At 42.6% G+C, this 115,031-nt stretch overlaps 9 protein-coding genes and 1 pseudogene across 12 annotated transcripts; 7 read left to right on the forward strand and 3 right to left on the reverse strand.

Annotated features, from left to right (window-relative positions):
* Positions 1–22,430: 22,430 nt before the first annotated feature.
* Positions 22,431–25,045, forward strand: LOC4335533 (uncharacterized). Its single transcript, XM_015778378.3, has 2 exons — positions 22,431–22,685; positions 24,463–25,045. The coding sequence occupies exons 1-2, from the start codon at positions 22,521–22,523 to the stop codon at positions 24,814–24,816; spliced, it is 519 nt and encodes a 172-aa protein (XP_015633864.1). The 5' UTR covers positions 22,431–22,520; the 3' UTR covers positions 24,817–25,045.
* Positions 25,046–32,858: 7,813 nt separating this feature from the next.
* Positions 32,859–36,619, reverse strand: LOC107277783 (putative B3 domain-containing protein Os04g0346900). Its single transcript, XM_026025226.2, has 5 exons — positions 36,275–36,619; positions 35,219–35,295; positions 34,124–34,412; positions 33,752–34,002; positions 32,859–33,359 (listed from the first exon to the last, which is right to left on the reverse strand). Exons 1-5 carry the CDS (start codon positions 36,567–36,569, stop codon positions 33,081–33,083), a joined length of 1,191 nt encoding a protein of 396 aa, XP_025881011.2. The 5' UTR covers positions 36,570–36,619; the 3' UTR covers positions 32,859–33,080.
* A 10,516-nt stretch (positions 36,620–47,135) lies between these two features.
* On the reverse strand, positions 47,136–48,754 carry LOC9271757 (acidic endochitinase). The gene is made up of 2 exons (XM_066309296.1): positions 48,192–48,754; positions 47,136–47,778 (listed from the first exon to the last, which is right to left on the reverse strand). Exons 1-2 carry the CDS (start codon positions 48,684–48,686, stop codon positions 47,368–47,370), a joined length of 906 nt encoding a protein of 301 aa, XP_066165393.1. The 5' UTR covers positions 48,687–48,754; the 3' UTR covers positions 47,136–47,367.
* A 4,085-nt stretch (positions 48,755–52,839) lies between these two features.
* Positions 52,840–61,170, forward strand: LOC107277416 (putative B3 domain-containing protein Os04g0347400; annotated as a pseudogene).
* Positions 61,171–63,076: 1,906 nt separating this feature from the next.
* LOC4335536 (sister chromatid cohesion protein SCC4) lies at positions 63,077–69,911 on the forward strand. The gene is made up of 10 exons (XM_026024943.2): positions 63,077–63,823; positions 64,215–64,683; positions 65,841–65,879; positions 66,954–67,075; positions 67,334–67,480; positions 67,900–67,989; positions 68,077–68,201; positions 68,370–68,575; positions 68,754–68,878; positions 69,361–69,911. Exons 1-10 carry the CDS (start codon positions 63,140–63,142, stop codon positions 69,556–69,558), a joined length of 2,205 nt encoding a protein of 734 aa, XP_025880728.2. The 5' UTR covers positions 63,077–63,139; the 3' UTR covers positions 69,559–69,911.
* Positions 69,912–70,577: 666 nt separating this feature from the next.
* LOC4335538 (protein PUTATIVE RECOMBINATION INITIATION DEFECT 1) lies at positions 70,578–78,112 on the forward strand. Of its 2 annotated transcripts, XM_015777893.3 has the most exons (10): positions 71,167–71,337; positions 71,840–71,883; positions 72,001–72,107; positions 72,189–72,373; positions 73,573–73,863; positions 73,933–74,902; positions 74,997–75,693; positions 76,179–76,459; positions 76,532–77,201; positions 77,661–78,112. In XM_015777893.3, the coding sequence occupies exons 1-10, from the start codon at positions 71,307–71,309 to the stop codon at positions 77,895–77,897; spliced, it is 3,513 nt and encodes a 1,170-aa protein (XP_015633379.1). In that variant the 5' UTR covers positions 71,167–71,306; the 3' UTR covers positions 77,898–78,112. The 2 variants fall into 2 exon arrangements, with proteins under 2 accessions (XP_066166215.1, XP_015633379.1); XM_066310118.1 differs by lacking the exons at positions 71,167–71,337; positions 71,840–71,883 and adding an exon at positions 70,578–71,070.
* A 2,374-nt stretch (positions 78,113–80,486) lies between these two features.
* LOC4335539 (kinetochore-associated protein KNL-2 homolog) lies at positions 80,487–86,650 on the forward strand. Of its 2 annotated transcripts, XM_015778534.3 has the most exons (11): positions 80,487–80,736; positions 80,827–80,903; positions 81,704–81,848; positions 82,139–82,340; positions 82,431–83,095; positions 83,536–83,697; positions 84,930–85,043; positions 85,627–85,714; positions 85,796–85,851; positions 86,051–86,105; positions 86,218–86,650. In XM_015778534.3, the coding sequence occupies exons 1-11, from the start codon at positions 80,533–80,535 to the stop codon at positions 86,259–86,261; spliced, it is 1,812 nt and encodes a 603-aa protein (XP_015634020.1). In that variant the 5' UTR covers positions 80,487–80,532; the 3' UTR covers positions 86,262–86,650. The 2 variants fall into 2 exon arrangements, with proteins under 2 accessions (XP_015634020.1, XP_015634019.1); XM_015778533.3 differs by having other exon boundaries at positions 82,139–83,095.
* A 2,612-nt stretch (positions 86,651–89,262) lies between these two features.
* Positions 89,263–93,702, forward strand: LOC4335540 (uncharacterized). Of its 2 annotated transcripts, none has more exons than XM_015781746.3 (6): positions 89,263–89,528; positions 90,264–91,258; positions 92,425–92,515; positions 92,603–92,658; positions 93,147–93,207; positions 93,328–93,702. In XM_015781746.3, exons 2-6 carry the CDS (start codon positions 90,440–90,442, stop codon positions 93,408–93,410), a joined length of 1,110 nt encoding a protein of 369 aa, XP_015637232.1. In that variant the 5' UTR covers positions 89,263–89,528; positions 90,264–90,439; the 3' UTR covers positions 93,411–93,702. The 2 variants fall into 2 exon arrangements, with proteins under 2 accessions (XP_015637232.1, XP_015637233.1); XM_015781747.3 differs by having other exon boundaries at positions 93,159–93,207.
* A 1,316-nt stretch (positions 93,703–95,018) lies between these two features.
* LOC4335541 (uncharacterized) lies at positions 95,019–98,325 on the reverse strand. Its single transcript, XM_015778702.3, has 6 exons — positions 97,955–98,325; positions 97,684–97,879; positions 97,434–97,506; positions 96,765–96,814; positions 95,364–95,477; positions 95,019–95,270 (listed from the first exon to the last, which is right to left on the reverse strand). Exons 1-6 carry the CDS (start codon positions 98,244–98,246, stop codon positions 95,144–95,146), a joined length of 852 nt encoding a protein of 283 aa, XP_015634188.1. The 5' UTR covers positions 98,247–98,325; the 3' UTR covers positions 95,019–95,143.
* An 8,851-nt stretch (positions 98,326–107,176) lies between these two features.
* On the forward strand, positions 107,177–114,468 carry LOC4335542 (cell division cycle 5-like protein). The gene is made up of 4 exons (XM_015780804.2): positions 107,177–107,693; positions 109,555–111,276; positions 112,852–113,133; positions 113,433–114,468. Exons 1-4 carry the CDS (start codon positions 107,517–107,519, stop codon positions 114,168–114,170), a joined length of 2,919 nt encoding a protein of 972 aa, XP_015636290.1. The 5' UTR covers positions 107,177–107,516; the 3' UTR covers positions 114,171–114,468.
* The last annotated feature ends 563 nt before the right edge of the window (positions 114,469–115,031 follow it).

Below are 115,031 nucleotides of genomic sequence, written 5' to 3' on the forward strand. Positions count from 1 at the left end.
TATGCGTGGCAGGGGGTAAGGGTCCTTAGGACATGCCTTGTTAAGGTCGGTGTAGTCGATGCACATCCGAAGCTTGCCGTTCGCCTTGGGAACGACGACCGGGTTCGCCAGCCACTCCGGATGGATGACCTCACGGATGAATCCGGCCTCCAGAAGTCGCGCCACCTCCTCGCGGATGAAGGCTTGACGTTCGGGGGCTGCCGCCGCACTTTCTGCCGGACCGGCCTTGCGCCCGGCCGCACGGCAAGACGGTGCTCAATCACCTCCCTGGGGACCCCGGGCATGTCCGCCGGTCTCCAGGCGAAGACGTCGGCGTTTGCCCGCAGGAAGGAGACGAGCGCGTCTTCCTATTTGTCGTCCAGAAGACCACCGATTCGTGTGGTCTTGGACGGGCCATCGCCCAGGGCAACCTCCTTGACCGGGACCTCGTCGCATGTGACCATCCGCTGCCTTGGGGTGGCCGGGACGGAGGTGCTGAGTCTCTCGTCGCCACCCGCGGGCTTGGACGCCGCGGCAAGGTGGTCCGCGCGCTGCTCCATACAGGCAAGCGCGACTTTGAGGTCGCCATGGACGGTGATGGGCCACCGGGGCCTGGCATCTTCATCTAGAGATAGGCGTAGTGGACCGTCGCCATGAACTTCACCAACGCGGGCCTCCCCAGGACCGCGTTGTAGGGCAGACTGAGGTCCGCCACATCGAAGTCCACCCGCTCCGTGCGGAAGTTGGCGGAACCACCGAAGGTGACCGGGAGGTCGATATGACCCAGCGGCCAGGTGTGCCCCGGCGTCACACCGATGATCGGCTGGGACGGCCGGAGCACCATCCCCGGGGCCTTGATGGCGTCAAAGGCTGCGGGGGAAAGGATGTTGAGGGCTGCACCCCCGTCTATGAGGACACGCCCCAACTTCACATTGCAAACGGTGGGGGAAACCACCATCGCGATCTGTCCTCCCCGGGCAACGCACGGCGGGTGGTCGGTCTGGTCGAAGGTGAGGGCAACCTCCGACCACCGCGCCCGCCGCGTCGCCTCATGGGTAGGGGCCGCGGCCAGAAGCTCTCGCTTCATGGCCTAGAGGCTCCGGCGAGAAGCGTGAGCGCACGCTCCCTCAGGCTCCTGGAACCCTAGGTCATCGTCGCCATCGTCGATGTCCTCGGCGGTGGCCTTCTGCTTGGCCTCACCTCGCCGGTTGCCGGCGGGAGCCGCCGGGGTCTTGCCCTCACGGCGCTCCTGCCTCTTCTCCTCCTCCCACTTCCTCGTCCGCTCAGCCAAACTTTTGACCGCGCGGCAGTCCGCGAGGTCGTGGAGGGAGGTGTTGTGCACGGTACACCACTTGCCGGTCGGGCGCTCCCTGCTGGGAGCGCCGGCCTCCTTCTTTTTGTCGCTCACAGGCCTCCCCTTTCGGGGGGCCCGCGAAGCGCCCTCGACGGCGAGGACATGACCCTCGTCGTCGGAACGGGCCGACCCCTTCTTCCTCCTCCTGTCCCGTCGCCCTGACCGAGCGGCGGACCCGGGGGCGGCCGGAGCTGCCACACCAGAACCGGAGGAGTTCCAGGTCCAGGCCTCCTCCTTGCGAGCCACACGGTCTGCGAGCTCAAAAAGCTGCGCGGTGATCTGGGGCTCCTTGGAGGCGATCTTCTCGAGCATGCGGTTGTGCCGCACGCCCCCCCTGAACGCGTAGATCACCGCGTGTGCGGGGATGCATGGTATGGTGTTGCGGACTTGACAGAACCGCTGAATGTACGAGCGAAGAGACTCATCGTCCCTTCACTGTACCGCATGCAAGTCCGCTTCTTCGCCTGGGCGCGGATATGTGCCCTGGAAGTTCGTGGTGAACTGCTGGCACAAATCCTCCCAAGAGTGGACCGACGCGGGTGGCAAGTTCATTAGCCAACCCCGCGCCTGACCCTTCAGGGCCATGGGGAAGAAATTCGCCATGACCCTGTCGTCACCCCCGGCGGCCTCGATCCCGGTCGTGTAGATCTGGAGAAACTCGGCGGGGTTGACGCTTCCGTCGTATTTTTCGGTGATGGTGGGCCGGAACCATGGGGGCCAACGGACGTTCCGAAGGCTCGCCACAAAGGCTCGACAGCTGGCACCGCCAACCGGGGACACGGGGGGCCGGCCCCCGTGCCCGGACCGAAGTGGCGCTCCGGACGAGGAAGCGCCCTCCGTTGCATGGGCGGCGCGACGAGCGTCGCGCCGGCGCTCGATATCGAGGCGGGCATCCGGCCCCCCACGCACATCTTCTTGGGTTGGAGGCGTTGACGAGGGAATGGCGGACGAACGGCGGGTAACGGCCGCCGCTCGCCACGCCCTCCGCCTCGACGACATGGAGCCGGCGGCGGCAGCGCCAGAGGCCTTGGTGGCGGAGGACCGCCCGCCGGCGCCTAGGCGCTGCTGCGCCGTCATGACCAAGTCGGCCACGTCATCCAGCCAACGTCGGGCTAGAGTCTCTGGATCGGGGACGACGGGCGGGTGACGCAGGAGCGCGCCCGCAGCTTGGAGCGCGCCCTGGGGCGTGACGCCATCGCCGTAGACGAGGCGGCGACGCACCCCGTCTCGCCGTCCTCCCCCGTCGCCCGCGGGCGGCGAAGTCGCGGATCCTTCGACCTCCCCGAGCGCCTCCCCCCGCCCAAGATTTCGGCGAGAGGGGGGCGGTGGGGTGCGAGCCCGACGGCGCGGGTTCTGCTCCCCGTCGTCACCGCTAGCGTTCGGAGAGAGGCTGTGAGCCACTGCCCGTTCGGCCATTGAGCTGAGCGGGAGAAGCTTGGCGCACACGAAAGAGGACGAGGGCTTAGAAAGACACGCGCGCCCCCTACCTGGCGCGCCAGATGACGGAGCGTGGGGCTCCTCACCGGGAGACCGCGCAGGCCCCCCTTTGCCGGTTCGGCCGGGGGCGCTAAGTGAGGTTCTTCGCCCTCGATCTGAGGAACGTCAGCGAGAGAGGAAATGCACAAGACACGGGCGACGTAGACAGGTTCGGGCCGCTGAGAAGCGTAACACCCTACTCCTGTGTTCTGGTGGATCTGTGCGTGAAGGAATACAGAGAGCCGGAGAGCGAGAGAGAGTTCAGGCTCTAGAACCCATTCGCCAGAGTCCCAACCCCCTTCCTCCTCCTTTTTTTTTTCTCCCCTCTTCCTAGGCCTGGTCCTCCTTTTTATCTGGTCAGGGGTCACCACATGGGCCTCTAGCTGCCTAAGAAGGGAAACATGCTTTTTACAATGAGGGCTAGTCTACAGCCGGAAGTGACCTCTGACAAGCAGAGCGCACGTCTCCTGCCCCGCTCGCCCGCTTTTCCGGTGGACGCCCATTTCAACCTTCATTTAATGGCCAGCGACTTCCTTGCCATACTTGCGCTGAAGCCTGGAATGGATCTGACCGGGACTGACATACCAACTCCAGGAGTTAGCACGCCGGCTCCGGCTAGGGACGAGAGCCAGGAAGCTCTCATCATTCCGACGGGACGGGGTGAGGCGTGCGACAGGCCGCCTGTTGCCACCTAACCCGCGATCTGACCGGTCTGTGACCGGTCACACACCACGACCGGTCACGGACCGGATAAACGTGCGCTGCGCCGCATTAAATGCGGCGTGGCGCGCTCGTCCAACCTGCTATAAATGCGGTTAGGTGAGCCCGCTGTGCTCACCTAACCCACACACGTGGCGCCAAAACCATAGGGGGTCGGGGCGCCTCAGCCCTCGGGGCCGAAACGGGAGCGGCCCGACCCCTCGGGGAGACAGAGGGAGGGATGGCCATGTCACCCTCGGGCCCGACCCCCCCGAGGGGGTCAGGCCACGTGGGTGACCGCGGCTACCCAAGCCTCTAGTCACGATACCCCCGGCCCCATGTCACCGACAACTGTCATCGCAAAAACAATCTTAGCAAGTTAGTACGTGACAATGATCAAGTCTTAAAAGTCAATATTGTTCGTACCGGGCCGATGGTTCGGCCGGGAAAAACCGGAAGCAAAGGTCTCCACGGTTCGGTTGCACTCCAACACCCGACATGCATTCAACCCGGATTAAACCGGCTGAACTGGCCGGGTTCAGACTCAACTGGAGGTTAAACCGCCTCGGTTGGACCGGGCAAATGAGATAATTGGGCCATGGTAAGGCCCAATCCATTGCATTCAGGCCTAGGTGCCTGTTCTTTTGACAAAAATCGCTGAAAAGGGTTGTGGCTTGGGGACTCGAACGTGGGTTTTGGCACTGAGACTGCTTGGTTCTAACCATCCCTCCTTTGTTCACTTGTGTTTTAGAGTAATATACATTGTATATATTGCTATCGAACTGCGGTTCAACCGCCGGTCCACTGGTTAGACCGTCGGACCAGTGAAACAAAGGGTTACTCGGGTCACTCTCGGTCCGGTTTTTCGCACTTTGGTACGTACGTGATGTTTGTTTGTAGCAAGCACCACCACCCAGGTGGCACCGACGACGATGGTGCTGCAATCGTGGCCCGAGGACAACAACGGTAGCAGCGCGACGTTTACATTCTTTCGGGATAAGCCTCGGTGGTCACGACAGGGCATGCTGCTGACATACACCGTGTCACCGACGGCCACTGACGACCACCTAGCGTGGGATGCCATGCGGGAGGCGTCATGGAGTTCTACATTTAGGCTATTATATTTAAAAGCAAAGAAGGAATACGTGGAACCATCAAGATTGTATACATGAATATTTGGTTTGATGAGTTCGATTCAAGTGCCAATTCTATTAGGATGGAACATGGAATTAAGGTACAATTTTGGTGTTTGTTTCCCGATACAGATCAGTTATTTGATATAACTTGTGCCCAAACTCAGCCTTTGTCTTGTACCTATAGACAAAACATTGGAGTTCGGTACTGTCATCACAAATACAATCGTAGCCAATCAGTACGTGACAACGATCAAGTATACGAAGTCAGTACTGCACCTAACACAGTGTGATGTTGTGTGAAGCACCACCACCCAGTCAGCACCGACGATGACGATGTTGCAACCGTGGCCTGAGGACAACAACGGCAACAGCCCGACGTTCACGTTCTTTTAGGGCAAGCGTCAGTGGATGTGGCATGGCATGCTACTGACATACGCCATGTCACCGATGGCCATCAACGACCAACTAACACGGGATGTCGTGCGGGAGGCGTCATGTAGTTCTATGTTCAGGCAACTATACTTAGAAGCAAATGAGGCATACGCCAAACCATCAAGATTGCATACATGAATCTTTGGTTCGACGAGTTCGATTCAAGTGCCAATTCTATTAGGATGGAACATGGAATACAGGTACAATTTGATGTTTGCTTTCCGATACGTACTAGTCATTTGAAATAATTTGTGCTCAAACTCATCCGCTGTCTTGTACCTATAGTATAGCCACAACATCGGAGTTCGGTACTGTAATCACAAAAACAATCGTAGCCAATTAGTACGTGACAACGATCAAGTCTAAGAAGTCAGTACTGCACCTCGCCGGTGGCACATATGTACGTGATGTTTGTGTGCAGCACCCCCACCCAGCCGGCATCGATGACGACGCTGTTGCTACTGTGGCGTAAGGACAACAACAACGACGACGCGACGTTCATCTTTCGGGGCAAGCCTCGATGGACGCGACAGGGCATGCTGCTGACATACGCCGTGTAACCGACAGGCACCGATGACCACCTAACATGGGATGTCGTGTGGGGGGCGTCATGGAGTTCCATCTAAAGGGAACTATACTTAGAAGCAAAGGAGGCATATGTCAAACCATCAAGATTGCACAGATAAATGTTTGGTTCAATGAGTTTGATTCAAGTGACAATTCTATTAGGATGGAACATGGAATACATGTACAATTTTGATGTTTGCTTGCCGATACAGATTAGTTATTTGAAATAAGTTGTGCCCAAACTCAGCCTCTGTCTTGTACCTCTACAGACAAAATATCAGAGTTCGGTACTGTAATGACAAAAACAATCATAGCCAATTAGTACGTGACAACGATCAAGTCTAAGAAGTCAGTACTGCACCTCACTGGTGGCACATAAGTATGTGATGTTTGTGTGCAGCTGTTGACAAAAAAATCGAACACACTAGCCTGGGAGATCTTCTTAGCTCCTGTGCAGGTCCAAATCTTGGTGAGGTGCGGGCGTGCCAGTCAGTTTGATCCTACAACTGACAAGATATGCAAATAATAGATCAAAAAAGCCGATCGGTTGACAAGCCGATGGAGTAGTTCTAGCCGATAGCCGATAATAGCTGATGCCGATACCAGCCGATAGCGATAGGGTTTAAGCAATCGGCTATATGTCCAATGTAGATAATGATATAAAGGCAATCGGCTGATGACGATGTAATGAAATAACAATATAATCCAGTATAATCCAATCGGCAAATAATGATATGATAAATAAGCATTGATCCGAAGGTTAAAGCACACATCGGCTGGAGGTCCGATGTCATGAAATCCACAAGATTAGATTAAACAGTGAAACCTTTGTTGTCACCGGCTAAATCCAACTTATATGTATATGCAATCCTTATGAGCCGATGCAACGTCCAGATAACTCACCGGCTGAAACCCTAATGAAACCCTTATTGGCAATCAAGAAGCAGGCTAGATTATGGTTCTAAGCACGATTTAGTAGATCAAACTTAACTGATGCAGCACTAAGTATGAAAAGAAACATAATATCTAGACAATCAAGCCGTTGACTGAGTTTTCAGGGTGGTAGATGTCTAAGCTAATCTAATCTAGCAACACGATTTAGCTGATACCGGCAGAAACACTAAAACGAGAAGCAGCCGATAAAGCTAAATTGATATGCTAAGACTAGATTAATAGAGACATATGATAAATAGGTAGGCAAATATATCATCCAAACCAGAGCAATCCAAGAGGTCGAATGTCCTGATGCAGCCTTGAACGACGTCGACGTAGACGATACAATTGCCTGGGCCGGCGGAACATTGGACTTACCCCTTAGCCGGAGATCGAACACTGATGCAGCCCCGCGTCAGGTGCCAAGTCCCGCCAGACGATAAAATAAAGTAGAAAAGGTAAAAGGTGGCGATGCGTCGAATTGTATTGATCGTAGTGATAGATTACATAGACCCTGGGTGTACATATTTATACCCATGGGTTGATACAAGTCCTTGTCGGATAAGAAAGAAATAATTTCCTAAAGATAAAAGGAAAAGATAAAGTCCTTATAGGACGCTAAACACACTTTCCTAAAGATAAAAGAAAACTAACAAACAATTCCTAATTAATAGATAACTTTCCATGCCACATTCTCTTTGAACTCGGTCTCTTCTGGATAAGCTTCCTTTAGTAGATCAATTACCTTAACCGAATATAGCAAGAATCCGACAACTGACGACTTGTCAACTCTCATCGGCTAATCTCAGGACTTTGAAGCCGATGCTGACTCTAATCCGATGACTACTCCGGACTTACCAAATTTTACTGTTAACACATGCCCCCCAGTTTTGGAGTATGAGAATTCATGCTTCAAAATTTCTTGTCTTGATAACTCCAAAACCGATCTTCCTTTGCTTCTTGCAATCGGCTTTCATGAGCCGATACTGATGTGCTCCACCATGCTGAAACTAATGCGCTTGCCCCCCGAGCCAATATTGTTGTTCCTCCATTAAATTCTCCACCGCAACCATGATCTTGGCATTGACTTCTTCTTCAGACATGTGGATATAAAATTTGTGGTCCCACTAGGCATGCCAATTTGTGTTGACGAAAAAATCGAACACACCGGCCTGGGAGATCTACTTAGCTCCTGTGCACGTCCAAATCTTGGTGAGGTGCGGGCGTACCAGTTAGTTTGATCCTGCAACTGACAAGATGTGCAAATAGTAGATCAAAAAAGCCGATCGGCTGACAAGCCGATGGAGTAGTTCCAGCCGATAGCCGATAATAGCCAATGTCGATACCAGCCGATAGCGATAGGGTTTAAGCAATCGGCTATATGTCCAATGTAGATAATGATATAAAGGCAATCGGCTGATGACGATGTAATGAAATAACAATATAATCCAGTATAATCCAATCGGCAAATAATGATATGATAAATAAGCATTGATCCGAAGGTTAAAGCACACATCGGCTGGAGGTCCGATGTCATGAAATCCACAAGATTAGATTAAACAGTGAAACCTTTGTTGTCACCGGCTAAATCCAACTTATATGTATATGCAATCCTTATGAGCCGATGCAACGTCCAGATAACTCACCGGCTGAAACCCTAATGAAACCCTTATTGGCAATCAAGAAGCAGGCTAGATTATGGTTCTAAGCACGATTTAGTAGATCAAACTTAACTGATGCAGCACTAAGTATGAAAAGAAACATAATATCTAGACAATCAAGCTGTTGACTGAGTTTTCAGGGTGGTAGATGTCTAAGCTAATCTAATCTAGCAACACGATTTAGCTGATACCGGCAGAAACACTAAAACGAGAAGCAGCCGATAAAGCTAAATTGATATGCTAAGACTAGATTAATAGAGACATATGATAAATAGGTAGGCAAATATATCATCCAAACCAGAGCAATCCAAGAGGTCGAATGTCCTGATGCAGCCTTGAACGACGTCGACGTAGACGATACAATTGCCTGGGCCGGCGGAACATTGGACTTACCCCTTAGCCGGAGATCGAACACTGATGCAGCCCCGCGTCAGGTGCCAAGTCCCGCCAGACGATAAAATAAAGTAGAAAAGGTAAAAGGTGGCGATGCGTCGAATTGTATTGATCGTAGCGATAGATTACATAGACCCTGGGTGTACATATTTATACCCATGGGTTGATACAAGTCCTTATCGGACAAGAAAGAAACAATTTCCTAAAGGTAAAAGGAAAAGATAAAGTCCTTATAGGACACTAAACACACTTTCCTAAAGATAAAAAGAAACTAACAAACTATTCCTAATTAATAGATAACTTTCCATGCCGCATTCTCTTTGAACTCGGTCTCTTCTGGATAAGCTTCCTTTAGTAGATCAATTTCCTTAACCGAATATAGCAAGAATCTGACAACTGACGACTTGACAACTCTCATCGGCTAATCTCAGGACTTCGAAGCCGATGACTACTCCGGGCTTACCAAATTTCACTGTTAACAACAGCTCCCCCACCCAGCTGGCACCGACGACAACGATGTTGCTACCGTGGCCTGAGGACAACAACAATGGCGACACGATGTTCATCTTTCAGGGCAATCCTTGGTGGACGCGGCAGGGCATCCTGCTAGCATATGCCGTGTCACTGACGGCCACTGACCACCACCTAACACGGGATGTCGTGCGAGAGGCGTCATTGAGTTCGATGTTCAGGCAACTATACTTAGAAGCAAAGGAGGCATACGCCAAACCATCAAGATTTCATACATGAATTTTTGGTTCGATGAGTTCGATTTTAGTGCCAATTCTATTAGGATGGAACATGGGATACATGTACAATTTTGGTGTTTGCTCTCCGATACAGATCAGTTGTTTGAAATAATTTGTGCACAAACTCAGTTTCTGTTTTGTACCTATAAACAAAACATCGGAGTTCGGTACTATCATCACAAAAACAATTGTAGCCAATTAGTACGTGACAAACAATCAAGTGTAAGAAGTCCAATGACCTCTTAAGATTTTGCAACTCTTTTTTCAGTATGAAATGAAGTTGGGCCTTCATCTTTCGAGGAAGAAACAATGAGCAGTCATCGAGTTCTCTTTGTCACCCATCCTACTTGAAAGACCCTAGGTCGAATTTATCATTCACAACTGCAACAGTAACATTCAGCTGCACCGTAGAGACATTTGCCTGCCCATTATCGTTCCTATCATTGGTAGTGCCATTAACGATTGAGAACTACCAGACTCTACCAAGAGACCTACACCCTCGTTACCATGTCCATCTATCTCCACTAATGGGGGCTCCTATGTCAAAGTCTCCTTGGGTTCTACTATTGGTTCATGATTTGTTTCCAAAGAATGACCACAATCTAAGGACACCGGATCTAATGTACATCGATTTGTACCACATGTTGTAACCACCACATAACGGACTTGTGAACTCGAAACACATGCAACATACGTCAACCACTCCAATTCACATGATATGGGCATCATCACAAAATGTTCCCATGATCTAACCCCTGCATCGTATCGCCCTTCCATGCTACGTCTGTAGGTACGATATGTTGCATTTTAGAATGGACCCGATCACATAATTCTACCAATGTAGGAATGGCCGCAAACACTAACCCATCTACTTTCATCTTGTCGACATTTGATGTCGCGATTCCGGTGTTTGTATGGTATGGGGATCGTTGGTACTAGTGTATACGCGAGACTGAGGTAAAAGAGACGGAGACGGGGATTTTTATACAGGTTCGGGCCCCTGAATTGTCAGGTAATAACCCTACATCCTGTTGGCCGAAGCCGGTATTGCTCTTATTCACCATAATCACACCAGTACAATATTTGGGGTAGCCTATCTAACTGTTGTCGACATGGCGGTCTGAAGGTCTGACTCGTAGTCGACAACAGGGTAGTCTTCCTCCTCGAGTTCATGCCCGGCAAGATCAGAGATAGCGCTTTCGTCTCTCCTGACAGTATCCGGAGACACCGTAGGGGACTAACCGTGCTTATCCTTGAAGTCGATATCCGGCGTCTTGTCTTGGCGTATGTTAGCTTCTATGTTGATCTTGTGTCTTGATCTATTGTCCCGTGTCTTCTATGGTGGGTGTGTGGATTGTCTATCTCCCCTCTCCTCCTAGGGGGCCTTGTATTTATACTCATAGGTGTCCCCTTGTCCAAGCAGAACTAGGGAAACCAATATGGATACAATCCAAGTAGTCCTTGTTGTTTCCATGTAGAACTCTGGTTGTCTTTCCTTATCCGGAACTCCTCCTATATCCGCAGGTTGTTTCCGTATAGGACATGGTAGGTGGTGGGTCCTGCCGAGATTTAGTCAACTACTATTAGGTATGTGGTATCCATAACCCTAGCAGTAGCCCCCAATTTCGATGCAAATGAACGAGTTCATATTCTCAACCGCAGACCTTGGAGGAACTGTTATCGAGCTCACGTGACCGTTTTCGATGAGTTCAGAGATAACGTTAAACTTCCTTTATCAGCCTCGTGCGGGCACCTAAAGGGTTTGTCTTAGTCAATCTTTGATGTCAACCGAGAAAGTACATAGCATACGACTAAGTCTCCCGTCTTGCTGTAATCGAAAATTTGGATTGAAGTCAAGAAATTTATCTCGGCGGGTACACCATCTCTTCATTCCGTATTCCTTGTCGACATCCACCAACCGTTCTTGAGTAATCGAGTAGGCGTAGAGTCTGCGACGAAGCCTTGTCAACATTTGTCGTACTCGCCTTAGTCGATCTTGGTGTAGAACCATAGAGACATGGAGTCTTCGATAATGTCGAATAGAATTTTCCTAAAATCAATACTCAGAAAAGAATATTAGATAGAAATAGCCCCCGAGAGAATGCTCAAAGGGTGACATGTTATAATATGTATGGAAAACTGAAAATGAATTAAACTTACAGACCAATGTTTTTTATATGAGCGTCTACTCTTTTACCGACTTCGATCAGTCAGTTTGTTGAGTTATACACTCTCCCTAGCCCCCAGCCTTGTCGTCAGAGAATCGTTCTCGGAGGATAAGGCTCTTGGACCTTTGACCTGCCTCGGTTGAACAAGCATTGATCCTAGCCCCCAGTCGTGAAGTTGGAAAACCCAATTTCCGATTACACGGCTTGGTTAATACGCACGGCGAGAACTCTTACACGACTAGATCTTACATGGTCTTTTGTCTCTACAGGATCCGACAAGGCCTTATCCGCTCTGGGCGTCCCCAGCCGAAGTTCCCTTAGGTTCCTCGGAGGCCTTGTCAAGACGGCGTAAAGGGACATTAGGATAGGTTTCAACGCTAGGTGTCTTTTGTGGTAACGGATCTCTGGGTAAAACACTTGGCGATATTGTGTACCTGATATCAACTTTGTTGAAGTAGAGGTAATGGGAGAATCGCTACACCTCTGGTCAAGAACCAGGTAGTAGTTATAACTCAACCACTAGAAGTAAATGTACGAGAGATCGCTACGATTGACTGGTTGAGAACCAGTGAGTAGGTGTCTCTCGATCATTTGAAGTCGTGGTGCGAGGACCGTTGCGTTGCTGCTGTAGTCGTACCTCAACCATCTGAGGTTGCGGTGCGAGAGATTGCTACGTACTGGTTCGAGGACCAGCGAACGTGTAGAATCATCTCTCGAACACCAATGGAGGTTGCGGTGCGAGAGATTGCTACGTACTGGTTCGAGGACCAGCGAACGAGTAGAATTATCTCTCGAACACCAATGGAGGTTGCGGTGCGAGAGATTGCTACGTACTGGTTCGAGGACCAGCGAACGTGTAGAGTTATCTCTCGAACACCAATGGAGGTTGCGGTGCGAGAGATTGCTACGTACTGGCTCGAGAACCAGCGAGCGAGTAGAATCATCTCTCGAGCACCTATGGAAGTTTGCGGTGCGGGAGATTGCTACGTACTGGTTCGAGAACCAGCGAGCGAGTAGAATCATCTCTCGAACACCAAGGGAAGTTTGCGGTGCAGGAGATTGCTACGTACTGGTTCAAGGACCAGCAAACGAGTAGAATTATCTCTCGAACACCAATGGAAGTTGCGGTGAGAGAGATCGCTATGTACTGGTTCGAGGACCAGCGAACGTGTAGAATCATCTTTCGAACACCAATGGAGGTTGCGGTGCGAGAGATTGCTACGTACTGGTTCGAGGACCAGCGAACGTGTAGAGTTATCTCTCGAACACCAATGGAGGTGCTAGAGTTGTTTTATTACACGTGTGTCTCATGTGGCCAACATGACTCACACACCCAACTTGTAGCATATCTGGATGTCCGTTCGCAATCATGTCGAGTGATCAAGCCGACGGTGTTCGCGAGGAATTATCCGTTAACAACCTTTTCTCGAGTAGTCCAGCCATGGCCGGTGCTATGAGATAGGTCGTTGGTCTTCGTTGGTAGGTTGGGCACGACGACTCTGCATTTGTTGAGATCGTTCTCGATAATGCGGTGTACTTGACCACAACCTACTCGAGTGCTCAATTGTTCCTGAAAAATGTTTTCTAGAAGGCAAAACATATAGCAGATAATATCGAGTATGTACTCAAAAAAAACTGCATGGATCTTCTAGCATTATCAGGATATAACGAGCAGATGTAAATATCAGGCATTATGTAAACCGTAAACAAGTATGATTTATACACAAGGAAAATAGAGCGAGCCCCCAGCGTTAAACCGTTGTCGGCCTAACACCGGAAACACTCGCATAATAGATATTGTATAGAAAACATGCTCTAGGTAAATATAATAAATTATAGATCTGACAATGCTGTATGATCTGAATAGGTATAATAAATTGTAGATAAAATATTGCATACCTTTGTAGATACATGCCGGATGTATCTACGAAATTAGTAGATTAATTTAAAAAACCAATCTACCAATTACCTTGTTGCGTACTCGTTCGACATCATACGATCTGACATCTTTTGGTACACCGCGAAGCTTGAGGCTTGGATGATCTCGATAGACCAAGTTGTCGATGACGATGATGGTTCCGATATGGTTAGGTTGGATCTCCCTCTCAGCTGAAGTCGTTGAGTAGCTCGTTATCGGAGAATCCATCTCTTAAACCCATCTCGTCGAAACCTTGAAGCACCAAAAGATCCCCTAACTGGCGCGCCACTGTCGACGTTTGATGTCGCGATTCCGGTATTTGCATGGTATGGGGATCGTTGGTACTAGGGTATACGCGAGACTGAGGTAAAAGAGACGGAGACGGGGATTTTTATACAGGTTCGGGCCCCTGAATTGTCAGGTAATAACCCTACATCCTGTTGGCCGAAGCCGGTATTGCTCTTATTCACCATAATCACACCAGTACAATATTTGGGGTAGCCTATCTAACTGTTGTCGACATGGCGGTCTGAAGGTCTGACTCGTAGTTGACAACAGGGTAGTCTTCATCCTCGAGTTCATGCCCGGCGAGATCAGAGATAGCGCTTTCGTCTCTCCTGACAGTATCCAGAGACATCGTAGGGGACTAGCCGTGCTTATCCTTGAAGTCGATATCCGGCGTCTTGTCTTGGCGTATGTTGGCTTCTATGTTGATCTTGTGTCTTGATCTATTGTTCCGTATCTTCTATGGTGGGTGTGTGGATTGTCTGTCTCCCCTCTCCTCCTAGGGGGGCCTTGTATTTATACCTATAGGTGTACTCTTGTCCAAGTAGAACTAGGGAAACCAATATGGATACAATCTAAGTAGTCCTTGTCGTTTCCATTTAGAACTCTAGTTGTATTTCCTTATCCGGAACTCCTCCTATATCCGCAGGTTGTTTCCGTATAGGACATGGTAGATGGTGGGTCCTGTCGAGATTTAGTCGACTACTATCAGGTATGTGGTATCCATAAATCTGACACATCTCATCAAACTTTCCATTTGCACTAACGGTTCCACCAGAATCACCACACGATCCATCTACATGCATAATATTCACATGCAAAGCAAATACTCATTATAGAACAATGCAACGGCGCAAGACAACAACTTGGACACGAAAATATGCACTGCATGCACGACCTTATCGTCTCTTCATGTTCACAATAACCTAAAAGGCTAAAAATATCATGTTCGTGCTCTCCCATGTCTAAGCCCTGTTTTAACCATATCATTCAAACAAAAGAAGGTATTTTCTATGTAAATGTCACTAACAGAAACGAAAACTACTTAATAATATACCCCGATCTACCCTGATCCATCCCCATGCACCTCATTACCACATATTCCAACAATATTATATTCAACCCTAGACATTAAAAATAGATGAAAAATTTAGAGAAAAAACCTCAAAAAGACATATACCTTTCGTGATGGACTCCCAGTCAGAAGGGCTTCAAATCGGACCAAAACACCCGTGATTTGAATGGATTTGAGAAGGGGGGCACAGGTTGCTTTGAGTTCTCGCACAGAGAGAGGGTAGAACAAAGGAAAGAAGAGAGAAAGGAGGAAGAAAGAGGCGGCGGCGGTGGATAGGGGATATTTCCTCCCACCACTGCAGGCAGCATGGCGTGGTTGTACCGAGCCTTGCGTGGCAAGCCACTGCCGTGCCATGCTACGTCGGCTCCCTCTTGACTGAGTCTACCCGACGTCCGTGTCACGGGGCACTCGGTGCCACGCAATGACCGGTGGCATGGACGTGTAGTGTTAGCCAAGTCAGTGCCAACCGCGTGGTCAAATGGTCTATTTTGAAAATAAGTAGATGGGTGGTCTATTATTAAAATTATTTAATAAAAATATCTAAAATAAAAAAAATCGATGGATGATGAGCAGTACGTAGCTCTTTCGGCAATTTTTGGTTTGTGTTTCGGCTTCTCTAACATCTTTTCTTTTGCAACTTGTTGGCATCAACGCTTATTCAACACTAGATGAAACCCCCGCGTGTTGTTGCGGGAGTTTAGTAAAATAACTATAAGTAAAAGTAACGTGTATATATAAAATGATGATTCAAATGTAAAAGTAAGGTGATGTGGTTTTATAAGAGAAGAAAAGAAGGGAGATAGTTTGGACCATAGATTAATCATCTAATAGCTAAAAACAATTGAGGTGATATGACTTAATAAGAGAAGAAAAGGAGGGAGATAATTTGGACCATAGATTAATAATCATATAAGGACTAAAAACAATTTCTATGATATGGTTTAATGAGAAAAGAGGGAAATGACATAAACTAAGTGAGGATATTATAAAAAAATGATGCAGAGATCTATTGAAATATAACGTGAATTATGTGGGATGATGATTTAACATGCTTGCATTCTAAAAACTATAAATTTAGTAAATTATAAAATTATAGATAATATAGCATGCTTGCATGATATTTAAATGTAATAATTGTTAGTGGATGATGATGTGACATCTTTATATGTTAAGCTTTAGCATTTAGTGTGTTATAATTTTATAGTAAGATAGAATTAGCATGTGGATTACCCATGATATTAGCAGGTGGATTAATTAGCCATGGTTGCCAATTGCACATGCTTGTGAACTTGTTACCAATCCGTGCATTCCCTTAACCGATGGAACAATGGATCATTGCCTACTGCGTAGTCGTCCTTCTTCCATTTCCTTCTCACGTGCATGAGGTTAGCTCCTTCCTGTACATGGGCATGTTTAGATACCACACAAAATTTTACGCCATGTCACATCGAACGTTTGAACACATGCATAAATATTAAATATATGCTAAAAATAACTAATTGCACAAATTGTAACTACTTTGCAAGATGAATCTTTTAAGCCTAATTGCACCATAAATTGACAATGTGGTGCTACAATAAACATGTGCTAATGACGGATTAATTAGGCTTAACAAATTCATCTCGCGGTTTAGTTACAAATACTGTAATTAGTTTTTTTATTAGTGCCCGAACACCTCATGCGACACCCTATATAATACCCGATGTGACACGCCAAAACTTTACACCCCTGAATCTAAACACCCCCATGTAATCCTCGATTCACTAATTTATCCTCAAATCACCCACCTAGTCAATCCCCAATAATATGAGCATGACACATTGTAGGACTGGCAAATCAAAACAGCTGATTTTGTTTCTCATTAGAGTATCTCCAACAGTCTCTTCATCCCACTCTCCAAGCCAAAATTTTGCCATTATAGTAAAAAAACATACTCCAATAGCCTCTCCAACCGGATGGCTAAGCCATCCGCGGCTGGCCAAAACCCCCCTCCACTAGCCAAATTTGGCCAGCCAAAAATCACTGGCCAACCATGGGCTCCACACAGATTCCCCCTCCCCCCATCTCCTTCGGCTCTTCTCTATGATGGCGCAGGCGGCCACGACCTCGACGCTGCCACCGACGCAGGCGCCGTGCATCTTGAACCCACGCCGAAGCGCCACCATCATCGTCGAGGTCGCCAGCTGCTGTCGCCGTCGTCTGCACCGTCGCCATCCACTGCCGTCGTCCCCGAGGTTGCCGTTGCTGTCATCGGCCTTCTTCGGCGTCAGCCATTGGCGGCATGACGAGGGCGACGAGGCGGCTCGATGGCGAGGGAGGAACGAGGAAGGCTGGCAAGGCGCTGGAAGGCCCGGGCCACTGCTTGCCTTGCCGCGCCGGAAGCCTCGCTTCCGCTTGACTCGCTGCGCCGGGAGCCCCGCCGCCGCCACCTAACTTCACCGTGTCAGAACCCTGCGGCCGCCGCCTGCCTTCGCCGCCTCAGGACCCCCGCGACCGCCGCCTGTCTTCGTCGTGCCGGAAACCCACGGCCGCCACCTGTCTCGCCGCACAAGGGAGCGGGAAGGCCCGCGGCCGCCGCCCCGCCGGCCATCGACTCGCGCTATTGCGCCGTTATCGCGCACGCCAGAGACCTGCTACCGCCTCATCGATCCGCCGGGTGGGTTGGAGATGGGAGGGAGTGGCGGTGGCGGCGTTGCTCGACGGAGAGGTTGAGGGAGACGAGGCGGCCGGTAAGAGCTCAGCAGAAGGGCACCGGCAGACGGAGCCCGAGCATCGGCGGTGGGTGAATAGGGATGGGGCGGCGGTAACAAAGGGGAGAGGGAAGGGGATTTGGATAGAACGGGAGGAAGAAGAAAGTTGTAGAGACTGACATGTGGGCCCTATTGTCATATACTCAGAATAGAGAGGATGAATGGGAAGCTGTTGGAGTAAAATGTTGGAGTAAAAGACTGTTTGACTAGCCAAATTAGATGAAGAGTTAACCAAATAAATATTTGGAGAGTGGGATTTAGAGAGATTGTTGGAGTTGCTCTTACACGGTAGACATGTACATACACACACAGCACTCACAGTCACATATCCGTGAGGACATCCTCCAAGAGAATGTGTTCTCCCAATCACAGGCTCGAAGAGAGTTGCAGTTTCTTTCATACCAGTAATGCTAAACGGGAAAACTTTTTTTTTGTAGAAACGACATTTATTTCTACAGAAGCGAATCTCGGTCGCTCATGAATTTTTCAGATTTACCAATTTAACCAATTTATGCTGATTGCTATACGATATTCAAGGAAATTAGAGGGAACAAATCACATTTATATATGTCTAGGATAAAAACAGTTAAAAATGGTACCACTCAAACAGAAGCAGACACTTCATCGGGCAACAATTTCCATCACCATTTGCATTCCATATGCACTAGTTAAAACAAATCCAGCAAGCCTATCATTATCGTGCTTTCGTTTGAACTACATTGAGAAAAGAACATCCTCACTTTTCACACACACATTTCTCAAACTACTTTAAATAGTGTGTATGTTGCAAAAAAATTTTTAGCAAAGTTGCTTTAGAAAATAATATTAATCTATTTTTTGAGTTTAGAATAATTAATACCCCTCCATTTTTAGCATTGGTCAGTGCAAATTAATCATTGAGGAATGCATATACTACTTAATGAATCATATATTGATGACTCAACTCGTTTCATGTATATTATAACTTATGCTTTCATCTTCTCTCCTATCAGCATATGTTACAGTAACATAAGTAGCACATACATTATCTAATTTTATTACCCTTCTCTCATTGAAAACTTTGAACTCAGATTTAAAAATTTTATTAAAACTTTTAAAATATAGCTGAAAACTTTTAACTCATGTTTGAAATTTTTCAAAAATTTTAAGTCAAGATTTGAAAACTTTCGAATCGAATTTGAAAACTTTAAACTGGAGATTTGAAACTTTCAACTAATATTTGAAAATTTTCATCTAAAAATTCAAAACATTCACTTAAATTTAAAAAATTTATAACATATAGTTGAAAAATTTTAACTCGGGTTTGAAATTTTTAAAAAATTTTAAGTCAAGATTTCAAAACTTTCAAATCGAATTTGAAAACTTTATACTGATGATTTGAAACTTCCAACTAATATTTGAAAACTTTCATCTCAAAAATTCAAAACATTCACTTGAATTTAAAAAACTTTAAACTCAAAATTGAAAAATTTTAACTGCACTCAATTGGAATGAGTCTGAAGAACACTTGCCCCCCTCACCGTCTCTGTGTCGACTCTGACATTCCCATCCACTGTTGGGTCCCTGCTTCATTGCGGGTGTCAAATGACTCGAACAAATACAACCAAAATATGAAACAAGAGCTTCTCTTGATCCCAGGATTAGGCGTGCACGCTATTTGGCACCGGGATGCTCACTTCGTGCGTAATCGCACTAGGAGCACTAGCCGCCATGGCCCAAACGAAAGTCAAAAGACATCTAGCTCTTAGTTTGATTGGACATCTAGGTTATATTTGTATCGGTTTCTCATGTGGACCTGGTTTCTTGCATTTGCATATGGAACAAGTCCTCTTTTCGGAATTTTTTTTCTAGTCATATCGATCCAAATAAATCAGTCTTTCTACATAGGTCAATCTTTTCGTATTAGGCAAGAGGATAGCAAGTTCAAAATTCTGTCTCAGTAGGAGAAATAAGAATAATAATAATGTAATAGGAAAGAGCATAAACTCTATGTCAATTTCCAGAAGTGCGAGTTTATGACTTCGAGTCTGGTTGTGGTACATCATTTCTGACGAAGGCATCAAGGCTGAAGAATGAACGTGTTCAAGGGCTATCGGAGAAACATAGATAGGGTCAACCACGGAACGAACAATGAAACTTTAAGACATGTTTTTCGTACACGTTCACTTGCATCACATACACAAGTGCTCTCTAAACCCTGCAATAAGGTCACCCATAGCACGGGGAGTTACCTCAACCCCCGGGCCATGATATTGGAGGACCAACGGGTCACACGACAAGTGGACGATCGATTTTTGTATGATCCATATCCTTCGGCTCTTCGCCTGTAGGTGGCTTGGCGTGCAGGTCGTCGATCTTTTAGCTCTTTATCGGCGTGGAGAAAAAATCAGAATATTCGGGAAAAGATTTATGCTAATATGGAAAAGGGATCATCAGCTAAGGTTGTGATTGGAGCTAGTGCTATCCATTTACATAATGAGTATACAAATTATCTAGTTGTATAATCTGTGCAGAAGGTAACGAGAAAAGCCATTTCTCGATCCCCAATAATCAAACTTTCATCCTTTTGACGATATCCGCTATCGTCGAGAGAAACCTTAAATCTAAAACTTTTAACTTAAAATTTACACGTAATTAAAAAAATCATGAAAAATCCGCACGAAGAAAATCACGAAAAGATTATCGCGCGTGATTAGGAAAAGGAAAAAGTACACCGAAGGTCCCTCAACTTGTCATCAAGTTACAAAATCGTCTCTCAACCATAAAACCAGATATATCACATCCCTCAATTTTACAAAACCGTTCACTTTAGGTCCTTCGGTGTTTTTCACCCCGGTTTTATCCGACGTGGTGGCTGAGTCAGCATGGGACCATGTGGGCCCCACATGTCAGGATGCCAACTCATCACCTCTCTCTTATTTCCCCTCCTCTCCCTTTCTCTCTTTCTCTCTCACTTTTCTCAGGGCGGCCGGTGGGTACGGAATGCCGAGGAGGTTGCCGGGGCAGTCGCCGACGGGCGGCGCTGTGGCGACTGATTTGGCCGGGGGCGCAAAGGAGGGAGGCGGTGCCTAGTTTTGGAGGGTCCTCCCCTCTTCTATCCCTTCTTCCTCTCTCTCTCTTCCTCGCTTTGGCGGGCCGATCAGTAGGAGGAGAAGAGGTCTGGTGGCCGGTGATGAGCAACACGATGGCGGTGGCGACTTTGTGCGGTGATGACAAGGATGGGGTCGACCTGTAGCTACAGCGCTGCCTTTCCCCACAACGTAACTCCCGCAGCAAGTGCACGCGAAGAGGGAGGAGGCGGGGAGGCCAGAAACGGCCCGTTCCTCGTCGTCGTCGTTCTACAGCTACGCAGGCCGCCGGACCTCTTCTTCTCCCCTCCCCTCGGCGACGCGCGGTGGAGGAAGCCGACGCCGCCAACTGCGCCCTCTTCTCATCACGCGCCGGCGCCGGTGCTCCAGTCCGGGAACCAGCGGGGGACGCGTCCACGGCATGAAGCGCCCCCAAATAGCGCTCCCCGAGGGCGTCATGGTATGGGCTCCTGTCGATCTCATCCTCCATGCCGAGATGGGCGGCGGCGTGAAGCTGAGTAGGGGGCGGGCGCCGCCGGAGTTGGGCTGGGACGGCGCACCAACAGCAGCCACTGACACCGTGCTCGCCTGCCACCACCGAGCTCAGTTGAGGGCTGGGAGCTTGGCCTCCGTGCCCACCACCGGCCGCCGTCACGACGCCGTCCTCCTCCTCTCCCACCTCGCTCCGTCGAAGCCCGCGACGCCCGCGCCGTGGAGCTCCGCTAGGCTGCTGCCGTGCTTCCCCACCGCCGGCCGTCGCGGCGCCATCCTCCTCCTCTCCCGCCTCGCCCCGTCGACGCCCACGCCGCCCGTCGACACCCGCGCACGCCCGCACCTCCCCATTGACGATGGGGGTGACGGAGGCGCTGCTCTCCCCGTCACGCCACTCTCCTTGAAGGCGGCCACGGCGCCGCCGGAGTACGAGATGCCGTCGATGAAGGAGTGGATCGTCTCCCGCGTGCTCACGCTCGTCTCCATGGTGGCGCTTCACCACCACCACAGCCACCAGATCAAGGCGACGACGTTGACTTGGCTCATCGTGAAGGCTACCCCGCCACCGAGGGACGGGGCCAAGAAGCTGGCCGCGGCGGCGTACTCGCCGCTCCTGCTGTCGCCATCAGTGTGGCAGGCGAGCGCGGTGGCGGCAGCTGTTGTTGGCGCCCTTTCGCCACCCAACTCCGGCGGCGCCTGCCCCCTGCCCAGCTTTGCGCCGCCGCCCGTCTTGGCCCCGAGCCTACCCGCTGAAGAAGAGAAAAGAGAAGAAAAGGGAGGAAATAGGAGATGACGTGGATAGTATGACATATGGGGCCCACGTGGGTCCCACGCTGACTTAGCCGCCGCGTCAGACAAAACCGGGATCAAAACCACCGAAGGATCTCAAGCGAACGGTTTTGTCAGCTGTGGGACGCTTAGTACCTGGTTTATGGTTGGGGGACGATTTTATAACTCGATGACAAGTTGAGGGACGATCGGTGTACTTTTTCCTTAGGAAAAATCACGCGAAAACCAATCTGCGACGCAGGTCGTGTGCAGCAGACAAATGGGCCTATCGTGGGCCCGCGCGGCCCAATTAGCTGCCTCCTCGCCTCCCCCCTTCTTCCTCCCAACTCCCAAAGTCCCAAGCGAAGAGAAGAGACTCACTCAAGAGAGCATTGAACACGAGCCACACCAACAACAACAATCCAAACCCACGCACACACTCTTTTCTCTCCTCTCCTTCCTGCCTCTTCCTCTTCCCATTCACCTCCCTCTCCCTATAAATCCTCTCCTCTCCTCTCCTCTCCTCCGCTACTACCAGTCTACCACCACCACCACCTAGACTGCTCCTAACCTCTCTCCCTTCCCTTTCATCCCCGAAGAGTCTAGAAGAGAGAGAGATGAATGGTGCTGTGGTGGGGTTGGGGGAGACGGCCAAGGGCAGCGGCGGCGGCGGCGGCGGAGGAGAGGTGACGCTGGAGACGCTGAGGAGGAAGATGTCGGAGTTCGCCAGGGAGAGGGATTGGGAGCAGTTCCACAGCCCCAGGAACCTTCTCCTCGCTCTGGTTCGTTCTCCCCCCCTTCAACCAATCTTGGATGGGTTCTAGTTCTAGTTCTAGTTCACCTTCTTCTCTTCTTGGTTTCTTTCATCTTCCTGTTTGGGAGAGGATTTTCTTTTTATTTATTTATTTATTTATTTATTTTTGATGTAGTGATTATCTACTATCTCTTTTATTGGTAGTATTAATGTTCATGATCTTTTGCTTGGTATCCATCTTCCTCTTCTTTCTTGGTGGGTTCTTGGTTCATTTGGTTCTTTGTCTCTCTTTTTATTCTTATTCTTTTTTTGGTTGCTGCATGAGTTTTGAGGGGTCAGAATGGGGCCTGGACTTCATTCCCTTCTTGTCTCCATCAGAGGAGATAGGGAATAAAAAAGAACAAGAAAAAAAATCATTGTGTGCAGTAGAGATTTGTACTATTTTGTCAGTTTTTCACCCTGTTTTCGCCTGTTCTTGTTTTTGCACTGCTACTGATTCTGCAGGCACGATGGGATTGGGATCTTCAAAATATTTCCACCCTTTTCGACAGCAGAAAGTGATGAGGTTTTTGTTGTTTATTTTTGTTGATGAAAGCCTGAAATGGTGTGAAATAAATGGGAAATATAATAAGTTGCCATGGATAATCTTTTTGATTCGATAATCATCCTTTCTGTGAACCAGTAGTATTACCTACCAAAATTGTCCTTCTCTGGATCATGAGAAAAATAATAATAAATAAAAGATACCAATCTCATCTGTTGTTTTTATGTGATAAGAGTCTGGTGTATGCTTTGACTCTAGAGTGGATTTGGAATTTCAGTATGACCTTAATTGTACAATTAGTCAATGCTTAAAGAGTGGAAGGAACTTGCTAATTAGGAATTTTATTGTGTGGCCATGCATTTCAAAGACATATATAAATGATGATCACCAAGTAGTACTACTGGTTCTGACATGGTCCCATGGTGAGTGAGTACTTCACAGTTTGTAACAGAGACAAAAATTCAGCCCCAAAGAAACAAAAATAAAAGAGATGTACCACTTTACAATATGCTTTTGCAATTGTCCTCACCTTATTTCATTTGTTATCCATCCATGAATATGTCCTTTTTTGTTTCTATTCTTGTCATATTCATGAGAAATTCATTCTCCAGTTATTAAGAATCTCTAGATAGCCTGATCCATCACTATAACTGATGTAGAATACTATGGGCTGGTTTGGTACGTCGCCTAAATTGGCCTTGCCAATATTTGTCAATTTCAATAGTGTTTAGTGTCTATTTTGTTAGAAGCCAAATTTTGGCATGCCTAAAGAAATAGTCCATTTCAATAGTGAAATTATGCTGTTTTGGCTTCAATCCAAACACAACTTTACCTTATCAAGATTAGCCATGCCAAAACTTATCAAAATTTGACATTGACAAAAATTGGTAAGGTCAATTTAGGTCACAAAGGAAACCAGCCCTATACTACTATAGTGATGTGCTGGAGAAAGCAGCCCACATACAGCAACAGTAACTGGAACCCAACATCCTTGTTTCTTTTTTTTTACCACCATGTGTTTTTGCAATGCTAGGCTGAGATCAGATAATGATGGCCACAACAAAAGGCAAATGCAGTCACCCTGACCAAGCTGGTCCCTGCACCTAGCATAAATGGCAACCTGCAGCTCATCCATGCTTACTGCATCTGCCTTCTGTGCACCATGTTCTGTGATACTGCAATTGACTGTTGTTGCAATGTGCAACCGTGATAATGTAAAACTGTAATTTTGACTGTTAGTGATCTTGGCAATGTGATGCAGGTGGGTGAGGTGGGGGAGCTCTCGGAGGTCTTCCAGTGGAAGGGGGAGGTGCCCAAGGGGCTCCCTGGGTGGGGGGAGAGGGAGGTGGAGCACCTAGGCGAGGAGCTCGCCGATGTGCTCCTCTACCTCATCCGCCTCTCTGACATGTGCGATGTCGACCTTGGCAAGGCAGCGCTGCGTAAGATGGAGCTCAATGCGCGCAAATACCCCATCGGGCAGTGCAGGGGATCCTCCAAGAAGCACACCCACTACTCCACCACCACCACCACCACCGACAACGGTGCTTCCGGTGATGACAACAACCGCAATGCTGGTGCCGGTGCCGATGCCGATGCCGGCAAGGAACAGTGCTAGCAATGGCTCCTCAGACAGTTTTAGCAGCCTGGCTCTGGTCTTTGGTCTTGTTCATCACACCATAGGATGTGTGTTGAAACAGTATTCTAGTAGAGTGAAATGAAACCGTCCTGTTCTCTCTACTGAGTTTGATTTCTTGAAGAAACTTAGCTCAAATCCTTTGTATTGGGCTACAAACATGCTCTGATAGCTATGGCAATATGATCATTAATATCTCATTGAATCGGTATGCTGAGCTCCTGATCCTCATGTTCTTCTGATTTTTTTTTCTGTAGCTGCATCTGATGCAGAACACCTGCATCAGCATTCAGCAGGTTATGACAAACAGTATTCGCATTTCAATTCATTCATCCATCAATCCATTTTCTTATACTCCTAACAATCCATTTTCTTATACTCCTAACCTTCAGTTCTTCTCAAAATATAACAACTTCTAACCTTCAGTTTTTCTACCAATATTCTTTTATTAATCAATCATGATCTTTCACCTCAAATATTTTACCTACCTCCTTTCTCAACTAATCATAATTTTTTTTCCATTTAATTTTACCAACTTTAATAGTATCCTATTGAATCTAAAACTTATATTTTGGAACGAATGTGATATATATTTTTTTCTGATATGTTCAATAATACTTCCCCATCCTAAAATAAGTCAATTTTTCATTCATCTCACACATACCAATACAAACACCAAAAAGAATAAAATGCCCCTACTTTATCAAATCCTAATGCGACTATTTGTCATTTTGTCTACTTTCAATATAATTATTTTCTACTTTCACTAATTTCAATATAATTATTACTTAAAAATAAATTTATTTGGAGAGAAATAGAAAAAGTAAAACCTTAACATGGGACAGAGATACTAGTACAGTAGTACTTGTGTTCTTGCACAGTTGGACACTGTATTTGGAGTGTCCATTGATGCTGTGTGCAGTTTGTCATTTGTGAGAAAGAGAGAGAGAGAGGTGAATGTCAGTGTGAAGGGGAGGGGGGGACCGGAGTGCTGTCGGCTTGTCTGCCGCCGGCTGTCGTCTTGGGGCGATGGTGGTGAAAGGAGGCTTTTTAAGCAGGTCAGGCTGGCCCATCATCGCTATCCGGGCACTGTGCTTGGAAGGTCAGCAAGTGGGTGTGGGCACGGCAACCTCGGCAAAATTCTAAAAGCGGGCGAGTGTAGCTCAGTGAGAGAATTAGGCTTACGCCTTGTCGATTCACTTGTTATAAGCTAGTAAAATTTAAAATTTTAATTTAGGGCTTATTGAGATTGATGATATTTTTAACCATACAATTATTTAGTAAAATTAATAATTATATTGTTACGTTTAGTTTGTTACTAAATATTGGCAATATATATAGAATTTTGGCAACGTTATTAAGCAAATCTTATCAAAATTTTGGCAATGTTGTTAATTTGCTAAAATTTTGGCATTACCAAATTTTGGTAAAATTTATTTTGGCACCAATCTAAACAGACTTTTAAAGTTGATTTTGTGGTTTTCATTGTAGTTTATTTTATGATATTTGTTTTCAGTTTTCTTCCTAATAAGCAGTACGGATAAGCATTCAGATAAGCATAGTGGGGCTTAGTTTCATTATGTTTCCCGTTACACTTACCGATTACACTTATGATGAGCACTGACTGATCCTAGTGGGAATTGCCTGCAGTACTACACTTGCAGTAGCAGCCACTGACTTATGGGATCAGGTTCACATGTTAGGCACTGCTGCTGTAAATGCTACTGAGGATCATGCATGTCCGACTGATCCACGCTAAATGACGAACACCAGTCGTAAATCTTTAATCTCAATTAAATTTTGTTAGCATTGCTTATGTAATTGTGGGCAATATGGTTTAAGACCATAGTGGTAGAGTTTACGCACGCGTTACCCCCCATATCGTGCTTTCCTAGTCTTAATTTCGGTTTTTGGTTATTCTGATATCCTTACTTTTTAGTAATCATAGAAAGGGGTAAAAAATGCGTTTTATTTAGAAATCAAATTAAGCTTAGATAATTTATGTTATGGGACTGCCATATCTCTTAAAATTTCTCCGTTTAAGTAATTCAAGAATAATCTACACCGAAGATTAAAAGAAAAGCCAAAAAAGATAAAAAAAAATCTCTGAAAAACAACTGTATCAAACAAGATTATCATAACCCACTCAATACCAAACAGATGTTCATGTTGCCATGTTGGTTTCAGGAGAATCAGATTGATTGAGAGCTGTGGTGCAAATAGGCCACACGTGTATGTGGTCACCAATAAGCAACACAATGACAATAGAATTAATAGAAACCCCTATACAGGGTAATTAATGATTACTGTCTCCAGTTAATGACAGTCGACCCAAATTAAGCTTTTACAGACAAAATTGTTGTTGCACCTGACAAACCTAAACCTAGCCGGCCATGACCTAATTACAGAGATTAGTTTAGCAATTAGCAGAGAGCACGCGGCGCTGTCATCAGGTCACCCTAGCGGCAGACACATCATCTGCGGATGCAAATGTACAGCTGCTTTATTAATTCTTTTTTCTTTGCGTCGTGATGGATGTCACGATCAGTGTAAAGCTAGCTAAACACAATTACAGTAGAGGCTAGATTTTGTGACATTTGTACATAGGGTGATGTGACATTTTGGTCAAATTAATCGGACAAGGCATGGGCCTAAACACCCCGTGCGAATCTTAGAGTTATTAACTATATTAATTAATACTGTAGTCTATACCGGCCAGCAGTAGTACGTGCGTGCTCCTACGAAGAGTCTCCTACTAATCAATGAGCATGGGCATGGCCGGTGGCCGTAATCATGTTGATCATATACTACCTCGTCCTAAATAAGTATAGCCGTAAAAATATCCATGTGCAATGTTTGACCGTCTGTCTTATTTAAAAAATTTATGAAATTTTTTTAAAAAAAGTCGCACATAAAGTACTACACTATTTATATTTTATCATCTAATAACAATAAAAATAAAAATAGTAATCACAAAAATTTTTCAAATAAAACGAACGTGAATAATATAAACTGCACTTATTTTGGGATAGAGGTTGTCGGAGATATGGGTCCGGGGTATGCAAAGTGAGGGGAAGTTACTTTCCCATCCAGCCACGTGGCTCTATAGCCTGGCCCTCACCCCGTGCCTCGTGAGTCACAGAAGCAGCCGGGGGGCCTCAGGGTGCCACGTCACGCCCCTCGGGCCCTCGCGCTACCTCGCCTCGAGGCCCTCGCCCAACTGCCATGTGGCGGGGGGAGCGAGCGGGGAGGAGACCCAGGCTGAACCGCCATTAATGCGTACGGCGCCCCAACTGTCCCTCACCGCGTTTAATACGGTAAGGGCAGACATGCGGTGCCGCTCGACTGACCCACGTCAATCGGGTGTGACCAGACTGTGACCGCCCTATCGCCGGTCACGTCCGATTGGACGGACGGCCGTGCCCCCACGTTCGCCTCTGTCTCCGACGAAGTGGAGGCAGGTATGTCCCGTCCCATCGGAGCATTATCCGGAGTTCCCTCCAAGTGAGGAGGACCGCCACAAGTCTTCACTCATTTAAGAGGGAATAACAGGGCTGTCCCCCGTGTTAGGCGGGGAGCGGCGCTGGGTCCCACTCAAGGACGGACTGCTGCTTAGCTTCCGGGCGAAGGCACGGATCATGGTCCGGTCGAGGTAAAGTGGGTCCCCCTCCCGTGAAAGAGTAGGTAGAAGCGGCGCATGTGGTATCCCCTTGAACTATAAAAGGAGGACCTTACCCACCGAGAAAAGGGACGACACTGAGTAGGCCTGAGCTCTAGAAGGAGAAGACCAAGAGCGCTCTCCAGAGTTCAGGAACCTTTGTAACACTCAACCATAAATCCCACACACAGGAGTAGGGTATTACGCTCCATAGCAGCCCGAACCTGTATAATCTTGTCGCCCATACGCGATCTAGAAACCCTCAGGGCGGATACACGATCTCGAGAGGCGAACCCTTTTCCCCGGCCGAACTCACAAATGGGGGATCTCACGATCTCTCGCTAGAGAGGATCACTCCTCGACAGAGGTAGTATGTTTCTAGCATTTCCTAAATGTACAAAATAGTATATATAGTACGAAAGATCGGCGATATATTCAAAGCGCCGAGTTCCACATGGAAATTCTAAGTTCTAACCCTTCCATAAACTTTACAAATACAATTAAGAAAAACCTTTCGCGAAAATAGACCCAAAACTCGGCACAAAATTCCTAGCTTTGTTATCCAGGTTAAATGTCTCAGGCGAAAAGACCTGTAGCCTAGTGGTTACAAGAGCCTCAGTAGCACCTGAGGTCCTGGGTTCGACTCCCCATGGGAGCGAATTTTTCAGGATTTAATGGCGTTGTACTTTCGGTGGTAGGCGACGTACCCGTCGACAGCGAGGCGCCTGTGGTGACTTCGTCAATCTATCAATCTATCCAGGATTTGCTGGGCCAGTCTTCGATTTAATGGCATTATACTTTCGGTGGTAGGCGACGTACCCGTCGACAGCGAGGCGCCTGTGGTGACTTCGTCAATCTGTCAATCTCTCCAGGATTTGCCGGGCCAGTCTTTAAAGATGCTCATAGGGGTAGGGTTTGCGTGCATGTGTTCATAGGGATGAGTGCACTCTAAACAAAAATTACCAATTATATTGACGCTGAGGCTACACGATAGGTGTCCATTATGGCTGATAACATGGATGAGCGTCAATATCTTCGGTGTCGAGGGTTGGCAAATAATCCTCTTGGGGTGACCTCCCACGTCCTCCAGATTTTAGGTCTTAACACTAAAAATAGAAACAAATTAAGGGAAGATAAAACATGTTACCCTGTTTTATCAATTCCTCATAAAATCCAATATGAGAAGAACATGATTTAAAGCGGGAGTGAATAAGCACGGAGAGGACCACATACTTGTCCCATATGAGGTCCTAATCTTAAATTTAAAATACAAATCAGGGGAAATGAATCAAAATATTTTTGCTTTCTTAATTTTTCCACGAAATTTACACCAAAGCAATAGGAATTGAAGAGAGGGGCGAGGGAACAAGGAGAGAGAGCATACATAGGTGGTAGCGGGTTGATATCATAGAAACTTACGAGTGAATATTCAACGTGGCCTCGCTACCATGTCGGACGGGTTTTGGCACCAAGACATTTAACTTGGGCGCTAAAGTTATTTGCAATTAGCTACGGATTTATGTCCACAATAATTAAGTTTCAAAGAGAATCTAGTATAAAATAATTTTAAGAAAACGATTGTAAAGAAAATCTAGGCAGCTACAGAACAATTGGTACTTATGGAGAAAAATTAGTAGTCTTGAATCTATCTATTATATTATTAAAGGAATAGAAAAAGGAGTCTCCACGTTCGCTCTCATGGCCTAAAAATTCTCACATTAATCGGAGAAAAGAAAAAACAGAGTCCATATAGAAACGCAATTTAGAAATAGCTAAAATTCGGAAATAATAAGTACGGGATATTAGAAGAGGAGATTAGAGTACATATAGAAATATAATTTAAAAATAGTTGAAATTCGGAATTAAAAAATAAGAAATAGTAGAAGAGGTGACTAGAGTCCATATAGAAATACAATTAGGAAATAACTGAAATTTGGAATTAAAAATAAGAAATATTAGAAATAGAGTATAGAGTCCATATAGAAATACAATTAGAAAATAATAGAAATTCGGAATTAAACATAAGGAATATTAGAAGTAGAGTATAGATAGTCCATATAGAAATACAATTAAGAAAAAAATAGAAATTCAGAATTAAAAAATAAGGAATATTAGAAGTAGAGTATAGAATCCATATAGGAATTTAAAACTAACTAAAATTCGGAATAAACATAATAAAATTAAAAGTAGAGTTTAGAGACCGTATAAAAATATAATTTACAAATAACCAAAATTCGAAATTAAGAAAAAACATGGGAAGAAGAGTTTAAAGTCAATATAGGAATACAATTTAGAAGTAACTGAAATTTGAAATTAAAAATTAAAGATTGAAAGATGAGTTTATATAGAAATACAATTTAGAAATAGCTGAAATTCGAAATTAAAAAGTAAGGAATATTAGAAGAGGAGACTAGAGTCCATATAGAAATACAATTTAGAAATAGTTGAAATTCGAAATTAAAAAATAAGGAATATTAGAAGAGGTGACTAGAGTCCATATAGAAATACAATTAGGAAATAACTGAAATTTGGAATTAAAAATAAGGAATATTAGATGTGGAGTATAGAGTCCATATAGAAATACAATCAGGAAATAATAGATATTCGGAATTAAAAATAAGAAATATTAGAAGTAGAGTATAGAGTCTATATAGAAATACAATTAAGAAAAAAAAAGAAATTCGGAATTGAAAAATAAGGAATATTAGAAGTAGAGTATAGAGTCCATATAGGAATTTAAAAATAACTAAAATTCAGAATAAACATAATACAATTAAAAGTAGAGTTTAGAGTTCGTATAAAGATACAATTTACAAGTAAATAAAATTCAAAATTAAGAAAAACATGGGAATAAGAGTTTAAAGTTATAATATAGGAATACAAAATTCGAAATTAAAAATTAAAGAATATTGAAAGATGAGTTTAGAGTCCACATGGAAATACAATTAGAAATAATAAAAAATCAGAAATAAAAATAAATAATATTTGAAGAAGAGCATAGAGTCTATATAGAAATACAATTTATAGAAAATTCGAAATTAAAAAAAAGAAATATTAAAAGACAAGTCTAGAGTCCATATAGGAATATATATAATTTACAAATAACTAAAATTTGATATTAAAAATAATTAATAACTAACACGTATATAAAATACAATATGAATATTACCCATTAGTAGTTTTGTAAAGTTATTGCAAAATTTAAAATTATGCTGTCATTTTAATATATTTGAATAATATAATGAGAAAACATATATACTATTATATGAGAGAAAATATAATGATGCTAGCCGCGCAATCTGCGCGGGCTACCATGCTAGATACTCATGAAAGCATAGGTCATTACTGGAAACTCGCAACCCCTGGTCCAACCTTGTCAATTGGCAAACATTGATTGCAGGGTGTCATAAAAAACAAAGAAAAATATTTGTAAATCCCTTTCGAATCCCCGATATTGGGCCAAAGAGAAGCGAAATCCAATCCAAATTTGAGGAGTGGTACTAGGTGTTATATGAGTCAGGGTGGCGATCGACAAAAAGAGCTATGGTGGGTTTAAAATGTGTTTCACATTTTTTTTTGAGAAAAAAGTTCCGGTCATGCATACCAAAAGTGACATGTAAAAAGATAAACCCAAATACATGGTCCCTTCACGAGAGAACTAATAATTGAATTATACATGCTAGGATTAGAGACAAGCCAATCAACCCGTGGGTGACCCCGCAAGACCCTGGAATGTGAATTGCCTTTGTAAAAATAGTCCATTTTGACAATATAGGTCTAGTTGGTCCTGTTAAACTAAACCTTAGTCATTTCCAATCTCTCACTAAGGCGCCACAGCCCACAAGCACCCTCGCGTACGCGCCGTTCGTCGCGCCCTCTCGCCTCCGTGCTGTAGCACCACGCATCTTACCGCGCCGGAGCGCCGGTCGTCACCGAGCATCCTCATCTCTTGTATCGTTGGGGTCTTCGCCGCACCACCTCATCATTCATCGCCTCGTCACCGAGCCGGCTCGTCTCTCGTAGCTGTCGGTCATCTGTTCTTAACAAGCGACCTGTTTGATGCTATCCGCATACGTGTTGTTCCAAAAAAAATCTAACTTAAGTAGTGTATTATTCTAGTTCATCAAGCAAGTAAAAAATATATTATGTCGCCTAAGCTTCAAATAAAATGTTCTCTCGAATTACTCGTATGATATACGATCCGATTACAACGGCGTATGTAACAATTAAAATCTTTATAAAATAACCTCACATGATTATATTTTGACTAAAGATTACAAATTATTTTTATAAATATAACCAAACAACTTTCATTCCCCACGATCCGATCATTTGAAAATAGCACACAGTTAAGGTTAGATGGCAATAATAGAACAGACATCTTATTAGCAAAAAGAAAAAAGAATTTACCAATGTTCCTAGTCATTTAAAAAGCCAATACTGCAAAAATAAAACCATAATAAAAAAATCAAAATTAAGTTCTAAAATTCAAAATCTGGTATCTGCTCATAAGCTGAAAGACAAACCACGGAAAAGTTTATTAGATATCGCAGAAAGGAAGAAGTATAAATATAGCAGTGGTATGAGATCAGCAACGCTCGATGTCGACGCGCCACAGGGTGGTGTCGAGGACGGTGAAGACGCAGACGTCGCCGGACCTGACGCCGTTGTCCTCGCAGAACCTCCTCCAGCCGGCTCCCAGCAGGTAGCAGGCGTCCTTGTACCGACGCCCGGTCACCTCCCATGATCTGCTGCTGCTGCTGCTTCCTCCTTGATCTCCTTGCGTTGATGTCGTGTCGATCATCATCAGCGTGATGCTGCTCTCCTCTACGAGACCGATCGACTCGCAGAAGGTCCTTGCGAGAGACTGCATGAATGCAGGCATTGCAGAGATGATTCATATAACTGATGGTTTCAGATGAATTTATGATTGGGGCCAGTTCTAATTGAAGGAGTTGGTCATGTCATCTGGATTATTGACGCGGATTATTTGTTTACACTTTGCTTCAAAAAGATTCAAGTTATGTAAGAATTTTTTACTCGGTGCTGTTTGGGCCACTTGTTCTTCTGAATATCATTTGTTGTCATTAAATTAAATCTAAAAAATAGTTATGAAAAGTTAAAAAATATTTGATATTGATACAATTATATTTTTAACTTTTCATAACTATTTTTTAGATTTAATTTCCATCTAGGGATGAAGACTTTTTCCTTGTAACAACAACATGATAATATCAGGAGAGGAATAGTTGTGCTTACGAGAATGCATCTTTCAAGAACATATTCATTGATCTCCTTCTTTATCCAAGAGCGCGGTCCAATCTCGTAGACAGATCTGGTTTTTCTCATCCTTTTTGTTTCTCTGTCACTTGTTCTCCCTTTGTTGCCGCTGCCCTTTCTACTGCAAGGCATTTCCTGTTGGTTTCCATCATCTTCACCAAATCTACTCTTCTTCTTGTTATTACATTTCCTTCTAGAAAAAGAAGGTGCTTCCTGTTGCTCTCCAGTACCTGTAAATGTTGCGAAGACAGAAAAAATGAATCAAATGACAACATATTTCCAAGACATAATTCAAAACACAAACTATAACTGATGGGGATTCGAATACGAAAAACAAAATTGCTTGCTCACCTTGATAAATGCTGATGCCCTTTGCCTTGAAATCTTTCTGGCGTCCATTGGGCCCAAAAACACTGATTTTGAACACCAGGTTTCCCTCATACCTGAAGATCACGACGTCGCCCCGAGAGATACCATGGAATGACAAGAATTGTAGCCATCCACCCCCTAAAAACACGCCCGATTGATCCTTGTCGAGCTCGACGCGCCAAGATTTGCCGAGGGGACTTAAGATGATAGCCATGTTGCTGTTCAGGTTCTCTCCAGTGATGTAGTCTCGTACAAACTTATCAGGGATCCTCTGTAGGAAAGGCAGTGAAATGTGCATCGTTCATGATACATCTCAACTCTAAAATATTCAGAAAGGCATTTTGTTCGTGCCACTAATTAGCTAGATAGCTGATATTATCGCTCTTTTAAAGAATAAATAATATTTTTGTCACTAAATATATGGATTATTTCCCTCTGTTTTAGCCAGTGAAGTGTATCATTGACATGTGGGCCATTGTGAATTGCACCATGATGAAATAGAAAGAGGAACGTTAAGGAGGCTAAAAGATGGATGACAAAATTGACAGGGCTGGCAATTACTATAAACTAGAGGAATAAGTGATAATTTTAGGCTTTTTTTAATGTCACAAACAAAATATTACTTAGGTAGTACTGCCTCCTATCATGAAACATGCATGTTTTGAATAGTCCCACATTGATTGTGTAAGGATAAGAGACCTAATATATAAATGGGGGAACCCCTCACCTCAATGACTAGCTTTTGGGGTGGGAAAGACCATTTACGATCCTACACCATGTTGGTTTCTAGACATGTTTCCAGTCATCTTAAAAAACCTTTAAATACAATATCGTTTTCAATTTTTGATTGGATAATTACAAATTAGGCATATAGATTTGTCCCTAAAAAATATTTTCACAACAGTATCATTGTATTAAGTTCTTAAAACGCTTTGTATCAGAAATTAGCAGTAAATATTTGCATATTGAAAAATGTACCGATGTCCAAAACAATTTGTTCTTTGTGACAGGAAAGAGTAGCACAATAAATACTAATAGAAGCAAAAGAAAGTGACTGGGATCGATGAGTTTGTGTACCATCTTGTCCATTATACCCGGCAGAAGTACCGTCAAGAACTGCGGCTTACGTGAAGTGTCTGTTGCCCTGCCCGCTTCTGAATGTCATAGCTAAAAGAAGACGTTATTTACAACTCAAAATTAAAACTGAAACTAGAAGATTATGGCAGACCAATGGTGGTAAAAGAGCAATTAATAAGAGATATTATAGGCCCAATTTCAGAATATATATTGTTCGAATTGCTGTAGTGGATTATGTAAATCGATACAAATTAAATATCTTAACAAATAAACTTAACAAATACTACCTCCATTATTTATATGTCACTGTTGACTTTTTCATAAGGCTTAACCATTCATCGTATTAAAAGAATTAGTTTAAATATGTAAAAGTATATAAGCTCAGGTTAGAGGTTTATTTGAAGATAAAATAAGTCACAACAATGCAAATGAATTTATAAAATTTTTTTAATAAGATGAATAGTAAAATGTTATCTAAAAAGTCAATGGTGCTATATATTAAAAATATAGTACATTTTTTTGAGAAATTTTTTTAAGGCATGGAGCACATAATCCACATCATTAATAATATAGTGTATTGAGTTACATGCACCGACTAATTTAATAAAAAAAACCTTAAGCTGATGAGAAAAGTCGAGCAATTCACTTCATATTCTAACACTCCCCACCATGCGAGACAGCCTCAAGCCTCAAGCACGAAACAGAAGTGGGCTACAATTTACAGGATTTGAACCAATCTAAAACTTAAATTGACGAGAAAAGACGAACAATTGATTTTATATTCCAATAGGTAAAATAGCTAAAAAGAATATGGCCTAAAGCCCTAAACAATTAATGCAATCTAATCATCTTGTTATATACTTTCTTTCGGAAAAAAGAGAGAACATCTTGCAAGTAGAATACCAAAGTTCAATTTGATTAACTACTCCATCTCTGAAGTAGCCATTCAAATTAAGTACAAAGTTTATACAGCAATTCAAATTTTAACTTTGGCACCATGAAGAAAGCATCATCCAAGACAAATAAATTTTTTGCAAGCAAAATCCCTTGGATTACCTGCAGGGGGAGCGCCGAACACCCTGAGGCAGCAGGTGGTGTCGAACGCCTCGACGGCGAGCACGCCGCCGCCGTGGCGGAGCACCACGAACCACCCCACGCCGAGGCCGTGCGCGGCGGCGAACTCCGCCCACCCGCGCCCCAGGAACGCTCGGCCGTCGCCGTCCCGGACGACCCCGACGTCCCAGGCCTTGCCGAGCGGGCTCGCCACGCGCGCCGTCGCCGCCCGTGGCGCGCCGCCGCCGCCGACGCCGACGCCCAGCTGCGCCGCGAGCTCGTCGCAGATGCGCTGCATTCACAGAGACATGAGCCACCCACGAGAGTAGGGCGCCGCGGCCGGGGCGTGCCGCAGGCGCGCGCCGCGCGGCGCGCCATGGAAGCAATAAAGAAAGAAGGTGGCAATGGCATGGCGACATGGCGTGGCGTGGCGTGGCGGCTTCTGCTTACCATCTTGCGGAAGGAAGAAGGCACGAGAACCTTGAGCTGCGTCGCCCTCGCCGCGCCGCGGCCGCCGCCGCCGCCGCCATGGTCACCGCGCGATCCCATGGCGGCCGCCGGCGAGACGACGACGCGAGGAGCCTTTTCTGCGGGGCGGTGGTGCTGCGAAGAATCAGGTGTGATCATCGCTTCGAGATTCTGCGGCGCATCGCGTGTCGTCGTCTATTCAAACTTGAGCACGGATTTATCGGGGCTAATTCAATTGCTGCGTAACAAAAAGATATGCACCCAAATTCAAATCAAGTTAGAAATATAGGAAATTAACATGCGCATATTCATACGAACAATGGAATTAAAGTAGTATTTAGGTGAGAGTATTTAATTTTTTTATGAGGAAGTTTTCGGTGATGTTCAGATTATAGCCAAAATAAATATTACCAAATTATTGCTAAAACTTTAGTAAGTTGGAAATATTACCAAAATTTCGACAGGATTTTTTTTATGTATTTACCAAAGTTTAGCAATAACTAGATGGCATCAACCTGAATAGCCTCTTCATAAAGGAAGTTCTTTTCACAATGAAGGTTTCGTACATATAATAAGACTTTCACATGACAATGCTATCATCTGAGTTTCATATTTTTTTATAATACTGGAAAAAGATACCCGTGCGTTGCAACGAGTGAAGACTATTTTAATCTTATTATTATTGTATGGTTTAGCTAAGTTGAAATTCACTGTGGGAATTTGTGGACCCCCGATTTTGGAAATCGGAAATCATCTATGTTTATCCGTACCAATCCCTGGATCAGTAGTTGGTACACACATACATAGTTGAATCACAACATATCACGAATGAATTCAGGCTAAAAGAGTTAAATACTTACATTAGGGCCAGGTAGGCCAACAACTACCAGAGAACAACAGCGGAAGACAAAATAATATAAGGGCCCGGTTAACATGCCACAGGCAGTCGACCGGGGAACGAGACCTAGAACAAGACCGCACTCCGATCATCTTGTTGGATACGCAAGCGTACCGACAAGGGCTTCTCTTCAACACTCTCCTAAAAGATATATGAATAGCAAAGGTGAGTACCAACCGTACTCAGCAAGCCACCACAACAACAATGCGTATGATAGAGGGTATTTCAAGGAATGGCTTCAGGTTCTTTTGCATAAAGCTAATTTTACAATTTTTTTCACAAGCCTAAGACCTAGCATAGACTGATCAAGTTTTAATACCATTGTTCACATTAAACAATGACGGTTCTGTTCACCATCCATTGTGATCCCAAGGATAGCTTCCCGCCATTGAGTCGTTATGATTTTTCTGAGGACGTCCACCTTCCCGCCTCTCAGGAAGTGGCTCCATCAGCATAAAATTCATCATGCAATATCCCATCCCCCACAAGTTAAGAATTTAGAGTCTAGCCAAGTGTAATACATGTCCCAGTGCTCAATAACCGCGAGCACGGCTATTCGAATAGATTTGGTTTACTCACACTGCAGTGGATGTACACTTTACCCACACTCCGTGACTGCCCAACACATGAGCCTCGTCCCAACACATGAGACACGTCACGGCAAAGCTTTTCGATAACCTCGCATTGGCAGTACCCGCTCCATGAACTTTACATCCTCATGCACTCTAGGCGTACACGGTTTCTAGCAGTGAGAGGAGTTCTGGCGTACCCGGGAAGGAAAGACTCACACATGCATTAAGTTATAATTATGTTTAATTTTTCTCATGGCAGTCCTACCGATGGCGACACCACTGTAGACACCCGCCTCGCGGTTCTACCAATGGCTACCCCACCGTAGAGCCCCTGCCTCACACATCAAGAAACCACTATGCATGGATACTGCCTCCGCTCAGCTATCTATTCCGCTAGGTCTATACCCATACGAGAAGTGCGGTTGTACGGGGGTCGTTTCATGCTTAACTTCATGGCTCGGTCCTTAATTGACCGGGGATGGTACTAGCCTTTTCCAGATACCACCCAAGTCCTCCGTCCGCCCCAGTCGAAAACAGTTGTTTAATTTTATTTCTCCTTTCACAAATCATGTCATCAACATCATGGCAATGTGGCGCTCATGTCTCCACATGCCGCATCTCAATTACCTTCCCAAAGGTAATTGCCCAAGCATATAGCATTTGATAAATATGAGTATGCATGATTCTAGAATAGCATTTCTAAGCAATTGTCATAGTTGACTAGGGACTCATACGTAAACATGGTTACAAAGATTTAAGGGTAAACAATAATCAAGGCATGGCATAATCACAAGTGGGATGTTCATCATTGGATGCAATTTTATTTGTAAACAAAACAATTTCACAATTGGGATCAACATGTTCAAGGAATAGTGATGACTTGCTTTGCTCAGGATAGTCCTTATTCTTGATATAATTCTTGATCAACCTTCACCTCCTGGAAGTTGCTAACATTGCCTCACGACTAACCGATACACAAAGTCTATAATACACGAGAAAAACCAATATTCAAGCAACAATCAAATATGCACAAACAAAATATATTTGTTGAGGTTGAACCTAAGGTTGCTCATATTATTCGCGCTTGCTAATGGGTTCCAACATGCTAAGGGCTAAAGTTTCTTAATCTTTCTGTTATCATGGTGGTCTATTTAGGAGCTAGCCAATGTAGTATGAATGAGATACGTATCTGGCTACTATGTGGTTAAGTCTAGCAAATGGCTATTCATGCATCTATCTAAATAGAACGGTTATACACTAGAGGTTTTGTTGCCGGATGGATTTGGATCGGTCAAATAATTACTGTGAATCATCTGTATTATTATTTTATTGATGGAGGCTTTATTTTAATTATGTACATATTTTACTTGTCAAAATAAATTATAAAGGTTAACAATTACCCTTGCTTTGTATGTTAGAATTGTTTAGGTTAATCATATTATGGTTACAGATTATCCCATCACATAATTTTACAATGAATAATCCTAATTTACAGTTGAACTATAATTATAATTATATGAGGTCAAGATTTATAACTAGTATTTATCTAATATACATGTTTATCATACACTCCCTCTTAATTTCATATATGCAACACGCAAATTAATACTATACCGTACCACTATAATGGGATGTATAGTATATGTGTAAGCAACAATATCTTATTATTGGATCATATATTTGAGTAGTTTCTTTTTACTGTAAGCTATACAATACATGTTGATTTTAAGATGGCTCTATTTGGTTAACTAATGGATATCAACCGACTATATATATATATATTCTACTTCACATGACATTGTATCAACTAATTTTTTTAAGTGGTCCAAATACAACTAGCTTTGTGATTACTCTCCTAAACAAGTTAAAGACTCATCTATGTGTTTTTATATTTTAGTTACAAAATATGAGGCTAAACTTTATGTAAATAATTTATAAGTCATGGAATTAGTTATATTTGGACATAGGCTAGTAAATGGCACTAATATTTTCCTTTACACCCATTAATTTGAAGGATTGATTATAACTAATTTATTTGGTTGCTACAGTGACAAGACATATTAAAGATAATTATGCTACTGTACAATATCCATTTTTTTATTTATTGGCACACTATTTAGGTTAACTATTATCTAATCATTTGATATTAATTAATTTATTATTATAAATATATTTTATTGAATAGTGAATTATATATCATTGGAAAGCTTATGAATTTAGATGAATTTAGGTTCAAGTTTCACTCAAATCCGAGTTAAAATGAATAAGTTATGCTAGTGTAAAGATTCAAATTTGAATTAATCTGAGAAATTGCGAAAAGCTACTGTTCATAAACGATTTATTTTTAATCCAAGACATATCCATTGACAAGTGGGACCCCGGGTTTATTCCTTTTTCCTACCGAATTATTTTCTAAAGGGAAACAGGAAGAGCTAATGACAAGTGGGGCCCACATGTCATAAACTCGAGACCATAAAACTTCTATAATTAGATTTTTAACCACCCGGACCCACATGTAATAGACTCAACTAATAAAGATTAAGAAGGGGATTACTATTCACTAAACACGTGGGGCCCACTCTAATCTCTCCTCTCCTTTCTCTCTCTTTTCTTTTCTTTTTCTTTCTCTCTCTTTTCTTTTCTTCTCCTTTCTCTCTCTCTCTCCTTTCCGGTTTCTCTCCTCATTTCCTCTTCTTTCTCTCCCTCGGCTTCTCCCTTCCTCTCTCTTTCTCGGCTCCCTCTCTACCCGGCGGCACGGCGACAAATAGGGGGGGCAGCGGCTCACCGACGGCGGCGGTGGCGACGACGGCGGCGGTGACGACGGCGGCGGCGACGACGGCGCACGGCGCGGCACACTGAGGCGGCGGCGCGGCGGTCACGAATGCGGCGGCACGACAGCATGAGGGCGGCGGCGCGGCGGCTCGAAGGCGTCGACGCGGCGGCGCGTGGAGAGGGGGAAGAGGGAGATGAGGGGGAAGATGGAGTGAGGAGAGGGGAGAACGGTGGCTCTTATAGGGGAGAGAGGGAATAAGGGGAAGAGGGAAGAGAAGGGAGGGGGTGATGCGACGGCGGCGCGGGGCTCGCGGCGGCGCGGGGCTCGGCGCGCGGTGAGGGCGACGGGCGACGCGACAACGACGGCGGAGCGTCGACGGGACGGCGACGCAGCGACGGGACGGCGCGGCGCGGCACGGGGCTCGGCGCGCGGCGATGGCGACAGGGCAGCGCGGGGCTCGAGACGACGGCGACACGATGGACGCGACGCCCGGGCGTAGGACGGCGTGACAGCGGCGGCGCGCGGCGCGAGGCAGTGACGGCGACGGCGCTCGGCGCGGCAGCAGCGACGCGACGGGCAGGCGGCACGGCGTGGGGCGCGGGCGCGGGGCGGCGATGGCGACGTCGGCGCGGTGGCAGGCGACAGAGAGAGGGGGAAAGAGGAGGGGCTGGGTTAGGGGACCACGTCGAACACCTGGCGGCCGATGAATAGTGTCTTTTCCTATTTAATCCCCATTTTAGCCTATTTTTTTGTGTAAATTTGATTCTATAAATCCTAGATTTTGTATAAATGAAGTTTACCCAATATTTGTGTCATTCCAACCAATGGATTTATTCTAGATTAATATTACTCATATTTTATTTATATAATTTATTTGAATTTTTAATTAGGGTTAATTCTTATTATTATTATATATTTTTCAAAGTTTTCCTATTTTTCTTCTTTTAGGGTTTTGGTTGATTTATAAATTGAGAAAAGTTGCAAATTAAATTTGTATTTACTCCCAAGCATTTAGGTGACCGTATTAAGTGTTCAAATGTGAATTTGCCCAAAATTTAATATTGTCCAATATTTAAGGTTTATTAAAGATTCTATAATTTTCTAATGAGACCGTTATTAACACAATAGCACATTAGCTCAATTTATCTATATGTTAGTTTATTTTATATGGAGGGGTTTAATATATCAAATTTCAATCCCTAAATGCAATTAGGAACTTGGTGCAAAATCGATCTACATATCGAATTAAATACTCCCGTAATTCTATTATATATACAGAGAGTTCAGTTTATTTGAATGATCATCATTTCATGTGTACACATATTATGGAACCCACCTACATTATTCAAATATTTTAATATTTGATAAAATAGGTTAATAATAACTTTTCTTTTATTTGATTTTAATATCTTGTGCATAATTATTTGTAGGATTAAATATATTCCCGTAAATCATATCTATTGCTTAAATGTAGTTCTTTTCTTTACTTTCTTGGTGATCATTTACGGTTTGGCAAGCAATAGCAATCATAACAACCAGCATGATGCAAAAGTTTTAAAAAGTTCGAAATTTTCGTGATTTTCATTGTCTTGAATTTTCAGGATGTTACAGAATTCGCTTGGATATTCTTTTTACAAAATCATGAGCTACAATTAGAGGTCCGATCGCCTCAAGTTAACATGCAATTTTTTTTAAAGAGATTCCTTATACGACTCCTTCTGTATTTTTAAAAACGAACAAAATTAAAAACCGACTCAAACACGGATCTGCATTTCCAAAAATATTGAAATTAAAAACCGACTCAAACACGGATGACGTACCAAAATACTGGCAAAAACATCTTTAATTTTTATAGTAGAGAAGTGTATTTGTTACCGATCCTCTACATCAAACCGGATATATGCATTGAAAACTTAGCCCGGCAAATAACCCAATTTAAAATTTGCTCCTATGGAGATTAGAACTCAAGACTTTGGAGTGCTACTCAAGTCACTGCAACCACTAAGCTACATGTCCTTTCTTGTTGGCTATGGATCCATCAAGATCCTTTAACGGATAATCACTGCAATCACTAAGCTACATGTCCTTTCTGGTTAGCTATGGATCGATCAAGATCCTTTAACGTATAGCCATTGACATGTAAGACATATTTCCTATTGTTCTACGTATTAATGACCAAATTTCTTTAACTTTACATCAGATGATTTGCTTCCGATTCTATTTTCTAAAGAGGTTTTAGTACTAGTTGGTTTAGTTTTAAGATACTTTTTGTAGCTTTATTTGAGTTGAACTCGGGGATGTAACCAAACTGAGTTGTTTGTTGTACGCTATTGTCAAGCAAGCTGCCCTACGGGATATTGGTTGCTTCCAATGAAAAGCAGGGTCAATCCCCGATCTTTATTCTAAAAAGAAAAAAAACGAAAAGAAAAGTCGGGTAAGTGCTCAAGAATGGTGTTTAACGTGGCGACAAATCTGTATTCGATACACCTATAAATTGATCAGAAGACAAAACACACCCACACCAAAAGTTTCTTTTTGCACATATTCTCTCCTCAAATCTTCCCTATCTGTCTCTATATATCTACCTATCTCTCCATGTGTTGTATGTTAACAATATCTAGTATATCCCAAAAAAAAATCCCCAGTATCATTTCTCAGATTTTTGAAGTGTGCCAACCAGGAGTGGCAAAATCCCTGTCGGGGGTGGGGACCTATCCCTATGGGGCCGGGGCGAGTTAGATTTTCAACCCGCGGGACCATTAGGGCGGGGCCCCGCCAAATGCGAAGCCAAGGCCAGGAGATTGCTTTCACCCGTGGGTTTATCTGCGGGGGCCCGTGATAGAAGGTCGATCAATCAGTGTTTTTTCATATGACTAATAAAGAAAGCACACTTTCATTGGCCCAATTACTGTTGTAGATATCATTTCTTCCTATATAATTGGTACCCACTACAAGTTATTTATTCTATAAAACTCAAATACTGTGAGGCCACATCATCAAGATTATATAGTTGGCAACTTTTTTTTGGCAAGAAGACAATCACGATTGCAACACCTAAACACCTTGCGGTGATATGGAGTCGCCAACCACCCCAAACTAACAAAAAGCTAGACCAAGATAGATTTTGATATATTAAACCGGCTAGCGGAGCCGATTTAGATAGAACGATGGATAACTATCCATCTCATGGGAAAATTGAAGGTTTACGGGACAAACCTAGAAAGGATTTCACACTTTCGCAGTGAAGGCAGACGATTTACGGTGCAAATCGATAAAGATGGACAAATTAAAGTAGAGCTATGTAAAAAGTAGAAGCAATATTAAAAAAGCGATTCGATTGATTATGTAGATTGTGCGCGAGGAGGTTGGCGAACTACGGCAACAATGTGGCAGGTCCATCAGTGTGTGAGGATGCCAGCAGCGGTGTTGCCTCTGCAGGGCGTCTCCGCCGCCTCGGGAGCTACCGGCTGCCCTCGTGGAACCGGTTGGTGCCGGCCTTCTCACTCGCAGATCCAGTGGTGCCGGCCTTCTCTCTCGTGGATCCATAGGCCCTAGCCCGAGGAGGGGCGGATCCATCGCCACCGGCCTCAGGTGTGGTGGGCCTTTGCGGCAGCGATGACGACGGCAGTGGGTCTGGTGGCCCCGGCCCCGGGAGGGACGGATCTGCGCCTCTGGCCTCTTGTGCGGTAGGGTCTCGACAACGACGACGGTGGCTAGAACGGATTTGAGCTAGGGTCTCGACTTTTTAAATTTTAGTTTTTTTTTGTGATTTTTGTTCTTGCAGGCAAGTGATATCCCTTTTCACATTGCTGTTGTGTTGCCTATATGGAAGAGATAACTGGGGACAAGTGGTTGCCCTGCCCATCTGAAAAACCTTGTTTAGACGCTTGCAAAAATACTTTTCTAGTTGGCTATACACCTATGCCACAATTCACACGCTTGTAAATGTGCTCCCCACCCACCCCAACACCCACCCCCCCCCCCCCAAAAAAAATGGCAATATATCCTATACACACAAGCTCTCACATTTACACATGTACACACCAACTAACAAATATCACAAAAAAATCTAGAAAAATTTATACATGTACTTAGAATAGTATTACACCTAGAGATAAAATCGTAACCTCAAATTCATTATATTTTAGCTGTAACAAAAAAAATCTAACAATTTTAAGGTTATAATTCTATCAGAATTTTGTCTTTTTTTTTTACTCTCTATATAGAATGAATTTGAAGATGTGATTTTGCATGTAGATGTAATACTATTGGAAGTACATGTATGTTTTTTCTAGAATTTTGAATGATAAGTTTTAGTTCATGTATACCATGTGTACACACGAGAGCATGTGTGCATAGGATACGCTCACTTATAACTTAGATTCTCTATTTATAAAGATAAGATGCAAATCCTGTCAAGATTTACTGGACAACCATGGCACATAAATATAATTATTTATTGTAGCCAATCTGTATCACAGAAATATAATGCGTTCTATTTTGTTGGGAATTTAATTTGTTATTTGATTAATTCTAGAAAAATGGTATTACACCTATGTAAAATTTTTTTGAGGGAATTCAAATTTGAAGATGGGACTTTGTACATTATTGGTGTAATACCATTGGAAGTAGATGTATACTTTTTTATAGATTTTTTTATATTTTGTAATTTGGTGTGTGCAGTGTATTCGTGTAAGATTGTGTGCAAAGAATAAATTCTCTCGTTGAGGACCTTGTGAATGCAATAACCACAAACGAAAAAATAGGAAAAAAAAACTCTATACAATCTTAAGTTCTGTGAAGAATATGGATAACGGATACCCACACGCCTTGCATATCCGACTAGAGATAGAAGGTGAGTTAGGTCCATGTATTATGTAATAAAGTAGGACTCAGTCACATTGTTGCCTTTTGTTCTATGGTAGGGCCTAGAGTCCTAGTTAAATTCTACCATATAATAGATTAAGAAACTGATACCGTATTCGGTTAGGTTCTCCTCTTTGTAACCTTACCCCTGACCTATATAAGGTGAGCAGGGAGCCCTCCAAGAGCATAACCACAATTCAATAGCCAGGTCGATAATACACGCGAGGTGGATACAATCCCCAAATAGGAGTAGAGTATTACCTCTTATCGAGAGTACCTAAACTTGTCTAAATCCTTGTTTCTGCATCATACATTTTTAGATCTCGTGCGCTACCCTCTTTTATTATTGCCGATTTCTAGAATCGACAAGTTCTTAAGTCTTAGAATGGACAACACATGGAATGCCCAATATATATAAATATCTATAGAATTTGTTCAAATAAATCTGAAAACATACTAGAATAGGACATGAGATGGCCACCTTCACAACCCACATGGGCATTGAAGATGGAGGGGTGGAACCGCGAAGGGCCATGGCAGAGAAGCCCCTTGTGGTAGGCATAAGTCAAGAAATACGAGTTATAAACACAAAGACACATTAAAGAAGAGGATTGTGCAATTGTAGAAATTATTTTTATTGACATTTGTTGCCAACCTAATGATTTTATTGGAAAATTCCTATTGTACAAAGTGTTTTGGTAACACTTTTGGTTCCCCTTTCTCGAACTATATGGGCATGTTTGGTAGAGTTCCAACTTCTAAATTTAGCTTTCTGGGTTGGGTCTGGAGTGGAATTGTGGAGCAGTCTAAACCCAGCTCCACCTCTCTAGTTTATTTTATGAGAGCGCTCCACCCAACTCCGCTCTTATTTTATGTGGAGATGAAACTGTTTGGTTAGGCTCCAGTTCTAAGAGAGGTAGAGCTGGATTTGTACCAAACAGGTCCTATGTTTCCGCTGTCGGATTCTTTTTCACTATTTCTCATGTGTTACTCGTTACTTATGGCGTTGTGCTCCATTTTCCAACTTAACTTTATCTTTTTTCCCTATTTTTCTGTTATCCATGTATAAAAATTTATATATTAGTTTTTTCATGTTTTTTTTTGTTTTCTTCAACTAAAACTAGAACCTTCATGAGACAACCTTCAACTTCAATTCCAAATTCAATCAAGTCCCGTTGCAACGCACGGACATCTTGCTAGCTAGTTAGGTAGAAACTAATTAAAAGATAAATTAACTTGTGTTGATCAATCTTTACTAGCAGTAGATCATAGAAATGATCTAGGCCGTTTGATCTTCTTCCTGACAAGGACGACTTGCCATTTTATTTTATTACACAATATTATTATTGGACATACACATACACAATATACTTGGAAGCTAGCATCCATATGCTCTTCTTCCCCAAACACACACTAATTATACAGTCACATAAGGTGTGATCGCAGGGCCATTTTGTCAGCAGTAAGAACTACTGCAAGGCCACCCTTATTCCAATATTAAGCACACATAGTAGTACAATCACACGGCATGCTTTATCTTCTTGCTGTAGCCGGTGCGCCGGTCCCAGTACCTGCTCCACAGCATCACGCCGCCGTAGTTCCTCGACCGCTGCACGATCGGCAGCGCCTCCCCCGCCAGCGCCGCCGGCGGGACGTACCCGCTGTTCGCCGCGCCCGGCGCCGCCGGGAGCCCGAGGTAGACGGAGCTCCTCGGCAGGCTGGACGCCCACTTCCTCCACGCCGCGGCGAACGCGGCGGCGTTGCTGGCGCGGTAGCTGCAGGCCGGGTTGTTGTAGAACTGGACGTGGACGCGGTCGAACACCCCCGTGCGCAGCGCCTCGCCCAGCATCCTGTCCGGGAACGGGCACTGCGGCGCCGCCGTCAGCCACACCTTCTTACCCCCTGGCTTCCTCCCGCTGTAAGCTTTGAGGTACCTACAGTTTTTTAAATAGCGGGCTAAGACATCTAGCGGTAGACAGTCTCAAAACAGGTAACATCGGGTTAAATGAGATGCTATAGCAGTTAAATTTTATACTTCCTCGATCCATTTCATATTATAAGTCGATTTGATTTTTTTTCTAATCAAATTATTTTAAGTTTGATCCAGTTATAGAAGAATATAGCAGTATTTTCAACACAAAACAAACATATCTTTAAAATATATTTAATGTTACATTTAATTAAATCAATTTATTCTATATAAATTAGGTTAAACGTAAAGAAGTTTGAAAAAAAATCAAAACAACTTATAATATAAAACGGAAAAAGTACGTAAGAGCAAATAGCTAGACTTTTCTCAAATCTCAAACAGCTACAGAAGAATATTTAAAACCGTAGCCTTAGGTACCTGGCGAGGTCGTCGTAGTGGGCGGGGCGGCCGAGCTCGATGTCGAAGTCGATGCCGTCGAGCACGGCGTCGCCGAAGGGGCGGGACTTGGAGCGGCCGCCAAGGTAAAAGTCCCAGAGGTGGTCGGCGACGGCCTTGGCGTCGGCCTTGGAGGCGAGGGAGTACCTGCCGATGCCGCCGCCGATGGAGAGGAGGACGAGCACCCCCCTGGACTGGCAGTACTTCACGTCGGGCCCCACGGCGCCCCGGTCGTGGCCGGCGAGGTCCAGCTTGTACCGGCCGCCGCCGAAGCCGGTGAGGAAGGAGACGATCACCGTCGTGTACAGCCCGCTGCCGCACGCCTCCCGGAGCCGCCCCTCCGCCGCCGTCTGCCCCCAGTACACCGTGATCCGCCCGGTCTTCTTCCCGGCCGCCGCCGCCGACGACGACGACGACAGGATCAGCGCGCCGCACATCGCCGCCGCCAGCGCCAGCCGCCACAGCGACGCCATGCTAATTAATCGCTAATGCCTTTGCCTGCTAGCTTAGCTCGATCTCGAGCTGAAGTGTGTGAGCTTTGCATGGTGTGGTGTTCTTCCGAGCTGGTGAATTTATAGGGAGAAGAGTAGGGTTCTCTCGCCTCGTGCGATTCGTGCAGGTGAAGCAATTCATGCTACGACTTTCTCCCTGATTTTAGGATGAGATTGGTCGTAGGATGATTTAAGTCAGAGCATCGATCATGTGATAATATAGATTATATATGGAGGAGGAATTAATTTAGGGTATCCAATAAGCTAAGCCAATGCATGGCAGATTGGAAGGTAATTTATATATATACAACGTGATCCTTGTAAACTACATGTATGAGCAATGCTCATCCTGTCTGCAGATTATCTGCATCTTTTGGAGGGGTTTTACACTCACACGATATGTTCCGTGTGTTCTCAAATAGAGAAGCTTTAATTAAGCCTTTAACTTTCGTAATGCATTTGGGCAGGCCAATACCTTCAAGGCCCTTTTTTTTTTAGACTTTGGCTTATTGGCTAAGAGTTTTAAGTCAGCTTTTTAGTTTATATAAAGTTTAGTGGTGGAGTCATACATCTACCTCATATAAATTGAAAAAACTTCTCCAACCTACCTTTTGGCTTAATAGTGTTAGAGTGGCTTATGGCTTCAAAAAAGCCAAACGAAAAAGCCGCTTGTTTGTTTAGGCTTAGACTTTTCGGCTTATAAATTGGCTTATAAACTTAAACAAGAGGGCCTAAATATTCACATGAATAATTGAATATGAAACATATATACTACTTTGAGTTTCATGGATTTCAAAGCATATATGAAAGCTGGCAGCAAGAATACCACGAAGCTTGGGCTCCTTTAAATTAAACACATGATAAAAAAAATGGAGAAACACGAAAACACAAAAATTTGGTAGAAATGTAAGTGTGAAACAGGAGATTGCAAGACACATAAAATAATTAATATCAGAATGATCGTTTGAATAGATAGCGGGAAAAACGTAGCGAGATAAACTCAAAACAAATTTTCCAAGAGGTTTGAACTTTTGATAATTTCTCTTCAAAATCTCCATAGGATTGTTTATTCTATATAAATTTATAAGAAAAAGATTAGATTCAATCATTTGTTTCAAAGAGCTTCCTACGAGTTCTTTTCAATAGGATTGAAATTCTATAAATTTCTTATATTTCTTTTTTAGAAATCAAAGGGATCCTATTTGATTTATGATGTTTGAATATTCAAAACCCTCCAATGCCATAGTAATTTTGATTTTTGGAGCTTAAAGTGGGGGCTGCAATGTTTAATTTGCTTTTTTTTGGGTTTGAGATTAGTTCCAAGTTCAAATTTTAGGATTTTCATGATGAATTATTTTTTTGAAGTTGGTGCTAAATTTGATTGAGTAACTTGGGCCGGGCCACGAAATTAACAGAAGAGTAAAGTGCATAGGCGGTTCTTAAATTTGTAGAGTTATGCCATCTAGGTCCCCAAACTCTCAAAATGCAGATACAGATTTCAGAACTCGTCAAACTATATCATCCAGGTCCCAAATCGACATAGCCCCTCTAAAATCCTATGTGGCGCTGATGTAGTATGCCACACGGACATGACATGTCCATTTCTTTTTTTTGTTTTTTGTTTTCTTCTCATTCTTCTTTTTTTCCTTTCTTCTGCTCGTGTCACAGAGAAAGGGGAAGAAAGGAAAAAAAAAAGAGAAGGAGAAGAAAAAGAGATGATAAGAAGAAAAAAAGAAAAAGAAAAATTTTTAACTGAGTCCCATTTGTCAGTCAAAATGATGTCACGTCTTATCCGTGTAGCATGCCACATTAGCGCCACGTAGATTCTGAAGGGACTGTGGCGATTTATGACCTAAATAACACACTAGCTATGATAAATTTTTGAGAATTTAGAAACTTAGATTATATACCTTTATAAATTTAAGGGCTGCTCGTGCACTTTACTCTTAAGAAAAATATATAGATGCCAATGCCACGCGATATGCATGCATGCATGTGTGCGTTTCAAGCTTTTAACTCTTGTCGTGTAGAGGCACGTAGCCACGAATTTGAAGACTTCATTTCGAAGTGTTGAATTGCATGGGTACATTTCAAGATCGACTTTGAAATTATGATAAAATTATATACTGTACACATGTCCTACTGCACGTACGCTTGAGTAAACATGCAACTAAAGACACTACAAATCGTACAAGTCTACGCTACTTGAACAGTTGAACATGATATGGACTCCTTCCGTCAAAAAAAAATCAACTTACATATCCTACTACTATGAATTTAAACAGAGATATATCCAGATTCGTAGTCCTATGATACGTCATATCTATTATTAGATTAGTTTTTTATAAGATGCAGGGAGTATATACAAATTGTTATTTTTCCTATTCCTATGTTAGGTTTTCTTTATATGTTTTTTATATTCATAAAAAGACACTGATTAATTGGACAGTTTTTATCACGATCTCAACTAATCGATATGGCTCTAAGATTATTAGTGCTGATCCAACCAGATAAAAATTAAGATCAGGGGCCAGCTAATTACTGTAGATACAAGCAAGCAAACCTTGAGTTACACATGGTGCTGTTCTCACACACACTATAGCTTCTTTTTCTTGTCGTAAGAACATGCTCACATGAAACTTTTGATGTAAGAAGAATTTTCTAAAGAAAAAAATTTATATAAACATTTTGAAACTTTATATTAAAGTAAAAATAAATTTGAAAGCACTTTCTTCCTGGAAACAAAAAACTTTCTACTCTAGATCTATATATAGAAAAAAAAACTTTATATGAAATACTTCTTCTCAAAACATAAAATACTTCGTTTGCATATGAAAAAAAATATTTATGAGAGAAGTAATACGTATAAAAAGTTGGCTCAACCTTGACCCGGTTAGGCTGGGCTGACCATAATTAGCAGGCCTAGAGCTATGCCATGCAATATGTCAACCGAATTGCTATAAAAGGTTTGGTAGCTTAGTTGATTCCAAATAATTGCATTTCATAAATATCTTATCTACACTTAAGTTAATTTTATTTTAAAGAGAGTAAGTAGTGATTTGAGTAGTAAATTTACTATTGTACGTCATCAACCCTTTACCTTTTTTTATTAAGGCCTTGTTTAGTTCCAAACTTTTTCTTCAAACTTTCAACTTTTCTATCACATCAAAACTTTCCTACATACATAAACTTCTAACTTTTCCATCACATCGTTTCAATTTTAACTAAATTTTTAATTTTGGCGTGAACTAAACACACCTTAAGTGAAAGAGAAGAGTGTGTTGGCCAAATTTCAAGGCCCATGTGCCAGATGAAAGTTACATGCAGAATCTTAGATGAGTGGATAACTCTTTTTCTTTTCTAAAACTCCATTTTAACACACAGACAACATAGTATAGTATATAGTGTGTAATTTATTTGAATCTTTATTACTACCATGTAATTTATTAATCAATAGTTTAGTACGGGTACGCTCGGTTGTTTGCTAACCCGGGCTATAGCTTAGCTGGGTAAGCCAAATCTTTCTCAATTGGTAGGCTTGACTCATCTCACTGTTTGATTAATTTGTTTCTTTAGAATAGGGGTCGAATATACTAGTTCCTACGAGGAGTGGTATTTAGAGTTGAACTCTGTCATAAACTCTTTCTTAAATAAAGAGATGTCATAATGTAACTATGATAACTACAAATGTAGGGTAGACACATAGGAAAAATGATGCCGGTGAGGCCATGGACTCATAGCGGCTAGGTGTTATGTTGGTTGGGGAGGAGCATACATAATCAGAGCTATGGAGATGTAGCCTTCGGCTAAACTTCATTAACAAATATAATATATTCTTATGTCGTTATCTGGTATGTATTGAGTGATCAATGACTAAAGCGAAAAAGAAGGTTAATCATCGTTCCGCTGTATCGACTAACTTTTATAATACTTTTGATGGCAAGATTTAGCAGCTAAATGTTTGGTTTGTGTAACAAATCTAGCTACAGGTCAACCCATATTATTTATCCTTAATCATGTGAAATCAAAGGTTAATCAATTTAACAGATCGAATTTAGGATGCAGAGAAGGATCCGTGCGTGATGAAGATGTATCGATTAAAGAAAAGAGAAGATTTGGAGGAGAAGCAAGGCCAATGGCTGTACAAATTCAGAAGCCGCTGCACTCGAATTTACCGCCGATGTTTTCATCCAGCAGTGGCAGTGTCTCCGCCATCGACGGCACAGACCTGTGCGCCGGCAAGGAGTGTTGGCACATTGTTAGCAACCCAATACCCCCAAATCTCAATAAACCAATAGCTAGTACAAGCAATGGAAGACAAGTTCCAAGACAGGAACAGGTTGCCGCCTCCGCTGCGTTGCAGGTTCAAAACGTTCGAAGTGCAGCACTAGCTGCTTTTCATGTTGCTCTCCCTTGGACTTGTTTTGGCCAGGACATGAGTGAGCTGCTAAACTGGGCCATTGTAAAGCCGACCCAAGTCCCTAACAATTCCTCTCCCTTAAAATTCAGCTTGTGCGCAAGTCGACAACGAAACTCTACTATTATAAAAATTAAAATTGAAGAAGTTTTTTTGGTATTTTGGTACGTCATCCGTGTTTGTATCACTTTTTAAGTTCATTTGCATTTAGAAATATATATCCGTATTTGAGTCGATTTTTAAGATCGTTCACTTTTGGTAATACAGAAGGAATCATATAAGAAATCTGTTTAAAAAACCGCATGCTAACTTGAGACGATCGAACTCCTAACTATAGCTCATGATTTTCTAAAACTACTAGAAAAAGTACCCATGCGTTGCAACGGGTGAAGTCTATTTTAATCTTATTATTATTATATGGTTTAGTTAAGATGAAATACACTGTGACAGTTCGCTTGGATATATATTTTTTTTAGAAAATCAGGAGCTACAGTTAGGAGTCTGATCGTCTCAAGTTAGCATGCGAATTTTTTTAAATATATTTCTTATATGATTCCTTCTGTATTAACAAAAGTGAACGATCTTAAAAACCGATTCAAATATGGATATGTATTTCTAAAAACAAATGAACTTAAAAACCAACTCATACACAGATGACGTACCAAAAATACCGGCAAAAATATCTTCAATTTTTATAATAATAGAGATATATATCCAAGCGAATTCCCACAGTAAATTTCATCTTAACTAAACCATATAACAATAATAAGATTAAAATAGATTTCACCCGTTGCAACGCACGGGCATTTTTTCTAGTAAGTATGAAAAGGCAAATTTTGCCACAGGACATCATGACTTTGCGGTTTTAGCTGTAGAACACTGTGCGAAGTGACTTTTGAGGAAACACACTCTTAAAATGTGGTTATTTGCTGGTGGACACCACACCCATTAAATTAATAATTTCCAGTTGAATAAGGGAGAGAAATTGTGTGAAAGTTCTAAAATGTCCTTGGGCCCACATGTTAAGTCTTCCTAGTTCCTTCTCTCTTCTCTCTGTCCCCTCCTTCCACACTGCCATGGCTGGCGCTTCTCCATCCTCCATGTCGACACAGAGGAGATGGCTTGTGCTGGGCTAGTGTCACACCCAGAAATTTAGCCCAAATTTCCAGAGTATTTTGTGTATTAAATCTCTGTCCAGGACCAGCCAAGGTACACAAGACGACAAGTAATAAACAGTTCCAGACGTAAATAAAGCGTAAATACTTATAGAAGAGGCACTTAGTCCTCACACCGAAAGGAAACGGCAGCAGCAGAAAAGGGCGATCCTAGCGGGGCTTCAGCTCCACTCCACAGGCAAAACTCAACTGGGGTCCGAGCCTTAGTCTTCTAACTCCATCTTCAGCTCAGAAGCACTACACTTCTGAAAAGAGGAAATAATATCAAGGCTGAGTAAAACCACCGTACTCAGCAAGCCAAACCAACGATGCATTCGTGCAAGGGGAGACAAAGGGAGGTTTGTGGCTATTTGCATAAAGGCGGTTGTAAAACATTTTATTAAGCAAAATAGTTAAACAATTGATTAATTAAAGTAATATTAAATCTCCACTGAACAACGCTACACCACGTTGAACTCACGGTGACTCTGGTCGTTCGAATAGTCTGGTCCGGTCCAGTTTAAAGATCGGCTATGCAATCAACCCGGGAAAAACCGATTGAACCGCCGGTTTTTAGCAAGAACCGGGAAGAAAATAGAAGAAAAATGTGGGCAGAGGGGTTCGAACCCCCAACCTTCCCTTTAGACTCGAGAAACCCCACCACTGAGCTATGCATGCTTGTGTGATTGGACTATGTATCTCATTTTATTTAAACCGTCTTGGGCCGGCGGTTCAACCGGTTGAACCAATCAAACCGTGAACCGAGGCTTCGACCGGTTCGATGTCCGGTCCGGTCCTAATAACTATCCCTTTGACCAAGGACACCACACCTCAGGTTTCACCCCCACTCCTCTATAGGCAGCAGACAGTCCCCTCTCGTGCCTAGGTAAATCCGGAAGCGACAAAAGCCGTCGCAGGGCCCATCCTGCTCCATCACGGCCACCCTTGCCTGGATGCGTCAACCAAAGGAAAGCTATACTTCAAGTCAGACAGTTACCCATTCCCGCTTGTAGCAAGCGCTGTAAGTCTTCCAGTGCATCCCGCGAACCGGTCCTTAATTGCCATGTGTGCGACAGGAACCTACGGTTGACGTGCACGGCGAGGGAGGCAAGCTGATCGGAGCCATATGCCGTTGAGGGAGAGAGCGCCATGATGCCGTCGGGTGGCACATGGGGTCGGGGAGCGGGGCAGAGAAGAGCTGGGCATGGGGGCACATGGTTTGAAAGACGTACAAGGAGGCGGCGACGGCGGTCATCTACGGCGGCAGCGGCCGTCTTCTGCTACAGCTGCATTCCGCGCAGCTGCGCCGTCCGCTGCTCCGCCATCGCAGCGGTCACCGCTCCTACACAGGCACGCCACCACGTCGCTAGCTGCTGCTCCACCTCCGCGCCGACCACCACTCCACCTTCATGCTGGCTGCCACTCCTGCATGAGTGCGCCACCGTGTCGCCCACCACCTTGCGCAGCACGCGCGCCGCCCTGCGCCGTGCAGCCGCTACAAGCCGTGCCGTTGAGGGAGAAAGAGAGGAAGAAGATAGGAAGAGAAAGAGAAGGAAGGGGCAATTTGGTCAAGGCATGTAAAAACATGGGGGCCCTCTCATATAGTCGACACGGAAATTATTAATTTAATAGGTGCGATGTCCCCTGGCAAATAACCATATTTTGAGAGTGTTTTCCCCCATAAGACAATTCACGTGGTGTGCTACAAACTAAAACCATAAAGTTACGATATCTTGCGGCAAAATTTGCCGTATGAAAAACTCAGCTCTACCTGGATCCAATGGCATGTGCAAAATTTTGACACGGTGTGTATTTGAATTGCTTTTCAGCAGTTTGAAATATTGCCCAAACTATCCTCTATGCTGCAAAAACTCAACTATAGACTCATGTCCACCATATCTAGGGATCTCAATCTGATATAATTAATGATCAAGAAACACCCACCATCTAAAGTAATCTCCCACATCTGATTTGTGTGTAAAAGCAAGAAATTGTTACCTCCTGTCATAAAAGTTGATTCATGGAATTAGAAGACCGAATACTCCCACCGTCCCATTTTAAGCGCAATAATAAGTTTTCGTGTCCAACTTTAATCGTTCATCTTATTTGAAGTTTTTATAATTAGTATTTTTATTGTTAGGAGATGATAAAACATGAATAGAACTTTATGCGTGACTTATGTTTTTAAACTATTCTAAAAAAATAAATAAGACGGATAATTAAAGTTGGACACGGAAAATCATGACTGCACTTAAAATGGGATAGAATTCGTGATACTAGCTGATGTGAAAACAACAATATGGAAGTCTCGAAAAAAATAAATTTGAAAATATACTGTTCATTCATTTTTTTTAGAAATACTCGAGATGCAAATTGTTTTGTAGAAATATACCGTCGATCTTGCATAACTGTTGCGAAAAATAATATAGAAATGACGTCACAGACGGTATCGCGCGGTGAAAATGCGAGACCACACGATCTTGCACTGAACAACAAGAGACCATGTGGTCTCACGGACCGTAAGAGCAAGTTTAATAGTATAGCCAACTACTAACTCCAATTTATCTATAGCCAATCTAATAGCTTATTCATACAATAATTACATACTACACTATTAATATCTGGTCCCACCTGTCATACACATTACATCTTAGAGTCCGTGCTACAGCTGGCTACAAATCTATAGCCCACTGCCATTCTCTCTTCTTATTTATCTATTTAAAATATGTTTACAGCTGGCTTATAGCTTGTTAGTGTACCTGCTTTAAGAGCGAGACCATTCGCTGTCTCGCTGATTGAAACAGCGACACCGGCATGGCAGTCCCGGCGATCTCACTTCAATTAGTGGTTAATTACCTAATTAAGTATTAACTAATAATAATTAGTAATTAATTATCCTAACTAGCGATTAAGGACAATTAATCACTAATTAACTGGCGTGGCAGTGTGTTATCACTGTTTCAATCAGCGAGAGTTCTTTGGTTCCGCGAGATGGCCTCGCACTTTCTCCACGCGATACTGTCCACGATTCACGGTCGTTATGCAATATCAACTGTATATTTCTATAAATAAATTTACATCCCAAATATTTTTAAAATAAAATTAAATGAATAGTATATTTTTAAATTTAATACGATTCGAAGCATCACATAATACGATTTCTTTTTTCTTTTGTACCGCAACTGCAAGAGTCTGTTACGATTCTCAAGGCAACGCGCCGCGCACGCCTCATTCCCCTCCTCCGGTAGAAGACGAGGAGCCGAGGCGGCAGCCAGCTCAGCAGTCTCCTCCGCCCTGCCGCCGCCGGCGACCATGCCCGGCGACCATGCCGGCGCCGGCGCCGCCGTCGGCGCAGCGAAGGCCATGCAGCTCAAGGTGCTGATGCCTTCTTCCTTCCACAAGATGGTAAGAAGGAGAAGCTAGCCACCATTAATTTTCGGCGCCATTTGCTCTTTCTTTCTTTTGCTTTCTTGGTCTCTCCCCGTACCGTTTGTGCTCGATCCGTACTCGCCTTCGATGTCTGCGCGCAGCGCATCTCCGACGAGCTCGCCGCGGACCTCCTGGGCGAGCGCGGCGACGGCGGCGGCGGCGGCGGTGGAGCGCCGCGGCGGGCGGCGCGCGTGGTGAGCCCGGTCGGCAAGGTCTGGGACGTCGAGGTCGGCCGGGACGACGACGGCGACGGCGGCGGCGCGTTCCTGGGGCGCGGGTGGGCGGAGTTCGCGGCGGCGCACGGCCTGGGCATGGGGTGGTTCGTGGTGGTCCGGCACGAGGGCGGTGGCGTGCTCACCGTCAAGCTGTTCGACACCACCTGCTGCCTCTAGGACTTCGGCGCTCGCCCTGCAGGTAATCCAAAGGATTATTTGCACGCAAAATTTAAGTTAATCATTTTGGTTTTTGTTCTCTTTGGAGAAATACGGGTAATCAGATTGAACTTGGAAATCCACTTGCAAAATGTTTTTTTGAAAAATAAAATATACAAGATGATCAATTAGACAATTACTATGACATAAATGGTCATCCGGCAGAAATGAATAGCGATAGAGTATCACTGTCGGTTCACTTTGTTTTCCGCTAAAATCAAAATGAACAGGCAGATATATCGTTTTTAACTGGCACTCTAGCAGTGATGTTGTTTCTATGGTAGTGTGACTAGATCATTTTGATAAAAAAAAATAATATGACTGGAACCGGCACCTATATACTACTACTTAAAGATGTTAGTTGTTGTAAATAATCGGCACCTATACTGCCAACCACGTGGTATGAAAGTTTATAATGGGCATCTATATTCATTATAGGTGCTGGTTTTGAAACTGGCACTGATAACCAATTTCATCAATGTCGTTTACTATGTGTTGGTTGGGGAAACGGGTTTTCCAACTGGCACCTATCAATCTTTCTGTAATAGTGTTATTACCATTGGTTTGTCGGTTAAACATTTTCTTTTACTAGTTGTGACAACCAGAAGCGGTAGAGCAAGAGACGCGTCAAATAAGCCGCAATTCTTGAGGGTACTTCTACCGGGTTTCATGGAAAAGATGGTGCGCAAACTCATATCCTATTCCTGCGGCCTTTGTTTTCCGCCTACTGGTTTACCTTTTACATTACTATAATTTTCAAAATACAATTTTTTTTACTGCTGATTTCTATTGCCAAGCATTTGAATAACTTGATGATAATAATACTATGAAAGTATTTTTGAAGTGAAATCTACAAATACGATTTCTAAATATTTAGAAAGTTACCGAAATTTAAAAATCAAAATTATCACTTCTGCCACTAGCTAGTTTAATTATCAAGCATCTGTTAGCCAACAAACTTTATAGTTTTACCATTCCTCTTTGCATTCCATCATGGTGCAATTCGCAATAGCACACAGGTCAAATTGTCAATGATACCTCACTTAGAACTAGACAGAGCTCTCTCCTTGAACAAGATTGATCCATGTTTATGAGAGAGGTAGTTGTGACTTTTCACGTCAATCTAACGGCTCAAACATAGGGAATGTTGTCCATTTCTGTAGCGAGAAACCTGATAATTTGATCTACCTAATTAGTGACATGAACAAAATAATCCCTCGATATACCTTTTCTGAATTTGCCTTTCTCTTGTAAATAGACCCTTCTTTATCAATATATAAGGCAATCTTCTTGTCTCTTTCTTTCAAAAAAACAAAAAGAATTTGCCTTTCTGAATATTCAGAGTTGAGATGTCAGATGTATATATCATGAAACTATGCATATTGCACTGACATATCTGTTCTAACAGAGGATCCCTGCTAAGTTTGTACAACATTACATTGCCGAAGAGCATCTGAACATCCACATGGCTAGCATTTTAAGCCCCCTCGGCAAATTCTGGCGCATTGAGCTCGAGAAGGATGAATTGGGCATGTTTTTCAAAGGAGGCTGGTTACAGTTTCTGTCATTCCATGGCATTTCCCCGGGTGATGTTGTGCTCTTGAGGCATGAAGGCAACTTAGTGTTCAAAATCAAAGTGTTTGGGATCAATGGATGCAAGAAAGATTTGAAGACCAAGGACGACATCACAATTCAGCAAAGTGAGCCATCAAATTTGAGTTGCTGACATTTGAATTAATCTGTCCTAAGAACATGCTACCGTTCGATTCTTTTCTGTCTTCTCTACATTTTGCAGGTGCTAGAAACCAACATGAAACACCTTCTTTTTCTACAAGGAAATGTAACAAGAACAGTAGATTTGGCGAAGATTGTAAAAACCAATTACAGGAAATACCTTGCAGTATAAAGGGTAGCAGAAAGAAAGGCAGAGAAACAAAACGGCCGAAAAAATCCAAATCTATCTACGAGATCGGACCACCTTCTTGGATAAAGAAGGAGATCAGCAACTATATGCTGGAAAATGGCAATATTGTAAGTGCTAGTATTAGTTCCTCCCACGCATGATATATATGACGAGCATATTATGAATAAGACAAAAAGTTTGTTTGAAGGAGTTTTAGATTCTAATAAGCAACTGGTGAGTATCTGGAGAAGCTGAGAAAACTAGCTTCTGTCTTTTTCTCAAAATCAGCATTTGATTCTAGTAGGAGCTGTAGCATGCATATAAGCTTCCCCAAATAGGCCCAAAGTAGCTCCACTAAGAATAAGATAAATGCATTTACACTTGCTATGGAGTATTCCTATTGTTCAAGTAGCTATACTCCCCATAGATATCACTCAAGCTCAGCCACCATTATACTAAAATTTTACACTCGCACAAGAATTATTTTCATTCATTACACTGCAAGAACATGTCATGCATCCTAGCTAGATCATGTATAGAATCAGTGTTGCGTTCACATTTCACGCCACTAAAGTGAAAAAAAAAAAGGTTCAGCTGATCAGACTAAACCAATCCACTGTACATCTACAGTCTTTGCCAGGGATCTTCTGCAAGTCGATCGGGCTCGTAGAAGAAACCACCATCACTCTAATGATCAACAGCTCGAGAGGAAGAAGCAGCAGCAGCAGCAGCAGGTCATGGGAGGTGGCTTGTAGTGTAAACAAGAACGGATACGGCTGCTGCAACCTGCTTCCATCCGGCTGGAAGAGGTTCTGCCAGGCGAACGGTCTCCTCGTAGGCGACGTCTGCACCTTCAGCGTCGTCGAGGCCACCCTGTGGCATGTTGCCATCGATCGAGTCGAGCGTAGCTGATGCTAGAGCTTCAATTAGCCGGATACTGCTATTCGTCTGGCTGATTGTGTCTCTGATATATGCCCTGGTTATTCTGGACATGCAGTTTTTGTTTTGTTTGTTTTTTTTTTTTTTGCAATTTGGGATGATGACAAAGATGATGGATTGATGGTGGTGGTGATGGCTTTGGGTTGTACACTTACAGCAGGTACAATAGCAGGCTATAAGCCAGCTGCAAACATATTTTAAGGAGATAAATAAGGTGAGAGAAGAGCAGCGAGCTACAGATTTGTAGCCAGCTGTAGCACGGACTCCAAAACGCAGTATATGTATGACAGGTGGGACTAGGTATTAATAGTATAGTACGTAATTATTGTATGAATGAGCTACTAGATTGGCTATGGATGAATTAGAGCTAGTAGTTGGCTATACTATTAAACTTGCTCTTAATTAAGTGGTCTAGTAGTGCTAACTGCCAAATGGTTTGTCCTTTTGATGCCGTTTCAAAAAATGGGGATAAAGGGTGTGCTTAGTTAGAGGCTTGAGGAAGATGATTGTCTTTCAGTCACCTTGTTGGTCGAATTTTGAAGTTTGAATTGTTTAAATTTCCCTCATAAGCACATGCTTCCCCTGTCTCAAAATGTAGCTATTTATAGTGTAACAACATGTCCTAATATGAAGCTATTTCTCCACCTACCCTCTCATCTCAACCAAAAACAACCATTCTTTCCACATATTTTCTTTTCTTCACCAATCACAACCCTCCTCCAATTATCTCTACCTACTTTATTAATATTCGTGCCTACCTAAAAAAACGTTTACATTATGGGATGGTTGAGGTAATTGGCTAAAAATGTTTGGATTGCTATGCATTGAAACCAATGTCTTAGAAATGCTTATATTGTGTAAAAATTTACTGCCTGTGAGGGTTGGCGGTACTATAATCATGGCCGTCAATCAAGCACGATCCAATGTGGTCTTATATAGGCGAGTTTGGACATAGTCTTAGATAGCATTGATCTTATATAGGCGACGCGAGGCGTGGCATGGCTGGCTGGCTGCTGCTGCTGCTCGCGATTACCCGTGTAACAAATGATAGAATCAATCCAGGCATGAAAGAGAAGACTGAAGTCTATCATCCAGGCATGTAAAGAAAAGAATAGAGTTTGTCAGCAAGCTGAAAAACTTCGAAGTGTTAGCGTTGTCATGTAGACTGCATGATGCCCCATATGTTGCCGCCGCGCACATCCCGCTGCCGTCTACAAGGCAGTGGATCGGAAGCAGCACAAGGGAGGGCAAGGGGGATGACAAGAAAGAAGAAGGGCCTACCCGGCTTCACCGTCGCTAGGAAGAAGCAGTCACCACCGTGCCAAAGCCATCCTCCATTGTCACATGTGTCGTCGGCAACATCGGATCTAAAGCAGCGAAGGAGGAGCGTCGGTGTCAGTCGGGTCAGATCTGTAGTAGGGAGAGGGGGCGGCGGCCGGGGGAGGAAGATGTCGTGCCGATTGGAGCTCTGATTCTTTCATCGGAGTTTGATCTCGTCGGTGCTGAGGTTGATCCACACCACTGAGCTTGGAGTCCGCCACCTGAGCTCGATTTTTCGTCACCAAAGCTCGCCGCATGAGCAGAGAGGCCACCAGCAGAACTGGGGAGGTAGAGGAGCAACGATGTGGATGTGACCAACAGCGGTGAGTAGAGACGAGGTGATGTACGGAGGCGGCGGGAAATGAATCAATGACGCAACTGCTTCTTGGCTCCTCCGCCGATGGGGAACAGGGAAGGCAAAGAGGAGAGAAAGAGAGGTAGATGAAAAGTGATTTACTGATGGGAGTGGGACCCATCAAACAAAAAAGTTTGCATTGTGAGATGAGTTGTTTCATCCTACTTAACAACAGGGATTGAAATTTCATTTCGAAATTTCTTAAATTTCGGACCCCTGGCAAATCTGTATCTTGGCCAAACTTTTCGTTTTTTCTAAAAAAAAATTCAATATTTCGAAATTTACGAAATTTTCGGATTTTCTCAAAAATTGTTTTTCAATATTTCGAAATTTACGAAATTTTCGGTTTTTCTCAACATACCTCCGACTTACGTGCTCCCACCGGACCAGTTCATAATAGGCTAGAGTAGTACCACTTTCCCCTATCCGGGTCCGCGACGCAACGCGACCGGAAAACAGAAGAAGCGCGTTGAAACCGGCGGCGCCCATGGCGGCCATGTCGTCGGCGGCGGACGGCCTCCTCGCGATGGCGGAGGAGGCGGAGCGGCGGCGCGACCTCGGCGCCGCCGCGCGGTGCCTGGAGGCGGCGCTGGCCCCGCCGCCGCCCGCCTCCGCCGCGTCGGCGGCGGCCGCGCCGCTCCTCCCGCTCGCCGAGGCCCGGGCGCGGCTGCGGCTCGCGGCCCTGCTGCTGCGCTCCCGCTCCGGGGGGCTCGCCGCCGCCAAGTCCCACCTCGAGCGCGCCCTCCTCCTCCTCTCCCCGCTCCCCTCGGCTCCGCCCCGGCTCAAGCTCCTCGCCCACTCCCTCCTCGCCACCGCCTACGGCGTCCTCGGCGCCGTCCCCTCGCAGAAGAACGTGCTCCGCCGCGGCCTGGGGCTCCTCGCCTCCGCCTCCGCGTCGGGCCTCCTCGCCCGTGGCCCGGCCCTCCTCTGGACCTGCAACTTCCAGACGCAGCTCGCCTCCGCGCTCGCCGTAGATGGGGACGCCGCCTCCGCGCTCTCCACGCTGTCCGCCGGCGCCTCCGCCGCCGCGGAGCTCGGGAGCCCCCAGCTCGAGCTCTTCTTCGCCGCCACCGGCCTCCACGTCCACCTCCTCTGCTGGGAGGACAACGCCGCCGTTGAGGCCGCCGTCACGCGCGCCTCCGGCCTCTGGGAAGCACTCCCCGCCGACCAGGTAGCCTTAGATTAGGGTTTCTTTTTTTCTTTAATCCTATAAATAGTATTTCTTCCCTTCCATGTTATAAGTCGCTTAAGTCAAACTTCTCCAAATTTGGCCAAGTTTATAGAAAAACATAGCAGTATTTGGAACACCAAATTAGTTGTATTAAATCTAATATTGAATACATTTTGATAGTATGATAGTTTTGTGTAGAAAATGTTGATATGTTTTTCTATAAATTTGGACAAACTTAAATAAGTTTAACTTAGAAAAAAAAGTCACAGCGACTTATTATATGTAGCAGAGGGAGTTGCTAAGATTGTAGTAATCTGTGTGGAGACTCTAATTGTAATGTATCTTTCTAAAAAATACAATTGAATTTAGCTTTTTGTTGAATTGGGTGCAGAAGGAGCAGTGGACTGGGTTGTTCTTCTACACAGAGCTGCTTCAGACCTTCTACCTGTTGAGGACATGTGACTACAAGGCTGCCTCGCAGCATGTGGAGCGGCTAGACACTGCCGCGAAGGACGAGATGCAGAAAGGCCAGCGGGTTCAGGAGCTTGCTGCTGAGCTCGGCACGGTGGAGAGAACGCTAGCGCAACCAGGGTTGAAGGAGAGGGAGAGGTCGGCGCTAACGCACAAGCAGAGGCAGCTCAAGTATCAGCTGCAAACATTGTGTGGCTATGACAAACTGAATGATGTGTTGGATTACGGGGATAAGTTGCTGTTGGCACCGCCGCCGATGCATGGGGAGTGGCTCCCACGGGCTGCGGTGTTTGTGCTGGTGGATCTCATGGTTGTCATGGTGAGCCGGCCAAAAGGAATATTTAAGGAGTGCGGAAAGAGAATTCATTCAGGACTGGAGCTCATTCGTGGTATGTGCTGCTGAATATCAACTAATTTGAATTATTGCTATAAAAATGGGGGCATCTTGCTAACTAGGCATCTCTAGACATTTCTAGTTTACAACCATGGCCACAAGATAGTAGCTGTTTCCTTCTTGTGCAGTTTAGGCAGGTCTGAACTTGATTCAACCATTTCATTGTCTATTCTCATGTATCCACGACATCCGAATGACTTGATGCTACAGTTTTTGTTCAACTATAGGAGATTGTGTGTAGAAAACTAAGGAAAATTCAACCAACACAAATAGTACGATTTATTGCTCCAATGAACTTTTTTTTACGTATAAAAGGCTTATCTGTCTCAGAGTACACGTGTCAACATTTTCTCATATGTGTCTACAATATAATTGTGATATGATATAAGTGTTGACTTTGGCATATGCTCAGAGACCCTTGCAAGTTGTGTGTATTGTTGACCAAGTTGTTGATTGAGCATTTTGAACTTAAGAGTCAAATTATCATGATATGGTAAGACCTACAACCAATCCATGAAGGATAATGTGCCTATGGCAAGCTCATGTAGCCGAACACTCCACTATCAGTTATCATTTTCAGCAAATCCCATCAATGTGTCCATGTCACTGCCCTTACCATGTTACTTGTTCGATTTGATATAAATGATGTAGCATTAGTTGAAAGAGATGAGGAGGGTGACAACGGGGCATTTAGTCTTTAATTAAATTTATCGTTTAGGTTTGTTTGATTCCTTTTGGGGCACCAAGCGAGGATGTGCTGACCAATTCTACATCATTGAGTTTCATTAAATAGGTCTCCCACTCAAAAGTGAAATTTGGATTTATTACATTCCAATCATATCCATGGCATAACACCTTGAGAAAATATAGCTGGCATGGTCTTATCTTCTGCAAGTGGTCAGCTGAATAGTTATCATCATAACCTTTGCATACCAGATTAACTCATCGCATACCTATCACTAGGAAATTTGGAAGGAAAGTTCTTCTAACACGATGTAGGTTGATGCCTTCATAGGCTAATGACTGCCTAAACACGCTCTTGCACCACACATTATTTTGGACCTTCAAAGCCTAGCTTTAGTTTTGTCCTTTAAATTCTCTAGGAACTTGTATATATATGGAACTTAGTGGTATTCACATTGTTTTCGACAGGGGAACTCTCGAAGCTTGGGATTGTGGATGGTGTGACAGGTGAGAAAATGGATTTCTTTTATTATTATATGGGGACTATTTACCATTTGTATGGTTCCATATGTATTTCTATATTCAAAGCTCACTCATGTTTTCTCTGATTGGTTATGTGCTTATGGTTCATTCATGATTCACCCACTGTACAGAACAGACAAGTCATGCTTCCATATGGCTTGTCTGATTATAGAATTTTATCAACTAGATTATGGATTTATGGTACCAATTGTGTTGAGTAAAAACATGTGTATGATGTATAGTTATTGCCTAGTACTTCTGACTGGTTTCACTTTTTAATCTGGCAATAGCATCCTATGGATGCCTTTAAATAGCCTTCATTTGTGACACTTGGTGACCTATAGGGTCAATGAGGCATAATTGCTAAAACTACACAAGGCAGCACCAATTTCTGCAAGTTAAAGATTGTGCCTACTATATGCATCATAATATTCTTCAAATATACCTATACTTGAAAGAGAATTCATGTAAAAGATTCTATTTGCCACTGTATTGAACATCTAGAAACAACTTTAGCTTCGGTTTAAATCGTTGCTTGTGTTCATGCGTGATATACCTTGTAGATTGTCTCAGTTGGTTGTAGTGAAATTAATTTTGTGTTCAATCTGAAAGCATTTTGTGGTCACTACATATGATCGAATCTCATGTGTTCATTAAATGCCTTTAGTCGTTTTCTTGTTCACTTTCCTTAACATGTTTCAGTGAGCTACTATAGGGTCATTTGGTTGAATCTTGTGGTTTGGCCTATTTATTTTAAATCGACCTGAAAAAGGTGGGATGTGGGAGTCGAACCCTGGTTGGCAGGGTGGGTTTTCGCCTCGGACTGTTGGCCACCACCCAGCTATCTGGTTTTTGTGCTTAGGAAGGAATACTCAATATATTTAAACTGTGTTTGAACAACAGTTTAACCAGCGGTTCACTGATCAGACCATTGGACCGGTGAACCAAGAGTCTGACCGGCTCGATAGATCCTAATATAGACCAATAAGGATAAAATTGCTATGGTACTTCCTCCTGTGGCCTTCGTCCTTTTTGATTGGTGTGTAAACACTGATGCAGAGGCAAATTTGGAACACTCTACAATATGGACAGCTGGCCTGTATTTGATGCTTTTACTCCAATTTTTGGAAAATAAAGTTGCTGTGGAACTCACGAGATCAGAATTCGTTGAAGCCCAAGAGGTAATTGCACAAACATGTTCATTTTTGACAAGTATCTGTTTTCATCTAGTACTATGTACTGTGGACAATATATGTCTCACATTACATTGGCCAGATATATGCTCTGTGCATATTACTGAGTTTGGTGTAGGCAAATGTGTCTAATTTTATAGATACAGTAATTATAATGGTACTATTCCCCAATAAAGAAACAGATGTATGGATCTTCCTTAGTTCCTTGTACACTTTATTCACTCAATTTACCCCCTTTTTTTGTAGGCTTTAGCTCAGATGATAAACTGGTTTACTCGTTTCCCAACAATTCTCCGAGGTTGTGAAAACACAATCGAAATGCTAAGGGGACAATATGCACACTCTGTCGGCTGCTTTGATGAGGCCGCTTTCCATTTCCTTGAAGCAGCAAGGGTATTTATCCCCCTCTGAGTATCACTTAACAGTTCTTGACCCCTATCATGTGCTTGTTAGTCGTATGCTATTAAACCAAAGTATTACTCTGTACTTTGCATCATGTTCTCTCCATCTTTCATGTGACCTAGGGACTTAGGTCAGTTTGCAGTTGCTGCATCATGTTGTGAAATCTCGTCAGTTAGGAGAATCTTTATTTTTCGATCCAAAAATATAATTGAATAAGTGCTTTTGAAAAGCCAATGCGATGTCAAATGGAACCTTAACACGAGGCATGGTGTCATTCATTATCTCTTGTCTGTAATGACAAGATCTATATTTCAATTGGTTACCATTTCTGTCATATGGTCTGCTCATGTTCTGTTGCAAGCTAAGCTGTCATACTCATATCTTAACTAAAATGCATGGAATGATTTCAGCTGACGGATAGCAGATCAATGCAATCTATGTGCCAAGTATATGCATCAGTATCCTACATTTGCATGGGTGATGCAGAATCAACTTCACAGGTGAAGTAGGATTTTATGTCAATCTTTCCTACCTGTCTTCTGCTGGCTAAAAAAACTAATTATTTCTTCACCTTTTCCATTCTTCAGGCACTAGAATTGGTTGGTCCTGCTTATAGAACCATGGACTCATTTGTTGGCGTGAGAGAGAAGACCTGTATAATTTTTGTTTATGGACTTTTACTTATGAGACAGCAGAATCCACAAGAAGCAAGGTAAGGAGTTATTATGATATAATAACTAGTGCACATGAGTATTGTTGTGTATTGCAGAATAGGTTTAAGGGACTCCATACTGTTACATTGTGTTCACATTGCATCTAATTATGTTCTGAGCACTACTAGCAAGTTTGCTAATAATCCATTGATATTTTGTGGATTCAGGCTTCGCCTTGCTGGTGGTTTGAGAATAGCACACCAACAGTTGGGTAATATCCAATTGGTTTCTCAGTATTTAACAATATTGGGTACATTAGCACTTCAATTACATGACTGTGGACAGGCCAGAGAGATCTTGAAGTCATCACTGACATTAGCTAAAACACTTTATGACATCCCAACCCAAATTTGGATCTTGTCAGTATTTACAGGTATGCCATAGTTACATGAAGTTCTATAAAATTAAATTGAAAATTCTTGTGGTAAAAATTGCATGTATATAGCTCCATTTGCTTCATTTAGCCTGTTCCGTTTCCTTACATAGGCTGTTTATATCACTTCATATGCATGCCATGTTCTGACTGCAAATTTGGTTGATCCTCATGTCAGAGTTATATCGAGAATTGAAAGAAAGGGAAAATGAAATGGAAAACTCTGAGTATGAAAGGAAGAAAGAAGATGATCTGCAAAGAAGGCTTTCGGAAGCCCATTCTAGTCCATTTCACCAGGAGCTGGTATGATACAACCAGAGCTTTTTTTAAGTTAATTAGGATATCTACCTGCTTCTTCTTGGCATGTTCGCTTTACATGGCTCCATTTCTTTCCTGCTGGTTTTATATCATGTTAGGATAGAGTCACTTTGGGATGGTTTCATACTTTCATAAGAGTGCCCAAACTAGATGTTTCAATCTTTTCCGGATCATATTATGGAATAATAATTATTTCTTGTGAAATGTCTAGGGAGAAAGTATCTTTTTGTAGGGCTAAACCAGGAGTATACTTTATCTAGTCTGCTATATCCTGACGTAAGGCACCGAGCAAAGAAATCATCGATCATAGCTAACTGCTACTATTCTAGAGAGTTTTGTTGCCCTACTTGTGGCCATTTATGGACATTCATTATTTACACGAGGGGTTTCCATTCGGATGTTTGGGTGGTTACCGATTCTCCATAATACATATGCAGCCTAGATTGACGCACGAAGCTCCCTTTCAGGTGGAGAAGACCAGAATCCAAGTTCAGCAGCTGCACAACTTCTCAAGGGAGCAGCAGGGGATGCCTGGCCCGACAACGGCGAAGGCCGACCTCGACATCCCCGAGTCGGTAGGGCTGTACGCTGCCCAGCCTTCTTCTGTCAAGAGGCTGATCGAACCGAGCTCGGTGCGACGCAGTAGCAGGAGGCGGCTATCCTGACAAAAATCCTGACCTGATGTCTGGGGTGCGTGCCCATCAAATGGGGGCAATGGAGCAGCAGCATGCTCACATACCAAATCTCTTGGGATATAGCAGCAATGGAAGAAGAGCTGTGACATTGTGTGAGGTTGTAGGTGCTGATTTATTCCATTGGTTGTTTATTTGTAGTTAATTATGCATTATAGATTGCTCTGTAAACAGATTAAGAGGTAGCAAAAGAACCGAGTTGGTATCGTATGGGTAGAAACTAGAAAGGAAAACAAAAGGTAGCTGCGGATTGAATTCTGTTGGTGATCATTTGTAGTTAAACAATCTAAAGATTGTGAAGTAAACGGAGGAAGTGAGAGGAAAAAGATGAGTCGGTTTCATTGTATGGCAGTTCAAGGAATCAAAGGATAGCTGCGGTCTGAATGGTAAAGTGATGTTAGCGAAAAATGAGATGCAACGCTTGTTGCATGCTTTTTTAAAAAAAATTATAATATTTTAAAAATAGACCCTTTAAAAAATATTTTTAATCTAAACTTTTTCGCCACGTTTAGGGTGCAGCTGCCAATGTCTACCGTCATGCCAGTTACATTGGCGGTAGGAGATTTACTATTATCATATTTTAGTAAGATAGCAATCTTAACATATATAAAATACAATGTCACACCAGACCATATCAAAATTTGGTATTTTTTTAAGGCTGAGTTCGGCATGTGGTACTGTGTAAAGTAATTTTCGTACATAATTTTTTTTTTAAAAAAAACATACTACCATTTAACTTTTTAAAAGCATGTGAGTGGAAAAAAAAAGAGAGATGAGTTGGGAAAGAAGAAATAATACAGTCTAAATATTCTTCACATAGCTCCACACAAAATAATTGGTAAAGCCCCTGACCAAGACATTTACCAAACTTATTATTATAAATTTAAAAATAGGTTTATTTGATATTTTCAAACAACTTCTATATATTTTTTAAAAAAAGTATCGTTTAGCCGTTTGGATTTATTTTGGTTTCAAACAGAATCACAAAAATTGTGTGCGGCACTCGTTCTCAAGTCCTTCTCAAACTGCCAAGTGCCAACGGCGTACTTCCGCCGCATGGAATCCGACGGCGAGGACACGCCGGCGGCGGCGGCGCGGGCGTGCGGCGCGGGCCACCGCGCGTCGCACTCGCTGCCGACCTCGGCGGGGGGCCGCGTCTGCCTCTCCTGCGCCGCGGCGCTGCTCTCCTCGGCCGCCTCCGCGCCGGCCCACCACGTCTCCCACGCGCTCGCCGCCCTCTCCCTGGCGCTCGCCGACCCGGCCTTCCTCGCCCCGCTCCGCGCCGCGCACCCGCGCCTCCTCGCCGCGCCCCTCGCCGAGGCGCTCGCCGGTGCCGCCTCCCGCCGCGACGCCGCGCTCGCCGCCCAGGCGTCCGACCTCGCCGCCGACCTCGCCGCCGCCGTGGGCTCCCCCGCCGCCTCCGACCTCGTCGCCCGCGTCGCCCGCGCCCTCTCCTCCGGCTCCCTCGTCAAGCACCTCCACACGGTACGTGCGCCCGCTGCCTCAACCACACTCGCTGTTGTCTCCGAGAAATCCGTGTGCTACTGTGTGTGAGGACATGGATGCCGGTGGTGAGGTCAGGTGCAGTGGAGGATGGAGTATTCGAGTGTCTGAACAATATTTCACTAGCATATGGCGTTGCAAACGATATTAATCTGGCATATATCTTCTGCTGAAGGAAACGGAGGAACATTGTGTTTGTTTTGCTCTGCAACTCTGTTATGGAAATGGTGCTTATAATGTCATTTCGAGGTAGCTTTTTGTAGATAATATTTCCAGTTTGTTCGGCTAATCTGAATATTTTATCAGTTATTTCCACATATTCGTTGCTTCCATTGATGATTTCTTTCTTAATGCCTTACACATGGCATGAGGGTTTTACTACTCCTAAGCTGGATCATATAATTTGTGCAGCGTCTGAGTAATGCCCTTTATATTTCCGTGGTGTCATAACAAGGCAGGAAATTTTCGTATATAAATATATTAGAAACATTTTATAGGGATGCTTAGCTTGACCTGTTATATGAGTGAAAACAATGAACTCTGATGTTAAGCATAATCAATTACCTAATCATTTTTTAGCAATATTACAGAATCATTTAATCTATTAATTTCAGTCTCAGGAATATATTTGAAAGCTGCCAGCATTTGCTGTTAGGTTTTAGGCCACAGTTGGATGACGGCTTGATTTCCCTTTTACCATAGTTATGAATTTACGATTCCTGACTATTGTATCTAATCAATTGGGCTGCAGTCCTTTTATATCATCGTTTGACTGCACAGACTGGACCCTTTAAGGTGTGAGGCTTGGTACTCTCTTACAACTGTGCTGAATTAGTGGCAACAACACTATTGTAGTTTTACTGAATATATTTGCTGCCGTAATTTCTGACCCGTACATTTATGTCAGTACAGCTACACTGTTTGGGGATCCTGCTAAATTCTACCAAAGATGCTGCAACTTACATTGGAGATAAACAATCTCTTTACTTAAACCTTGTCAACAATCTCCGGCTACCAAGGTTAATACCATTGCATATTGACACTTTCCTCGCCTTGCGAATAACCTTATCTGACAGCATCCTTAACTTGTTCTGGTACAGTGATGAAATTCGTGGAGAGATACTCTTTGTACTATACAAACTCTCACTGTTAAACGCCACCCCATGGGATGACATATGTGATAATGACAATGTGGATCTTTCAGCGATTGGAAGAAGCTTGCTTCAATTTTCTCTTGAAGTCCTACTCAAAACCCAAAATGATGATGTTCGCCTGAACTGTATTGGTTGGTATATTCTTATTTTTCTTCAATATAGATGTTGATTTCTAACAAAATAAATACATTACATTCGCATGCATGTTATGGACAGAGAAAAGGTACTCCCTCCGTCCCCTAATATAAGGGATTTTGATATTTTGCTTGCACTGTTTGACCATTCGTCTTATTCAAAAAATTTTGGAACCATTATTTTTTTTTGTGACTTACTTTATTATCCAAAGTGCTTTAAGCATAACTTTTCGTTTTTTATATTTGCACAAATTTTTTGAATAAGACGAGTGGTCAAACAGTGCAAGCAAAATATCAAAATCCCTTATATTATGGGACGGAGGAAGTAGCACTATGATGCATTTCCATACGATGATGGTTTACTTACTGTACTGGCACATGCAATTTATAGCACCTCCAGATATGCAGTCAAAATTCTTGATGTTCTTTGCCTTATTATGGTTCTTGAGAGGCTGGATATAACTTCAATTATTAGTTGTTCTTATCATACGATTCATATCACTATTCATTCATTAAAGTTATAGAAAATTCAGCACTACAATTTTTTTCTGTACCATATCCACACATGGTGTTCATGTGAGCATTTAAATATTAAATACTTCCTCCGTTTCACAATGTAAGACTTTCTAGCATTGCCCACATTCATTTAGATGTTAATGAATCTAGACATATATTAACATCTATATGTATGTGGTCAATGCTAGAAAGATTTACATTGTGAAACGGATGGAGTATATGATTAGTTAACGATTGAAAAGAAGTTTAACTGAATGTCTCTCACGGTTTGAGGAACTTGTGTTCTTAGAGAGTACGAAAAGATAACCTGCTGAAGTGAAGTTATATAAATCCACCAATTTCTGCAGTTGCATGTGTATGAATTTTTTTTGAGAGTTTTAAAATTGAAATGGATGCTTATGACAGTTCTGGGCTTCCAAAAATCTTAAGTATTCATCGAGGAAGTGAACCATTTTGGAAGATTGATTAAGTACCTTAAAATTTCTTCACTGAATTTTTCATCCCTCTCTTATAGTGGTAATTCATATACATTTAATACATTCATTTAATTTGTAGTAATGAGTTTACATTTTCTTTTTATTATAGTTATGGAATAGCTCATCAATGTTCAAAATTGAAATTCACTAACTTGTTCTATACTCATTAGAATGCATAATGATTCTTTTGTTGTTCTTCCGCAGCATTGCTCCTTACTTTAGCAAAGAAGGGGGCCTTTGACATTTTACTGCTTAGTGATCCGAGTTTAATTAATTCTGCTGAAGCAGAAGATAATGTGCCACTAAATGATTCTCTCGTAATTCTGTTTGCTGAAGCTGTCAAAGGATCTCTGCTATCTACTAATATAGAAGTGCAAACAGGGACATTGGAATTGATCTTCCATTTCCTGTCATCTGATGCAAATATATTTGTTCTGAAAACATTGATAGATCAGAATGTTGCTGATTATGTATTTGAGGTTCTCAGGTTATCAGGTATGAGGAACCATCTTCTGCAGTCATCAAATGCCTCACAGTTTCTAACCAAGCTGTTATATGTTTCAGGAAATAATGATCCACTGGTCATTTCCTCTATTAAAGTACTATCCATTTTAGCCAATTCAGAGGAGAGATTCAAGGAAAAGCTTGCCATTGCAGTTTCTACTTTACTTCCTGTTCTTCACTATGTTTCAGAGATACCATTTCACCCAGTCCAATCTCAAGTTTTACGACTTGTTTGTATTAGCATAATTAATTGTTCTGGCATTTTGTCGCTGTCCCAAGAAGAACAGATAGCCTGTACTTTGTCAGCAATTTTGAGAAGACATGGAAATGGTGAACTTGGCATGAGTTCTGAAACCTTTGCTCTGGTTTGCTCAATGCTTGTAGAGATTCTGAAGTTACCATCTGCTGATGACATCCAAAAACTGCCATCATTCATTGTAGAAGCATCAAAACATGCAATCTCTTTGACATTCTCTCACGAGTATGATTGTTTGTTCCTCATACCACATTCCCTCCTCCTTCTAAAAGAAGCACTTATCTTCTGCCTTGAAGGGAATAAAGATCAGATTCTTCGCAAGAAGTCTCTTGAGGATAGCATCATTGAAACCTGTGAAACATATTTACTTCCTTGGCTTGAAAGTGCTATTGTTGATGGTAATGATGAAGAAACATTGTCCGGCATCCTTCAGATTTTCCAAATTATTTTATCAAGGGCATCTGATAACAAATCATTTAAGTTTGCTGAGATGCTTGCCTCATCATCGTGGTTTAGCTTGTCATTTGGATTCATGGGCTTATTTCCTACTGACCATGTAAAATCAGCAGTATATTTGGTCATCAGTTCAATTGTTGACAAAGTTTTGGGCATCAGTTATGGGGAAACAATTAGAGATGCATGCATTTATCTTCCACCTGATCCTGCAGAGCTGTTGTATTTACTTGGGCAATGTAGCTCAGAAGACTTTAACTTGGCATCATGCCAATGTGCAATTCTTGTTATATTATATGTTTGTTCATTCTACAATGAAAGGTACTGATCTGGTGCATACCTGGTACATTCCTTTTGCTTACCTTGTAAAGAACTGTACATACATTCTCTAATATGATAATTGTTTACTAATCAGGCTGGCTGCTGACAATCAAATTCTGGCTTCAGTCGAGCAATACATTCTTCTCAATGGTGCGAAGTTCCCCCATGAAATCCCAGGCTCTCTGATGCTTACTCTTCTGGTTCATCTTTATGCCTTTGTCAGAGGCATTTCATTTAGATTTGGCATTCCACATAGTCCAGAAGCTGAGAAAACACTGTTCCATGCAATGACACACAAGGAGTGGGACTTGCTTCTGATCCGAGTCCATCTGATAGCGCTAAAATGGCTCTTCCAGAATGAAGAACTTATGGAACCACTCTCCTTTCATTTGCTGAATTTCTGTAAATTTTTTTGTGAGGACAGAACTGTCATGCTTTCAAGCAGCACTCAATTGGTGGACATACAATTGATTGCAGAACTGGTATATTCTGGGGAAACCTGCATCTCGTCTTTGCTGGTATCCTTATTGAGTCAGATGATAAAGGAGAGTGCAGAAGATGAGGTCCTATCAGTAGTTAATGTTATTACTGAAATTCTAGTGTCCTTTCCTTGTACTTCTGATCAGTTCGTGTCATGTGGTATTGTTGATGCACTTGGTAGCATATACCTCTCCCTGTGCTCATCAAGGATCAAATCAGTTTGTTCCTTATTGATATTCAACATTTTACATTCAGCAAGTGCAATGACATTCACCTGTGATGATGATGCATGGCTTGCTCTTACCATGAAGGTACTCATGTTCATGTATGATATGAGTTCAATGATACACTGCCTGTTGGAGCTTATTTCATCCGTAGATATGCTTTGTTTCTGCTGGTTACCAACAGCTTTATAGAGAGTGACTATCCTGTAAAATCATTTCAGACTACAATCTTCCATTCTTCTTCCCATTGTTCTGAAAGGAGATTTCTTGTCTTTTGTTTTATAAACATAAGTTAGGAGTTAGTACTACCAGTACCAAGTCATAGGGGTTCCACAAAATAAAACCTTAGGCAAATGCTGATATATATATAAAAAAAGAAATGCAGAAGAGTAATTAGAGTAGCCATTTTCCTTTGCCCCTATTGGATCAAGCCTAGTGGCTTGCAGTTGCTTCCTTTGTCCTTCCAGTTCATTTTCATGAAAATGGGTGCAATTTTAATTGGTACCGCATTTTCTTTTGTTCCCTAATTAGAATTTAGAATTTTTCTAATTTACTAACCACTTTCTGTGCAGCTATTGGATTGTTTCAATTCTAGTCTTGCTTATACATCAAGTGAGCAAGAATGGAAGATATTAATTGGGATATTGTGCCTTATTTTAAACCATTCAGCAAACAAGGTGCTTATTGAGCCTGCAAAAGCCATAATCTTGAATAATTGTTTGGCTTTGTTGATGGATGGTATAGTTCAAGAAGCTTGTGCAAAGGGCCCATCTTTATTTCAACACAATCAGGAGACAACCTTTGGGGAATTATTGATTCTTATGCTTTTATTGATATTTTTCTCTGTACGAAGGTATGCAGCTGTATTGCATGCTTCATTTAATTGCTTGTGTATGAACTAATGATAGTCTCTTTTCTTTTCCAGCCTGCAAGCGATCTTAGAGGCAAGCATTGACTGGCAGGAATTCCTGCAATATTCAGATGACACTGAGTCTTCCTCTGTTCTTGGCATTCCGTGCCATGATTTGTGTCGTCTCATGCACTTTGGCCCTTCTCCCGTAAAGCTTATTGCTTCACAATGCCTGTTGGAATTGCTTAACAGAATTTCAGATCAGAGGAGCTGTCTTAATGCTGAGTTAAGATGCTCTGCAAAGTATCTGAAGTCCATGATTGCAGTGACAGAGGGAATGGTCTTCGATCAAGATAGTAGAGTTGCTGAAAATTGTGGTGCCTGTCTCACGGTGATTTTAGGTTGGGAGAGATTTGGAAGCAGAGAGAAGGCGGTGATCAGAGAATCTAAATGGTCTAGGTTAATATTGGAGGAATTTGCAGTTGCCTTGACTGCTCCTGGTTTGACATCCAAATCCTTCAGTAATCAGCAGAAGATTGCAGCAAATATAGCTCTTTCATTGCTCCAACTGAGCCAAGTACCAGATTGGTTGACATCGTTGTTCAGTGATTCTTTGATATCTGGTATAGTTGCTAATCTTTCTGCTAGGAATGTTACCGCGGAAATTGTCACTCTCTTCAGTGAACTTATGGCCAAAAACTATCTCAATCAAGAACACATTGCTGGTCTACACAACTTGTTCCAGGTTCGTACTGCTGTCCTTTATATATACAAATCAGAGTAATGCGTACATGTAGTTTTGCAAGACGCCATATATAAACAATTCTTGATATCTGATTGCAATTTATCCCATTAGTTGTTCTGTGGTCTACACCCTCCAGTCTCAGGGGTTTCTCCTTAGTTCATATGATATAATTGGAAGCAAGCAAAGTTTCTTTTTTTTTCCCCTCTCTCTTGGATATGGGGTGGTTCCCTCATTCCTCGTACTTCAAATTTAATCGCAAGAAAATGCTTCCTGTTGTGTTTAAAAAAGAACTAAAAAAATAGCTGCATTTCTTGCTTAGTACGAGAGGACCGAGTAACATCCACATCTCTCTTCTTAAAAAATATGGAAATGGTTTACATCTCGACCCTCTGTCATCACGCAGAGCCAATTATCATCACATGCTCCCTGAAGTGACGATTTCCGCGTATCCTGATGCAGGTCTGCAGGAGACAGGCCTATGAGGGAGGCGGCGGCTCGAAGGCGCAGCCCTCGGAGCAGAAGGCTGCGGCGGCGAGATGCGCCGACGACGTGCGTGCTTTGCTCTTCGGCATGATGCTGGAGCAGCGGGCGTGCTCTCGCGCCACCGTTGAGATGGAGCAGCAGAGACTTCTCCGTGAGATCGACTCTTTCTTCTTCCAGGAGTCGAGCCTGCGAGAACAGAACAGCGTGAAGTAACCCAAGTCTCAAGGTCTTAAGGCCAGCCCCCGGCCAACAAACCAGGCACCTCGTACAGCTCCCCCCTAATCCGTATAGTTTTTTTTTTTTTTGACATTCCTAATCTGTATAGATGCTTATAAGTAATTAGGGATACTCACATCTTCCTTGTTGATAGTGTTTAAAGGGCGCAAAAATTAATTTGCCCCTCAATCATGAAAATTGTTGAAGCTCCATGCCAAAATTGGTCTGCAAAAGCAACCCTTAAACGAAATGGAATACACCAATCTTTCGAAAAAAATATGTACAGTTGATCCTTGAAAAATAGTTCGTGCTCATTACACTTTGTTCCTCTGTCGATTTTTTATTTTTTGAAAACTCATGCCTTTGTTCAGGATGACTTTTTAAATTCAGAGCTACTCTCTCCGTCCTATAATATAAGGAATTTTGGAGGGATGTGATACCAAAATCCCTTATATTATACGGTGGAGGGAGTATTGAAGTTGGCTTGACCAAATCTTTAAATTCAATAACATATCGTGAAAAATAGCTTTTCAATCTAGGAAAGATTATAAATGGACAAAAATTCCAGACAACGGGCTGGCCTACCGGCCAATCGCAGCATGAGCCCCACATGTCATCCTCTTTCTCCCTCCCTTCTTCCTTCCTCTCTCCCCCTTATCTCAATCTACTCCCTCTTCCCCCTTCCTTCCCTGAACGACTGGCCCTCTTGTCCCTCTTCTCCACAACAATAGCGAGGGCATGACGATGATGGGGAGTGGTGGCGCCGAGCACTCCCCTTCTCTCCGACCTAGGAGGTGCTCATCCAATCGGCTCCTCTTCAACCCAGGCGCGTCGGCCACGAGCTCCATACTAGGGTGATGACGAGATGTTGGTTGGAGGAAGAGTCATGGAAGGAGTCATCGTCACCTCCCAACCTTCACCAATTGGCGGCTCGATTGAAGCCGTTGTCTACGTTGGCATCTCCCAGCTGATGTCGCCATCATTATATTGATATGTGCTACAGTCGTTGCCCTTCCTGTTGGCTTTGCCTCCCACATGCCTACCATGCCGCCAAATCCAGTGGAGACAGCCCCGGGCCAGTGGAGGGGTGTAGTGGTAGAGATGGAGCTCGAGGCAGTGGCGACATGCGGAGAGGCCAAGTCCAGTAGCGAGCTCACAAAGGTAGATCTCAGCAGAGCAGGAGACTCAGTGAGCTTCTCCTGCCCTTCGCCGCCCTCCACTTCGGGCTCCCTCACTGCTCTCAAGCGCCTCACCGCTTTCCTCAATCCTCTCCAAGCTCGGCCGGCGACGCTAGGTCTTGGAGAAGGCACGTCAGCAAAGGAGCTCGAGGGAGTTGGCAGTGGCGGCTTCTCCTCGACTATAGGGCCGATAGAGCCGGTCACCATTGATTATGATGTCATCCTCAAGGAGAGCTTCGTGGTGATCATGGACATCCTCCGCTTGTGCTACCTAGCTCCCTCAAGCTTCTTCGTTGTCGTCACCCTACTGATGTCAGTCACCATCCTGCTGCGTCACCCTACTGCTATCAACCATCACCTTGCTGCGTTGAAAAGAAGATAGGGAGAGAGAGAGAGAGAGTGGGTGTTGAGCTGGAAGAAGAGAGAGGGGATGACATATGGGCCCCACTTTTTTAATGTTTTTTATGACTAGGATGCCACATGGACGCCACATCAGTGAAATTCGCTCTCAAAATAGCTGAGGGAGTCATTTTACACGGTTTGATAATTAAAGGAGTCGTTATACCCGGTTTTATCGTTGACGGATATGAATTAAATCCGACCACTAGTTTAGGGAGTTTATTAGTGTTACAAATAAAACATACCTCCTATAATTGGATATACTTGGATTCGTAACATACGGAAATACCGCATACCAATATTATACGGAAAGATATATCAAATATTCAAATATAGGAATAAAACGAGTTAGAAATGTTTCCTCTGCTTGTGTCCCGTTAGGTTTCTTCGAGTAATCCGTATAGTGAATACCAGAAATATTTCATATAAACTGGAGTAGAGCTGTTACTCATCCTGAGAGCCCAAACCAGTATAAAAATCTTTATCCCTCAATAATGTTTTTAAGGTGATCAAACCAGCCTGGAGTAATGGAGCTAACTAGTGATTAGACGACAAAATATCGAACGGTGTTTCACCTTTTACATGTTTTCTCGCTAAGTAAAAGAAACTTTCAGTTGTTTCATCATTTGATAAAAAAATGTTACGGAGCTAACTAGGGATTGGACGATAAAATATTGGACGGTGATTCACCTTTTAGATGTTTTCTCATTACGGAGCTAACTAGGGATTGGACGATAAAATATTGGACTGTGATTCACATGTTAGATGTTTTCTCGCCCAGTAAAAGAAATGTCTTAACTGTGTCATCATTTGATTAAAAAAATATTTCATTGCTTGATAAATAATATTTGAATCAAATGCAACATTGAAGAAAAACTAATAAAAAAAAGATATTTCGAGACGCGAGCCCGGCTCTGGGGCCCCATGGCCCCACTCGTCAGTACTTCTCTCCGTCCGTTCTCCTCCCTACTTCTCTCTCCCCCTCCCGCCTCTTCGATTTTTTTCTCCCAAAAAAGAGCGGTAAAAAAAGGAAAGAAAAGAGAAAAAAAATAAATATGGGCACCGAACCCTCCCAAACCCCTACCCCCCCGCCGCCGCCGCCGCCGGCGAGCCCTCGCCGGCGCGCGCCGCAGCCGGCCACCATCCTCAGCCCTTCCTTCTCGCGGAACCCTCTACGCGCCACCGCCGCCTCCGCCTCCGCCTCCGCCGGCCCCGTCCCCTCCCCCTCCTCCTCCTCCGACTGCGAGGAGCACCCCTGCGTACGCTCCCTCTCCCGCTCTTACTTTCTCGCTCGTTGGTGGTGATGGCATATTGGATTGAATGCATGAGATGCACTGACGCTGTTTCAGGTGGAGCTGTTCGATTGGTGGCTGAAGAGGGTGGAGGGGGACGACCGGAAGGTCCGCATCGCCGGCCACACGGAAAGGTGAGGCGTTTCTTCTTCCAACGACTCATCAAAATATGATGCATCTTTTCTTTTCTGGGTTGATGCCTCCCCCATCGATCCGCTTGGAGTTAGCATTGTGTGCATGTGTGTGTTTTTGTCTCTGTGGGAATCTTTTGTGGTTTTCTTTAGAGGAAAAAAAAAGAGATTCTAATCATTTGGTAGAAAGACCAACCAATGGGGCTAAGCGATTGGGAGCATTTTGGTTCATTTTAGTTTTTTCTTTTTGGACATGTTTCTACTTTCAAGTTTCAAGTCTGTTTGGGTAGATGAAGTGGCATGAAGAATTGGTCCTATGAGCTGGATTGTTTTTTGGGTGTTTGTTGAAGAAGAGATCATGGGCGCAGGCTAGATGTACAAATTTGCAATCTTCATATAACAGGAGTTGTAGAACTGAGAGTCTGGAGAAATGTAATATAAAGTTGATCTGCTGCCCATAATTACAGTACTCAAGCCATGATAAGCATGCGTAGAAACATTCCCTCCCTGACCACAACCTCCTTGCTAGGGGTGTGCCCAGATGATTCTTTGATAATCCAACCCAAAATGTTCTTCAACTTGTGCCTTACAGTGTTATTCTTGCATTTAGTTGTATCTTGGAGACCATGAAACTGTAGTTGGGCTAGGTAGGTTCCTCATTGTCTTGAAACAGATTGAGCATCATTGTTTAGCCATGATCCTCATATTTTGGAAGCATCAATAATGTTTCTCAATTTATTTTCTTGTTTTAGGTGCAAATTTCTGGTATTTTAGTGAAGTTATTGGTTGCTCATGTTTAACAGGAACCACAAACCCCATCTATTCACTTCTGCACCCATTGTAAAACGGCATAAGGCTTGTATGCTTGAAGCTGAAGACAGCATCATAGTGTTAATTGATGGCCCGTTGGACCTTTCGCAAATGGAAAATAATGGATATTCGCTTGAGGTATGCTCATTTTTTTTGTGCCTTTTGTCTTATGGACCACTGGAACGGACAATGTCAGGAACTTCTCAACCAAAGGCCTGTTTCTGATTTGTTCGTGTAGCTATCCTACTGTGTTACTATTTGATGATAGACAACACCAATACCGTTTGAAATTCAAGCATTACCTATATTAACTTTGGCATTTTTTGCCTATTTGATAACTTCTGTTCAAATTCAGGTCCAAAAAGCTTCTACTTCTGTAACTGCACTTATACATGACATGGTCTTTAATATTGAAATAATGTATGCAGGTCTGCGAAAAATTCATGACTGGATTTCCATGCTTGTGGGAGAGTTACAACTTAGGATCTCAACAGAGCTGTTCTTACACTAGCATTTCACGAGATGGCCGAACTAAATTTTATTTGGAGCGATTCCAGATAGGAAACTTTATTGATAAAGTTGGATCTTCTTTCCTAGCGAACCTTCTTAACAACTCAAGAAGTTCCTCAGGTAATGATGCTGATTCCTTTGAAAAAGGTTCCTATTTGTCAAACAAAAAACCAAGATTTGAGGAATACACCTGCGACCTTGACATTTCAGCAAAGGAAAAGACTACTGCTTTTAACGAAGGCAGTACAGGATCTCTAGCTGTATGTAACAAGGTGGGTAATCAGCAGATAGACTTGGTCGTGAAGAGCTTTTCTAAAGAAAGGGGTCATGGCAATATAGATCTTAGTGCATCTTTGACTTCTATAGAAGAAACTACTAGGGACAAAACTTCTGAAGATGCAGGGAATCAGAATGAATTTATCCATTCAGATGCAGAATATCAGGAGGCTGGCAGCCATCTTGTCAACTCTGATTCAATTTACGGTATGTCCACTGAGTCAGGGAATCAGAATGAATTTATCCATGCAGATGCAGAACATCAGGAGGTTGGCAGCCATGTTGTCAACTCCGATTCAAATTTCGATATGTCCACTGATAATATGATCTGTGAGATGGGAGATGGAAGTGCTAATGCTGGCAGTGCAGTGAGTCAGGGATCTAAAGAGGTTTTAGCCACCGTGCTACCTGAAAGGGCTAATCTCTCCCCAGACAGTTGTTTGGACAATATTCTACCCATAAGTACATGTAATAGCAATAATTGCTTGGAAAATCAAGGTTTCCCGGAAATAGCTCAGCACATGACATTGAACGAGGAGGTAGTACCAAATGAAGACATTTCAACTTCAGTTCATTCAGATGTGGAGTCCCTGGGAAATGTGAGTTTTAACAAACCATTAGTTAGTTTAATCAATGTTCAAACCTCATTTAGCTACTCGAAGTTTTTTCTTCAGGAATTCTTGCTTATGTAGTTCATGTGCTGATAATGCCCCTATTAGTTTTCCATTCTTTGGTCATTTGGTGACATTGGAATAGTTTAAACAAACTTCTTGTACCTATGCACTAAGGTTATGTCACAGATATTTTAACAAGCATAACAATGCTATTGACTCGATGCTACATATAACCTGAAACACTTGATATATAAATAAATAATGAACATAATGTAGCATCTGTGTGCAAGCAGAGAAACATCATACTTCCTTCTTATATTCATGATGCTGAATTCATATTTAGCATGTTTCTACCATTGATTTTAGTTGTGCTCCTCATGATGCACATTTATAATAGGCTTGATAACTTTTACCTGGAAAAGCAGCCTGTAGGCCCAGCAGAGGTGCAGAGATCAGAGTGTGACATATTACAGGGTGCTCCTAGATCACCTAAGCAGAATGTAGGCTCAGCACAGGAGCAGAGACCTGAGCAGTCCATGTCACAAGGTGCTGCTAGATCGCCAATGATCAGAACTCCAATTCCAGATGTAAGTATTACTTCACATCCTTTTTACTGTTTAAAATTTTAGAAATTTAGTGCTTGTAATCAGTTAAAGTATTATTGAAGGCAAAAATAAAACGAAAAATGGTAATGGCAAATCTCAGTCATTAGGACTAAATTAAGCACGAACCTACCAAGATTGACACATTATAACAGTTTTCGAACTTAGTAGCAGCCTAGGTGGGCAGCTCCTCTGGCAGCAGGATCTCCACATATTCTCCAGCAGTGACGTCATCAATGATAGCACATTGCTGGTTGACATTTTTTTTTCTATTGTGGATGTAAATCTTATTCACTACTAGATTAAGGCTACTTTAGTAGCTCAAAAACTATACTTTCTTATAAATATCATGCTGTCCTTTTGGAAGATAGTTATGTTAAACAAACTTCTTGTACTTATGCAAAAAGTTTATGTCACAAAGATATTTTAACAAGCATAACAACTGCTATTGAGTATTGACTCAATGTTACATATAACCTGAAACACTATTAGGGGTGGAAAAAAAGCTTGGGCTCGTGAGCTTGGCTCGGGCTTGGCTTGAGTTTGGTTGGCTAGGCTCGGCTCGTAAGTCAAACGAGCCAAGCCCAAGCCGCCTTTTCAGCTCGTTGCTGAAATGAGCCGAACCGAGCTAGCTTGCGAGCCGCTTGTTTTGGCTCGCGAGCCTTGGGCATCGTATGTTTATATCGATTATTTTACTTTATATGGCGTTATTATTTGTCAACTTGAAATTTATCATTAAGATTTTGAAGAATTGAATATATAAACTTATTTAAATTTTACATGTTAATGATTTGTTTTTACTTTTTTTAATATTTACAAAATATATATGAAGAGTCGTTTCAATAGAAAGGCTTGCAAGCCAGCTCGAGCTGGCTCGAGCAAGAAATGAGCTGAGCCGAGCTCAAGTTTTAACTTATTTCCCTAACCAAGCCGAGCCAAGCCAAATTTAGTTTGTGACGAGCTCAGCTCGGCTCGTTTCCACCCCTAAACACTATGATATATTCCTGAAACACTCAAATGCTACATATAACCTGAAACACTATGATATATAAATTAATAATCAACATAATGTAGCATCTTTGTGCAAGCAAAGAGGCATTATATATTCCTTTGATATTCATGATGCCAAATTCATATTTAGCATGTTTCTGCTAGTGATATTAATTGTGCTCATTATACACATATATAATAGACAACTTTTACCTAATGTGTTGCAGGGTGCTCCTAGCTTGCGTAATCAGCATTTAGGCTCAGCACAGGAGCAGAGATCTGAGCATTTCATGTTAAAGGGCGCTACTAGATCGCCAATGATCAGAACTCCAATTCCATATGTAAGTATGAAAGTTACTACTTACTTCACATCCTTTTTATTGTCTAAAAGTTGAAAGTTTAGTACCTGTAGTCAGTTAAAGTGTTACTGAAGGCAAAAAAAAGAAACTGGTGATGGCAAATCTCAGTCATTAGGACTAAGTTAAGCATGAACCAATCAAGATTGACACACAATAACAAACTTCGAACGTAGTAGCAGCCTTGGTGGGCACCTCTTCTAGCAATAGCCTCCAGACCCTCTGAACATCCTTAACAGTGATGTCATCAGTGATAACAAATTGCTGTTTGACATGTTTTTTCTATTGTGGAAGTAAATCTTATACACTATTAGATAGAGACTACTTTAGTAGCTCAACAACTATACTTTCACCATGCTGTCCTTCTGGGAGATAGTTATGTTGAACTGTTGGGTTCGAACATTTGTGCTCTATATTCAATTAGGGTTGCCATTTCTTTCTGCCCATCTTCTGCACCTACATGGTACTTATCTGGCTACATGTACTATGTGAATCAGTGTTCACATCAGTATGATATATATTTTTTATATATAGTTTTCCTTATTGCAATTCTTTTGGAACATCTCAGGGACATTATTCTCCTCTTACCCGTGGCAAGGCCAAGTCATCATCAGTTTCAACACCTGAATCTCTCAAACTGAGAAGAACTAGATCAGGTACAATATATTTTGCTGCTGGACTCTGTTGCTTGAATTATTTATTGACTGCAACTAAATCTACGGCAATTTGTTTTGCAGGTCGCGTGGTAGTTCCCACATTGGATCCTGGATGCCAAAGGATCGTCTATGACAGAGTTAGTCAAGAAACCTGAAACCTCTTTGCCGTGTGATGAGATCTTGTCCATAATTAGCTTACATGTGATTGCTAAAATTATTTAGCGTAGGTTCAGGGAATATGAGAAAAGCAGCATCCAACCTACTATTTGTGATTTGGTGCAGTGCATTTATTCAAGCCTTTTGCTCAGTGTCTCACTAAATGCATTCCTTTTGTAGGACGGTTTGGTTTCAGGTGTGGCTGGCTTAGAGTTTGAATCACCACCTCTCAAAGGTCTGTATATTACTGTTGTTTCCAGTGTATCTTGTTTCTGCCCAAGAGAGACTATCGGAAACAGCATGCCTCTGGGTAAAAGCATATAATGCTGTATGAACTTTGCTGGCAGGGAACGAGTCAAGGACTCCTGAGAGCAAGAGAAGGGTCCGTTGAGCAACTTCCATAGCCTGCGCATCGATTATATCCTCTTTGAAAATGTGGGCTCCATTCTGCATTTTTGATGATCTATCTGGAATCCGCTCGGTATAGGATGAGGATGGTGGATTTTGTATATACGCCTGGCAGTTTAGCTTGCAGATAATTGTTGTTTGGTAGCTGATTGTAGGCCTTGGTATGGACCAATGTTGCTAGTTTCGAAATGACCAATGTTGCTGGTTTCATGTCAGCACTTGCAGCACCTCTTCACCTCTATGGTGGCCATCAACATTAACTAGCTAGCTAGTTTGTTCTGCATCACCAGTCGCAGGTGTCTGATACAGCTAATGTATTTTGATTCCTGGAACTGTGCTATCCACACCAATATAAGACCCATTGAGTCTCTAGTCTTCTTGCTGTTGGTTGCGAAAATCATTCAAGCTTGTCTGGAGGAATTTGTGTTGGAAGGGCCTATTCGGTTTGGAGGAATTGAGTTGTTTCCTGTGAAAATCCTGTAAAATTCCTGCGTTCCGAAGCTGTTGGAATTTTTATTGTGCCGTAATAGTTTCATGGAACCGAGTGGATCTCTTCTCCGTGGCATGAATCGTGTAGTGTTAACGTTTGCTGTATGGAGAAGAGATGCACATCCATGTATATATGTTTTGTCCATTGCTTATTCGAACAGAGGTTCCGTGATTTGATATGGACAAGCGTTAGATTGTACCATATCCCATTGGCAAATTACAAGCGATTTTCTTCGCTTTTCTAATCACAAAGAAAAAAAATTGAAAATATAACTATATGAAATCTCTACAACTTATAGAAAAGAAAATTTTCCTTTGGTTTTTCTAAATCTACATTCCTATGAACCGAATAACATTCATAGGAATTAATTATTAGGAATCCAAATATTTGGAAATCCTTCCAAAAGGAATAGGCAAACATTCCTCGGAATTATCATGTGTCCACTCACAATAATAAAATAGAGGAAAGAGAAATACATACTTTTTTAAAAAACAAATCTAGTACCTAATGTAACATATCCTAGTATATGTCCAAAATTAATATTAGGATGTGTCACATCTAGCTCTAGATTTGTTTTTTTAGAATTACACAGTGCAACATAGACACTTACAACGCACGCACACTCACCCCTATGAACGCACGCAAACTCTACCCCTATGAACATATTCGAAAACTAGGCTAGCAAATCCTAAAGATTGGTTTTAGATACGTGGACAACCTAAAATCTCAAGCTAAGAGCAGCTCTAGTGTGGAGCTAAAATCGATTTCAAAGTAAAAAAAAAGAGAAAAAACTAATCGTGCATACTGTGAGAAAACGAACTGTGTTTGTCATAAAAAAAGAATTCGGCGAAGTGAGTATAGCTCAACTAGTTAGATTCCTTGTGGTGGAACCTACCCACCCGGGTTCAAATTCTAGATTTGACACGGGTGTTCGCATTTACGGCTAATTATTCTTTCAGTGGTAGGCGACGTACCCGTCGACAGCGAGGCGCCTGTGGTGACTTCGTCAATCTCAAGACATGACTGAGCTCTCAAAAAAAAATGTTTGGTTGAAGGTCGGATTGGGATATGGCCACCACCTAAAGAATATTCCTAAAGAATATTCCTTGTATATGCTGGATGGGTGCATCCGGTATCCCATCTTAACCCTACCTCCTCAGGCGACACGGCCGGCGGCGTCCGGCAGCACGAGGGAGGCGGTGTCCAGTGGCGGAGTGACGTGGGCAGCGGCGTCCAACGACTGCGCGTGGGCTAGGGTTCGGTGGCGCGGGCGGCGCGGGCGATGGCGTCTGGCGATGGTGCAGACGACAAGCTTGTTCAGTGGCATGAACGGCAGGGCCACAGGGTCTGCTAGCGCACGAGCAACCTTCCGGCAGTGATGTCTGGCAACTATGCATGAGGCTGAAGGGGGCCATATCCCAAAAAATGGATGGCCATATCCCATCCTTCCTTGATCATGAACCAAACATACTTTTATTGAAGCTAATCATAATGTAGATTGACAAATTCTCGTAAATAGGGACATATTATCATCCAGATTCTCAAAATTGGTAGCTATATAATATAAAATGAACTAGGGGTAGCTACATAATATAAAATGAACTAGGACCAAAAGTTATAGGTTTCTAGCTTCTTCAAATTCTTAAAAACTAACTACCAACCAACTACTCCCTCCGTCCAAAAAAAAGAATCTAGAACTGTATGTAACATATTTTAGTATGATGAATCTAGACAGAGGTATGTCCAGATTCGTACTATTAGGATATGTTGCATCCAGTACTAGTTTGGTTTTTTATGGGACCGAGGGAGTACTTCTCACCATAGTGTCTGTTTGGTGAGCTTCCTGTAGATGCAACTCTCCTAAAATCCAGCTTGCGGAAGCTCCCCCAAACAATCTAGATTTTCACATATTCTGAGAATATGCAGTTGTACAACTCAAAAAATGAATTAGAAGCCGGAAGCTGGGTAAGCTAGGTTTCTCAGCTTTTCCAGATTCTCACCAGCTGCTTCTCAGAGTCTTAAAACCAAGGTTTACCATTTTGATTTCGAAGTAAAAACTACTCACCGGTTTACCAAAATCTGACAGAAAATCGGTAAAAACCGACGAATTTTAGTCAACACCGTATGAAAACTGGTTAATACCGACCGGTTTTCATCAAACTTTTCACAAACCGAGACCTAGCGGTTTCATGAAAACTGATCGGTTTCATGAAATTCAATCGGTTTTGTCAACCTGTTAAAACTCCTCAAACAGAGTACTTTATGTTTACTTTTCCAACCCATCTCTCTCGTTTTCAACATGCATGCTCTTCAAACTACTTAACGGTGTTTTTTTAAAAAAAAAATTATACAAAAGTTACTTTAAAAATCATATTAATCTATTTTTCAAAGAAAACTTAATACCTAATTAATTTTGCTCCGTTTTGCGTGCGTGGAGTATTTGTTGAGCCTTGCTACCATCTTCAAATCCAACAGTGCCCGGAACGCAGATGCTGAACTGGACGAGAGCCCAACCAGAAGAAGCTCATAAACTCAGCCCCCCGCAGCTACCACCAAAATCGGCACGCATCTTCACCCTCGCGCCCTTCTCCTCCCTCGCCTCGCTCACCCATCACCTCGCTCGCAGCCGAGCTGATCCGGCCGCGGGACGGGGGAGGTGGAGGCCCAGCGTGGCTACGCCGCAGCCCCCCTTCCCTCGCTCCCTCGCTGGGAGCTAAACCCTAGCCGCTGCCGCCGACGCCGCGAGCGCGTTTGCTGGGGGTACGTACGCTCCTCCTATTTCCATGGCTAGAATTTCTATAAAATGTTAGATCTCCGTTGTAGACTTTCTTTTTTTTTAAGTACTGTACTAGTAGTACCAATCTAGGTCTGGACCTCTACCTACGTATCAAAGTCATTTTTCTTTTTTTTATCATTATTATTTAAGATATTCAATGCAATGAAAAATTAAAGAACGATTTTGGTTACTACTTCCTAGTGTTCCCCTTCTTTGCTGCAAGTTATTTTTTTTGCTGGTCAGTAATTAAGTAAAACCCCCGACAGTGTTGGAATGAGAGAGGGCTTTGATTCCCTTTGAGGAAGGACGGGTTATTTTGACTGACACCCCCCCCCCCCTTTCTTTGATTCGATTTGGATGGTGCGGTTTTGCATCGCATGTATGGCCGAGGTAAATCACAAGCGTGTCATGTGTGCTTTGAGCTGCGGTTCGCTATCAGATTATTAGGGAGACAACTAATTGAACCCGATGATTTCTATACTCTCCTTTTATACATCTAATTGCAGCCATATATCTGATTTTTTTTCCTTTGAAAGCACACACGGCATCGAAGATTTTGAGCTTTGGATAAATATATCAACCTCTTCTTTTTTTGTTTGATAACATGTGCACGTTTTATGTTTAAAGAATTCATGCAAGCATGCTTTTACTCTAGTAGAATAGTAACACTGTTGCGATGAATATAAGTAACCTCTTTTTGCTGTATGACTTGCATGCAGGTCTACTTGATCGCGATTCCAGCCAAGAGTAACTAGGATAGTTTTCATGGGCTGAGAAAACAAATCTCTAGATGTAATCTCAACCTGGCTTTGCTTTCGTGATTGGTCTGGAGAGTGTGCACGACTCAAGTGTCCTCAGAATAGTTTGTGGAAGGCAACTACTTGGAGCTGCTTTCATGGGAAACATTGTTAACACTGTAAACAAGTTCTCGGGCAACAATGCTGATGGTGTTCCCTTCCGGAGGTGCTCTTACTTGCCAAATAGTACTTGTGACGAGAATGGTAGTTCAGTGACCAGAAAATCTGCTTCTGCTACAAATGGCAGTATTAATGGACATGGTACCTTGTATAAGGATGTGGGTAATGAGGAAATGCACTTGGCTACAGACAGTACTTCTAAACCAGGGTGTCGTGGTGATACTAATCACTGTACTAACAAAGAAAGAGAAACTCGGAATGTAATTGTCCACACCGACTCAAGACAAAATGGGGATGCTACTAATTCTGACAATGCTGTTTTAATTTGCAATCAGACGGCTGGTCATATGTCCTATGGTTTGGATGGGGAAAGTAATAGAAGTTCTGGAAGCTTAGCGGCTGTGGTTTCTGAAGTTCTTGTTAGTAAAGCACCACTTGAAAAGAGATGTCGTACTAACCTTCAGGAAACTGGAGATTTGGAAAATACTCCAAATGCACATGTGAGCAAAAGGTCGAGACTGCACAGGGTTTCTCCTGCAAACAGTCTGTTTGATCGTGAGGCTTGTGATGACTTAATTGATAGTGCTCATAATTTAGATTGTAGTCGCACTCCTAATGCTTCAGTGCATGATGAAACGGTACCAAATGAAGATAAAACACCTTGTACTTCTTTAGATGTGAGAGGTTGTGAAGGTACCCCTAGAGCTTCCTTGAAGAGACGAGTGAACAAGAAAAGAACTAAACGGGAAGCATCATATCCAACGACACCACTAAATGGAAATACCGGAGCTTTAGTTGTAAGTGTAATTTTATTTTCAGGGTACCTTACTTATTATGTTAAGGACTTAAAAGTGTTAACATGTCTACTGTTGTTGTTTACAAGTGATTTTTTTCTTCTACCATTGCTGAAACCTTTAATGGCTTTTTACCACTAAAACAAGGACCTTATCTCATTTTCTTTTCTTCTTTCCATATAAATACCAAGAAAATCACGGTTTTATTAATTGCTTCTCTAGAAATTTACGTAAAAGCAGGTTGCACATGTGTTTAAAGAGGCACACTCGTAGGTGTGTGCATGTTGTGTGTGTGTGTGTATCTTCCTTGTAATCACATAAGGTGGGTATATAGTTCTCAAGGGTGGCAAAAGAAATTACACAAACTAAGATATTTTAAAGCTTGAAACTGCATAGTGTGACCACATGTTACATGTTTAAACCAGTACTCTATGTATATTGTGGAAATAGCCTCCAATTCATATAGGTATTGCCCGCTCATATTGAATTTGTACAAAAAGTTCTTTTGAAATTCATGTGTTCCAAACTGCCAGCTATGGTAACTTATATGGTTTGGCATTCGCAGAGTATGTTTGAAGTTATTTAAGGCAAACTTTCTTACATTCGAAACTAACGTTTCACAAGGTTCAGTAAGAAGTTGTATTGGCTATGCAACTAATAGATAAAGCCCTAACCAAATGTTTTGATCATATTATTTGCATTATTAAACACATCCTTTGGTTTTCCGAAAGGCAAATGGTATTACTCTGGTTCCTAATTATAATGCCAAAGGCGTTATCAAGGGAGTAGGTAAGTACAAGTTGACACAACATGTTTGTTCTTTTAAGGAAATAGAGGTTGGGGGGGGGGGGGAGTAGGTGGAATGCTCACTCAAGCCATTTAAGGAAGGGGTTCACTCTGTGGTTCTGCAGAAACTTTGTTGCGATCATGCTGTTGTCATTGTAATAAATAGTCACCTGAATAAAAATCAGACATTCAAGCAATCAGCAAGTTGTGCAAATTCTGGTTTTATGTTTTTTTTGTTTTGACACTTTAGGCCTACGTATTGCCTGCAATGAAGTTGCGTATACATTATGAATCCATTTGTCTTTCAATGTATAGTCTCATTTGCATGTGAAATATGTATGCTTCTATTGAGAACTTATTTAATAGTTTGTTGAAATTTGAAGGTGATTGAACCTCCCCTGACTCGTACTAAGGCTAAGGGTAAGGCTTTATCTCTTGCTACACCTGAATCTCTCAAGAGAAGCACTAGATCAGGTGAAGTGTTTGGTCTTTGAATTTTGAATACCGCTTAACCATTTATTCATTTATTCATTTACCAAGAAATGTGTTTATTTTTTTCAGGTCGACTGATAGTTCCACGGTTGGATCCAGGAAGCCAGAAGATTATATATGACATGGTTAGTAATAATATAATTGTTCATTTTTCTTGAAAAGAAAACATAAGCATTCATTTCTGCTGTTACCATAATCAGAAGTTTATGTAGACTCGTGCTATGTAATGTTAAAGTTATCAACTAGCACAAGTATCATAATGTATGTGATCAGCTCTCAAAATTGAAAAATTGTGCTAGCACAAAAGCTGAAGGTTCACCAGGGATGCTGCATAACCTGATGGTTTGAATTGTTTTCACTTGGAACATTATTTCTGTGTACTTCATTGGAGCTGTTTTCACTTGAATTAAATTTACATGCCCATCAAATAGTTCAGCTGAAAATATAGGACTATGATATTAAAACTGCGGCTCATTATGTCTTCAAGAACTGTCATTAGCAGTGCTCACTATTTTCTTTCATTTCAGTGTTGAAACAGGTCTAGTGTATAACTAAAATTATGGGTGTGATAATGATATGCCTAGCAAGTGTATATATCTTACTGAATACACAGCTTTATTCACAGGACGGTTCTATCCTTGCCATAACCAACTTAGAGTCACCCCGGCTTCAAGGTTCGTTCAGAACTTCAGACATTTCACATCCAATTGTCATGCCCATACTTTTCCAGTTTCTTGTGCCTGATGATTTAAGCAAAACCTATTGTCAAGCTATGCCTTCTCGTCTTGCAACAGGGCCTTATTCGGAGCCGCCTCCTAAGAGGAGGAAAACGCCTCGGTGTTCGTCCCCAGGACACAGAAGATTGCTGCCATTCTAATGGTGAACATATGGTGAAAAAGAAATTCTGACACTGTCCACTGGCATGATGATATGGTGTCCAACCCGTTGTGCATCTGTGTGAAAGCTTTTTGTCCTTTTAACCAGCTAAGTAGAGCTAGCTTCTGTAAAATGTATCGTGGGTACACCATGATGTATGTTTCTTTGCTAGGCTTCGAAATGGATGCTTGCTAAAATATGGGCGTAGGTATTTTGCATACAATAGATGGTGTTGACACCCTGTGAACTTTGTAAGGTCACTTCCAGTTGAGAAACTATCCTTCGTGTACCCATATTTCGTGCAATGTCATGCTGGGTTTACCTTAAGTGAAAACCGCTACTGTCGGTTCATCGAAAAGCAGGTGAAAACAGCTCCTGTTGGTTTATCGAAATTGATGACTTCCCAACCAGAATAAAAACCAGCTAAAACAGCTTGGTTTTTATAAACTGACCTATAGTGGTTTCATGAAAAACCAAGCGGTTTTTGCGAAAATCAGTATTGGAGAATGCTACCAGACGATAAGTGCAGGATGAATGGTGGATAATGTTCCCTATAACCCAGGAGTTCTATTTTGCGCACCAACCTTTTATATCTGGAAATCAAGCTATTGTTGTACTGGATGCCTGAAACGTGTACATAATCAGCAGCTGATGTCTCACTCTGAAACTTCTGTAGTAGGTTCACTAAAATGTACTAGCAGTTATATTTTGTAGAACAGTTTTATGTAATGGGTTGTTGACAGTTGGCACCTTAAGCTACTCCCTCAGTCGTAAAAAAAATACATTCCTAGCATCTCAATATGAAATTAGTGGAGATGGAGAAGGACTAAAATACCCTTAATTACTGTAAAAAGTAGTAAGAGGTATCGAGGGGATAAAACTTAGCATCCCAATGTGGAATTAGTGGAGATGGAGAAGGACTAAAATACCCTTAATTACTGTAAAAAGTAGTAAGAGGTATCGAAGGGAAGCTGATTTTTTGTGGGATAAAATTCAAACACTAGAAGTTGAATTTTTTTTAGGACGAACGAACTAATTAGGAATGCCATCATGGGACGAACGAAGTAATTAGGAATGCCATCATGAATCATGAGATGTGGACTCTTGTGATGCCAGCATGGTCGGGTGAACAAAGGTTGTTTCATTAATCTGGAACAAAGTTGTTTCATTAATCTTCCTCATTTTTCATGTGTAATTTTCAAGGGAAATATTAACACAAAGATCTTGTGGGAATCATTTTACTCCATTCAAATTTAGCTTGTTTTACATTAGTAGCTTCATCATTTCGCTTATGCTTATACTTATAAGCCAACTTTTTAATTTTAAAATTTAATTTTGGAGTTGATTTTGTAGTTTTCTTTATCATAGTTTATTTACAACATTTGTTTTTGAATCGCTAAGGACACATATGTAATGCATGATTAACTGAGTTTTAAATATTACAAAATTAAAAAATAGATTTACACTTTAAAAAAATTCCATTTTTCAAGTTCATAATAGTTATACTTAATTAATTTTCGCATCAACCATAATCTCAGCCAAACGGCTGAATCGAACTCAGCCTGAGTTTGCGAGGACAAAACCCAAAAATTGGTAGGATTGACAAAAATGCACTCAAAATTCCAAAATTTTCTTGCCCAGCCTGCTTCTACAAACTTCTAGTATGTCAAAAATACATATCTAGTACATTGACTACAATGTGCACATGACACAAATTCATCGTATCAGCCATTTTTACTCCGCAGATGGAAGGGCTTTTTTCACATCTTTCTCAGAGACAGCACCATAAAAACATAATCTTGTATCTCCTCCTCGAACTTTCTGATCGAGATAGCCCTTGTATAAGTCCCAGAACTCGTTGCTGCATGGTGATGCCAAAAAAAATTAGAACAATGCCAATGGTTGTGCATTTTTTTTTCTTTTTGTGGTTAAAATATTGTTGTCAATATACTACCTGACTTGTGGCAACGTGAATAAGGTAAATGACTTTGCATCTCTCTGCATGTCAAGTACAACTAGTTTCACCCGTGACAGAGATAATGCTTCCATGTCAATTAGCTTCTTGATCCTGAACAGGAAAAAAATTGTGAGATAAAGTTAATAACAGAATAAGCATGCAGTACTACTGCAGGAAGCACGTCATTTTTGCTGATATTTAACAAACAAGGAAGAAACCAGATCACTTTTTGCACTGTCTTGAACATATATTTTTCTCCATTAGGCTCTTCACACTAAAATTAGCTCACTTTCCTAACATCACTAGCAGAAGCATTTACTTTATGCTTACCATAAGACATGAACACCAAATGTTTCTAGATACAATCTAATCATAAAAAATTTCGACTTCAAACAATGATCTAATGTTTCATGTTTTCTCAAGTAAAATGCTGAAAAAGTTAGCATATAATGATGGCATAGTTGACATTTTGATGTGGTTCCAATGACATGCAGAAAGCTCCAAACAAAATGAAGGGTATAAATGACCAAGTTAGAACTGTCATCTAATCTTTCTAGGGTTTTCTTTTGTTGCAGTCATAGTAAAGCTGTAAAGCCCCTTCAGTGGTACTGTCTCTAAGAAGACATGAATGACCTAGCCTGGCTATGGAGTTGAAAGTAACTGAAAATTTCTCTTCTGTTGAACAAAACATGACAAAGATAAAGATAAAATTTCCAAGAGCCACCCTTATTTCACAATAGAAATTTACTCATAAAAGTGAGATATCACATTTCCTCACAACCATAATATGCCAATATGCCTATGGTATCGTGTTGTCACACGAAAGAGATTAGCGAAACACTCCTGTGCAAAGGAGAATGCAGGCAGGGAGATAGATGGATAATAGTATTCAAATTTCGGCTTGATGATCTGAATATGTAACTTTATCAATCCGCTTTTTATTATTTCTGTTGGATGGCAGAGAAAAGCTAAACAAATTTGCTTGAACTGTTATCTGCTTGACATGACTGTTAACAAAGCTTCATCATTCATTCTTCTCTAATTAGTGATTTAGCGTACACTGATATGCTAAAAAAAAATCCATGGAATATAGCTATAAGTAATAAGAGCTAATCATTTATTTTCAACATATCGTGATTTTTCTTGAACATATTAGCTTATTCAGAAGCTGCTTTCAGAAGAATAAAAATATTACAGGTGCAACATAGGAAAATTTGGTTAGTTTATATCCTTTATGTTGTGAATAGGATACATAAAAAAACACTTACTAATACTTCAGACTATAATTTAATGCAAAATTGGTCTTGAATCAGCGATTTATTAAGGCCCCATTGTATGCTCATCAAACATAATAGGAATATGAGACGGGTGGATGCATGAACAGGCAATATCACATACCTGCTTGGTGTACCGCAAGCAATATTAACTCGAGTTTTAAGCAACGCAACCTGCAAAGAAAAATTGGAATTAAGGTAGAAACAAAAACACTAGGAAGCGGTTCCCTTGAAAAAAACACTAGGAAGCTGGAGGCTAAAAGCAAAGAACAACTGAATTTACACAATACAACATTGTCGTCTGCAATTCAGCAGAACTATTACATGACCAAAGCACACAATTATACTAAAAAGTAACAAATATCAAATCAAGAAAAAAATAATGAAGTGCAAAATCAATACAAGAAACCTTATCATTTCAACACAACATGGGCTATGACTTAATTTTCTTCTCTTCCTAACATAGTGATGCATGATCAGTACTCAACTAGAAAAAAGAGGTGAGAAAATGTTGTATGGAGTATATCCTTATATCAACATAGAGTTCCCAAAATTAGTCACTATGTTACACTGCAGAAGCATGATCACTTTTATACTTCCATTAAAACTGCAGAAGCTACACTGTAAGTGAGCATTCCAAACAACAGTGTTGTAGGGCTAGGTCATAAGGCAGCAGCATTATCATTTCAGTCATGGTAGAGAGTGGATGAACTGCAACCTTTGGTTTTGGTATGACTAAACAAAATGCAGTAACCTAATGCCACCCAAAATTTCCAACTGAGACAATACAAACCTGCTCCTCCACTTTCATGTGCTTAGCAAAGAGCTTAATAGGGCGGCACTCTTTAGTAAACATCTTTAAACCCCTGCAAAGTACACACCAACTATCGTGTCAACAGAACATGATCAATTATTTAGAACAAATCAGAATAATTTGGCGATATCGAGATAGACGCAACATCATATCCTGTCAATTCTCTACGGACTCGACATAAGGACACAACACAAAACGATGTGAACCATTCGCAACAAGTTTCTACTACCTAAGAAGCTCCAACGATCTCAGAGCAGCTGAGCAGATAACCAGGAGCGCCGGGCTGCCCGCGTCCACGGCGCCGCCATCGAGCTCCCCCTCACAAAGCTCCTCCTTCCAAGAGGAGCCAAAGGCCCCTTTCACATGGTCACCGAATCCCTCCACGTCCTGGCTCGCCCCCTCCGCGAGCGGCACCATGCATCCCTCTGCAAATCAACAAAGCTGGTAATCATTCATGGCGCCAAGAAGCATCTCTGGACTCTGGTGTGGGTAGGGTTTACCGGAGTAGGCGTCGAGCTCGAGCGGGGAGAGGCGCATCTTGGCGGCGCGCTCGAAGCTGCGGAGGAGGAACTCGAGCTGCCGCGCAGGGGGCATCTCGGCCGACAGGAGGACGCCACCGGCGGCGGCGGCGGAGGCGGATTGGTCCGCCTTGGAGGGCGGCGGCGGTTTCTTCTTCTTCGCCTTCGTGGAGACGGGATTGGTGGGGTTCTTGGCGAGGGTTTTGGTGGGTTTGTGCGGCTTCTTCCGCTTGCGGGTGGCGGCGGCGGGCGGCCGGGGCTCCGCCGGCGACATTCCGGCGTGGGTGGGTTCCGTGGCGGCGGCGGTTCTGTTGTTAGGGTTTTAGGCCCAGCCCCTGCTCGCTGCTCTCGTTAAGGAAAATTCCCCATCGTAATTTGGCGGTTGGACGCTCAAAAATGAATAATTTTAGACTTTCAAAAATAAAAATAATTTTGGGTTTCTTTATTGGAAAAGGAATAAGATTATAGTTCAGCGGTCGACTGAATTACCTCCAAACTAAATATTAGATGTTTTATGCTCTCAATTATTTATATCGGACGAATTACCGCTAACACTGTTATGAGTTGTTTTAACCTAGAGCTTGCACATGGGGCAATTCAATCAACAAAAATAATAACAATAAATTTGTAGGGCCCACCTGTCATCTATTTTCATCTCTCCCTCAATCTCTCCTCTCCACCATCTCTTTCCTACTCTCTCAAGCTCATAATGAGGGGCGGATAGAGGAAGCAAGAGAGGTGTGCCTCGGGATGGGGATGAAGGCCGGTGGTGGAGGCGAGGCGAGGCCCCCTCTCTTTTCATCTCTCGAGCAGTTGGTAATAGGGACGACGGATGGCTAGAGAAAGCAGGGCTTAGGATGAGATTGGCAACCGAGGCTAAGAATTGGGCGGCGGAGGTACCTAGAGGTGAGACGAGGCCCCTCTCTTCGGTCGCTGGGAATGGGGTTGACAGACAACTGTGGAGGTGAGACTTGGTATTAGAGCAATGGCTGGGGTGAGGCGGCCATTGGAGGAGGCGGCTAGAGGCGAGGTTCGGCATGGTTCTAGCGAGTGTGGTGGGTGTGGCAGCGTGGATCTGGGGCGGCACATGATTCTAGATTGTTGCCTCCTTCTATGGCCCCATCAACACCATCCTCATTGATGAGGTTGACAGCGCCACTGACAGCTCTACACCAACCACGTTGACGTCCCTGGCAAAGACCACCCCCGCATGAAGCGTGCCTCCGTCCTGGCTGCTCCCACCTCCACTCGCGACAACAACGGCATTAGAGCTCTGGCGCCTCCAGCATCAGGCGGAGCTACACTTCCACTGCCTCGTCGCCGAGGCTGACAAGGCCTACCATGAGTCTGTGACTTCCACTACACTGCTTGCGTCATCAGCAAGGATCATGTGGTCCTCACCTCCCACCGCTCGTACCCACACTTCACCACCACTACCTCTAGAAATTGTGTGCCTTGTCCTACCCCTCCACATTCAACATTCTCGTCGTCGTCCCGGACCTCCGTGCGGACCTTCCCGGCTTTGCGTCACGGCGGGAGCACAACACGTGTGGATCTAGGGTGGCAACACCGGACAACGCACGCTGGGGAGGGGTATTAGCTTGAGGGAGATAAATGACAGGTGAGTCCATACACTTTATTTTAATCTTCTTTGCTGATTGGATTGCCACGTTGATGTCACGTGTGCAAGCTATTGGTCAAAACCACTAAAAACAATGCTAGGGTAATTTGTCTGGTATGAATAATTGAGGATGTAAAATGTCTGGTATTTGAGTTTATGGGGTAATTTGGTCGATCGTGATAGTTCCATGTGGGTAATTCACTTTTTCCTTCTCTGTTTAATACTTCAACCATCCCAAAATATAAGAACCTAGAACCGGATGAGATATTTTCTAGTACAATAAATTTACAGCTAGGAAATGTCCCATCCAGTTTTAATTTTTTTTATATTTTGGCCCATTCGGTCCTAAGTTTTTATTTATTTATATCTGTCAAAAAGGTATGATGTAACATAAATTCTTCCTCAGCATAGTATAAAAAAGTGATTTTTTTTCTCATAACAATACCACAGTCATCACTGTTCGGCATTTGAGTTGAATTGTCAGCTAAAAATCGCTTCATCTCTTCCAGCAATATCAGATAGCCTTTGCACAATAAGGCTATGTTCGGCAGCCATTTGTTGCCACCTCACCTTCCTTAGTAAATGGCTTTCTAAACTTGTACGCGTGTGTTTTGAAAAAATATTCTATAAGAAAGTTGCTTTAAAAATCATCTTAATACATTTTTTAAAAAAATAGCTAATATTTAATTAATATTATACTAATGAGTTGCTCCGTTTTACACGCGTGAGGTATCCTATATACTTATATAGTTCATCCCCACTAAGTGTAATTCATCTAGTTTTCCCAACATCATCCACCAAACACAACCTAAGTACCAATACCAACTTTACATGACCCTTCATATTTATCAATGGGAGGAGGAGGGATTGAGCGTGGCTGTAGCCGAGAGAGCATAAGGAGGTTAACCCGGAGTAAGTTGTAACACACAACTTCGCATCTTATAAGAGGAGAGCACTCACATAAACCAAATGGTTGGGGAGACATGACTTAAACCTCCTCTGTAATGCATATGAGGTCTTGATCTTGTTTTCTATGTGATTGCTTAGGGTTCTCATAGTGGTGGAAGTGTATTGACCGTGAATACACGGGAGAGTATATCCACATCCTCATCATATGATGATGAGGAAGTGGTGTTTAGGGTTAATTCCGTAGCTGCAGGAGAGGATGACAACTGGGATCTCATCGGTAGGTTACATGTATTTTTATAATCTTTAATCACTATCTATAGTTTGATGGACTATATAAAGTTGGGCAACTTGAAATGGTAATGTAGAAACTACCATTATGAAATTACACAAGTATCAACTTCTCTCCTTGGCTAGATTTAGAACAACTATAAGCATTTTTTTTATCATAATTAACACGTAGAGCTACGTAAGATGATGTGTTGAGCACTTGAGCTAGATGCAGAAGAAAAACCTTTTCCAATATTTCGTGGTACTAGCCCTTTACATTTCAGGCATAGACAAATTATTTTTTGTTTTATTAAGAGCAAGTCTAATAGAGCCGCCCACTCCTTACTCCAATTTCTTATACATCATCTTTACACAATTGTAGAGACACCTCATACAATCAATGGGGCTATAGTACTATACATTACATAGGGATTATTTTATTCTAAATAGGCTACATATCTATCCTAGCTATCTTCTCCTTCATCAGCTTGTGCAAGAAACCGGTCGTGGCACCAACGATTGCCCTATGTCTTTCCAACCAAAGAGATCGAAGACTTGCTGCAAAAAGTTAGATCAAAATATCATGATGAATGCTTTGCCGAGGAAGATTGTATGGAAGCAACGATACAAAGGACAAGCAACTGCTTCAAAGTGAAGCTCCATCACCATGGCTCGTAGAGCCCCACTAGATCTAAACATCTTTTTTTATGCAATGGCTAGCTATGACTGATGTTGCTGCCCGCGATAAACATAAACGACGGAACTACGAGCATCATCACCACTCGAGACAAACCTGACTTAAAGGAGATGGCTACGAGCCAAACACCGCTGCCTCCCGTGGCAAACATGAATGAGGCGACCACTAACGCTGCCGCCGACGAACCGGAGATCAGCGATGTCAAAGACATCGAGCACTCCTTTTCGCTGCCTTTTTTCTCTACTATTATCCACTCATGGTGCCATTTTGCCCATCTTCTTGTAGTTCATGTGCAGTTCCGGTGATAAGTTAATCACCAGTTTGTGTTCTCTCACCTCCTCTCTTCCCTTCAGTGCATCGTTCGAGTCGATCTACGTATAACCATTGTCGTCAATCCTTACCGTTCTATTGTACATGCTATAGAAGAGATGCCATTTTCAATAATAATTTTCTTGAAAGGGAATAAGACTCCGAGATAAAAGAAAAAAAATCAGATTATCAATTAGGTACTACTTCCGTCCTAAATTACTTGTCGCTTTGAGTTTTTTTTAACGTTTAATTATTCGTCTTATTAAAAAAATTATGAAATTATTATTTATTTTGTTTATGACTTGCTTTACTATCAAAATTATTTTAAGTATAATTTATCTTTTTTATATTAGTACTAATTTTTTAAATAATAAGATGAATGGTTAAACGTTGTAAACAATAAGTCAAAGCGACCACTAATTTGTCACATAAGTGGTAGCCCCTGAAGCAACGGGCGGCAAGGCAAAGTGCCCTAGCTTGTTGGACCGACCGACCGAGTGACCTGAACCTGTTCGCGGTCGCACCCGAGAATCACCGACCGACCCACCTTATCACTCGTCCTCCTCCTCGACCCAAAAAAAGCCCAAAACCCAAATCCCCACGGCCTCCACTCCCCCTCTCCTCCTCCGCCGCCGCCGCTGCAGAAGATGATGAACTCAAGTAAAATGGGGACGATTAGAATCATTAGTTACCATGCATTCATACTAGATTGTTTGCCAAATTAATTATTCAGTGTTCTCCATAACACAATCAATCCATGTGTGCTGTATTCTGGTATTTCTCTAATTGGTTTCTGAATGAATTTTATCACTTGCATTAATGAACACATACATCCATCAATCCATGCATGCTTGTTTTCCCCCAAAAATCGTTCAGGATTTGTATTTGGACTTGAAATTTGTGCGGAATCTTGCATGGAAAATGCAGGTAGTACATCAGCTGTTGAATCTGTCACAAACCTTCAGGCAAGAACACCACCCTCTCCCAAATCCGGTGGCGCCTGAGACCGGGGGCGCTGGCACTAAAGCTGGCAAGCGCGGCGGCGGCGGCGGCGCGAAGCCGCCGGCGACGAAGAAGAGGAGAAGCAAGCACGGGTTCCTGGGTGTCCACCAGCGCACGTACGGGCGTGCGGTGGTCGGCCGAGATCCGGGACAATGTGATCAAGGGGTCCCGCTTGTGGATCGGCACGTTCGACGTGGCGCTGGAGGGTGTCAGGCGTCACCGACGATTTTCGGCAAAATCTATAGCAAAACTACTTATTTATATGTTATAACATCATGATCTAAGTATAATTAGCATACTATAACATTGATAGACATGTTACGACACCAACGAATCGATTTTCTTGATCCGCCACTGGTTGGAGACCGCGCTCGCCTATGACGCCGTCTCGCGCAGGCTCTACGGCCTCAACGCCAAGGCCAACTTCGCCGCCCGCGAAGACCTCCCTCCGCTGCCGCTGGCGCCGGCACCCGTGGTGATGCCCTATGCAGCTCCACCAAAGCGGCCAAAGAAATGCAACACCGCCATGGCGCCGCCGCAAGCCGTGGATACTCCGGCGACGGCAGCAGGTGGCGTGGAGTTGACAAGCCTACTATATATGCAGCGTGGCGGCGCAGGCGTAGGAGGTAAGCGACGTATGGGTGGGAGTTCATCCAGGAGCTCCTCCTCCTCCTCGGCGGCAGCGTTCCGCCGCTGGACTACCCCAACGGCCATGAGCTCGTCGGTGCCGATCTCTGGAGCTTCTCAAGTTTTGATCGACCAATTATAAGGTACGTACGTGTAAGCATGAGTTCATCACTGACTCACTGATCGATGCTAAATTATCTAAGCATGCAGATTAGTGAGTAAATTGCACCCACGGTACAACAACTTAGCATGTGGGTGTAATATAGTGCAAGAACTTGAGAATTGAACGTTCGAGTGCAACAACTTGATAAGTGGGTGTGTTTTAGTACAAGAACTTGACTATTTAGTATTTTGGTGCATCAACTTAGTTAAGCATATGCTAGGTGAGTTTCTCTCACAATGTCAATATACCATTAAATAGCAATCCTACATATGTTACCTTATAATATTGAATTTAATCTTTTAGAATTATACTGCACATCAATTACCTTTATGAATTATTGTTTTCTTCACCTTTCCAAATCTCAACTGAAATATAATAATTTCTACATTCAGTTTAATTGACTTTCAGTTATTAGTTATTAGGATAAAAATATAAATATGCTTACATACATATCCACACTAGTATAATGTTAAAATAAGTACTTAAAAATTGAATATGTATAAAAAAATGCTCCAAATAATTAAGTTGTCGCATAACTTCTGAACTTATTGTATCAAAATCATACATATCTAGCAACTTATTGCATTTATGCGATCACTTATAAAGTTGTTGTACTAAATTGCATATATCTTCCAAGTTGTTGCACTAGAGCACTCATTCTTAAGTTCTTACACTAAATTGCACCCACCTGCCAAGTTAATACACCGTGGGTGCAATTTACTCCAGATTAGTAATTAGCCTACTAGTATGAGATATTAGTTACTTAATTAATTAGTGGCATATGTATGCAGATTATATTAAGTGTGTACGTGTGCCTCTGCTAGTTGGTAGTAGTATCTTGCTTTCGTAATATATGATTCCTGGTTGGATCGATCGTACTATCACCGGTGCATGCTAGCGCCAAATATATGGATTATGAACCTCTCTTCTTGTATATTATATAAATGCTTGTAGTATTATTAACTCATGTGATGTCTTGTGAAGAATTTGATTGCTGGAGGCCTTTTTGTTCCTTACCCCAGGCAATGGCCGTCTGGCCGTTTACGTTGTGTATGGAAAAAAATGCTTTATTCTAATATACTGATCTGCAATCGTTTTACACGCTCGCGAAAAAAAAAGATTATTGGAGGCCTATTTCAAGTCATCACGTTAGATATATAATTTTATCATGCTTGAAAATAAAAGGGTGAATAGTCAATACGGTCCCTAAAGTTTCGCTTTGGGCTCAATTTAGTACTCGATGTTTCAAATCGTCCGAACAAGTCCTCCAAATTAATCATTTGGGTTAATATAGTCCTTGGACCCAAAAAAGTGCCACGTGAGCACGCCAAGTCATCCTTGCATGCAACGGTATGAATAAAATGACCATTCTACCCTTATATACCATATAGAAAAGAAAGAAAAGACAAAAAAAAAATAGGCCAGCCCAAGCCTAGCATTGTTATGGATGGGTGGCCAACAAAGGAATTACACGATCCATGCTTGGCTACAACAATCATAAGTGACAATTCTAAAACGATCATACACATGTGAAACATTTATCTTCTTTTTGTTTTCTTTTATATATGGTATATAAAGGTAGAATGGTCCATTTCATTCATACCTCTGCATGCGAGGATGATTTGGCGTGCTCACGTGGCACTTTTTGTGGGTCCAAGGACTATATTAACTCAAATGATTAATTTGAAGGACTTGTTTGGACTATTTGAAATCTCAAGGACTAGACTGAGCCTGAAGCGAAACTTCAGGGACCATATTAGCTATTCACCGAAAATAAAACTTAGGTATCAAATAGTTTCCCTAATCCGTTAGTCACTAGGTATTTCAAGGTATCAAATAAAATTTAGGTATCTCGTTGTACTTTTCTAATATCCGTAAAATTTCTCCGTCACATATCACATATGTATGATGGAAAAACAGAAGGGATACCATATGATGCTTGGCAAGTTAATTAATACAGAGAAGCACGGTAAAAATGGGCATTAGTAGCTGACCTTATTGTATCTTCATCGTCTGATCTAAGATGGATGGTCCAGGTGATCAACCGCTACAGTGTTCTGGCATATATACTAGTAAAAATTGTAAAATTAGAAAGCTAGGTAACATTTCCATATTTTTTTCTAGAAATGAAAGAGGGCCATATGCATGTGTTTTCTCTGCAAAAGCTAGTGCAGGTAGAAAGCTCACAGCTTGTCGTGAAAACAGAGATCAGTTGATCAGGATCTATAGTTCAGCTGAAAGAAGAAGTTCAGACAGACAGAATTTACCAGGCGGCAACATGCCAACAATGTTTCTGTTTACTAGGGTTATCTAATCGTGGACATTAGAGCTATCATCCATAATCACACAACGTGTTATCACCCAAAAATCACTAAATACAAACTATATACTCCCTCCGTTTCTAAATATTTAACGCCGTTGACTTTTTAAAATATGTTTGACCGTTCATCTTATTAAAAAATTTTAAGTAATTATTAATTCTTTTCCTATCATTTGATTCATTATTAAATATACTTATATATATACATATAGTTTTACATATTTCACAAAAGTTTTTAAATAAGATGAACGGTCACACATATGCTAAAAAGTCAACGGTGTTAAATATTTAGAAACGAAGGGAGTATTAGGGAGCGGTTGAGCGCGCCAAATAGTGTAGTGCTATTAAAACAACAGTCTTTTGCACATGTAAGAGCAGAGGATCTGATACGTAAAAAAAAGAACCGGCTCATCTTCAATTAGAAATGTATCGTGCACATAATATATAGATGACCTTGTTTCGATTCATATGCATGCATGAGGATTAATATGGTTTTGTTTGGTTTGAAGCCTAACCATGTCGCACTAAAATAATGCTATTAAAAGAGATGTTTAATTGGTAAACCATATGCAACAATGGTCCTTGGCATATGTAAGAGCAGAGGATCTGCTCTGTTGCAAAAATGCTCATCTTCTGTTGCGAATGTATGAAATAGACTCTGTCACGAATGCATGAGCATTAATATAGTTTATTTGGTTTCACTACTGGAGAAGTGATCTTTGCTGGGTAGGGGCACCGGAGCTCCGTTGCCAGTGGCGCTGCCTCCGTCCAGATCTGACAAGGAGGACCACGGGCAGCGTCTATGGCGACGACGGCGGTGAAAGAGATCCATGTCATCGCCACCGTGTCACCCCTCCACCCAACCGAGTGCCGCCACTGGCATTCCCTTCCGTAGCTCGAGCTCAGCCGATGGAGGAGCAACTCGTCTTGCTGATGAAGGAGGCGTCGGGCCTTGAGCTCCGCCACTGTCAGCCCCGAGCTTCATCGCTGTCGCGCATCTTGTCTCTCTACCGGGAGAGAGGAAGAAAAGAGATAAAAGGGGAAGAAGTAAAAGTGACATTTCACTGGTGGAATTAGACGCAGGTTGACAAAAAAATGGACGTGAGTGATATTGTTTCAATTTTCCCAAATTCCAATAGCATGTAACCAATATCGTAAATAGTAGTAACATTTTTCTAATATACCAAATTTACAGTGGTACGATTAAATTAACCAAAGAATCATTGGGTACTAGCGACTAGCATCGGGCGGCAAGGCAAACTGCCCTAGCTGGTTTGACCGACCGAGGTACCCACCTTATCACTCGTCCTCCTCCTCGACCAAAAAAAGCCCAAAACCCAAATCCCCACGGCCTCCACGGCCTCCACTCCCCCTCCCCCTCCGCCGCCGCCGCCGCCGCCGCCCATCCCCGCCCGCATCCGCATCCACATCCGCATCCTTCCCCCACCTCGATCCCCGCCCTCCACTTAGCCCTAGAACCCACTCTGCCCGCCGCCCCGGCGAAACCCTAGCAGCCTCGTCCGGGCGGGGCGGGGGGTGGGGGTGGGGGAGGGGAGAAGCATCGGGGGCCCTCCGGCGAGGAGGAGAAAACCAGCTTCGGGGAGGTGAGCGAAGGAGAGGGGAGGCAAGATGAGGATCATGATAAAGGGCGGGGTGTGGAAGAACACGGAGGACGAGATCCTCAAGGCCGCCGTGATGAAGTACGGCAAGAACCAGTGGGCGCGCATCTCGTCCCTCCTCGTCCGCAAGTCCGCCAAGCAGTGCAAGGCCCGCTGGTACGAGTGGCTCGACCCCTCCATCAAGAAGGTATGTGCATATCCCACTCCCCCTCGTGATCTGTCTGCTCTGTTAGAGCTGCATTTCTTGCTCACTGATTTAGATTTAGCGCATGAATGAGTTTTTCACATGAGATGTTACAGCGTGATTAGGGGAAAAAATGTTGTTTAATGTGGTATACTGTTTGCATTCTTCGTTGTATTTTAGACCTTAAGATGGATGTTATAGTAAATTGTCCGTGAGATCAGCAATGTCGAGACAAAATTAGATTTAGATTTAGCGCATGAATGACTTCTTGACATGAGATGTTACAGCCTCAATAGGGGAAAAATTGTTGTTTAATGTGGTATATACTGTTTGCATTCTTCGTTGTATTTAGACCTTATAAGATGGATGTTATAGTGAATTGTCCATGAGATCTTATTCAATAAAACATGGTTTCCTGCATTTCAAAATCTAGTTGGATGTTTCTGTAACGACATGCCGTCACCATGTTCCCTGATCTGTCAGCCTGTTTGGTCCTGAGCCGCGTGGTTCGAGCTGCATTTTTTGCTCACTGATTTAGCGCATGAGTTAGTTCTTGACATGGGATGTTACCTTAGGGGAAAAAAATGTTGTTTGATATAGTATACTGTTTGCATTCTTTGCTGTATTTAAAAAAAATGTTGCCACTCGCTACAAGTTATTTCTGGAGCATGGAAGTTAAGACTTTAGAGTAGAAAATTCTGTTGTGTTTAAGAAATCTTATTCAAGTAGAAATTTATCAGGTCCTAGAACCTTTCCATGTTTGGTGAACTTAGGAATTTCATCACCCGCCACCTCATGATTTGTGGTTCTGTAAAAATACTATTCTATATCTCACTTCCCTCTGAGCACAGGGCCCATACTAGCAGTGGGTCACATTCCACTGCACCAGAACTTTTGAGTGAATTAGAACTGAACACTTCGCAGTAAATGATCTTTCGTCAAATTAGTTCAAACTCACATATACAGATTTCATGATTACATTTGGAATCACAAATTCAGGACCCACTTTAGACATTATGGGACTATGACTCTGAGGACGTAGGCTTTGTATATTAACAATTCCTACATGATTAAAAAGAAAAGTAACAATAGTATTAGTATCTTTCTGTTAAACAATAATCTGGGTCATATTAGTAGTGTGGTTTAGAACTGTTCTTTACATGTATATTAATTTTCTCAGTTTGCAACACATGCTAATATGCTGCTTAAAAAGTAAAAGAAGGGTTGCTTACTAGACGTGGGTTTTATTTTATCTGGCTATATATCTTGTTTAGATATTTCCCAGTATTTTTGTCTACTTTACTGAAATGTACTCAATAGTTTTGGACCAATATATAAAATATTATCAACATATTCCTTCCATTCCTCTAGTTATGTTCTCCTCATGCCATATTGCTGCAAGCATACACTGCTTTTGAAGGGCTGATGGTGTGTCTATTGGTGGTAAATTTACCATATGGAACTAATGCTTAATACAACTATCTCTTTGTGAATGCCAGAACGATGGCACATTTAAACCATGCTGCTACATCATTATGTTGCCAATTGACACTGCAATTATGAAAATTCTCTGATGTTAAACCCTCAACACTCTGTGATTTGATTGAAATAAGTGCTTTTGGACGTGTTGTATCTTGTTTGCCATTCTATGAACCTAAATTGTTCAAATTATTGTATAGCATTTGGTATGCCCTTTTTGCTCAGTCTGGATAATTTCGTCTCATGATATGTCATTAACAATATATCGCATTTATTTCAATTATTGGTTCTATTTGAGCATAACCAATTGCACTTGCAGATTTGTCACACCAACTATTATTCTCTCATTTTATTTTCTGTGCTAACTCTTTTTTGTTGATGGCAGACTGAATGGACAAGGGAAGAGGATGAGAAGTTACTGCATCTTGCTAAACTCATGCCTACGCAGTGGAGGACAATTGCACCTATTGTTGGTCGAACACCATCTCAGTGCCTTGAGCGTTATGAGAAACTTCTTGATGCTGCCTGTGCAAAGGATGAGAATTATGAGCCTAATGATGATCCAAGGAAGTTACGGCCTGGTGAGATTGACCCGAACCCCGAGTCAAAACCTGCACGTCCTGATCCTGTTGATATGGATGAAGATGAAAAGGAGATGCTTTCTGAGGCAAGGGCTCGCTTAGCTAACACCAGGGGTAAAAAGGCAAAGCGGAAGGCAAGAGAGAAACAACTTGAAGAGGCAAGGCGACTTGCCTCACTGCAGAAAAGGAGAGAATTAAAGGCGGCTGGTATTGATACACGGCAGAGGAAGAGAAAGAGAAAGGGTATCGATTATAATGCTGAGATTCCTTTTGAAAAGAGGCCGCCTCCAGGTTTTTATGATACTGTTGGTGAGGACAGGCCACTTGAGCATGTACAGTTCCCAACCACTATTGAGGAGCTTGAAGGTAAGAGAAGAGTAGACATAGAGGCACAATTAAGAAAACAAGACATTGCCAGGAACAAGATTCTCCAGAGGCAGGATGCTCCTGCTGCAATTATGCAGGCAAATAGACTCAACGATCCAGAAGCTGTCACAAAGAGGTCCAAATTAATGCTTCCACCACCCCAAATCTCTGATCATGAGCTAGAAGAGATAGCAAAGATGGGTAATGCTGGTGATCCTTCTTTAGTTGAGGAACTTGGCGAAGGTAGTACTGCCACAAGAGCATTGCTTTCTAGTTATTCCCAAACTCCAAGACTTGGAATGACACCATTGCGGACGCCACAACGAACTCCAGCTGGGAAGGGTGATGCTATTATGATGGAGGCAGAAAATCTAGCGCGTCTAAGGGAGTCTCAGACCCCTCTTTTAGGAGGGGATAACCCGGAGCTTCACCCATCAGATTTCTCTGGTGTTACACCACGTAAGAAGGAAATGCAGACTCCAAATCCAATGGCAACACCTTTGGCAAGCCCTGGCCCTGGTGCTACTCCAAGAATTGGAATGACACCCTCCAGAGATGGAAGTTCTTTTGGTTTAACTCCAAAAAGTACTCCTTTCCGAGATGAGCTTCGCATAAATGAAGAGGTGGATATGCAAGATACTGCTAAACTTGAGCTTCGTAGGCAAGCTGAATTGAGAAAAAGCCTACGATCTGGGTTTGCTTCTATTCCACAGCCTAAGAATGAGTACCAGATAGTTATGCCACCTATCACGGAGGAGGAGAAGGAAGAAGCTGAAGAGAAAATTGAGGATATGTCAGACAGGCTTGCACGAGAGAGGGCTGAGGAACAAGCAAGGCAGGAAGCCTTGCTCAGAAAGAGATCCAAAGTTTTGCAGAGGAGCTTGCCAAGGCCACCGGCAGCTTCTATAGAAATTCTCCGACAAACTCTAATTAAGGGTGGTGAAAGCAGAAGCAGGAGCACCTTCGTGCCTCCTACATCACTTGAACAAGCTGACGAACTAATAAATGAGGAGCTTCTTCGGCTCCTTGAGCATGATAATGCTAAATATCCTCTAGATGAGAAAACTCAAAAGGATAAAAAGAAAGGAAGCAAGCGCCAGGCGAATGGGACTCCTTCTGTACCTGAGATTGAAGATTTTGATGAAGACGAATTAAAAGAGGTAGGTTTTCTTCCCCTCTTATTATATTAGTATTTTAGCAATGAGACATGCCTATTTTAATCTGTTAACATCTATTTCAAGTGACTGATAGACTCTACTCATGAATGCAAATTTTGTTGGATTAGTTATAACTTGAAATCCTGTAGTAATAACTTGAAATCCTGTGTGTGCAAGATTGATCAATGTTTATCTCTCACTGAACACATATAACATGTGCCTTAAAGCATCAATCCTAAATAATTTATGACTTCATGTAGCAACTTTTGTATTCTTACTCTTTGATTCTCAAGCAGCCAAAGTTTGAATTATCCTAATGGCATCAAATGTTCTCTGGAGGATAACTTGAATTAATGCTAACTTTATATGTTATACTGGAAAGATACCATGTAGCTGTGGGATCCATAGGATCATGTGCTTAGTTTTAAGAACGTAATGTTTGATCTGATTAGCACTATAAAGATATAACCATGTGCTTGGCATTGCAGGATCATGAATCTGTTTACATGTAGTACCCTTTTGGATACTTTGTATTTTGGTCTTTGGATAGTCAGAACAAAAAACTTCATTCCATAAAAAATTGCAATGCCTTATTTACGGTGCATCCTTTGGTTATTGAATGGCTCAGCCATTGTCTCCTTGGTATCATTGTTTGATGCAGTAGATGGCTAGAACATATGAGCTCATTTCACGTACTCAGCTTTGATGGGAACATGTTTCACAATGAATTGCCCATGTCGTTAATGATTCCCATAGTGACCCCAACAAAAGATCATGTCTTGTGTGGTGAGATGTGAAATTGCATCACATCATTGTGAAAATTTAATTGACAGTATGAAATCCGTGTTATGCCATTGTGAGAATTTCATCTGCATCAACTAGCAATCACATTGATAGCAAAGGTGATCTAGCTTACATGGGGCCTTCATTGTCAGTAGAGTAATGGGGTGGCATCATTTTATATTGGAAGACAATGCACATATAAATTTCCTTAGCATATAATCTCTGGACAGGGCACAGAGAGCTGAAGGTAACGCTTTCAAGTTTCAAGCCAATCTCCCAGACAATTTAAACGGAGATATTTTGTAGAGATGGACCTAGAAGCTATATTCTCTCATCTAGTCATTTCCATACATTGTCTGTGAAGTTATTTCTGTACATAACCTGTAGATTTTCATCAAGAACCTTCCATTTCGCATCTATTTTTTGTTTCTAGTCAGTTTGGCATATGGTCTATTTTCTGGGTTTCTTGGATTCTTTTGAACAGTACTTATATTAATGCTATACACAATCCGCATGCTGTAGCCAGTATTCAATTTTCTCAGGAGTTACTCAGGTTTTAGTGTACTACATCATACGCGATATATGGTCGGTTTTTAGTTGTCTCCATGGTTAGTTTATTGTATTGATAGTAAATGTGATATTGCTTGATGCTTACCGTGAAAAAAGCTACGATACTACCATAGTAATTGGGATCATCTGCAAGATATGACTTCATATTATTTCCAGTCTTGTGCCCCTAATTTATTTATGTAATGGTGCAAGTTAATCCATATTGCGTCATTTATTTGTTCACAGGCCAATTCTATGCTTGAGGAGGAGGTTCAATACCTTCGTGTCGCCATGGGACATGAAAGTGAATCTTTGGAAGATTTTGTGAAAGCACATGATGCATGCCAAGAGGACCTTATGTTTTTTCCAAATAACAACAGCTATGGTCTTGCCAGCGTTGCTGGAAATTCTGATAAGATAGCTGCTTTGCAATATGAGTTTGAAATTGTGAAGAAGAGAATGGATGATGAAGCTAAGAAGGCTTCGCGGCTTGAGCAGAAAATCAAGCTTCTGACACAAGGATACCAGGTAGGCTTGGGATGATGCACCATAAGCATTGCAACATGTCTATATTAGCATTACCGATAACATGGCTTCATTACTCTTTTATCTATCTCCCATTTTGTTGTATTGAGAATGCAGTGTTTGAAATTTCATCCCAAGGCTAAAACACAAATGTTGTGTTTGCTTTTACCTGCCATTTAACATTTCCTACTAAACAGTGTCTTTTTCACTTGATACTGATTTTGTTCTCTGATTGCATGTTAATTCTTACTTTTTATGACCTTTTGTTATGCTGATGTCGAACATACCATTTGATTTTTTAGGTACGAGCTGGTAAACTCTGGTCACAGGTTCAAGATACATTCAAGCAGATGGACACTTCAGCAACAGAGCTTGAATGCTTTCAAGAGCTGCAGAAGCAGGAACAGATGGCTGCATCTTATCGTATAAGAAATTTGACTGAAGAAGTAAACAAACAGAAAGCATTAGAACGGACTCTCCAAAGCCGCTATGGTGATCTGTTAACTAGTTACAAGAGGATCCAAGAGCAGCTTGAGGAGCATAAGAGGCAACTGATGATACAGGAGGAAATGGAAGCACAGAAGCGTGCTCAGGAGGAGGAGGAAATGGAAGCACAGAAGCGTACGCAGGCAGAGGAAGAAAAAGAAGCGGCGAAAGCTGAAGAGGAAGCAAGAAAGATGGATAGGGCTGCTGATGAAGAAGCGGCAGGAAGCAAACAAGTCAATGAGGATCAGATGGATGTTGACAACTCTAATGCTGATGGTGATGAATTCGTAGGTCCGATTCCCCCAGGACCAGGTACTCAAGGTGACGACAATGTGGTGGCGGTCGAAGAGAACTCTAGCTCGCAGAGCGGTGATACTGCTACCACGGAAGATGGATCTTGTGGCATGATCGACGCATCAAAATCAGGAGGTCAGGATCACATCGACAGCAAGGATGAACTTCCCACTGTTGGTGCCAGTCTAGATGATGGAAGTGCTGCTGCATCTTCTGATCAAGATGTCTCAACTGAGGTGAATGCCACTGTCCCTGAATAGAATGTCATTTCTTGTACTTCATCTTCGAGGGCGGCACAGAGAAAGCTAAGAGGGACGGATACCTTGAGAGAAAAAAAAGAAGAGGCAAATTGAATGTCCAAAGCTGTGCACTGAATTTTTATTCGCTGCTTGATTGTTAGTGAACGACAAAATGCGGGACTAAGCTTGTTGTACAATGTTAATTTTGTCAATTCCCATTGAGGACTCTCAGCTCTTAGAATTGCTACGAAAGAATGTTAGTTCGATGTACTATCTGAGAAATTGAACTTGAAAAAAGAAAAAAGAAACAATGCCGATAGATGTGAGATCTCTAATTATTTCTGCAAAGATCATTAGGTCTAGACGTCTGTCCTATCTTATATAGTTTATGCCCTTAATGTCCCACTTAATGTAGTTAAATGTGACTTTGCTACCATAGTATACATCCTCCTTCCAACTGCTGTGTGAGACGAAGTGAGACCGACTTTCCCGTTTAGTTTATGTAGGGGGTGAACTAACAAGTATATGATATGAGACAAATGGATTTCAGATTTCTTGAAGAGGAGTTGGTGCCTCCAAAATAGGGGCTTTGGGAGTCGAGGAACTATTCAAGGAACAAAGTCCTCCTTGCATCCGAGTTGAGTGGGACAGAAGATAGTGGCATAGGTGGCGACTGTGCAACACTGCTACAAAGGTGCCGACTGCCGTCAGTAGCAGCTTGGGGATCCACCAATCCTTTGTGTTTGGCATGCAATGAGTATCTTCCTGGAATTACCACACCCATAGTGTAGTGCCCGAAGCAATGGCGATTCGCACTGGCATCAAGAATATGGCGACTGCTTTTCTGGCTTGTTCCTTTAAACATGTTAATCGTTTTGTCCA

Source organism: Oryza sativa, chromosome 4, assembly GCF_034140825.1.
Source record: "Oryza sativa Japonica Group chromosome 4, ASM3414082v1".
Classification (NCBI taxonomy): Eukaryota; Viridiplantae; Streptophyta; class Magnoliopsida; order Poales; family Poaceae; genus Oryza; species Oryza sativa.

Coding starts and splice junctions, on each gene's coding strand:
- LOC4335538 (XM_066310118.1), top strand. CDS start 70,642: ATGGAATCCGACGGCGAGGACACGCCGGCGGCGGCGGCGCGGGCGTGC. Junction 74,903..74,996: donor TGTTCATTCTACAATGAAAG/GTACTGATCTGG, acceptor TTTACTAATCAG/GCTGGCTGCTGACAATCAAA. Junction 75,694..76,178: donor GGCTTGCTCTTACCATGAAG/GTACTCATGTTC, acceptor CTTTCTGTGCAG/CTATTGGATTGTTTCAATTC.
- LOC4335533 (XM_015778378.3), top strand. CDS start 22,521: ATGAATGGTGCTGTGGTGGGGTTGGGGGAGACGGCCAAGGGCAGCGGC. Junction 22,686..24,462: donor GGAACCTTCTCCTCGCTCTG/GTTCGTTCTCCC, acceptor AATGTGATGCAG/GTGGGTGAGGTGGGGGAGCT.
- LOC107277783 (XM_026025226.2), bottom strand. CDS start 36,569: ATGCAGCGCATCTGCGACGAGCTCGCGGCGCAGCTGGGCGTCGGCGTC. Junction 34,413..35,218: donor CGGGTATAATGGACAAGATG/GTACACAAACTC, acceptor CCTTTCCTACAG/AGGATCCCTGATAAGTTTGT. Junction 34,003..34,123: donor GGGCATCAGCATTTATCAAG/GTGAGCAAGCAA, acceptor CAACATTTACAG/GTACTGGAGAGCAACAGGAA.
- LOC4335539 (XM_015778533.3), top strand. CDS start 80,533: ATGGGCACCGAACCCTCCCAAACCCCTACCCCCCCGCCGCCGCCGCCG. Junction 85,044..85,626: donor TCAGAACTCCAATTCCATAT/GTAAGTATGAAA, acceptor GGAACATCTCAG/GGACATTATTCTCCTCTTAC. Junction 86,106..86,217: donor TGAATCACCACCTCTCAAAG/GTCTGTATATTA, acceptor CTTTGCTGGCAG/GGAACGAGTCAAGGACTCCT.
- LOC4335542 (XM_015780804.2), top strand. CDS start 107,517: ATGAGGATCATGATAAAGGGCGGGGTGTGGAAGAACACGGAGGACGAG. Junction 111,277..112,851: donor ATGAAGACGAATTAAAAGAG/GTAGGTTTTCTT, acceptor ATTTGTTCACAG/GCCAATTCTATGCTTGAGGA. Junction 113,134..113,432: donor TTCTGACACAAGGATACCAG/GTAGGCTTGGGA, acceptor TTGATTTTTTAG/GTACGAGCTGGTAAACTCTG.
- LOC4335540 (XM_015781746.3), top strand. CDS start 90,440: ATGGGAAACATTGTTAACACTGTAAACAAGTTCTCGGGCAACAATGCT. Junction 92,516..92,602: donor CAAGAGAAGCACTAGATCAG/GTGAAGTGTTTG, acceptor TATTTTTTTCAG/GTCGACTGATAGTTCCACGG. Junction 93,208..93,327: donor AGAGTCACCCCGGCTTCAAG/GTTCGTTCAGAA, acceptor GTCTTGCAACAG/GGCCTTATTCGGAGCCGCCT.
- LOC9271757 (XM_066309296.1), bottom strand. CDS start 48,686: ATGGCGTCGCTGTGGCGGCTGGCGCTGGCGGCGGCGATGTGCGGCGCG. Junction 47,779..48,191: donor ACGACGACCTCGCCAGGTAC/CTAAGGCTACGG, acceptor AACTGTAGGTAC/CTCAAAGCTTACAGCGGGAG.
- LOC4335541 (XM_015778702.3), bottom strand. CDS start 98,246: ATGTCGCCGGCGGAGCCCCGGCCGCCCGCCGCCGCCACCCGCAAGCGG. Junction 96,815..97,433: donor ACATGAAAGTGGAGGAGCAG/GTTTGTATTGTC, acceptor TTTTCTTTGCAG/GTTGCGTTGCTTAAAACTCG. Junction 95,478..96,764: donor GCTTGCGGTACACCAAGCAG/GTATGTGATATT, acceptor TTTCCTGTTCAG/GATCAAGAAGCTAATTGACA.
- LOC4335536 (XM_026024943.2), top strand. CDS start 63,140: ATGGCGGCCATGTCGTCGGCGGCGGACGGCCTCCTCGCGATGGCGGAG. Junction 64,684..65,840: donor AGGACTGGAGCTCATTCGTG/GTATGTGCTGCT, acceptor TGTTTTCGACAG/GGGAACTCTCGAAGCTTGGG. Junction 67,990..68,076: donor ATGCAGAATCAACTTCACAG/GTGAAGTAGGAT, acceptor TCCATTCTTCAG/GCACTAGAATTGGTTGGTCC.